This window comes from Cyanistes caeruleus, chromosome 10 (genome assembly GCF_971803275.1).
Source record: "Cyanistes caeruleus chromosome 10, bCyaCae1.hap1.1, whole genome shotgun sequence".
NCBI lineage: Eukaryota > Metazoa > Chordata > Aves > Passeriformes > Paridae > Cyanistes > Cyanistes caeruleus.
This window is the reverse complement of record NC_141710.1, coordinates 22,860,538-23,001,778: the sequence shown is the minus strand read 5'-3', so window position 1 is coordinate 23,001,778 and position 141,241 is coordinate 22,860,538. Positions and strand designations below refer to the sequence as shown.

Below are 141,241 nucleotides of genomic sequence, written 5' to 3'. Positions count from 1 at the left end.
CAAACACACATTTGCAGATCTTCCATAAGGCTCCAGCATAAATTCCTCTGCTGTTTCACCATCCCTGCCTTTACCCTGCTAGGACAGGCAGCTAGGCTCTGCCAGGGCTGCTGCTGCACCTCCTCCTGCTGCTCCCATCCCTGCTCGCTCTGCTCTCAGCAATCTCCTTAAAATTTAAGTTCTGGGTTAATGAAACAGAGCAAAGCCTGTTCTCCCTGGCAGCACAACTGGCCAAAATGACAGTTCCCACTCTGGCTGGGACAGAGATTGATGCTCATGTGCTGTGGAGGAAAAAATGCTCCAGTAGTGCTGGGAGAGAAGGGAAAACACAGGGATAATGGAAATGGAAGGTAAATAAGTGCTGCTGCTAAATTTATTAGATGATTGTGTTGGTTTGGTTGGGACATGATTTGTTTTCTTCTTCAGGGGAAGGGAAAAGCAAAGTTCTTCCCACCACTGCACTGTGTAGTTGATAGTGTGGGGAAATTGGTTTCTAATACTGATGTATTTTAACTTACCTCTTCAGCTTTCGGTGCTGAAACCCATAATTATCTGTATGGAAATGTTTTCATGAGGACAGGCCAGGCTGTGATTTACCCAGGAGGTGGTGTCACCACCTCTCCAGGGGCACTGAGAGCTGTGGTTGCTTGTTCTCTGTGGAAATGAGGAGTTTTACCTCGTGCCCTGGTAATAAACTCTTTATCCTCTGCTGGCCTCCTGAGCACGCTGCCATCCTCCCAGCCCTGGAAGAGAAACCTGCCCCATCCAGAGGGAGAAGTGCTGGGAGGAGCTGAGCTGTGGCCAAGGGACTGCTGGAAAGGTGATTTTCAGTTTAGTGCAGAGTCCTCCTTGATTTCTGCTGCTGCTCCAGGCTGGGCTGGGTCAAGTGCTCCACTTAACAGTGGAGAGCCTCGGTGCTGGGAGCAGCCCCAGGAACGGTCCTGCTGTGGGGATAAAAGCCCTCAGCACACAGTTACTCAGCGTGGGTGGAAATGGAGAGCTCCAGGCTTTTAAAAACAAACATTTCTGGCCCAGCAAGCCAGAGACAGCCCAGCCAAGGAGCCACCTGCTCCTGCTCTTGCTTGAAGTGGAACTTGGGTCTCCTCTTGTGTCACAAATGCTTTGAGTTACTGCCAGCTATCAAATACTAATGTTATTTTATATAATGGAGCCCTTTGTGCTCCTCTGAAGGACCAGCAGGGCTATAATCATAGCCTGGAGGGCTTTAAAATTTCAAGTATTTTTGCTCAATAGTTCTGGGAGGTTTTTCTTTGAAAGAAGTGCTGTCCCAGGGGAGCTGCTCTCCTCTCCACAAGCAGGAGCACAGGAACTCCTTGTGGCACTAATGGCAGCTGTGCCTGCATGAGGTCCCACGAAGAGATTCCACAGAACAAAGCTCAGCCTCCACAACATAAAATGCAGTGGGGAAAACAGTGAAATTGTGAAAGGCCTCATGTTAAAGTGATGGGAAGTCAGAGATTCCCATAGATTCACTCTTTGTGGTACAAGCAACTTGTTTCTTGGATTTCTTTCCCTTTCCTGCAGCCTGCCTGCCTCCCTCTGCTCAGAGGCTGCTGGGGTCCTTCTGGTTCATCACCCCAGTGTGCCCTGAGGACAGGCTGCTGTCACCTCCTGAGCTTCCCTGGCCACTGCTGCCAGGCCCCATCCATCAAGTGAACAGGTTGGAGGAGAGCAGGAGCTGCCAGCCTGAAATAAATCACAGCTCTGAGCAGCACCAGCTTCTCCTGCCTCGTCCCTGCCCAAAAGCTTCCCAGCTCTTGGCATGGCTCTGGAAGGAGCTTGGCTTTAGTGCTGGGATTTTCTGTGCCAAACAGGCTGGGGATGGTGGGGCTGTGGGGTCTGCTCAGACCACGGAGACAATGCTGGCTCATCCCTGTGCCAGCTGGGAATTCAGGGCTGGGAGGAGCCCATCCACAGGCACTTGGAAAAAGTGGCAATGTGGATTTTTATTATTATTTTATTTGTTTTCATTAACTGCTTCCAAGGCAGAAAACAGATTCTGTGTCATTGTATGTGCTCCACATCCAGAGAGCTATATGGATGTTGTCCCTTTTCCTGATTAAGCAATATCAAAGGCTTCTGTGCTGTGATTTCTGGGATAAAATTTGGAGGTCTGAATTTCCGGTTTGTTCACAATTTTAGATGCCTGATGAAGGGAACACTGATTAATGGAGTTATGAAAAGTAGCAAACAAAAAACACAGAAAATAATTCAAATTTGTTGGCAGTGCTTTTGCTGTTGTTGGACATCAGAAAATCGGTGGTACAAGACCTATAGAATGTAAAGTAAGGGTGGAAGAGGAACCCTTCCCTTCCTTCTGAAAAATAAAAAAAGTAGGAGAAAGCAGACTGGGAGTTTTGAAAACATGCTGTGTTTGATGAATCACAACCGCTCTCTTGAATGACTTTACTCAAAAGTACCAGTGCATTGCAAGTTTAATTCCTCTGGTTTGAAATCTTTCTTGAAGCTGTTTTGCTTCAAGGAACACTCAGTGAATGTGGACAGGGTGGAATGAAATGATGAATGGTTCTGTAAACATCCCTGAGCATGGTGCACAAACATGGAAACACTCCTGGATTGCCTGGATGGAGGAGAACCAGCAACTCCTTGGAGCCTGGGGAATGCAGGGTGTGGATGTGTGAGCAAAGCTCCTGTCAACAAAAAAGACAATTTTGGCAATTTTTCCTTTTCAAAACAATTTTGAATTTCTAGCATTGAATTCTAGACATCTAGCTTAAAACCATGCCTGCTTGGATCCTTTTTTTTCATGCTTTTATTTGTTTTATAAGATTGATTTCACTCATTTTTACCCCACTAAAAGGTGAGCTCATGTTTAGCACGATACCTTTAATTTCCTCCTTTTTATAGCACACCTGGGGACGCCTCTTTGCTCCTCACCTTAATTTTAATCGTGCACTGAGAGCAGCCTTTATATTATTCAAGCAATCTTGGTGGAATAAAAAAAAAATGGAAATTGTCATTTGTCCTTGATGGCTCCACTTCCCGTCGAGCCTGCTGGAGATGTAAACACGCCAGGCTCCACTTCCCAGGCTCTAAAGTGAGACTTCCAGGTGTGTCAGGATTACACATGGAGCATTAGGAGGTTTAAAATGTTTTTCCTGTCAGGATAGGAGTCACAGCAATTTTAGGCATTTGATGCAATGCCCCATCCCATGCTCTCTCTAATAGAGGTCGTTATAATGCCTGTTTTGGAAGTGGTGTTATTGATGAGCTGCTGCTCTGCAGAACCCAGATTGCCTTTCCAGTCTGCTTTCTGCTCACAAGTTGTTTTCTCGGTGGGAAATAAATTGTTTTCGCTGTGGGAAATGTTGGTTGTTTACTAATAAGTTGTTTTCTCACTGGGAATAGATTTTGAATGTTAAGATGGAATATGGGGTTTTGCTTTGTGCTGGTGAAGGAAATGCAATGAGCCTCAAGTCCTTGAGCTGTGGGGACTTTTTTAAACAGAAGATTGATTGTGTCCTGCCTCAGTCTTGCACCTTACAGGCTTTTAAAGGGGACACAGGGAGTTGTACCTTGGCAGCCACTCAGAACTGAAGTTGTGGTCAAGCAGGCTGGCTGGTGATGGAAGAGGAGCACGGATTTCACTGGAGCTCGTGCTCACCTGCAGCTCTTCCAGGGAAAGATATGTCTTTTTTTTTTTTTCATTTTTATCACAGAATCACAAAGGTTGAAAAAGATCTCCAAAGCTCAGTCCAGCCTGTGACTGATCCTCCCTTGTCAAGCAGAGCAGTGTTTGTAGGTGAAACGGTCCTGAAACCCCCCACGGTGCAGCTGGATGTGGTGTGTGTTTGGAAACCTCCCTGGATTCATTAAAACTCCAACAAAATCTCCCCTGTGGTGGTGGGAACATCAGACTGACATTTTCATCTGGAGGTGTTTGGACAGAACAGACTCTGACTGAAATGCATTCAGTGGAACAAGGGGAAAATGGGATTCACAGGGAAAATATTCAGAAATTAATTTTATTCCTGTATTTTCCTTCAAATTTTGTTCCTGTAGGTCAGAGTAACTTTGTGATGACACATTTTTATGTGAGAGTTCTGAGATCGTCCTAGAATTCATAGAATCATTGTAGAATGATTTGGGTTGGAATGGGACCTCAAAATTCCTCTCATTCCAAGACCCTGCCATGGCAGGGAAAACTTCCACTAGACAAGGTTGTGCTGTTCAGGAGGAATTTCTTCATGGAAAGGGTTGTTAAACATTGGAAGGAACATTTGGAATCCCCATCCCTGGAGGTGTCCAAGGAAGGCCTGGAGGTGGCACTCGGTGCTCTGGGCTGGGGACAAGGTAGGGGTTGGTCACAGGCTGGTCTCGATGGTCCTGGAGGGCTTTTCCAACTGAAAATTTCTGGAATTCTGTGACAGCAGTGAAGTAAAAAAGACCCAATCCCATCCAGTGAACGCATCTTTCTTTCTTGGGCCAGGGATACATTGGATTTTAGGGAATATTTCTTCACCTAATGGCTTGCCAAGCATTGGAACAGGCTTCCAGGGCAGCAGTGGAGTCACCATGCCTGGAAGCATTCAAAAAATGTGTGGATATGGTGATTTTGGACATAATTTAGCAGTGCTGGTTGAATGGTTGGATTTAATCTTGGAGGCCTTTTCCATCCTTAATGATTCCATGATCCTGGGAAATATTAAAAAAAGGTTGACACATGTTTTCTGTAACACTTCCTTTCAGGTGAAATAGAAGATTTGTGTGTATTCAGGAGGTTTTGAACTTGTTTATAATTTTCTGTTGATCAAATGAGGTCTAAAACGACTGGAGAGGGCTTTTCTGAGGGAGAAACAAACTGATTTTCCAGCAGCCAGAAATGGGATGTGCAGACACACTGTACACTTGGACATATATGGCCCAAAGAGGTTTTAAATGGGGAGAAAAAAACCAGATTATTTTACCTGGGGAGAACTTGTTTGACAGGGTAGAATACATATTCCCCCATAAATGGGCTGCATGATCCCCATTTCCTTTCCTGGAACACTCTCAGAAAACTAAAAGATGTTTAAAAAATTTGAGATTTTGCATCTATTGGAGAATTTGCATAGAGTGACTGCAGTTCCTGCTGTAATTCATTGGGTGCCTTCTGTGAACACAGATGTGAGCCCTTGGTGCTCTCCATAAATTTAAAGAATGACTGCAAAAGGATAAATCTAAAAATATAAAACTTTAAAAAGCAGAGAAAACCAAGGAAAAATCTGGGCAGGGGGTGAAGAATTTGCCAGATGTGCAGAAGAGAAATCACAGCAATGAAAGGAAGAAGCTGCTGGAGGGTGGAATCTTCCTTCCAGGCTGGGAGAAAGTTTTTGGAGTCAGCTCAGGGCCTTGCTGGGCCACAAGAAACTTCTTCATTCCTGAATCATGGAAGTATTGAGGTTGGAAAAGCCCTCCAAGATCTTGGAGTTCAACCATTCCTCATCACTGCCAATCCCACCACTGCCCCATGTCCCCAAGTGCCACATGCACAAGGCTCTGAAATCCCACCAGGGATGCTGGCAAGGAAGAATTTTGGGGGGCCAGGATATTTAAAAGCTTGGAGCAGCAATTCAGATTTGGATATTTAAAAGGATCTAAAGTCCAGGATCTCTGTGTGGCAAAATGGAATTTGAATTTTTTTTATTCCAAACTGAGCCATACAAAATTCTTCTCTCAGCCACAGAATGCAAAGGAGATGTTTTAGGTCACATGCCTTTTGTTGGTTTTTTTTTCATTTTTTTAAAAAAAATTAATTGGGTTTTTAAATTTTATTTTACTTTGTCTCCATTCTTGCAGTTATTTGCCATTTTGGAAACTCCTGAGTTTCCATTCAGTTGTCTGTTCTCTAGAGCCAAGAGTAATGGAATTATTGAATTCTTTAGGCTGGAAAAAGCCCTCTGAGTCCAACCCTTAACCCAGCACCGTCCCCCATTGCCACCACTTGTTTTCCACCCAGTTTTGGTGGTTTTTCTCATGTTTTTCTCCATCCACTCCATATTTCAACAAGTTGGGATGCCCAAAATGCAGCTCGGTGCTCCAGGTGATGACTCCTCAAGGACACAGGGAGAGGGAACATCCTTATCTCTCCTTCCCCCTTACTTTTGATATCAGTTTAGAGCTGTCTGATAAAAAGCTGTCACCACCTAAAGTCACCAGACTGGGGCTGGAGGGAGGAGATCACGCTGGCATTCGGATGTCAGTAAATATTTAGAAAGGTAAAAAGGCCAAAATGGGAATTTTGTGGCGTTGGAGTAGAGGAACAGATGGATTTCTGCTGTGGCTTCATTTAGGTCAAGGGAAACCTAATTAACAGAAATTACAGCATATGAGCCTTGTATTAGAGCTGTATTCACAGATACCATGATTTTTGCATTAAAAAAGGTAATTATCTGTTCCTGGGAAGCAATAGAGGAAACATAAAAGCTGTCAGAGGGCATTTGGTGTATTTTACCATGGAATTTTATTGCTAAATCTAATTATAATTACAAATTTTTTCAGTGATGGTGAGACTGAGGGGATTGCTCCTGAAATGAGGAGCAGTGATTCCTATTTAGCAGTCTTCCAAGGAATTTCTCAGGGCTTCTTAGGCTTTGTTTTCTGGGCATGGCTGGGAAAAATAATCCAAGTGGATGTTTCAAATGGGTCATTTGAACTGCATTTTGAATTGTGGACAACCAGAGGTTGAGAATTCAAGTCTTAAATTTGCCTTAGAGATGAATTAAGCAAAACTGAAATAAAGCTTTGTTAATTCTGAATGTCTGAGAGGCTTCATAGTTGTTAAGGCAATTTTAACTAATCCCCTTTAACTTGATATTTCCAGTTAATTTGGATTTATATCTCAGCGTTGGTGTGCTGATAAACCCTGATATAAAACCCATGTTAAAATGAGCTTTTTTGTAGGGATAAAGCAGAATTTTGTTGTGCATCTCAGTGGAATGTTTCCACTTTGTTGATATCCAGAGGGTTTTCCCTCTTGCTGGAATTGTGACAAGGCAAATATTTGTGCCTTGGATGACTAATTTTAACTGTTAATTTCTAATTAATTAATTTTTCAAGAGCTGATCTTGAAAATTTTTCTTTTCTCTGGAACAAGGCTTACCTTTGTCAGGCAAAATTTAAAATGGCATCATTTTACTGGGGTCCTGAATGGTTTTTATTTATTTAAAAATCTGGCTTTGTACATTCAGAAATTGCCTCACGTACAAAACTTTCTAAACATCCCTGGAGAAACAATTTACAGAACTTTATAAGCATCGCTGGAAAAATAATTGACAAAACTTTATAAATAACACACCTTGAGAAACAATTTACAAAAAAACTTACTCTGGCGGAGAGGGGTGGTCTGAAAAGCTGGAGAAAAGCTCAGCTCGTGCTGGGTCTGAGCTTGATCAGAAGGAGCAAAGTCACGTCCTGGGTGGCATTTAATGATTTTGTCATTGCTCTGACATTGCTGTCACCGTTGTTTGTTTATCCAACCTGCCCGAGGCACCGCAGCTCCTCGGGAGCTTTGACGTGCAAAGCTCTCCCAGGAACAGATTTGGAGCCAAGGAGGGCTCGTGGGCTTGCTGGGCTCCGTGACAAAGGATGATCCATGGGGATGAGCCTCCTCATTTATAGTTCTGTGGAGATGGTCAAGGTGATGGAATTAGCTGGGAAATATCCGTAACAGCTCATCGGGGATCTAAAGACCTTTGCGCTTAAAGATTTTTCAGTTCATTAAGAAATCAGAGTAAGTAAAAGTTAACTACTAAATAATCACTGACTTCTGAAGACAATTTGCCATCAAATTAGGTCGGATATTGAGAGGGAAGGAATCTCTCACACTTGAACTCCTATAAAAGCACTTTTGAGAGACGTTTTTCCTCCCCCGGTGAGCCGTACACGTTCAGATTTAACCGGGTGACGATTCCACCCTGGAATATCAGCTGGGTGCCCTAGAAAATCTTGCCAATCATCTTCCCACTTGATCTTTGGGGATAAATTGGGAAGTGCTATTTTCCCTGTGTTTCATGTGGAAGGGAGGCAAAGGAGTTCAAGGATGTGGGATGGCTCCTATGGGTTTGGCTGGCTCTCTTTTATTCCTTTGAAATTCCATTTTCTCTTCAGTGGAAGATTTTTGGGAGCCCTGTTTTCCACCACTGATCATGAGAAGAGGCAGTTTAGGCTCAAATATTTTTGCAGCTCGAGATAATTTGGTGGCAATTTCAGGATGAAGTCGTTTGACTTCACAGTCTCTTAAGGTGTGGTAAACTTGGAAATTTTCCTAAATTTAGAATAACAGGACTTCAACGTCTTGGAATAAACTTCACTTCTTAAATATTTGCAACTGTCCTTAGCACCTGAGTAACTGAGCTGCTACTGCCTGAACAAAATTAAACGTCAGCTAAAACAAGTGTTACTGTTTAATGGCATGAAAGAAACTCTGGCTCAAGAATTTCTGGGCATCGATATTCTGGTTTTAGAATATCAAAGAAGATTTAAGAATATCAAGAGAATACTTGGTGGTTACTCCTTCATTAATTATTGCCACTTTTTTTGATATTACGTTGGAATTTCCTTCTCACCCAGGTATATATTTACTTCAATTCTTAGCCTTTTTTTTTTTTTTTTTCACATAATAAACTTCATTAGTGGGTAGGATTTAGCCTGACTTTTTTATGTAGCTTATCCAAACTGAAGCTCATCAACCACGAGCCTCTAAAAACGCTGGAATGGGAATGTTTACAGACTTCTGACAAACACTGAGCTGTTGATTGCAGAGACATTTTTATGAGTGAGCAGCAAATGTTTCTGGAGAGATCATTTACAGTGAGGCTGCTCTGATTGAGTTATTTGCTGCGTTTCTGTGGAGCTTTTCTTTTTTTGTTGTTTGTTTTCTCCAAGGGAAGTCATAATAAAAGATGAGTCTGAAAATAGGCCCCATGTCTGGTGGTTATGGATGTACTGCTATAAATAGTGGGACTTCTGGGGGCTTTTTGGATGTCACAGTGAAATCAATCTTGGGATAATTATGCTACTCTGAAGAAGCTGGAACATCAGCTTAGTCTTTTATGTGTGAATATATAGGAGTGACTTTATTGATGGTACAATAATTGAACATTACAAAAACTGTTCAGCATCTTCCTTAAGCGTGGAAGTGCTGAGCAGTGTAACAAAAACCCAAATTTGATCCCAACAGCTTTTTCATAGGTGGGGGTCCTTTGCCTCTATCACCAAGAATGTAAGAAAATCAATTTTTCATCATAATGCAAGCAGCAATTGAAAAGTCCTAATATTTTTGTTTCCTTCTGAAGGGAAATGAAGTGTGACTGACATATTTTGTCTCATTTTACCAATACAGTTGTTAGAAATAGTTTCTTATTAAATAGTTTTAGGAGGATGCTCTTCTTATCTGTGGTCTGAGTCTCCTGTGCCTCATGTGAGATTTTTAAGCCAAAACAATTATTAAATAAGATCTTTTTTTGTTAAAAATAAACAACAATAATACTAGATCAAATTTAGAATCTGGATCTCTTAGGACTAAGAAAGTACTGGCCCAAAAAAGACCAGTGATATTTATGTTAATATTTGCTTTAAAGGGAAGATAGTTTTGGGAACTCCAGGTAAATTCCCCCAATGAAAATATGGGAAGAAGTTTTGTTTTCCTGCTTAGCTTTGCTCTGGAATGTGATGCTAACAGAGGGAGAAGAGTTTCCTTGTTAATATTTTGTAATTATTTTCTGGTTCTGCTCCAAGGGTTTTGGGTTTTTATTGTACAGGACAGTTGTATATAAAGAGCTGAAAGAGATAATGGAGTGACTGGAAAGAAAATCAACTTGTGAATGTTTTTAAGTCCTTCCCATGGTTGGCATTGTGGAGGCTCCTCCTTGGGCTGATGTCACTCAAATATTTGGGTGCCTCCCAGGAGCGGTACATTTCTCTGATTTTACAGCAGAGAAACTGTTAATCCATTTCCCTACCTTATGTACACACAGATTTTATGTGCATATAGATTCAAGTAGAGTGAAGACTTTGGGACAAAGCTCAAAAATGACTTTTCTAACACCTTCATGGCTATTAAAATAAGAGCATTTGAGTCCAGCCCTATCTATAGACAAGCTATAAATAGCTTCCAGCAAGAAAATGATTTGTCACCAGCAATTATTAAAAACTTTCCAGTTAAATCCAAGTTATAACCTTCTTAAAAACAGAGAGGGCTGAATTATTATTTTAGGTTTCATCTGGGTCATTTTCAAACATGAATAAAACATTTCCCTTGCACAAATCATTCATCTCCTCAAAACCTTCAGGAAAGGTTGCAGAAATGACCAGCAGAGGTGAAGATGTTCATGCAGATTTCGTGGTGATGGAAAAGCTCTTTTAGAAACAAGGGGAGAAAGCAGAATGTGAGAAGAAATCCATCAATAGCGGGGGAGAAATGAAGTGCTTTACTCAAATGGCACCACCACTGAATTAGTCAGGGGCTGAAGGCTTATTTCCAGCAAAATATGTTCACCCAGCTATTAAGAGTACCCTCATGAGGAATTCCTGCTGTGTGAGACATCAGTCACAGGCCAATCTCCTGGCTTGTATTAAAATTGCTGGGTGAAAAGGTGATTTAAAGTCTCCAGTGATTGTTACTGGATTATACATCAGGGCAGAGTGAAATGGCAAAGCTTTATTGTCTGATACTGCATTGCAAAATTGGTATTAGGTTAAATCACATTGGTTGGTCATAAATCAGAGGCACGCGGGTAAAAAATGAATATACACAACCTCTTATTGCTGAGGCTTTGTTTGTGGCTTTTTCCACTAATTCCTGCTTAAAATTCAGCTCTGGCTGCTGGAAAAGCAATCCCAAACCCATCAGTAGCTGTAAGGACCAATGATTTGGGGGAGATGCTGCAAATGTTTGTGAGTGGATGCTGGCCCCACAAAAAATCACGGAGGAATAATTTGTAAATGGAAAATTTAACTGCGAAGATCATTTCTGGGTGCTTAATTACTTGGTCTGATGGGATTTTTGGGGGGAATAAATCAGAAAGTTGGACACTTCCAAGGGTGAGGCAGCCATCTCTGGGCACCCTGTGGCAGGGCCTCCCCACCCTCACAGGGAGGAATTTTTTCCCAATATCCCATCAATCCCTGCCCCTCTGGCAGTGGGAAGCCATTCCCCATGTCCTGTCACTCCATGAGCAATAAAACTTCATCAAAAAACCAATTCACCAATGGCATCCAGCAAAATTTTGGATAACTGAAGTCATAGGCCCAGAGCCAGAAGCCTTCCTCTGGGCCTGTAACCTGTTCTGGTTAATATTTAATGTTTTTAGGCAAAAACAGAGTAAGAAAAATGAGTTTATGAAGGAAGATTTAATATTTTTTTTCCCTTTACATTTTAATTTCTTGGAATGTCTGCTTGAAATTCAAGAGTTTCCTCCTCAGATTTTTATGTATTTACTTTTGTGGTCACCATGCAGGTTTTGGTAGCACTAAAAAGAGGTTTTGCCTGTAAGAATGGAGTTCCACACCTGACTGCACTGAGGACTCATAAAGTCCTCAAAGAAATGATTAAAGAAATCCCTCTGCTATTAATTGGAGTGATATTATTTCTCTGTATGTTATTTCATTTGGGCTTTGGAGGATTAATTTACTGGAAGCGTCTGAATCACAACAGAAATGCTGATTGTACTGACATTACCTTACGTGAGTCAGAAAAAAATGGAGTTTTCCATTCAAGCTCCTTCTGCTCTTTTCTTTTCCTTTGAAAATTTTCCCTGCTTTTCCACTTGCTTTGTCCTTATGAAGATATTCAGATTCTAATTGCTTTTTGGAGATCTGGGATGTCTTAACCCAGCTCCATTTGATTTTAAACACTTGGCTACACTATGGGTTTGCATTTGGTATCTGAATATGTGTTAAGTGAAAGTTTGGGGGTAGAAGTGGAGTGAATTCCATGGGAATGAGCTGAACTGGGAATCACCTACAAACACCAACCTCTGGTCTTGTTTCTACCTGTTTTTTTTTAGCTGTTATTCCAGAAATTTCAACACTTAAACAATCTGTGGTGGCTCCTTGCGTTCAACGAATCAATTTTTGTTTGTATTCATGACTTTTTATTCAAATATGTGTCAGTAGTGATGGGAGATTTATGGGATACAGGATCTCCCGGCCATCCAGAGGGTTTCCAAGTTTTTTAGTGTAAGAGGGAAGTGCTTCCCATTACCAAACCAAATCTGTTTTACAGCTGCAGCCTGAAATCTTAATTCCAGCCCCTCATTCCAACCGGAGTTTTTGACATTCCCTCTATTCCTGGCTCTGGGTAATTGCTGTGTGTTTATGGCTCTGGAAAACCTGGGAAGCTGGAGTCCACAGCAGCCAATTAACACTATTTAACAGCTGTTCAAAGGGATAATTGCCTGATGTTAGCATCACCTAACGTTATTTTTAATGCTAATTATGTCCAATTTACTCTCCCGAACTGACAATGGCAATATTTGTGTTCGTGCCAGCTGCACACCCGAGCTGGAGGATTTTGTGGCTGAATATTCCCTGCTGAAGGATCCTCTCCTGGATGGAGATGTTGTCACGTTTGGCTTCTCCCCGGGGATTTGTTGGTAGGATTGGAAAGCCAGAAGGAAACAAGCCACAAAAACTTCCACATCCCAGCAGATTTCGTTAATTCTTCCAGAAAATTGGTACAACAGAATAATTCCTGCCCTTTTTAATGAACTTTATGCTGTGTCAATCATCCTGTTCACTCAAAATTTCTTGGAGAATTACATTACAACTATAATTTTTCTCTTAAATCCAGCCTCTTGATTTCTGTGAGTTCCAGAATATTTTTTTCAATTTTTTTTTTTAATATTTATTTGCTCCATAACCTGCTAACAGCAGTCTAAATTTTTTCCACTTTATATAAATGACTTGTTCCTCAGCTTCGCTACAGTTTTACAAACTGAATAAAGCAGCATAATTTACCCATTTAGGAAAGGTCTCATTGAATGTTAACATTTTACATTCAGGATCAAATTGAAATAATTGCCTGGAAGGAAAACACCTGAAACAAATGATGGGCCTTGAAAATAGAAATCACAGTTTCAAATAAAAATAGAGAGCCCTTCAGAAGCTGTGGTAAATGAATGGTTGGTTTAGTTGGGGAATGGGGATTTATTAGCTTGGGTAGATTGTGATGAAAGATATCTGTGGAAATAATTGGTCTCATTTTGGGAAAATCAGGCAGTCCATTAAAACTGCTGTACACAATGATCACAGGAATGCTAATTTGGCTGGAGAATTCCGGTGATTTCTAGCACTCCCCGAACCAGAGTAAATTCCAGCCAAGAGAGGATAATTCAGGCCATCCAGAGTGTTTTGTTTGTGCATCTCTGCATCCCCAGGAAGATTCTTGTGTGTGAATGGATGTTGTGAATCCCTCTGAGCCACTGGGAGCCTCTCCTGAGGTTCCAAGTGCAGGCAGGGGACATCAGGAGTTGTTGAGGAGTATTTACAATTAATTTTGGGCTGAAATAACATAGAAAATAGAGTTTACCTTCCCAAATAGTGCCTGACCAACACCCAGCCCATGGACAGAGCAGGATGAGTTGTATGAGTTTTTGAGGCAGGAAAGCAGAGCTGGAATCACCAGTTAGGGCCCAGGGAAATTAAATTTTCCTTTCTGCCTTTAAAGATGTAAAAAAAAAAAAAAAATCAGATATAAATAAGAGATGTGCTTTGTTTTTAGGACAGAAAGAGGTAAAATAATCACTATAATGGAAAATAGAAGTTGGGGTGGAAATGCTTTGTTGGCACCAATGTATTTTCTGTAGGTTTGATAGAGACAGGAAAATGCTTTTAATCTTTTCAATCATGATTGATATCAATCATCTAAACATGCAATTACCCAGGTATACAATTAATCAAAACACTGTGAGATGAACAGAATATCATTATTTAATTTCACCAATAAGTGCCTTGACAGAATCTGCTCTTGAATGATTTTTCCAGCACTGGCTTCAGAATTGGTTTCAAAATAAGAAATGATCTCCCATATGGAGTCATTTGTGAAAGTGTTGCTGGTTTGAAGTGTGGGAATAGTGAAGCCTGTGGGTGTTGCATCTCCTGCAGCAAAAAAGGAACATGAACCTGTGGAGCCAGACAGGAAAATGTACAGGGAGAAAGTCCAAGTGAAGAAACAGTGGGTGAAGATGAATATGTTGCACACTTTTCTATATTTTTTTGTGCTTGAAATTCTTGTAATAAACTATATTCCCTTTCCCAGCCAGGTCAGGAAGTCTCAGGTCTCAGCACTTGGGATACCAACCTATCCTGACAGCAAACCCACCTGGAAATGCAGAACTGCAAACCTTCCTAATGCTTTATAAATTCATGATTTATAAATCCTTTCCATTCTGACCAGACAAAAGGGGTTTGCTGCCATTCCAGTTTTTGAGCTCTGCTGCAGTTGGACAAGTGAGATTTGTCGCTCTTGGTGCCAGGGAGAGAATCTTCTGTGTGTAAAATGAACAGTGAACAAGGAATGACTTTGCTTGGTGTAATTTTGTGAAGCAATTTGATGGCTTTTGAAGATTCTCTGTCATCCTTGAAGCATCACTTTCCGTGAGAGCATTTGATTTTGATGCTCATATTTTCAGAGCCCAGTCTGAGCTTATACTTTCCCCTCTGCTCCTCTCCTTCCTAATCTGGAGTGCTGCTAGGATTTCCCAGGACCTTCTGTTTATGAAATGCAGAGCAAATCTGAATCTTTCATCAAAATTAAGATTGGGTTGTGCCTTATCTCTCTTTCCTCTGCATCTGGTGGATTTGCAGGTGAGTATATTTCTTTCATGGGTAGCACAGGAACTGGAAAGGTTTTATTTTTAGTCAAAATCCAGATTAATTCCACTGTAAGGCCAGCTCATATCTCTAATGTAAAAAGTGAACTAGGATGGAATTGATTTCTGGTTTTGCTGTAAACAGTGCCATAAAATAGAGATGAAATTGAGAAGGGTGAAGTGCCTACATGAAAATATCTGTGTGTGTGTAACGGCTTCCAGTGGTCTGAGATAAAAATAACACAACTAATAGGAAATATTCCTAAATTTGAGCAAAAAACTCACTGAGCAGGACAACAGCATGAAGGACAGTTCTGCAGCCATGTCTGAAGGACTAAACAAAGGAAACTCTCTTTGAAAAGCAGGAAAAAGAGCTGTGAGTGCAGCCTTCATTTCCTGGGGGTGTCCCAAACCTGCTTGGATCAAGTCCCAATCCCTCTGGCTCTTTCCCAGTCCTGCTTGGATGATGTGACAACTCCCAAAGGTTCCAGCCTAAAGCATTTTGTGACTCTGGGCACGACTGAGGTGACAATGGGTGGGACAGTGTAGACTTCAGGTGAAAACTCCAGTGATTGTGGCAAAGGAAAAATCTGAGAGAAATTGCAGCCATTTTTCAGTTGTTTGGATATAAACACCACTGTTTTCTGGGCTAGTAATGAAGTTGTATAATGTTTTCAGTAATAGGGCTTTTGAAAGTGGTTTTTGAATGAATAACAGGGTTTTTTTAGGTAATGAGACTTGTTAACCCAATGAAAACATCCTTTCAGATCAAAGTTTACCCTCCTGCTCATGCCAGCTCCTGCCCCTCTTGTGCTCCTTACTCAAAGAGCGACATCTCTGACAGAAAACTAAAGAGTCTATTACACAGCAAGGAGGAAGAAAAACCAAAAACAAAACTGAATTCAGCTCAGCATTGAAAACTGCAGTTGCTTGAAAGGTCCTGCTCCCCTCTGAAGGCCCAGAGAGCCGGTGGCAACTCCATTTGTCACGGCAGCAAACGGGCGGCGTGCGGAACCCGCTGACAGCGCGCGGGGGGAAGGAGATGATGGATGGTGGGTGGCCCTGGGCTGAACCAGAAACTGCCCAGCAGCTGGGCTGGATCCTGCTGCGGGCTCAGGGCTCTCCAGAGTCCCATTTCCCAGGAAAACCTGCAGATATTCTGTAATGAGGTCATCAGCTGAGTGAACCCAAGGCAAAGCTTGCCTGCAAGGAGCAAAGCTAAATGTGGCAACCGCTGAGGCTGGATCTTTTCCTTAACTGATTTTCTTGGGGCAAAAAGAGGGATGGGAGAGGAGCTGTTGTAGCTTAAAAGCTGAGCTGAGGGGTGGAACTCCTTTTTTTTTTTAAGTTGATAAGTGTGGAGTCCTCTTCCCTCCCTGACAGTGTCACCACAGAGGAAAGTGGGGGAGGCAGGGACACTTCTCAGTCAATCTCTCACTTTAAAAGGTGAAGATATTCAGATACGACACCCCAAGGTCATTAAATCAGGTCACAATAATGAGTTATATAATAGCAGGATTTTTAAAACACAAAAAGATGTTTAAAACAAATGCTGACTGAAGTTTTAATACGGGTTTAAGCCAGACCTTAAATTTCCTCCCTGCTTTGCCCCTCCAAGTGTATCAGAGGGAAGCTGTGTTTCTTAACTGGAACACTGGGCTATTCCTGCAGAGCTGGGTGGGAAATAAATTCGGCTTTCTCCAAACTCATTTCCCAAGCTGAGTTTCATGCAGGGCATGGTCAGATGCACACTGGAGCTGGAAAAGGACAGGCAGGAGTGTGGAGGGACCACCTGCTCTGCTTCAGCCTGCTCCGGAGCCAAGGAAGTCCAGATTAATTGTATTTGTGTTTAACATGAGATGAGGAATAACAGACCTGACAGAGCTCACCAGCTTCAGGGCTGGGACACAAGACAGAAATCAATGAAATTCCAAGTGTAGGGCTGGGGTATGATGCTTTCAGGACAGTTTCAAGTAAATTGCTGTGTATTTCCAGCCCTGACATTTCAAAGGATGGAGAGGGAAGTCCAGCTCAATGCTAAAAGCATCCAGAGAGGCAGCCTTGCCTCGTCCTCTGATGGCTGCCAGTGCTGGGGTTTGCTGGAATTGCTTAAAATTGGGGAAGTGATGAAAGTGAGTTATTTCAGAGCCTGGAAATGCTGTAAAGCCACAGCATTTTGATTCTTTGTCAAAGAGCACTGCAGGTCTGAGTGTTATTGGTAAAAACAACACAAGAAAATGATGGTTTAGGCTGTGGCCTCTTCTGTACAGCCATGTATCCAACAAGGTATTTCCCTTTGGGTGAAAAAACACTGTTTTTAATGGAGTGGAGGCAAACCTTTGGAACCTGTGCCTGGCACAGCCCTCATTAAATGCAATATTTAAACCAATACCTTCAATGATGCAACCTGTATTTTATATTTCTGATAATACTAGAACACAAATATTCAACATCTCTATATTCTGCCCTTTGCCTCGACAGATGTCTTGGCCAGGATTAAATTAATTGCTAAATGTCTTTTCCTGCCTGACAGCTGGGAATTTGAGGCTTCAGAGGTAAATAGGTTTTGAAGCAATCCAATAATAGGCTTACAAGGCTGAGAGGCAACAGAGCTGAAAAGTGAAAAATCAAGAGGCTGGACCATTAATACCTCCTTGAAAAGTTAATCAGTCCATGACAACAGGCTGGAGTCTAAAGAGTGCCTGTGTTGAGGGGTTTGGCAGGTCAGTGTTTTTGCCCCAGGTGCTCAGGTTTAGGATATTTATGCAGTTGTATGGCAAATATTTGTAGTTAATTAACTTTATTACCAAGTTGTGAGGTGATCTGAGCAGCTTTTCCCCACAGGAAGGGGTGAATGTCCTTGAAGTGCTCCTCCAAAGCTGATTGTCACTGCCTAGCAGATGTTGTCTTGTATATCCCAAATTTAGGTTTTTTTTTCATGTATTTTGGTTCAGTGCCAAGGCACAATGGAGTTGCTGACTCTGAACACCCACAGAGGATAATGCCAAAGGATGAGGATGGCTCTTCCAAGCCTTTTCAAGGAAAATTCAGTGTTGCTGGCTGTGGTTTCAGTGGGGACAAGAGATAAAACAGAATATCAGAAGGTCCTTGTGGGCTTTGGGCACCGAAGGCTGCAGAAGTCGAGGCGGTGCTGGGGAGAGGGCAGAGGTTTGGGGTTGTATCTGCGAGGGAAAGCGATGAGGAGGGTTAAAAGGGTTAAAAGGTTAATGGTGGAAGGAGAAAGAAAAACTCAGGGGTGACAAATTTACACGATAATGTCATTATTGAAACAAAAGTAACATCACTGAGAGCCTCCAAAGCATTTTGCACCAAAAATACCAGTGCCCATCTGCAAAAGGGGCTGCTGGAGGTTTGTTTTCCTGTTCTCTGTCTCCATGGTAATTTAGTTTCCTGAGGGCTGAAATCCATTTGTTTAATTACTATCTTTCATTTTAATATGGTGGTGGCTCTGCGTCCCTAATTACTCTGGCCGGTGTGCAGATGTAGAGAGACCTTATTCCATGAAATGTCTCCAAAATTCTGGGGGTGTTCCTAAAGTACTGGAGGTAAAACTAAAGGAACCAACATTTTGAACCTTGTGGTGACGAATTATTGGCTTTCTCTTCTGGATTTTTCGTTATTTAATGATGTTGAACGCATCACAGCTCTCTTTAGACAGCTTTTATGGAATATTGAATTCCCAAGGCGTCCAGCTCTGCCCTCAGCTCTCCAGGGAGGTGTCTGGGAGGCCTGGAGCTCCCTGTTTGTGCAGCTCTGATGTTGTGGGGGCTGTGTCTCAGTCCGTGTCAGTGGAGCTGAACTAAGCGCTTTGTGTCGGATAAATTCCATTTCCAGGCCTTGATGCGTTTTCCCTTCACACCCCACCTTTCCCACCGTTTTTTTTCCTGCTTGCCTCCACTCCCCGACTCCTGCTCCAGGAGACTGATCACCTCTCCTGTCTCTGAGTCCAACACCTCTCTTGGCCACGTGAGGTTGTGCTTGTCTTGCTGGTGCCTCCCAGGGAGGGAAGCAAATGAGGAACAGAGACCAACCAGCAGCCACAGAGGTCAGGAAACGTTTGTTTTCCTTCTGGCAGGAGCAGCTGCATGCCCAGCACTGGACAAAATCTCCTGGAAAGCTCCTTCTGTCTGGTGTGCCTCCCATGGCCGTGCTGAGGGCAGGAGGTGGAGCCTCACTTAATCAAAGCCTTGGAAACCAAGGAAAGGAAAAGCAACATCCATTCCTTTTACACAGAGAGGTTGTTGATGCAGAATCCCAGATTCCTTTAGGTTGGGAAAGACCTCCAAGATCCAGTCCCAGCTGTGCCAGATCCCCTGGTTGTCCCCAGCCCTGAGTGCCACCTCCAGCCCTTCCTTGGACACCTCCAGGGCGGGGGGCTCCAAACCTCCTTGGGCAGCCCCTGCCAGTGTTTAACAATCCTTTCCAGGAACAAACTCTTCCAACCTGACCATCCTCTGGTGCAGCCTGGGGCTGTGTCCTCTCATCCTCTCACTTGTCTGTGAGAAGAGCCCATCCCTGCACAGGAGGGGAAAACTAAACCCAGCCTGAAGCCATGAGTTATTCCAGAGTGGAGAGCAGCTGGAAGCAGATATATGTGAACTACTTGTGTCAATTAAAAGTCCAGCCCCATTTATTCTTTTTTCCCATGGAATTTGGCCCCAGACTGCAATTCCCATCCTTAATTTCCCCTTTGGCTCTGCCTGATGAGCTAAATATTGACGTGCCTGGGTTTGATTCCATCGTGCTGTTAGGAGACTGCAAGAAAAACAAGGGATCCTTTGAATTTTCTTCATCAAAATGCCATGTTTTCCCAGCTATCCCATGCTCTTCTGCAAGATTTCTGCTCTCTGGGCCTCCAGCTCTGTGACAGGCAGCATCTGCTCCCAGCCTGGAGCTCTGGGTGGGCTGGCTGGGGGAGCAGGTACTGCCATTCCCTCGCCCTGCTGGGAGGGAGATTCAATTCTGGCCATCTGGCTGCTGTCTCTGAGGAGCAGAGAAAGAAGTAAAGGACCTGAGAAATGGCAGCTGGAGAGGCTGAGAAGTGAGCGTGTGACTGTGTGTGGAAAATGGACTTTTTGGAGCTGCTTTCTGTGTTAGCCAGAGAATTTTTATATATATATGTATATATTTATTTTTTGTACTTATTTTCCTTTTTATTCTTTTTTTCAGGTAGAGGGTTTGGTTTTGTTTTCCACCAGCTGCTGTTGGAATATTTGGGTTTTACATTATTTTGCTGTTTTTGGCTGAAAGAGGAAGTTGTTTCCTTTTCTTGATGTACAATTGCACATTCTGTTTTAAAAGCTGTAAAGGGAAACCCCACCTTGTACCGATCAAGGTATTTTTCTTTTCTGTATGAGAACATGCAGAATTCCACACTTTGGTGCTAGATTTCATTCCAGTGGGTCCCCTGTTAGGCTGTATCAGATGGAAAAGGAGTGGCCTGAGAAAAATTAGACTTTTTTTTAGGGTAAAGTGGGTGGAACATGGCCTAGCCAGGGACAGGATACTGATGCAGGTAAATCATGCAGATAAATGATAATTCCCCTGTCCATCAATTAATCAGAGGCATTCCCCCTCCATTTCAAGCTCTGATTGGGTAGACTAGACTTAAAAATCCAACCTAGTTTCTACCACTGTCAATTATGATAATAGACCTTTGTCTTTTGCCTCTTCCCAAATCAGGAGCAATTTATCATCCACTTAATTGCATACAGAAAAATTCTGTTCAGCCTTGAGTTAACCAGGAAAGCAGATCCTTCCCTTTGATCCTGAGGATATGAGCTGCAGTGGGGAATTTTCTCTGCCTTCTCCTGCCTCAAAGCCAGACCTCACCTCATGACTCACTTGCTTGAAATGAGCACTGCTTAAACAAAGGAGAAATTAAGTCAGGAGGCCCTTGCGAGGATGATTCACAACTCATATTAAAAATCGCCTCGTCACTTAGTGATATCAAACCAACGTGCACACAGATCTTTTTGCCTTCAAACACTTCCCTGGTGAATAATTGCATCCTTCCAGCTTTGCACTGCTGTTGCTCTGCAAGTTCCAGGGCAGATGTCCCTGGAGGAAAAGCTGCTGCTGAGCGCCGTGCTCTGGGGTTTTGCTGATTAAAGGTTACCAAATGCTGCTTAGAAAGTTCACCAGAAGAGACAAAAAAGCTTTTCTGGGAAGTGGGAGAGGGATGTGAGGGATGGGATGGGATTCTTTAGGGATGGTGGGGGCCAGGGATGCTGCAGATCGCAGTCTGAGGTCACGTCTGGAAGCTGAGGGAGGCAATGGGAGGACCTCTGGGGAGTGTTGTATCCACGGATGCAAGCACGGCATCCTGGAGTATCCACCTCCATCTTCCCAGGTTCCTCAGATGTGTTCAGGGCAAGCATTTTTCTCCTTACACTGTTTCTACACATCTGAACTTATTGTGTGCTCCCTGCTGGAGAAATGACATGGATGTGTCAATGCAAACATTCCTGAAGATTCCCTTTGTCCTTTCCAAATGTCCCTGCTGTGCTGTGATAGGACCCTGGTACAGACTATGGACGTGTTGAGTCTCTCTTTATATTTGACAGAAGCTTGAATCCTGGTTTATTTTCCTATTATTATTAATCCTGGCTGATTTCCTATTTTCCATATGGGACTGGAAACCTGGATTTTCTGAGGAGATCAAACCCCACAGCAGTCTCTGTGGCAGGGAAATTTTCCCTTTTAGCTCAAGCTGGAACTGCAAAAGGTGCTGGAAAACTTTTCCCATTTAGCTCAAGCTGGAACTGCAAAAGGTGCTGGAAAACTTCTCTCATTTAGCTCAAGCTGGAAGTGCAAGGAGTGGCCAAATGCCAGCTCATAAACACCAGAGGTACCAAGTGAATAAAAACCCACCCTGAAGCAGGGAGGATGTGGAATTACAGAGCCAGGCACATCCAGGTGGGGATCCAGGAGCTCTGGGGCTGCAGGGAGGATGGACAGGAGCTGAGTGCTTCTCCCAGAGCCCACAGCACTGAATTTTACTGGCCTTGTGTAATGCAGGGGAATTTCTTCCCATCAGGCTGATCTTCTGGAATGTAAACCAGGGAATGGCTCCTTGGAGAATGGGAAAGGAGATGCGAAGTGCATCGATGTGAGCAGATTAAAGTCGGCCCACTGACCTGCCAGCACATACTAATTCTGTAGCTGATGTTCAAGGAAATAATGTGATAAAAATTTGATCTTCTACATGAATCTAATTTTAAGTTGGTTTATTCAGTAGCAGACCACAGGCAGGGTTTGCTTCTGCCTCTAGGTCAACAAATCCTTCAGGTTATATGAACACCAGAACAAGGAGCTTTATTAATTTAGGTGGTTATTATGTGTTAGAGTGTGTCCAGGGAAGAGAAGGGAGCTGGGAAAGGGGCTCAGCCTGGAGAAAAGGAGGCTCAGGGGGCCCTTGTGGCTCTGCACAAGTCCCTGGCAGGAGGGGACAGCCGGGGGGGTCGGGCTGTGCTGCCAGGGCACAGGGACAGGAGGAGAGGGAACGGCCTCAGGCTGGGCCAGGGGAGGCTCAGGGAATCATCAGCAGGAATTTCCCCATGGAAAGGGTTGGAAGAGGCTGCCCAGGGAGCTTTGGAGTACCCATCCCTGGAGAAGTCCAAGGAATGCCTGGACATGGCACTCAGTGCCCGCTGGGGATCGATCACAGCTTGAACGCAGTCTGGGAGATCTTCTCCAAGTCAAGCATTTCTCTGTGCTCTCTGTGGATGAGGCTGTCCAGACAGACCCTGGGCTTTGTTGCCTCAGTCCAGTTGGACTTCAGTGTGAATATTTACCTGTTCAAAGTGAGCACTGGCTTCAGGGGCAGCCACCTGTGCACCCTCCCTTGAGAACCATAGCAGCCCTGCCTCTCCCTAACGAGAGAGGAAAGCTCCTGTCTCTTGTTCATGGCTGCTGGAAGCTCCTCAGTCCCCAAACACACCCCTGCAAGTACCTCACTCTACAATTTATGTGACAAGGAATGACGTGCAAACATCTCTGGAAGTTAAGTATTTGTGTAAATTATTGAAGAGAGACATTCCAAGTGACAGACTGGATGAACGCTCTCCGGAAAACCTCCAGATTTGTGGTGAGGGAAAGGAGACTCAGGGAAGCTCTGGGAAGTATTTAACTCTGGAAGTTGTAGTCATTCCAAACCCCCTGCTGTGGCCACCTCCCACCATCCCAGTTCCAAACCCTGGCCACCCTGACCTTGGATGCTTCCAGGGATCCAGGGGCAGCCACAGCTTCTCTGGGAATCCCATCCCAGCGCTGCACCACCCTCACAGGGAAGAATTCCCTCCATATCTCCAACCTAAATCCTCATTTATTTTCAAAATATTCCTTTTTCCTGCCACTATCTTCTCATGGAAAGGTCCCTCTACCTCTTTTACAAGCTCTGTTCAGGTATTGGAGGCCATACTAAGGACTCCTTGGATTCTCCTCTTTTCCAGGCTGGACAACCCCAGCTCTCCCAGCCTGTCTCCAGACCAAAGGTGCTCCAGGCTAAAAAAATCCCCCCACTGAGGTGATTCCTGTCAGTCCACAGGGTCTGTGCTATATTTATAAATGTTGGAGTCTGGGCTCTCCTTCCAGTTGGTCTGAGGGTGTTCATCACCACATTTCAACGAGAATCCTCATGGAAACATGGAAGTGAGCAAATCTTCCCAGTCCTCCTTTCCAAATTTCTGTAGTGATGAAGGAAGACACTTTTGTTCCAAAGGCCTCATCAGCTGCCACTCAAATTCTTCACAAATAATTGTATGTTCCACTACTCTGTTTAAGTTTTGTACCTTTTTCTTTCCAGCAGGCTGCAATTTCCCCAGAAATAATAAAAAATCAGAGCAGGGAGACCTCATACAGCAAAATTTCCAACTCTTACAGCTCCATTCTTTGAACTCATTGAAAATCTCCTCTCTCACACCATGACAACTCCTCCCTGACACGACCTGGAGCATCTTTCATGAAACCCTGCTGTGTGGCAAAGTTGTGTCTTCCAGGGAAGAAAACATCCACTGGACATGAGAACTCTTCCAGGCTTTTGTGGGAATACAACAATCTCGGGAACAGGGGAAGATGCCACAGGGAATGTGATTTTCAAAATGATTTTTTTCTTTGTTTTTTATTCTGCTTCAGTGCTTTGAGTGGATTTGTTCCCCTAATTTGATTTGTTATGTGGTTGTTGTAGCTCGAAGCCTGGTTCTCAACAATTGCAGAAACATTAAGGCCACGTCAAGTAATTTTCTGCTTTAATTTCAAAATATAACTTCTTTTTATCTGTTGGTGTTCAGTGATAAACATCAATATCGTCATCAATGCCACTCACAAGATAGTGGTGCGTGTGATAATAATTTAAATTCTATAGGGTTTATATGGAAAATTGATTGAGGGATGACACTGTGCAAAATTAGCCTGAATATTTATTTTGTGTTTTCTAATTAAGCAGTTTTCATTACTGAATGAAAGCAATGAAAAGACTCCTCTACACAAATTTTTATCAAGATTCACTTTCAGTTTTTATTCTTGAATTTCCTTCCTGAATATTAGAACCAAATCAGTATTTTTGATTCTCCAAGGAGCTATAAATATATATATATATTTATATAATCTCACTAATGGAAGTGCCAGAATTTATGTGGTTGTTCTCTCTAAAAGCAACCTGATAAATTGATTTATTTAGAGTTTTTCAAGGAATTGAAGTCCCTTCATTCTTCATTCTTGAAAATCTCTGTGTTTCTACATCCCTAAATAGAATTTCTGTGTTTATGACTCTAATGCAGTTTTTTAGTCACTGACTCTTTAAAAAGGGGAACAAACCCAGATGTTTGGTCTCCTGGGTATCCAGTGTTGATTTTTTTATTGCATTTGTAGAGGCAATAAAAATGTTTCTAAACAATGTGTTTGCAGCTTCCCACACTGATAATTTTTGAGGAAGTGTAAGGCAACATTATCTTTTCTGATACCTGGCCTGGTGATATTGATTTATAGATATTCAGGGAATACCTGATGATGCAGGATTTGGAGATATTTAAATATTAGGAACTATTTAGGCCAAAGTGGTGGAACACACCCTGGTTCCTGTTATCCAGAGAAATTTTATCAGATGTGAGAGATTTATTTATTTATTATGGCCACAGAAATCTTGTGGGTTTTAAGGTGGTGCTTTTCATTTATTTCAATAAAAATCAGGTTTCCCAGAGGATTCAGGCTGACCCAGGGGAATGAAATGCTGGATTTTCTCAGCCATGAACACAGATTGTGCCAGGAAAACCTTTCTCCACACCAATTTTTCCATGGCTGGAAGCTGGTGTGTGCACTTGTCAGGAATTTTAGCTCCTAGGGAAGTCTGTGTGTGTTTGGAATGTTGTTTAGGAAAGGAAATCCATATTTTTGTTTGACCTCCCCAAATCTTGTATTTGTCAGTGTTAGAAGTTTTAAATTCCTGGGCATTCTGTGAATACCAGCTTTTAGTGGAGTCTCCCATGGGATGTTCCCATTAAATCCCCACATCCGACTTTGTCCTGAACAGAGTGGGAGATGAGAATATTCCCTGGTTGTGTGGCTGAGTCCTTGTGTTTAGGAGCTCTAGAACTAAATAGTCCAACTCCATCCACCTGAATTTACCTTTTGTGTCTCTTAATTATTATTATCAATTTTTAACTTATGCCTTCCTTTTGTGACCGGGTAATTACTGAAAATCACGGACAGGTTTGGGTTGGAAGGGACCTTAAAGATCACCTTGATCCATCCCCCTCCATAGGCAGGGAACTTTCCACTAGACCTGGCAGCTCCAAGCCCTATCCAGTGCAATTTCCATCATAATCAGTATCAATCTCAATTATTCCATATCCAGGGAATGATTGGAATCCCAACAAAAGGCTCAGTCTTTACTCACTTTTCTTCCTTTTCCATTGTACAAAAGCTCCTCAGTGCTGTGCTGGCTTTCAATAAGGAATGAGGCTCCAATTGTCTGTGAGTAGCTGATATATCAATTTAAATATATTTGGCCATTAATTAAGTCTTCTTCTTTTTGCATGCAAATGGATTTCTCTCCAGGGAATTAATTACAGAACAAATTTCAAGCTAATCTATCTTTGCAGTCCAACGCAATGTTGTGCTATAAAACCCACTCTCAAAATGAAGCTGCTCCTATTTAATGAATTGCTCTCAAATTTTTCTAAACAATTTGGCACAATCCAGTTAAACAAAACCAGGAATCAGCCTAGAACTGACTTCTGAACATCCCAGTGCAGTGGCTCTGGTTGATAGGATTGCACAGGGATTTGGGAGAGGAGCTGGTGGATTCAGAGATGGTTGCATGGTTTGGTTTTTTTTTGATGGCATATTGAAATCTGGATTTAATTTGGATTTTTTATATTATTGACTGTAATAGTAATTCTTCCATGAAAACAGATTAAAGCCCATGCTCACAATTTTTATTTACTTTTTATAGTTCTATCGTATCCATCTTTTAAAAAACTAAATCTTCCAATAATCCTTCTATTCAAACTGATAGTGATGATTTTTCTCAGGACATGAATATCCTTTCTATAGGAATTCCTCCTCTCCTGGAATGAGTACTGATTTCTTCTGCACCCTTGATCCTGCAAAACCTTATCCATGGACATACATTTAGTAATGTCTGGAATAGTTAGGTGAGATTTTCTGACCCATCCAGCTTTCTTTAAAGACAGGGAAAACTGGGTGTCCTACACTGATATCAAACCCACCCTATTCTTGGCAAGAATCTGATGCTCTGGAAGGAAATTAGGATTAATGTGTATTTTTAACTTATTTTAAAATATTATAATATTTCAAAATATATGATGTATAATATTTCAAAATATAAATATTAAATATATATACATTTATATATAAATTTATAATATATTAATAGTTGTCTAATAGTGATTATTGGTGTGAAGAACTCAGTGGTGCAGTGCTGGGTGCAAAACCCTTCCAAGCCCCAGGAATGCCACCAGCCATTCCCATTTTCCACATCCCAATTCCCAGGAATGCCACCAGCCATTCCCATTTTCCACTTCCCAAACCCAAAGGATAGGGAAATCCCAGAGCTGCTGTTCTGGAGGGATGGCAGGATGAACACCCAGTGTCACTGCAGTCCCTTCTGTCACAGTCTGGATGTTCTGAGCTCACTAGAAAACCTTTTTTCCCCATCTGATTTATTTTTCCTCTGAGCATTGACCTTTAGGCATCTTTATTAAGTGGAATCACTTTCCATTTGCGGGGTTTTTTTTAACAGTTTTCTGTTTCAGTTGTGTTTTCCTCCCTGGCAAAGGTTAAGTGGAGGTGACCCCAATCACATTTCCCTCATTCCCCACCTGGCTCTGTCCTGACACCTCTCTCCTCCAAGGCAGGATTTATCATTGCTGATCTCATTTAGCTGGGGTAATGACACAGGATCTGCTCTTCCATTTCCTTCTCTATCACTTTCCCAACTCCAAACCCGTGTCCTCTGTCACTCTATTATCACCTCTACAACAACTAGAAGTGAGTGACTGAAAGCTTTGTTTGTAAATGGGTGCTTAAAGCTGTTTTTCAGATCAGTTCATGGCACTTCAGCACTCCCAGGGTTTTTGTGGAGCTTCTGCTGACCACCTGCACCTATTAATTTGTATTTATCTGCCTGGAGAGGAGGAGGTTGTGTGGAGATTTCAGAGCAGCCTCCCAGTGTCTGAAGGGGCTTAGAGGAATTCCTGCCCAACAGGACTAGTTCTGATGGGAAAAGGAGGAATGGATTTAAATTGAAATAGGGGAATTTTAAGTTGGAGATGTGGATGAAATTCTTCCCTGGGAGGGTGGGGAGGCCCTGGAATGGAATTCCCAGAGCAGCTGTGGCTGCCCCTGGATCCCTGGCAGTGTCCAGGGCCAGGCTGGACAGGGCTTGGAGCACCTGGGACAGTGAGAAGTGTCCCTGCCATGGCAGGGGGTGGGAATAGATCATCTTTAAGGTCCTTCCAACCCAAATCAATCTGGGATTTTATGATTACAATAAACAAGTTAATAACACCCCATAGCAATGCTCAGTTTGTTCAGCTGTCTTGGCCGTCCCTTGTCCCAACAGCTAAAAAGTTTCAGATTTATTCTTTCTGCTTTGAGGGTAGTTTTCTTTTTCTTATCAGTACAAAAGTAAAGTGAAATCCTGCACTTATTTCTACTGTGGGGCAAAACTACCTTGAGCCTTCCTGGAAAACACTGAAGGGTCCAGGATATTCTCTGCATTAACTTTGGGGCAATATACTTTAATCACCTTCAGATAAAAGAGATATCAAAAAGAACAAAAATCAGAAATGTGCATCTGTTTCAGCCTTGAAGACAGACAGGCTGATAGAACATCAGGAGCTGGAGAGCTGTAATAAAACTGTAAGTTTTAGTAGCTAACTGGAGAAGTGAAAAGGTTGAAAGGACAGAGCAGGAGATGGTGCCCTGGTGAGAGAAAAATAGCTTTTCTCCAGGATGTGTTTCATGTGTTGTGACCCCAGGAAATTGTGGGAAAGCAACTAAAATGCAGCTTAGCATTGTGGCTGTGATGTAAAACAGCAAATAATACTGTTAAAATATGGATCTGTGTGAATAAATGCATTTATACAGACGAATACATGTATAGGCACATATTTATTTGGCTGAATGGGGTGCAAATGGAGATGAAACTGCTCAGGTGCTGTTCACCAAATATAAACAGAGTGAAAAGGAGGTTTTGGGCTTTGCAGGCTCAGGAGGAATTTGCAGCTCAGCCTCTGTGAGGTAATGTGCTGGTTTGACTTTCCAGCTCTTGGACTGGTCTGACAATTTTATAGCTGTGGTCTCTATGAAAAGGGTTTTTTGCAAGGCTGGAAAATGAAAAGTGAAAACAGTGAGGGGACAAATTGAGCTGGACAGCAGTCAGCAAACAGAATCATGGATTGTTCAGGCTGGGAAAATGTTTTGGGATCAAGTCCAACATTTCCAGGTCCTGCACTGACCCCACATCCGCACATTTTTGAACCCTCCCAGGGATTCCTGGGCAGCTGTTAAAGTGCCTGACACCCCTTTCAGTGTAGAAATTCTTAATATCCAACCTAAACTTCTCCTGGTACAGCTTGAGACCTTTTCCTCTTGTTCTGTCTCTTGTTCCCTGGCGGGAAAGACCGAACCTGGCTGTGTCTCAGCTTTATGACACCTGCACACGACTTTCCTCAGCAGCTGGAAATGTTTATTTTCCTTCTCTTTTTCCTCATTTCAAGTCAGTGTCGGAGTGGTGCTGTGTGGGCAGCAGGGGAAGGAATGAAGAGGTTTCTTGCTGGCAAACAGCTGGAGCTGCTAAACACAGCAGCCCAGCAGGGAGCAGAGGGATGGACTGATGTCCACGGAGGCAAAAGATGCCAATCAGAGCTCAGAGCATCCTGTGTTTAGGAAATAAACCAGTTTGGGAAGTCAAAAAAATGGGATTAAACACAAAAAACCTCAAGGATATTTGCTAAGCAGAAAGTGGACTGGCAGGCATTGGGTAGAAAGTAATTATATCTTTATTTTTAAATGGAATGTTGAGGTTGTGTGACTCCAAAAATACGAAAATTTCCTCCTTGTGCATAAAGGGGCTGTCTAAATAAGACTGAGAATTTTGTAAAAAGTGAAATTTTAAACAAAGCTGCTTAAACATTAGGTATTAAAAAAAAGTCTGAGGGTGTCCATTGTTCGTGTGAGAGTTTGGGTTGTTTGTGGTGAGTCTTGGGTATGAAGGAGTTTGTTTCTTTAGATAAAAACCTTCTAGAAGAATTGAGGTTGGACACAGATCAATTGCTGCATCAAGTCATAGAGTGGCTTTGAATGTAGAGATTTGGACTTACATCATTTTAATTCACAATTTTCATATGAAATTTAGCTGTCCTGTTCAAGGAATTTGGTTTCTAAAGCCTGTTTCTAATTAAAAAGGCTGTCGACTTTTACTGAATATTTAATTATTAAAATTGAAAATATGTGTGTGCAGCCACCACTGACTCCAACCTCATCTAAGTTTTAATTATAATTGGTGCAGTTTAATCAGAATTGCCATATCTGTCCTTGATTTGCAAGAGCAATTTTGGCCAAAGAGGTGATATAGGTAAAATATCTAATTTAGATAGAAATACCAATGTGCTCTTAATTTGTCTGCTTTGAAAGCAAAGTAACATTTCCATAATATCTTTACAGACAAACATTGAGAGATCCCTAAAAAATTAAAAAAAAAAAAAGTTAATTTTAAAAATAAAATAATACATTTAACTGCAGCTTTTCCCCAAGGAATGCTTTTTTATATTATTTCAAAATACATACCTGGGTTTAATTTTTTAAAAGACCTCTTTGATTTTCCACTCTTTCCCTTTGGAGGAACTTCAACCATAAAGGATAAATTAGGATGCTGGAAAGTTTTCTTGTAATTTTTAGACTTGAAGGATAATGGATGTTTCAAGAAACAATAACAAAAGAAAGGCAGAATTAAAAATAAATAAAAGAAAAAAAAGATGAGAGAGGGAACCTCCCCTGTGGATTTATGTCCTTTTGATTTATCTGGAAGAAAAGCTGAGCTCATGTGACAGGACAGAGAAGGGCTTTAAGTGCCTCTTGTTAACCTTAGGATATTCTGAATTTTCAGTGGTGAGTACGTGGGATAGAACATAAGAACTTGTGGAGTGATAAAAATCTGCTTTTTCTTTTAGTAGCTGCTGGTGTCCTCTGTCCTCCTTCTTTTTGTGGTTTGCATCAATAAATGCAAGATGGAATTTCTCCTGGAATGAAGCAATCCTGTAATGAATTGGGGTTTGGGTGTTTTAGGGATATTTGCCCCATGAGTGAGCCATTTGTAGGATTTACCAGTGCACTTTAGGGACACAGCTGCTCCAGAGGAACACCCTACACTTACAGCTGATGAGGAGCAGCATCCCTCAACACCCTCACAGCTGAGCCATTCCAGGTATTTCCTTCTGGGAGGATTTTCTTGCTTTACAACGTTGAATTTCCCGTTTGCCCTCCTACGGGATGAGATTTGGTGCTGCCTTTTTGGCTCTGTGTCCATCCCCTTTGGGTGGCTGGCTCAGGGCAGAGGAGGATTCCCTGTGAGATATTCCCTGGATGCAAAGCCCATTCCTGCCCTCCTTTGTTTCCCTTCTGGTGCCAGGGATGCCGGCCGTGTCCGGCTGTCAGCCCACACGGAGGATCCCCCACCTCTCTGCCCTTTTCCAGAGCTCCTCAAAACCACTCATTTTATTCTAACAAGGCAGATGACATGTCCAGCCACCCTTTCCAAGCAGATTCCCTGCAGGGAACTTCAGGAGATTTGATCTAGGCCTTGTCAATTTTTGCTCTCTTTTGCATCTTCTTTGACCACTTGCCCCTAATTTGGTCGGCCCCCAGTGGTGTCCTGAACCAAGGAAAGTGTTTTTTTGTGACAGCTGTGCTGCTGCTGTCCCTTGGCTCCTTGTCCAAACACTTGGCTGCACTTTAGCTTCAGTGGAAGCCATCAATGAACTAATTTACATCCCACTTCAATGATATTATTTGGAATAATGAAATGTCCGAGTGTTTTCATCCCTAAATCAAGCCGTGCTCCTCCAGGTGAGAGAGAATGTGCTGCACGTTAGAAATGTTGGCTGTGCCCCATCCCTGAGCTCTGGCATTTGGGAAATCAAACCTGAGAGCCCTCAAATCTCCAGCAGAGACTCACTGATGCTTTTGACTCCCTCTCTCATCGTGTCAACCTTGCCAAACTTCAGACTTGCTAATCAGGGCAAAGGATTTTCTTTTCGTTGGCTGAATTTTATTTACTGTCTGGACAAAATTCATCTCTTGCCCTGATGCACCTCTAGTATTACACAGACTCCAGAAACCAGCATTTCTGCCCTTTCAGACTAACAGGCCTTTATCTGTGTCATTTTTAGGGAGAGCACTGCTTGTTAACCATCACCCTCATCAATAATTACAGCATTTTAGTCTCCACGCTGCTGCTATTGATTAGATTTGAAAAACTTTAGGACTAAATTCAGAACCTCAAAGTATCAGAGAACTACTTTAAGATTCTTTCCTAGTTCTGTTTTGTTGTTTGAACTCGTCTTCCCCTTCCCCATCCATATGTTAGATGCTCCTTGTTTCCTTCCAACAGTTCAAATTATTCAGGCATAAGAATTGAATGCCATTATGGCTCAGCTACAAGAGTTTTACATTAGCCAAAATATGAAAAGCAGATTTATAGTAGTTCCCATAAAGCCAGAGATGGTAAATTGTATTGACGTGTTGTGTTTAGGGAAATCTTTCTTTACCACTGTCCATTTGTGCAATGTAAACTGATTCTCTTGCTCTCCTCTCATGAGAGCATGTTCCATTCAGGGAAATACATTAAAGTTTAAATTATTCATCATGCTTTGCTTTGAATGCTCTGAAATCAAATTCAAATCTAGCAAATAAATCCCTCCTTATGTATTAACAATGGAATAAATACGAGTGTTTTGCCAACAGAAATTATTCTTCGTCTGGATTTTTCTGTTTGTTCGGTTTTGACTCGTCAGAGGAAAGTGGGACTCTGAGTTCTCACTGCATCCCAACTTCTGTTTGGGTGTGACTCTTTAGCCTGACCTGGGGAAGATTTTGAGCCAGGATGTTCTTCCTCCTCTCATTTCTTAGCACTGTGTGCTCTTGTGAAGGACTTGTTGATGGAAGAGAATAATACACAAGATTTGTGACATGAACCTTACAGTGAACTCAACAATACTCTTCAAAGTAATGGGAAAAATTCTGAAGGCAGCTCTGCCTGGAGATATCTTCTTTTGTTGTGTGAATAAGTGTCCAAAAAACAGAGTGGATGTGACACTCACGATAGGGTTTTGTGGGTATGATGGTCAAAGGTTGGACTTTGTGATATCAGAGGTTTTTTCCAAACTTTCATCGTTCTTTAAGCAGTCTCTTCTCTAAAGGCCTCAAATATTACAGAAATTCTAGGAGACATGTAACATCCCCAGAGCTCCTCATGGCAGCATCACATCTTGATGGATTTCTCAATAAAATGGATTTTATAGGAGAAGGTGCTACAGGGAAAACAGCAGGGCAGAGTGAGGGGTGAAATCTCCTGAGCTGCTGGACCAGGCTGAGATGGTCCCACTGTGGCTTTGGACCTCAACCTTCAGCTGTAGACTCAGATTCCATGGGCAATTCTGGATTTTATGGAAATAACTCGAGTTTGGAATAGGTTAAGAGCTAGAGAAGGTGTTTTTTTGGGAATCCTTGCAGACTTGTGGCCAGGAGATATTTGACTTTTAGTCCCTGTGTTAACCAAGCCTGAACAGAGGGCTGGGAATGGAGGTTATTTCTGCCCTGCTAAATTTAATGAAGAATTTTTGGGGTTTTCACTGCGGATATGTTTTTCCCATGGACAGAAATCCTGGGATTCCAGCGATGAGGATGGAGTTGGGAGTGCTCTGCATGTCACAGAATTCACTATAATGACTCCCAGCTGCTTTTGTGCCTTCTTTTCCTCCCTTTCTCTATTTTCCATCTGAACAAAACTTGCTGCCCTCGAGTCTCAAAAATTGGTATTTTCCTGTGTAGGATGAACTTCCACTGCAGAGAAGAGGTGACACCTCTGCCTCATGTGGTGTTAAACAGATTGTTTGATGTGTTTACCTTCGTTTACTTGAGCCTCTTACTGTCAGCTTCTGTCCTTCTCTGACCTTCTGGCAGTTTATGCAGAGTTTCAAAGTTAATAATATCTGCTAAACCAGGAATCTGCTAGAAATCATGTGCTGTGCTTCAAATCACTCCAGAACAGGTTGGAATTCAGCTGGAACATTGAGGAGGCTCTGTTAACTTTATGCAACCTCTTATTTGTCTTCCTAAAGAAGTAAAGTAAAATATTTGTTAGTTTTATAGGAAATCTTTGTGCAACATTTCATGTCCCTTCCAGAAGCAGAGTTTGGGATGGTTTGCTCAGTTAAGGAAGGGAAACCCTTGGATTTGGTTCCAGGTGCCTGTTTTTGTAGAGATTTTGTGTTTAATGTCCAGCTGAACATCTGGGTCACATCAAGGAAAATAAGACACAAACTCCTCTGGGGAGCTTGGCCTGAGCCTGGCACTGCTCTGCTCCCTCTTCCTTCCAAAGGAATTCCATTACCCCGTTCCAAAGGGTACTGTGGGAATAAATGCAGGGAAAGTTTTGGGATTTTCTGGTGCTGCAGCAGCTGAGCAGTGCTGGAGAACAGAACTTTAGCTGTTTCAGTTTACCTAACAGGTCCCTCAGAATGAGGAGTTCCCACCATTCTTTTCTGTGTGAACAGGACTTTTTTTTTTTTCTTTTTCATGTATTGTTTTCCTTTTCCATGTCTTGCCTTTTTTTTTCCTGCTGTCACTTGTTAATTGCCCATTTCCACCACGTCTTCTTGAATCTACTGGGAGATTCTTGGCATTTTTTTTTTAATATTTGCTGACCAGTAAATTGTTTATTGCGTCATTTGATCAATGTCTGCTCTTTGATCAGTACTGATTCTTTGATCATTTGATATTTTTAACATTCAAGGGTGATAAAATGAGATTTACAAAGTCAGCATGCTGAGTCTCAGACTCCCATCACGATTTGGTTTTCTGACCCCAGAAACTCCTTGGATGCTCTTGCTGGACTCTTCTACTGTGACAATCATTTAACTCTCTTGGTCATTAACAGCCCTCTCTGAGTGAAATATTTTCTAAATACTCCAGCTGGACTAAAATTTTTCCCATGAGAGGCTTAGGATGATGACAAAATTCACTTTTTAGAGGGGAAGGCACATCTGGTTATAGCGGGGAGAGGACAGGAGAGCTCGAGCTTGAATAAATCCACAGCTTAAATCATCTTCACTTCAACGCTGGAAGAGTTGAGGAGGCAGATAAATGAGTAAAAATAAAGTAAAAATAGAGGAAACACAGCTGAAGCTTGGTTATAATATAACCTAAACTTAATATTTCAGTTCTTTGCCATCCCTGGCTGCTGTGTCCACGCTCAACACAAAACTTGAGTTTGTGTTCCCTCTCCAGAGCCTGCTGCTCCCATTCCCAGGAGCAGAAAAGCAGCAGGTCGCTGCTCCAAAGGCTCTGGCTTCTATTTCAGCCCCTCAATAAATAAAAGAGACACTCTGATTTTATCACAATCTCACTCTTTTGGTAATTATTGATTTTGGAAATGCAGACAACTTCAAAAGTTACCAATTTTTAATTTGAAACATTCATCTTCCATTAGCTTTTTTTTTTTTTTTTTTCCCTTCAGTTTCTGCAGCTTTAAACCATCTCCAGCTTGCTATAAACTCGTTTTTTTTTAAAGATATCATTTTAATTACTTTTGATAAGGAAGAAATCCTCAGGCTCAGTACTAAAACCTAATTCCTCCTTTAGTGAAAAACCTGATTATTCATTGCCAGCTCCAGTCACCTGCAGAATTTTAGGGGCAACCAGCCCAGCCCAGGGTTCCCACTCCTGCTTCAATCCTTTTTCCCGTGGAAAAAGATGTTTTTCCTTGTAAAACCCAGAGGGTGCAGTAGGTTTATTCCAGACTAAACCACATTTCTTGAGCGCAGTCAGGGCAGTGTCACAGCAAGCCCAGAGTCCTGTGTCTCTCAGTGAATAATGAAACATCATTTCAGTTTCCTTCGTGTCCAACACTGCACAAGAGCCTCTCCACAGCCATGAAAAGGAAAAAAACATCTCAAAGTGTGTGTCATATTTGAAGATGAATTTTATTTTGTTCAAATACACGACAACTCTTTCCAAATATTGTCTGTAGGTTACAGGCTGCTCCCACTTCAATATTGCCATGTCTGTGAATTGCACCTTGTGGTTTTTTCTAGTCCATTCACTGCTGTGGGCACTGATATTGATGCATTTCCTGATTTTTATTTTTTTTTTTTTATTAAGTTTATATCCTGGCCTTCCTTGGGTTCTTATCCTGCCAATCTGATATTTGTCCTTTTGTTTCCAGTGTCCCAGACTGCTCATAGCCATCGAGATATCACTTTGCTCGCTCTTCTCTCCTGTATTTATTCCTTCTTTAGGGCACCATTGTTGATGCTCACAGGTTTTAGTGTCACATTTTTGCTGACATCTCCCAAATCTATTTTTCTGTCTGTACCCACTGACCCTGTCCTGGCTCTCCCTTTGCTGTGCCTGATTGCCTTCATGGCAATCTGAATTGATGCCATCAAAATTTCTCAAGTGGAGCTGCAGCTTAAAGAGCTGTCTCAGTATTACTTTTATATCTGTATTTCTTTTTTTTTCACATTGACCTTGGTGGATGCAGCAAAATCTCTCATGTTTTCCTCTAATACCTGTAACTAATATCAATAAATTATTGGTGTTTCACCATGGAAGTCTTAATAGCAATCAGTGTTTAATAGACTTACAATTCTCATAATCAAATTAATGATTTTAGGCAGCTGGAATTTCTTCAGCGGATAAAGATGTTGACCTGTTAAAAATATATGTTCAGTATAAAATTTTAAATAATAAAATTCAGGAAATCTCTATGGCCACATAAACCCAGCCCCCAAATTTGCATGCCCAGCAGATTCTGTGTGTGCCACATCCTCCTGTGACCCAAAAGAAAAGTGGCACCCTCAGAGCCCCCCAGAAATTCCTGAAAACCCAGGAAACGCCTGAGCTGCCAGCTGAGAACATCTCTGGAGAGCTCTTTTGGAATTGTACTGCTGGAAATTCAAACCACTGACCAACATGGCCAGGATCCATAAAAATTAGTGGAAATGACTGTCCTGAAGGATTGGCTCTAGGGATGGGATGCTTTAGGGAATGACAAGGTCTGGTTCTGTGGGAATTCATGCACAGTCACTCAAAAAAGACTGAGAAGTCTGATGAATTGTTCTAAACTATTTTAATTTTAAAAACTCCACGGATTCAATTTGCAACTCTGAGGTGATTAAAACCAAGTTCTATTTTATGATTTCCTGTGTGGTTAAAACAATAATTTTCCTCACATTTTCACCTTTGCTTCAGTCTTTACCCTTATCTCCTCCTCTGCTGCTCTCTTCTCTCTCCAGCCCGTAACAGAATTCCTTATCTCATCTCTCCCTCTCTCTGCTGCCTTCTGAGAAGAAATGCTCGATCCAACATTTATACCCTTTGCTTCTGTAGTAATTTGCTCCTTCTGGGGCTTCTCCCTGGATTCCCAGCTCTGGGGTGAACATCCAGCTCCTTTTGAAATGTTCCTCCCTTCCTCAGACTTCCATTGTGCTTCTGAACTTCCAAGTTCAGCTCTCGTCCAGGATTTAAGATATTTGAACATGATTTGCAAAGCAGCTTCAAATCATCACCAGCCCGAACCAGGAAGATTTATTACTCAAAGAATTATGCTTAAAATTAAGAGTTTAGAGGGGAAAGGAGTCAGGCTTGAGAGGCAGGAGCTCAAGGTGGTTTAATCCTGTTTTCCTGAGGAGAGCTGGAGGGCAGAAGCTGTGCCCTGCAAGAACTGACCTTGTTATTCTCTGAAAACCTGGAGAGGTGAGGGCAGAGGGCTGGGAGGCAGAGGGAAACCTCTTCATGCCTGGAAACAGCCCCAGAAAAGCTTTTATTTCTCCAGTGAATGTCACTGCCTGGGAGCTGCTCCTGCAGGGACAAAGGGAGAGTGACTTCTGACCTGGGCAGATAGTGGTGGGAAAAAAGGGAATGGTTTTCAGGTAAAAGAGGAGAGATTTAGGTTGGATTTTAGAGCAGAATTGTGCCCAGAGAAGCCCCTGGATCCCTGGCAGTGTCCAAGGCCAGGTTGGATGGGGCTTGGAGCAGCCTGGGATGGTGGAAGGTGTCTCTGCCATGGCAGGGGTGGCACTGGATGGAATTTAAGGTCCCTTCCAGCCCAAACCATCCCGTGATTCCACAATTTCTATTATCCAGCTTTCATCCCTTTGCACTGGACACTGACCACCTGTCAGAGTGTACAACAATTAAGCCAGCTCTGGTTGCTTTGGGCAGCTGTCGGACTGGAAATCTCCCCAAAAGGCAACAAAATTTGTTCCCTTCATCTTGGCATCGATTACTTTACCAGTGTGCTTACCTTCTCTTAGTTATTCCCATGAATTTACACCTCATAATTCCCAAAAAACGACGATGGCACAGCGAGCACTTGGCTGCTGAGCAGACTCCAGAGCGAGCGCGCGGTAATTGTTTGTAAATCCGCGGGATTTAATTAAACCGCGTTTAAGCGCCTTAGAAAGTGACGACTGAAAATGATCTAAATAAAATGTTTACAAATGGGCACATAAATCTGCTTTGGAGCTCTTTGCAATGCTGGGCTCGTGCCTGTGCAAAGGCAGCTTCCAGCACAGCCTGCCTCTGATAATTGCATTTTGCCTTAATAAACACAAATGGGACGGGCGCTTATTTTTAATTATGTTAATGCTTCCTTTTTTGATGCATCTCACTCGTGCATAGAGGGATGCTTGGGTTTTATATTCCATGGAAAAGCGAAATATCTCCATGTTCAGGATTAGGGAGGGTTAAAAGAAGGAGAAAAATTTTTGTCCTTTTTGTGTAAAATTTGGGGCACCTTTCAAACCGGTTTTATCCATGTGGGGTTTCTCCAAGGGAATGGAATTTATTGTACATCAGAGGGATGGTTTCTATTTAAACAGCAGCTTTCTCTCTAGGTTTTGTTCACTTTAGATGTGTCACTGTTGTGTATGGAAATATGGGATATCAGGGTGTGACAGGGAATGGCTCCCACTGCTGGAGGGAAGGGATGGATGGGATATTGGGAAGGAATTCCTGGCTGGGATGGAATTCCCAGAGAAGCTGGGGCTGCCCCTGGATCCCTGGCAGTGCCCAAGGCCAGGCTGGGTGAGGCTTGGATCAACCTGGAACAGTGGGAGGTGTCCCTGGGACTGGAACCTGATGAGGTTTCAGGTCCCTTCCAAACCAAGTTCATTTCTGATTCCATGATTTTGAGGGTCTAACCAAAAAATCTCTATTTTCCCTCTTCATTTTTCTTTGTCTGACACTTTTTTTAAGCCAAGGGAGTTAAGGTTAGACACATTTCTAGTAATGGGCTTTTGACAGTTTTTAAAATGCTTTCCTAAAAAAAAAAGGGGGAAAACCAAACCCAGTAGAGCAGGATAATGCTGGGGATTTATCAACATAAATTGACTTTCTGGGTTCAAATTAACTTGTCAGAAATGTCACAAGACAATCACAGTGAAAAGCAGCTTTGTCCCAATTAGATAGAATTTGCTCTTGGTCATTATATTTTAGGAAAAAAAAAAAGAGAAAAAACCATATTTAAATACCTTATTTTAAGACATGAATGGAGTGAGATAAATCAGTCTTTCAGAATCATTCATAACCATTTCCACCCAAAGGAAATGAAAAGGAGCACAAACCCCTGTAGAGTTTAGAGGTGTCGCTTTTAACTTGATTTGTGGTAATGGAAAACTCTATTGAGCAGCTCAAGCTGAGGACTTGGAAGGAACGTGGGATCTCCAACCTGGCCTATTTTTATCCCCTACTAAGTTTATTTTTAGCTGAAGTTGAACTTTGCTGTTGTGTCTCTGCAGCCTTTTACTGTTATTATTTCAGGTGTGAAAATCTGTGAACTGTAGGACAATGAGATGTATAAAAAAAAGGGGAAATGCAGCGATTTCCAGTGATTTCCAGATGATTTTCCAGTGTAACAGACAGTAATATTTGGGATGAGTATGAAGTTACTCATGGGTGCATCTGCCAGAGTTTTGTTATTAGCACGTGGCACTCTCTGTATTCTTTTGGGATTTGTGGGTATTAACTGAGAAGTTGAGTAATAGGAAAAAGGGTCTGTTCTCTGTTGTAAAAAAATCCTTGAAAATATGTCAGAGGAATTTCTGCAATTCCATAAAGCTCCAGGGAGTTTATTGTTCCAGCAAAAGTGCAAAACTGGGGCACTTTAAAAAATTGGGTTAAAATGTTTTGTTAAAGAGCCATGAATACTCCTCTGTTTGTTAAATGTGTTATTAAATAATTTTAAAAATTTATTTACAGGGAGGGAAAAAAATGGTTAATAATGGTGTCATTCCCAAATTTTGGTAGGATTTATGGGGACACAGCAGAGTACTTTATCCCATTACCTCATTAGACCTGGGCTTGTATCAGCAGCAATTTGGATTAAAGGAAAGTGCTCCCTGAGTCAAGAGACCTGGCTCCACCAAATGCTGAGTTTAAAAAGTTGTCTTGACTTTGGTTATTATTCCTGGCTTGGGTAAAAATTAATTTCAATTAAGAAAAGGGTTTTTCTCTCCTTTCACCCTACAGATTAGGAAGGGCCTAATCCTGGAGTGTGTGGGAAGCTGGGAAGGGCCTCAGGCCATTTTGGGGCAGCAGAATTCAGCAAATGACAGAACATCTTGATTTATCCCATGTGAGTGGGAAAAAGGGAAATATTGCCTGCTGCTAGCGCTTGTCCCTCACCTGCCACATCCCTGCCTTGCTCCCAGCACTGCTGATCCCTTCTGTCCCTCATCCCTCCCCTCTGGATGAAGTGGTGGCCTCTGGATGAGCCCCTGTAATTCCATCCGTGCTGGGATGCAGAGGTTAAGTGGGAATCCTTTGGCTGGCTGACAAAAGCAAATTTCCTTCCAAGAGGCAGCTCTTAAACGTACCCTGGGAAGGAGTTGTTGCTCATCTCGTCTTGTGGCTGATGATGGGCAGTGCTTAAGCTGCTGGAACGTGTTTGGGGTTGGCTTTTTTTCCCTTACACAGAGGGAATTTTCATCTTTCCACAGCTGAGAGCTCCGTGGCAGCACACGGTGAACTCACACAACCTCCCATCCCTGCCTGCTGGCATTTCACTGCTGACAAAAACTGCCATGTGCCAACACCGGGAGTGAACACAGGGAAAAAAAATGAGTTTACCCTTTTAGGGTGTTTTATCAGCTCTGTTGGTTTCCTGATAGAACAGCCCCAAGATCTCTGTGTTTCAGAGCAGCCTCATGTGTTCCTCAGGATTTTCCCATGTGCCCCCATGGGAAAAATCCCGGAGCCTGGGAGGGATAAATCCTGATTTCAGACACTCTGTAGGGAAAGCAGCTTGTTGTTGTGTGTCCACAGGGAAAAAACTTGGAAATGGGATTATTCCTGCCCCTTCCAGGGGCTTGGAGCAACCTGGGATAGCAGAAAGTGGGATTTGGGAAAGATGAGCTTTAAGGTTATCTCCAACCCAAACCGTTCCGTGGGATTGTGTGTGTCCATTGCTGGCTCACCACTGATAAAATGGTGATCTTTATGTTGTTTAATATAAAATATTATATAAATCTTATACTAAAAATTATAAAAAATAATAACAAAAATTATATAAATCTTATACTAAAAGAAGTTTCACCAAATAACCGATGAGATGAGTCAATTATGGATGTTGTAACAGTATTTTTGGTTTTTATGGCACTGTCCTCCCAAGAAACTCACACTGGCTACAGCACAACTTGTCAAATGTCTCTTACAGGAATTAAAGGGTAGCAGGAGTATTGTAAAATCTCTGTGAATTATCAAATTATAGCTCCCATCATCAAAACCAGCCTCCTTGGAGGTAGAAAGAAAACAGCTGGACAAACATCCTTTTGGAGGGGAAAAAAGCAGGTGTTTTGTCTCATGGCAGGAAACTCAGGGGAGCTCAGACTTCTGTTAATAAATATTTCTGAGGTAATGAAGCTGAGAACTTCACTTTTGAGCCAAGGATGGCATTTAATCCACATTTCTTCAAAGATATTCCTTTATTATAGATATCTACCCCTGTCCCCTTTGACCAAAATAAAAAAAATAATATTTAAAAGTCTCTGCCATAACTTTATGCTTCCCTCTTTTTCCTTATTGCTAACGATTAGCAGTAGCAAAATATCAAGGTCCAACTTTCACAAACATAAGGATTGGAGGGATTTTGGGGAGGATATTTTTTTTTTAAAATGTCTCTTTAGGCTTCTGTTTTTTGGTGCAACAAAAATACCAAACCAACTTTCAAAATTCTGGAGAAATTTGCTGATTTTCAACATCCAGGCCCAGGCAACTTTTAGGGCTGGTGATTTTAAGGGCAACATTTGTAACTGAGCAACTTCCATGGCAAAAAAGGCACCACTGAATTAAATATATTTAAATTTGCAAAAGGTTAAATAGATTTAAAATTCAGAGATTTAGAGTCTTCTGAATTTCTGTCTACAATGGATCTCTTAAGGGACTGTTATCATAACTGCTGGGAACTCTCATTTCAGGAGTTGGAGCCTGATATTTCCTTTTTATGCAACTCTTTTTTTATGCTTTGGTGGCTCAGGATCAGGCTCTGAGATGGGAGATAGAAACCCTGTGATAGAGGGTTATTTTTGTCAATAGCAATCCTGGGTAATGAGATGTATCTCTTGGTTTCATTTGAATTTTAGAAGACGTTTCAAGTTATTTTTAAGACTTTATCACGACTGTCTGAAAGGAAAGATAAGAGAGAAAGGACGTGGAAAGTTTTAGAAACTCTGCTTTGGGGATGGATGAGATAAAGGGTCGGAGTGTAAGTAGGGAAATGATGCCAGTGTCATGCTAGGAACTGATTTAATAAATATAAATATGCAGGAAATTAGAGTATTAATGACTTCAGCAATTTTTTGCTGCAATATGAGAAAAACATCTATTTCTTTTATACCCCATTTCAGTTCTGCCAGCTCATAACTCCCCTGGAACAAGAAGAGGGAGAGAAGGGATCGTTCACTGCTCACTTCCACTGGGGAGACGCGCTTGGTGTCAATGGTTCTGCTGGCATCCTCCTGGGCTCTGGGAAAAGACACTTTTCCCTATAAATCCTCAGCTGGGAATGCTCACTGAGCACTTTTAACTGGGTTTTTGTCACTGTTTTAAGGATGACAGATAAACCATTGCCATTTGTGTGAAAACAATCGATGTCACAGGGAGTTTTCTTTAATTGTCGCTTAAATTTCTGCTAAAAATAAATCTCTGTGCTCCAGTGGGGCCACTGGAGCTGCTGCTGGCCAGTTGGGACAAAAACAAAATCCCTGGCTTTATTGAGAGGTGACAGTGTTTATACAGAAGAGGGGATGTAAAGACTCCCAGCGCTGTGCTCTGTGCACAAGTAAATAAAATCCACATAAAGAACATTTCAGAGCCCAGCTGGCTGTGCCACGATGGAAATGTCTGCTTGCTTGGAGGTTTGGATATCAGGGCATGGTTCTTCCCCCAGGGGATGGTGACCAGGCTCCCCAGGGAATGTCACAGTCCCAGAGCTCCAGGAGAGTGGGAACAACACTCCCAGGGATGCCCAGGGTGGGATTGTTGGGAGCAGGGACAGGAGCTGGGATGATCCCCGTGTGCCCCTTCCCCCTCAGGATATTCCATCATTTTTACAAACAACAAAACAGATTTATTCTCGGATTAAGCTGCAGCAGAGCTCAGTTTAATTAAGACACGAGACTAAAGAGTGGTTTTCCTGCCCCAGCCTTGCTCTGGGCTCCCTCCAGCCCAGGTCTGACCAGTCTGACCCATCTCCACATGCCAGTTTATGCAAGGAAGGATCCAGCTGGTTATTAATAACCCCAGACCTGTCAGACATTAATCCCACACTCAGTAATGAGCACACCCTCTTGCACAAAAAAAAAAGCCCAAAAAAAACCCCCCAAATCCCTCCATATATTAAATATACACTTGAGAAACACGACCTAGCAGTGCTCCAGTTGCAGGCATATGCTGCTGAGAATATGCAGCAATTTCAGACTCAATCATATGTTCTCCAAGGAAACCCACTGATACCTAATTAGGGAAAAGATTACAAACGATAATGACAACATAATGAATTACAGAACCTTCATGACTTATTAGCTCAGCTTCCTGCTGTGCACCAGGACACTGGGATGGGATGTAAGGAGAGCTTTGAGGGGCGTTTGCTCATGGATTCCATGGGAGGCCGCAGGGAATTGCAAACTGGGAACCTCTGGTTTTGTGAAGATGACACAAATTCTTGTGCCTGCTATGGTTTTTATGAAGTTGGAGCCAAAAAGATCCTAATTAAGGTATTTTCCTAAGTTTTGCCATCACTGTTGGTGCCACGGTGTCTGCTTTTCCATTTATTACCTTTCCACGATCCCACTTTTTCCTTTTAGCCCTAATTTATTCAGTTGCCTTTCCTGCCACAACCTACAGGTTAAAAACACGCAAATAAAATTGCAAAGGAAAGGAATTCTGGAGTTTGGTAAGACCAAATTACACTTCCTATCACTGCTCTTCCTTTCCTTACCAAGAATGGTAATTCCTTGGGTTTCAAGGACAAGACCACGATGGAATAACTGTAGGTAAAAATCTCAGTGTCCTCTCCTCAGTCACAAAATTATTGCTGATTTTAATTCATATTTATGATGATTATTATGATTTGAATTCATATTTAACCCCTGGTATGTCCCCAGATGCCACGGGGGTGACTCAGGCAGAACTCTGCAGTTTTATAATTATCTCCTACAGACAGTCCTAAATTCAGTGCTGTCTGGGAATGTTGGGTTTCAGTTTGAACAGCTTAGCCAGGATTTCCTTAAGTCTTGCTAAGCTTTATTCACTTTGTGTATAACTCAGCAATATCTTGGCAGAATTAGATACTGTGGTTTTCAAAACTGGAGTTTGCTTCAACCAAAAAACAGCACGGGTGAGGTTTGAAAGAAAAGGAGAAGCTTTTGCCTAAAAAGCAAAATGTCCAAGGAATTCATAAATAATTTTCCTTCCAGTGGTGTATTACAGCTAAGCAGACAAGAAATGTAATGAACACACGGTAAATTAAAAGAAATATTGTGTTTGTTTGCCTCATTCAAAGTCAAGTTAAACCCAATGTGTTTTACCCACAGGAGGAGAAAAGGTTGTTTGTCGCTGGTGTCAAATGCAAGACCTCGGGTCATTTTAAGGGAGGTGAAACAAAAAAATTTCATGAAAGCAGTACCTTGAGCACAAGCAAAATATCAAATATCTGTGTGTGGATCTGTAGAGCTGTAGGCAATGCTCTGGGTTTTACTCTCCATGGAAACCAACATTTTTTTTATTTTATTTTTTTATAAAAATTGAGCCCCGAAGTCTCCTTTTCAATGAAATGTCGCTCTCCTCTTGTGGAAAACAAACCTTTGTAGGAAAACAATGTCCTGTGAGCCCTCCCTCTCCCTCATTTCTCTGAGGAGGGGGAGGAAAATCTTTTCCCCAGTCCTAGTTTTAAGTTTAGTTTTACCATTTGATTCCTGGGAAATTCCTGGGAGCTTCACCTGGGTTGTTGGGCTTGTCCTCACCCTCCCAAACCCAGAGTGACCTGGGCAATTCCCATGTGTGGGAACCCTGTATTTTGTAATAATTATTAATTCCTACCTGAATTCTATTATGGATAAGTGGGAATTCAGGACTTATCTTTTTTGCCTTTAGAAATTACGCTTTTAAATTTTAAGACCTGGGCTATTTTCTGTGGGGAAGAGTCATCCTGAATTAATAAGGAAATGATAATTTGATTTTTTTTATTTTTAAGGGGGGGAAGTGTGGTGTGAATTCTGCAGAAGACAGTAATTATTATTTCTGGTTATAGTGATATGATTATGAATTATGGTGACCTATGAAATTGTGTAGGCTTCAAAGCAACCAAACCCATCAGATTTCCTTTAGAGCCAGAGTGCCACAAATTCACAGAGGAGCTGATCTGATCTCTTTTCTAAGATACACAAATTATAAAAAAATTAAGATATCGCATTCTAGTTGCTGGATTAGAAAATAGAAATTACTGGAAGAGTGCTGTGATATTTCAGGCACTCCAAACCCAAGAATTGAATGTAAGACATTGATTTTCCCTTCCAGTAACTGTTCCTAAGAAAACGAGTTTATTTCACAAAAGGGAAAGGAATGGGTGAATGTCTGAGCACGTCAACCAAACTCCTGTTGAAATATGTGATGCTTTATATTGATAAATGGGCAGAGAAAGTCGGGAAACTCGGGGCCAGAATGGGTAATTTACTTATGAAATAATGATTAGATTTCCCAAAAGCACTCCCATAAAAGGATTTCACTGCAGTGCAATGAGGAGTTCAGGCTGGAAGCGTGCAGAGTTGGAAGTCTGGGATACCTGCAAGCCAGTAAAAAAAGCAGGATCAAACCTCCAGGTGTTTGTTCAGCACGTTTTTTAATTCCATTTTTACATCTGTTCTGCAACCTTTCAGGCTGTTCTTGGAGTTAGAGGCAACAATTCCAAATGGCTGGAGTGGAAAACATTATCTCTGATTCCGAGCTGGAAAATTGAGCCAGCGGGTGAGCACAGGTAGGCAACTGCTTTATGGGAAGAGCAAATGGTTCTGTGATTGCTGAGGTAAAAGTGCTTCTGGAAACCAGAAATATATAAGAAACCAATCATGAGCCCTAGCAACTCCAGCCTCACAGCGCCTTTATATTGGAAAGAAGTAATTTTTAGGTGTGCTGGAAGATTTGCTGAGGTTCAATTTCCAGTTTTTATTTAGTCCTTTCATTCAGTCTGTTGTGTAAAAAAAAGAGGGGAAAAAAAATAAAAATAAAATCCCTCTGGCGTGAATTGAGTGGTTTCTCCTTTCAGTTCTGTTTGTTAATAATTTCATTAAACACCCCAAATATTTAGAGCCTGAAAGGACACTTATTTCTGAGTGTGCAGCTGGGTGGGATCCAGGGCAAGTTAAGATGATGCTGGAGAGATCATCCTGAGTAAGGTTATTTTCCTGGCAGAGCTACAGTGAGGGATGGAATTCAATGCCATTTTACAGGTTTTCTGATGGAACATTTCACACCTATTGCTGGGAAAAGAAAGAATTATTCAGCTTATGCTTACTGGAGCTGATGTATATCCTAAAATCAATTTAAACACGTCTCCTGATTGAGGAACTAGAGAGGCTTTACATGCATCTCAATGTTTTATTACTGCTTCAATTTGCAAGGTTAATTTGAAAAACATGCCCTCAGCCTAATAATTGAGACTTTTTTTTTATTTATGAGAGTTCTTCAGTGATTTGTTTATTAATCCAATTGCAAACAGATGGTGGTGAGTTGGATTTTTTTGGTTTTTTTTTCTTTTTTCCTGGCTGTGTTTCTCTCCCATCTGACCTCACTGAGAGGTTTCCCAATCAGCTGAATGGGGAAAATTTGGGTTAGACTTGAGGTTTGAGACAAATCCTTGAAAGAAGGTGATTCATATGCAAAGATGGCACAGGGAGATAATGATTAACAAAAATAACACCTGAGATTTCCTTATAGACACAGAATGGTTCCCATCTCTTCCACAGCTGGGGAAAGGCTCTGTCAGAGCAAAGCTAAAAATCTAAAAAGTGACCAAAACCATTTCATTTTCTTGCCACGTTTTTCTGGTGTGTTTTGTGCAGGAAATTCAGTGGCAGCAGATGCATCTCCCTCCTCCCCTCCAAATATTTTGCTAATTGAGCAAACTCTGACCTTAAAATACTTAAGAGGAATTTTTGCTGCATGAGAGAAAGTTGCTCCTGTAATAATTTTATTTTCTGGGGGTTTTTTTGGCATTACATGAAGAGAGATTGGATCAGAGAAATCCAATCAATCTGGTACCTGAGCAATTTTACTTTATAAATGCAAAGTGTGGAATTGCTGAAATTCATAAATTTATTTTGGCCCTCATTAATACTAGAGGAAAAAAGCCTCAGTCGTTTTTGAAGAAGTTCAACAATATTTTATCTAATGAAGAATGCCCATGCCTCATTTGTTTCTGGAAAATTCCTTCTGTTTTAAGTAGCTGGTATTTTTTATTTTTTAATTTTTTTTATTTTTTTATTTTTTTTATTTAAGAACCAGGCCTTTCTGACATTCATTCATGTTCTATTATTGTTAATAATAAAAATAATAATTGTAATAATACTTTAAGAAGCAGGCCTTTCCACCATTCTTTCTTGTGCTTTTTTTATTATTAATATTAATATTTTAATAACTAAGCAGGCCTTTCCATCATCTCTCCAAGCTGGTTTTTGCAAGGACACAGAGGTGACAGCCAGGACTGGTGAAAGGTGGTTTTGGGAAAGGTTTTTCTGGATATTTTTGGAGGAAACCCCTCTGAGCTGGGGATTTGGGTTGGTGTTGAGAGTTCCTGCTCTGAGATGCAGCAGTTCTGTTTGATTTTTCTGTCTTTTGAATGTTGCAGTGACTGTGAGATGTTTTATCCTCCCATAAATTTAAATTACTGCTTTCCCCAAGCACCTACAGGAGATTTCCAAGAAGGAAACTGCTGTGACCTCGGTGGGTTTGCACAGAGTATTTCACCAGCCATTAGGGCTGGTTTATGATTTAATCCATTTGCAACTCTTCCTGTAAGTACTTATATTTTCCACTTAATTGTATCCATTTGATCCCCAGCAGTCCTTCAGGAGACAAAGTTATCGCGCCGTTATCTGGTCATGAGGCATTGATTTGTGCTATATAAAGAATGTATGGATCTTGCTCTTTTAAAATGGGAACACCTCTTTGCACTTGGTCTTGTAAATGGGAGAAGACTTTTCCCCCTGTGAAGTTCAGGCTGAAATCTTTCCAGATCACAATTTTAATTTTTTTAATTTTTTTTTTTAACAATATGCTGCTTTTAACACCCTTAGAAATGGGATTTGGATTTTCTTTGAATGGTGATATTTACAGCCTAATGAAGTGATGTGCCTATATCAAGAGGAGAAGGGCTATTTGTGGGATGGAGTTGGATTTTGTTCAGTAAAACATTGTCTCAAAGAGGAGATGCCAGTGGATGTGAGCCAGGGGATTGGCAAAACTGGGTAAGCATTTCTAAAGGTTGGTGTCTGTGGTGTCTCCTCAGCACCATCAGCTTCAGAAAGGTGATCTGCAGCTGAGAGAGTGTCAGGAATCCTGATTCAGTAACTCAGAGATGAACCCACGGCTGGGGTGCACTCAGTGCACACAGCACCTTCCCCAGGGCACTCTGCCTCTTGGCTGCAGTGATTAATTAAAAGGTGCTTCTCAGCTGTTTTCAGAATGAATGTAGAATCTTATTTCTGTGAGCTGGATTTCAGGGATTCAGTGTGAAGGTGAGGCTGTGGCAGGACTCTCATGTTTTAAGCTCATCAGCTGATGGCATGACCACGCTGAAAATTTGTCTTGTCTGTACACTTATGTCAGAAATTGGTGCTGGTGGCTCCACACCCTCCCAGGGAGGAATTCCTTCCCAATCTCCCATCCATCCCTGCCCTCTGGCACTGGGAGCCATTCCCTGGCTCCTGTCCCTCCATCCCTTGTCCCAAGTCCCTCTCCAGCTCTCCTGGAGCCCTTCAGGCTCTGCAAGGGGCTCTGAGCTCTCCCTGGATCCTTCTCCTCTCCAGGTGAGCACCCCCAGCTCTCCCAGCCCGGCTCCAGAGGGGCTCCAGCCCTTGGAGCAGCTCCAGGGCTCCTCTGGGCTCTCTCCAGCAGCTCCATGTAGGCTTTCCCTCAAAGTTCCATCTCCTGAAGCCACGGTTTGAATGGATGTGGAGGAAGAAGCAATCCCTGTCCCCAGGCGCTGGTGGTGGCCAGAGTGGGAGTCCACAAGCCCATCCCCTCTTGGGTGGCCAAATCGATGGGCACAGGCCCACCCTAATAAAGCAAAACGAGGAGCAGTGAAAACCACAGGAGTGTCAGGCTGGAGGGGCACCCTCAGTCCTGCTGCCTGTGGGAAAGGATTTCTGTCAAGGGCAGGAAACAGCACTTGAAGGAAAGGGCTCCCTGGGCCTCCCGAGATTGATGGGAATGCTCATCTCTAACTTGTGACTAATTAACGCTCGCCACAAATCTGATTTGTCTTTGCAGGCTCTGAGGCACCCTGACCCTTCCCAGCCATTTACTCCCCTGCCTCTCTCTGTGTTAATATCCAGAAAATCCATTTGCTGCTCCCTTGTGATTGCTCTGCCCGTGGCACACGAGGCTGGAGGTTTGTTTAAGGCATTAGCAGGGATGTTCCTGTTAATATTTCTTCTGCTGGGAGGCCACAGGCAGTGCCTGAGATAATCCTGCCTGGCACATGGGCACAATTTCCACTCAGTGCTCCCTGCAGGGCTGGGGACATCCACGTGGTGATGGTGGAATCCCTGCAAGTGTTCAGAGGGTGTGTGCATGTGGCAGTCTGTGATGGGGTTTAGTAGCAGGGCAGTGTTCAGTCAAAGGTTGGAATTGATGATCCTGGAGGTATTTCCCAACTTTTATCTTTTCCAGGAGTCTTTGGTTGCGTGGGCCACTGGGACATCACCCCCAGCACACGTTCCAGTTAAGGATGGAGCTACAAAAGGAAGATTAAACAGTCCCTGCTACAGCTTTGGCTCAATTTGTGCAGGTGATTATTTGTACAACTCCATCCTTCTCATCCTTCAGCTCAGCCAAGCTCCGTCCCAGGGGACAGGGAAGTAATTCCTGCCCTCCATGTGCCACTGCCACCTCTTACTTGCCTTCAGAACTAACCTGCTGTCACTCCTGCTTTCTCTGTCTATTTTTAGAAGAGGAAGGTGATTTTAGATGCTCTGGTGGTGTGTGAGATGAGTGATGGCTGCATTTGTCCTGTTGTGCTTCAAAAACATCACAGGAATTTAAAAATATTACCAATATTCCCAGGCATGCACATTACTCCAAATGCATCCTGATAAATTATTCATGTGTAATGTGTTTATCATGCCCATGTACAGGCACAGAAGTAAACTGAAACATGTTCTTAGTAAAAGCAATATTTTTTTTTATTCTTCCCCTTTGCCCTTCTCACTAATTCTGGGGAATGTCCTTTGCACAGGTTAGCTGGGATTGGGATTTGACTGGGAGCTGAGCCTTCATGTGCTTTGGAGATTATAATGAATAACAGATTTTATCATTTTATTCTAGAAAAGAGGGTTTCTCTTTGGTTCCTCAGTACAAAATGCTCATAATAAGAAATAGCTCACAGATTTGGTCCCTGAATTCCCAAAATTCACAGGATCACAGAGTATCCTGAGTGGGCAGGGAGCACAGGGATCATCCAGTCCAGCTCCTGGCCCTGCCCAGGACACCCCAGCAACCCCACCCTGTGCCTGGAGCATTGTCCAAATGACGTTTTCTTCCTAAAAATCCTTCATTTTGACCCACCTGCCTCACCCAGAGGCTGTGTACCCTACAGCTCTCCTAAGCAATGCTCACCATCATCCTTCCCCAAGCTGAATTTTCTGCATTCCAAAATCCTTTCTGTTTCCAAATTTGTGATGAACATTGCTGCTGCATTTTTTCTCGGTTGTTGTTTCTTATCTGGAGCTCTTTAATTTGCTACCAGTGCAAATATGTCTCTAACTACTGCTAAACTCCAGCTGACAGCCCCTTATGCTAATGTGGAAAATAATAAGGCCACTTTGTTATCAAGCAAATGATTTAAAATACATAAAGAAGAATTGATTACGATCTGTTTCTAAAGCAATGAGAAAAGGAAGACAGCTTTGCACCAGCCATAAAGCATGGCTGGTGGAGCTCACCTCGCAGCACAATCATCCTCGAGTAAACGATGCCATAAAATCAGCCTTGCCATCCTTAATTGCTTAATTAACACCGGATTTTAAAGCAGAATTTTAATATAAGGCGCTTCTGAGCACTGCAGACATTCACCTGAGATAAAATGTAGGCAAGTGAAGGAGTTTTTAATTTGTTTACAGCAGACCTCGTGCCATCCTTTCCTGCAGCTGTTGTTGCAAGGACCAGCTTTGGCTCCTGATTCCAGCAGGGCAGGACATGCCAAAATATTCTGTATTTCTGAGCTGCCACCCTCCCAGACCATTTTTATGGAAGAGTGATAGGATCAGCACAGAGCAGCAGGGATATTTTTAGAGGAATATTTATTTATTATGCCACACTCTCACCGTAGGATGGCATCCAGTGATCCAGGAGTGGAGCCTTTGACACCAGAAATGGGAGCCAGATAAAAGGTGCCTTCAAGTGAGGACCTTAAATTAATTAAGTAATTAATTAAGTGCTATGGGGTATTTTCCTGAGAGGAGCTCTGTGTGTGGTGGTGCTCTGGATGTATTTGTAGAACTGAGGTGGAATCTCACAGTTATTTGTTCCCTAAAACTCCCTGAAAAGGAGCTGTAGCCAGGTGGGAGTCGGTGTTTTCCCCCAGGTAACGAGTGGAAATGACCTCAGGTTGCAGCAGAGGAGGTGTGGATTGGATACCAGGAAAAATCCCTTCCCAGAAATGGGCTGTCCAGGATTGGGGCAGGCTGCCCAGGGAGGGCTGGAGCCACCATTCCTGGGAATGTTCAGGAAACGTGTGGATGTGGTGCTCAGGAGCACGGCTGGGTGGGGGCCTTGACGTTGTTGGACTTGATTTTGGGAGCCTTTTCCAACTGGAATAATTCTGTGATCACAGCTTTTAAAGGCTGCACAACAAGTCATACTTTAAATTTTCTTTCCTTGTGCGTGGATTTGTTGTATTTTGGGTTCCTTGGCTGGCTTTTTGGGTGTTTTTTTTTTGTATTTTTGGGCATGGTGAAGCCTGGAGGCTGTGAAAAGAGGGCTCAGCTGTATCAAACCTCTCCTGTTCTGCAATGTTCCTGCTCAGCAGCTCCAGAGCCTCGGTGCCACAGCCATACGTCAATGTCACCAACACCGTGCCACCTCAGGGGTGATTGATGGATTTACAGGTGACACTCTCCCAGAGGGGAACATTCCTTGGACTGATGGGTTACTCTTCCTTTGTCACTTGAAATGAGGCAAATGAATTAGCTCCAAGTTGTGTGTGGAGTGAAAGGCAGCTGGGATGGGAGGTTCATTCCCAAAGAGAGGTGTGGGGGATTTGCAGAAATTCAAAGTAGCCAGTTCAAAGTGGAGTTCAGATTATCATTTTCCAGTTATCCTGTCTGCTCCAGTTCTGCAATTCCTACTTTCCTGAGCCACTTATAACACTTTACTGAGGGTTAAAGAATGCAGAAAACAACCTTTTTAAAAAATATATTTATTTACTTGCTTATTTATTATAATAGTGAAATCATTACAGGCTTGTAACGATGAAATTTACCAAATTTGATCTCTTCTTTCAGAAATCCCAGGAGATTTTTTGATGCTGATCCTAGTCCATGTCTAAGCCATGAAATATTTGCTCATCCTGGTGCTCCCCTCCTGCTCTGGGAACAACTTCCATGGGAATTCCTGGGCTGGTGGCTGCAGGGAGGCCACATGCACACAGGTGACACCTCTGCCTGTGCCCAGGGACAGTCCAGAGACCTGATGAATTGCTTGTGTGGGAAAATTCAATCCACTTTTTAATTTCCTACTTTCTGAGGCAGCTCTGCTTAAAAATAATGGATTTATAGGAGGCAACACCATGGTAGCACTTTACTTGTTTATTTATCGAGCTTTACTAGGAAACACAGAAGCTGTAGCATCAGGAATTTGAGAATTCGTGGAGTATAGGCAGGAGAGAATCAGGAATTCTCTGAAATCCCACTGCAGACATGGAAATTCCAAAAGAACAACCAGGAGCCCAAGAGGAGTGTTGGTTCCAAGACAAGCTCCCCTCACTTTCCCTCTGTCAGCCACAAAGGCTTCCTGTGGACACATCTTGAGCCCAAAATAAAAATACTCCGGGAACAAAATGTTCTTTTGTAACTTCCCAGTGCTCCCCAAAAGTGAAAAACGAGAGAAAAACAGGGGTAGGAAATTCTGCCTTTTCCTTTGTGTGAAACCTACCTGACACCAAAATGCCTTTTCTTGTAGTTAAAAATGCATATTTTCCTATGCTGCTCTTGGAAGCGAGTTCCAAAAGAAAATGTTTGGATGGAAGAGTTGGAAAATAATTATTTGTTTTCCTGCAAGACACCCTGTGCAATCTAAGCAAATAGAAATAGCGCTCCTAAAATAGGAACTATTGTTTCTATTTGTGCTGCTTCATCAACTGAACCACTTCATGATCCTGTTTCTTTATCAAGGAGACATTTAAATGGAGGAAATGATTTTTAATACTAGGGCAGAAATTAATTTCATGCATCTGCTGGCAAATGCCTACTATCAAGAACCAAGTAAACAAACATTTGCACATCTGCTCCTGCTCTGTGACAACGGGATTCAAGTTAGAGAGGAAGTTGGGGTTTGCTTTTTAACTTTCTAAAGGCTGTAGTTTGCCATTCAAAATGTTGTGAAGTGCAGTAGAAGATCAGAACTTGATTTTGTAGCCAGGATGAGGTAGAAAAATGTCTTTGGTGGAGATTTATGAATCTTTAGTACGAGCTGCTGATTTTTGGTTTAGTGTGTTTTAGTTTGGTGTTTGAGCAAGGCCAAGTCCTGCACGTGAGGTTATTGGGAGAAGTGTTTCCAAAGATGTTCCTCAGCTTGTTGTTTGTTGTTTTTTTTTTTAATTTGGGTGTTAAAATCAACAAAGTCCCTCGGGCTGCTCTGATTATTGGAAATGTCCTGTTCTTGGACAAGCTGGAGGCATAAACCTGGTGAATTCCTGGGGTGGGAAGGCAGAGGAGCTTCTGCTGCTGGAGGTGGGAGCAAGCCAAGAGCAGCAGGAGTCTGTGCTCTTCCTGTTCTGAAGCTTTTAGGGAGTTTCTAGGTCTTTCCATGGCTATTTGTGTGTGGTTTAAAGGTATTGGGTGAGTAGGGACAGCTAAAAAGTGGTGGTGCAACCTGAAATAAAAATCTCCTTAGATCCAAATACATTTATTCATAGAATCATGGAATGGCTTGGGTTGGAAGGGACCTCAAAGATCACATCAGGGACAGTTTCCACTGTCCCAGGCTGCTCTGATCCCCTCCAGCCTGGCCTTGGGCACTGCCAGGGATCCAGGGACAGCCACAGCTCCTTTGGGAATCTCCTGCCAGCCCCTCCCCACCCTCCAAGGGAACAATTCCTTCTCCAGCAACTGATCCCAACCTGCCCCCTGTGAGCTTGAATTTTCCCTTTTCCTAGTCCATCCCTTGAAAAAGCTGTTGGCTGAAAGGACTCATTTGGGGAAGTTTTGGCTTTTTCCTGCCTGGCTCTGCTTTCTCAAGTGTCAGATGCCACACGAGTGTGTTTCAGACTACGGGACACAGTGGGAAATGGTTTCTGAAGAGCATTTTGCCTAAGTACTCCTGCAGTGTGTCCTGAACAGAAATTAAATTTCCTTTGGCTGTGGCTTTACTCGTGGAGTGTGTTTTGGATGGTGATGATATTCCAGGAATAGCCATAGCGGCACCAGAAAAGACGGGAATGTCTCCACAGGGAGGATTGTGCCAGACAGCTGATTACACATTTATAAATAGAGGTTTAAATTTGGTTTAAGCAGTCTGTGGAAGGCATCATTTAAATCCATCACAGACACATGCAGTACAGGCATAATAACATGTTTTATCTCTAGCAGTGACTGGAGTTAATTCTCAGGTTGGATTTTTCGACATCTGGCTCCTCGCAACGCATCCCAAAAAAAGTCCTAACAAAGCAAGAACTCTGATCTTGTTCAACAAATTGAGCTGAAGAGCAAATAAAGCCCGTGTGGCAGGAGTTGTACATCATTAGCTGTGATCTCCTGGGCACAGGCCATCGTTTAAAGGCATTGCTAAAAGAAAAGCAGGAAAAAATCCCACCCCAAACCTACACCAGTTTAAAGGCAACACTGCCTTCGTATCCTCAAAAACACAGAGGAGGGAGATTAGAGAATATGGTTATTTTGAGAATTGTATTTTGAGAATACAATTGATGCTTTTAAGATGCACTCAGGAATTCTCCTGGTTTTCTTGTTTGCCTGTGTCCTTAATAGAAAACATCACGGGAGGTAAATAATGGATCAGAGATGTCATTCCCAGAATCTCTCCTCACACAATGAGCAGGAAAACAGAGCATTTTTTTGCCCATTAACTGCAGTAGGAGCAATTCCACTTCCCTTGAAGTCAATGAGACCTTTCCCATTATCCCTTCTGTGGGGCCCAGATCTCAGCCTGAAAATTGCTGAGGTAGAGTCTAATAGGAAACCTCTCGAAGTCGATGGAATTCCTTCCTTCTCCTGATTTTAGTGGATTTTGCCTCAGGCCCAGACTGGACAGGATGTTAATATTACATCAGCAGTGACTCAAAATGTTGAGCCCTCCTTTTGTTGCTCCTAAACGATAAAATACAGTTTGTTAGCAACAAGGAGACAGGTTTTTTTCCTGAGCTCTCACTCTGCCTGAGAACGCCCTGCATTGTTTAAATTTAGCCCCAAAAACTCTTTGATAGTTGCACACTGTGCACAAAAAAAATTGTATTTCAGCCATCCCAATTAGGCACGAGAAAAACAGAAAACTATTTTTTTCCAAATTTAAATCTTAATAGGGGAAAGAGGGAAAAAAAAAAAAAAGTGTCGGGCACAAACGTCTTGAATTAAAATAACTGGTTTTTGGATGGGTGAAACAGAGCATGGAGTAAATCTCAAATAAAATACCAGCACTCTGGGGGATTAGTTGCATGCTCTATTTCCCCCTCACAAATGTGCTGTGGAGTGCTGGGCACTCACCCTTGCTCTGCTGGAGTCAAGGTGCGTTATCTCCCCGATGCAGATACAGCCAGTCCTTGACAACCTGTTGAACTCGAATTTGGGCTGTTTATTAGAGGTGACAAAGCCATCACACCGCTGGAAAATAATGATGTTTTTCCCATGAGGAAGTGCAGCCGTGCTCTGGGGCAGGATGTGATGTGTTCGTTCACCTGGAGCCCCCCAGTTAGAGCCAGTTCAAAAGAGGGGCTCCAGGAGAATGAAAAACATTAAACAAAACGAAACCTCATCCTTGTTTTGCTTCCTGGTTGGGAATTTGGATGATTTGGGAGCTGAGTGTTGTTCCAGCCAGCCCCCAAGAAAGCTTTGTCACCCTGCAGGGATGAGCAGATCATGTCTCGCTCTTTTCCTGCTCTGATGTATTGAGGTGAAAACATGTGCAGGAGTAACGTAGGAAACAGCAACCTGCCATGAAATTCTGGTGTCTTACACAAAAGTTGACCTTTCCACCAAGTGAAATCAGGGAAAGTCAGCAGGAACAAGGCACAGAACATCATTTGTCACTCTCTAAGCCCTGGCTGTGCCCACAGCTGGAGCAGCCTGTGCTGAGCACCTTGGGAAGGGCACGGGAACTCACAGGAGTCATCAAGGAAGGTGAGAGAGGTGATTGAGGCTTGGAGAGAAGGTGTGGGAGGGATGTGGTGCTTTGCTCTGCAGAGGAGAAACCTGAGCACCGTGACTGAGCTACAAACCCATGGCATGGGGGGGAACTTTCAACAGATTGCACTACTATTATTATTATTATTATTATTATTATTATTATTATTATTATTATTATTATTATTATTATTATTATTATTATTGTTGTTGTTGTTGTTGTTGTTGTTGTTGTTGTTGCTGTTGCTATTGCTATTGCTGTTATTATTGTTATTATTTTTATTACTGTTATTATTATCATTATTATTATCATTATTATTATCACCATTATTATCATTATCATTATTACTATCATTATTATCAGTATTATTATAATTATTATCAGTATTATTAATTTCTCTGTGTACATTTTAAAACACGTTACACACGATTTTTCTCCTTAAAGCAAACCTGCATGGCTAGAGGCCAGGGTTGGGAGCAGTTAAATTAAATGCTCTTTTCATGCTTAAAGAAAGGAACTGTAAAGCCACCAGGACATTTTCTGCCTCCTAGTTTTGACCTCACAGAAAGGCAGCAACTAAATGATTTTACTCTATAAAAGTCTTTGGAAATAGATTTTATCTTTTTTCTTTGTTATTTTATTTTTTTCCTCGGGAACATATCCGAGCAGAAGGATTGATTTTTGGGAAGAAAATAAGCTGCATAGTGTAAATTATGTTAATTACTGAGTAAAATGCCAATATTAGAGGTATTTAGGCTAACTTATTTGGAGATGCTCTGCTAAAACTCCTGCCCTCTTGTAGTTAAACACACATTGAACACAGACCTAAGGAGTAGTTTAATGAGGGCTTTTTTCCCCAGAAAATGGGATTTTAGAAGAAATGGTTGCATAAGGAGGGTTAGATCAGTTATTTGGTCCAATTAACCCAGCCAGTGTTATTCTAGATGTTTTCTTTCAACCTCATCTTGTTCTCTCCAAACAAGGAATATTGATGGGGAATTTCCACTCGGTCTGGGAGGAAGAGCAGGATGGGGTGGATTTTGGTCAGTGCTCCTTTCTGGAAACAGGGAGGGAAAAAGTGGGAAAATGGCAGAGTGGGCAAAACCAGCACTGAATGAACCAGTCTGATTTGCAAACAGAAAGAGAAACTTGGCCAAATAATTCAGTGCACGAGTTGGAGCAGCTCTTAGGGGTTATAACTTGTGTAACTCGGATTTATGTAACTCGTAATTCAAGCTGACACCGACTTTGCCACCACCAGGAGGGTCATTTTGTGCTGTTCTTGAGCAATCTCAACTCTGAATAAACCATCCCTCATGCCATGGATTTAATGTTTACAGCTGACACTCTGCTGAAAAAATAGCTTTAATTTCGGGGGGAATCATAGAGAAAAAAATAAGAAAGAGAAAAGAGCTTTCTGTTGGTTGTCAAAGTCATCTTTGTGTCTCTTGGTGCTTTTTGAGGGCGGTGCCTGAGTTTCAGAGTTTTGTTCCAAATTCCTGTTTGCATTTTGGATCTTGTTTGAGAAGCCAGAGCCAAAACCCAACTGCTGGTGTTTAGTGCTGTCCTGCACCACTGGTTTTTGTCATTTGAGGATTGCAAAGGATTTTCTCCTGGTTTTTGGCATCTGTACTGTGGCACGCGCCGCCCAAATCAAGGGCTGTGAGTGTGTGTAGCAAAATTAACAGAACTGAGTCCAAGCTAAAATATGACTGAGAAAAAAAAAAAAAATCAAATATTGATGGAAGCAGCTCCTAATTTTCCCAGAAAGTTTATCTGGAGCGCTGCCATGTTGCTTTAATCCTCATGCCCCGAGCCCAGGCAAAGTGGGAGCTGGGGTAGAAATGTTTTTTCTGGTGAAACCTCCCCTCAGGCTCCACCACTGCGCTCCAGCAACTCTTCTGCAGCTCCTCATGTCTGCTGACCAAAGGGACTCTTTTTTTTTAATTGCTAATTCTTTTTGATGTGTCCATGTGCAGTTTAGTTAATCTACAATAAAAATTTCCATTTATTTCTAGTGGAGTTTCCTGCTCCTGTTGCTGGCTGAGGGAAAATGTGCCACACCAAGAAATGGGGACTGAACCATCCTTAGAAATTCCATGGAAACATTTTAAAATGTGAGAGTTGAACTCCTTTTTCCTTTTCAGGTCTATTTCAGTTTGATTCTAGGCTCTTTTTAAGGTGAGAAATTTGTTTTATGTGCCAAACAAGGATGGTGTTTGCTCAGGTCTGGAGATTGCAGTGACTTTGGGTTGATCATCCTGATCAGTTGAATCCCAGGACGGTTTGTGTTGGAGGGGACATTAAAGCCCATCCAGTGCCATGGGCAGGGCCACCTCCCACTGTCCCAGGCTGCTCCAAACCCTGTCCATGGGATCCAGGGGCAGCCACAGCTTCACTGGGAATTCCACTCCAGGGCATCCCCAGCCAGGAATTCCTTTCCAATATCGATCCAATCCATCCATCCATCCATCATCCATCCATCCATCATCCATCCATCCATCCATCCATCCATCCATCCATCCATCCATCATCCATCATCCATCCATCCATCCATCCATCATCCATCCATCCATCCATCCATCCATCATCCATCCATCATCCATCATCCATCCATCATCCATCCATCCATCATCCATCCATCCATCCATCCATCCATCCATCCATCATCCATCCATCCATCCATCCATCCATCCATCCATCCATCCTCCATCATCCATCCATCATCCATCCATAATCCATCCATCCATCATCCATCCATCCATCATCCATCATCCATCCATCATCCATCCATCCATCCATCCATCCATCATCCATCCATCATCCATCCATCCATCCATCCATCCATCATCCATCATCCATCATCCATCCATCCATCATCCATCCATCATCCATCATCCATCATCCATCCATCCATCATCCATCCATCCATCCATCATCCATCCATCCATCCATCCATCCATCCATCATCCATCCATCCATCCATCCATCCATCCATCATCCATCCATCCATCCATCCATCCATCCATCCATCATCCATCCATCCATCCATCCATCCATCATCCATCCTCCATCCATCCCCCATGTCCTGGCACTCTATCCCCTGTAAATTCTCTCTCTCCATCTTTCCTGTGGCTCCCTTCAGGCACTGGAGGCCACCCCAAACCTTCTCATGCCCTGGTGAGCAATCCTGGTGCCTCCCCGTGGCTCACCCCCAGCTCAGCTCCCTCTGCAGGGGCAGCACATCCAGACTCGTGGTGTTTTCTACTGCAGCAGCTCTTGCAGGATTTCTGCTTCAGGTTTTGGTAACGTTTCAAGTGGTAAATGGAAAATTTTGAGTGGCAAAGAGCAAAATTGCGTTTGTTCTTTTCATCTTCACGTTTGTGTGACTCAGAGGGGGCTCTGTCCCCTCAGCTGTGATCTGGGAATTCTGTGCCTCACTTCTCCTCTGGAAAGGGGTGAAAAAGGCAGCCTGACTGTAGGATTTGTAGGATTTTGATGCAAATTCCTACTAATTTCTACAGAGGTAGCTCAGAAGTGTACCTCCTCTGGGAGACACAACTTTCCAGCAGCTTGGTTGGATGGAATTTTGCACAAATCTGGTTTACATCAAACACAAAGATGATTCAGGGACTGTTCTTTGTCACCTAGGTTTTTTTTCACTCAGCCTTCTCAGTGAAAGTCAAAAAAATCCCAAATATTTTGAATTCCAGTGCTAACACTCACAGAGATGTTTTGTGAGCTCTCCTGCCAAGCTTTACAGGCAGCAGCAGAAGCGTCCAGCTCATTTCTGAAGAGGCTGAGATCTGTGGGCCTGGATATTTGCATAAATATTTTGCATATATTTAAATGGCAACACAGATGATGTACTCCAGGAAAGCTGGGAGGGTAGATTATTAGTAATATTTGGTGATAAATTATTTATTGAGGGAACTAAGTCAATTCAGAGCTCCTTGTCTGTAAACAACCCAAATATTGATTTTTAGAAATTATTGTACTAATGAGCTAGAGCTTAATTTATCAGAATAACATGAGGAACTGTGCAGCTAATAATGCTCTTTATTAGCGTGATATAATCAATTTAATGTTCATGTGAAAGCATCATCAAGGTAAGAATTATGAGTGTGTATTGACGTGTCTGAGGAAGATTGGCAGAAAAAATATTTATATCCAGGAAAAAACATCATGGAAGTTCTTCTACAGAGAGATGGATGATCTCTTAAAAATATCACCATACATCTATTTGGGGAGAGCAATAGGGGTGAGGTCTAACAGAGGATATTTTGCATTCTGCCTCTGAGGTTCCAGCTCCAAAAGAAGATTACAAATCCCAGCTCTCGGATTCCTGTTGCAACATCACAGATGTTTAAAGCAGAAAGCCACTGGCTGAATTTTGTGGAGCTCATAAGTAGGTGTGTAATTGCACAAAATGCTAACGAGCGCTTGGCAACTTAAAATAGGGGCAGGACTCTGCCAGGGAGGCTCGGGAGATCTCGTGGAAGTTGTTTATTCCAAGAATGACTTTTGAGCGGCCACGGTGCCCTGGGAGTGGCTTTTTGACAGGACAATACCAAGCTGTGCTACTCTGGAATAATCTTTAGTCCCCTGAGTGTCACTGTCCAAGTGATCAAGGGGTTAATCACTGCTTTAATGGGAAATTTCCCCTGGAGAGATGGGAAAGGTGGGACCTGCTGAGGTGAGCCCACTCAAGCTGCTTTAATTTAACCCTCATTTAGATTAACTGGAATAGGACTTAATTTAGGATAATGAGGAGATGTTATTAATAATGATTAACATTAAATCCCCCCCTTTGGAACATTGGTGCAGCATTTCTACTCATGGAAGTTTATTTTTTTCTTAAAAAGCTCTGGGAATACACTGCTGGATGAGAATTAGGCTGAGAGCATTAGGAATGAACTGCTGCTGTCCCAGAGGTTCCACAAGTGGGAATCACAGAACCATGGAATGGTTTGGAAAGGATTAAGGATCATCTTGTTCATCCTCCTGCCATGGCAGGGACACTTTCCACCATCCAGGCAGCTCCAAACCCTGTCCAACCTGGCTTTGGGCACTTCCAGGGATCCAGGGGCAGCCACAGCTGCTCTGGGCACCCTGTGCCAGCCCTCCCCACCCTCACAGTGAGGAATTCCTTCCCAATTTCCCACCCATCACTGCCCTCTGCGTGTTTGAAGCCAATCCCTCTTGTCCTGGCACTACAAGCTCTTGTAAATGGTATTTCTATGTTTTAGAGGCAGGGATGAACATCTACCTTTGTGCCCACAAAAAGGGAGAAGCACTGCATGGGAAAACCACTCCTTAACAGGAAAAGAAAAGCATAAAAAGTGTTTTCTTTCTACCCTTTTTGGTAATGACACCCTTTCATATTCTGGGTTATTGCCATTACAGGGTGCTGAGCCAGTGGGCAGGACAAGGGACCTAGAAAATGCAGAATGTGTGAAATAACACCTAGCTTTCCATAGGTTATTTCACCTCAAAACTCAAGAATGTCTCCATCCCCCAAATCCTGGCTGGGCTTTGCTTGTTGGATTTTGGCTGGCTTAGATGGGAGTCCAGAAACTTTGATCGATGTCAGGGCAGCTCTTGCATCTTTAGGGCTGAAGATCAAGGGAATAGAGAAAGCACAGCTTTGGCAGGATGCAGGAGTGTGGGACAGTGAGCTAAATTAATATAAAATATGTTCACACCTTAACTGCTGTTCCAGCAATTGCTCCGAGCAGGGCACAAACAGAAAAAGCAGTTCCCAATTATTTATCATGGCTGGGAATGCACATCATTACTGAAATGTGAGCCTTCACCTGTTATAATTTTGCTGAGGAATTTATCAACACTGACACTTCCCTATTTAGGTCAGTCCCAACAGCATCCCTTTGCCTTTCAGAGATCATTTAATAATCAGTCTGGGAGCTCTGTTAAACACGAGCTGGGAGTTCATTGTCATCTGGCAAAATCCCAGCCTGCACATTTGGATTTGGCTGTGCTGGAGAAAAGGAATCATCCTCTCCTCCACCAGAAAAGCTCAGAACAGGACAAGTTGCCAATTTTCATATCCAGCCAGAAATGGAAGTAAAACTGTGCAGTATCATGCATGAGATGGTTAAAAAATCCACATTTTTCTATGTGAATTGGAAGTCTAGACTGTTCATTTGAAACATTGCAGCTACCACATCAATAAGAGATAAGAGAAATCTCAGTCCTTGCCTCCAAATTAATCAATTGCACATTGATCCAATAACAGAGAAAATAATTTTGTAGTCCTTTCCATCTTTTCCTTATCACAAAGTGATCAGTACTTACACCAAAGTCATGTGTTTCCTTATCTTATTTGCAGCTAAGAATGTTTTGGGTTGTTTTTTTTTTTAAATGTTAAATACTTTCAGACTTTTAAAAATTGGCAGAATGGATACATGAGCATCATTTATTCCCCTGGAGGGAGATCTCAGCACCTGAGGTGTGGAAGCAGGGGATGGTCATAGCACAGGCAGCAGGGAGAGTGTGGGGATGAACAGGACTGGAGTGGGAATTGGGCTGGAAAGGGAGGAAGGAAAGGCTTAGAGAGTGTGCCAGGACCAAGCTGGGGGCTCCAGCAAGGCAGGGATGCGAGTGTTGTTCACAGGATTTAGGCAGAGCTTAGAGCCAGCCTAGAAACCGGTTTTATTCATGAATATTTGGGACTAAGATTAATGAAATCCTCTTTGGAAAAAGAAATGGACCAAAACCTGTAGTGTCCACAGGGTATCCCTTGGTCTTTCAAAACCCTCTGTTGTCCCAGTGACTGTCCTTCCCTTCTCCACCTCAGCCCTCTCTGGTGGCTTCTCTGTCCCCCTGCTCCTTCAACTCCTTGAGCCCTTTGAACCTGTTCCTTTTTCCCTCCCAGAGCCCCTGGTTTAAATCTGGGGAGTTTAAATTTGGAGAGTTGGGTTCCCAGCGTTAGTCCATGTGAATCTTGGACTGAATTTTCCCTCCTACAGCTGCTGTTGTCCCCAGTGTTGTTAACTCTCACCCCTCAGAAGAGTGGAAATCAATTTCTGCTGCCCACAGGCTGCTTCAGAAAGGAGCAGCACTAAACCTGGAATCTGAAATACAACCAGAAGCTTTCAAACCACTAAACCCAGCTGAAGAACGGTTGAAACGAGGTGTTGGCACAGAACATTGATTTGAGCTCCAGCCCATGCAGGGTTTGGTTCCAGCCCGTGTCCCCTCTCTGCCTTGGCATGAGGAAAGCACCAAATTCCTTTCAAACCATTTCAGGTATTCAGCAAGGTGACAGCATTTGTGCTCTCGAAAATATCTGCTCCCAACTGGTTAGAAATTAATTTTAATTATTTTTTTTTAATTAATATTGTAACTTTGACTGCCCTCATGGTCTGTAAAGGAATACAAGTTTATTTTAACAGCTGGCAAAGTTCTCAGCCTCGGTGACATCCTTGTGGTGAGGATCTCAGGTGTCTGGTTCAGTCTGCTGTGGAAGAAATCCTCGTGCCTGCTCTGTACCCTTTCAGTTCCTCATGCTGTTCCTGAGTCTTTACATCAGGACAATGGAGAACAGGATTCCACCATCCTTTCATTGTTGTAAGTCTGTTTTTTTTATTTATTTCTAACTTTCCCTTGTGTCCAAGGCAAACAGTGCTGCTTCAGAAAGTTTTCCATGCCAATAATGATTCTTATTGCCTCTCTCCAAAAGCCATCAGTCCTATGGGATGCTCCTGATCACGAGGTTTCAGGAGGGAATCAGGGATTTATTTAATGTATTCTAATATTTTCTGTATTATTTTTCATCTGACTTAAATAGCCTAAAGTTTCAGCTGCTTTTCCAGCAAAAAGAGCTCTGCTCCCAGCTGCTGGAAATGATTCCCATCATTTTCCTACTTTGCTACAATTCACACTGAAGCTCATAAGGGACCTGGATGGTTCAGACTCTCCTCCCCTGCACCCATCACTTTGTATTTCTTAGCACTCAATTCCTTTTCCTCTCTTCCTGAATATTCATTTAAGCTGGATCTTCCAAGGAAAGCTTGGGAATACAGAGCTGACAGCATTTGCATTTTGGAATTGGTGTCTCATTTCCCCATCCTTTGGATGGGGCTCCCCTGTAGTGTTTGCCTGTGTCTATCCCACAGCTTATCCCAAATGTTCACTTTTAGGATTTTTAACTGGCTGGAAGGATATTTCAAATTTATTTTTTAAACATTTCTGCTGGCAAAGTATAATTTGTGAGGGGCAGACAATTTTCTAAATCAAAGTGGAATTCCTTTACAGGTAGAGTTTATATTTCCTGTGATACCTGGAGAGCACATGGAGTTATGTTTTATTACAGCTGAGCTGCAAAGGGAAGTAGAACACTTTGAAATGTGTATAAATAGGATGTATTTTATGTCAAGATTCATGAAAGAAGATTTCAAGCTTTGATTTCTGGGATTATTACAATACCTTTAATTTATAGATATTTTCAGCTGTTCTCCATTTAGATTTTTGGGGGTTATATTTTGAAGTACGGTTGGACTTGATGATCTTGGATGTTGGAAGGGACCTTAAAGCTCTTGTTCCACCTCCCACCATGGGCAGGGACATTTTCCACAATCCCAGATTGCTCCAAGCCCCATCCCAACCTGGCCTTGGGCACTTCCAGGGATGGAGCAGCCACAGCTTTTCTGAAGAACTTGGAATTCCCAGGGAAGGATTCCTTCCCAATATTTAACTGGGATTTTCCAGGGTTCTCTGTTAATTCTCCACGGTGCTGAATGTTGAGAGTTCCATTGAGGGACCTGTGCTGTGTCTCAGGGGTGACACGATGATGGTGGCTGCAGCTGAAAGACAAAGGACACGTTAAAAGATAAGGGAGACACTAAAATTACTCCTAAAAAAGCTGGGATGGCAAATCTTACACTCAACCTCTGGGACAGGGAGCCCAAGGTCACACACCCCTGTCACACACTCAGCTCCACAGCTGGAAAAGTCTCCTGAGAAAGACACAGCTGGAGGCTGCCTTGAATTCACCTCCAGCCTGAACAACATCATGAATGATGAATTACAGGTTTATTCCAGGTGCCTGAATATTTCAGACTTACAGCAAGTGTTAAAGCACCGTTCTGAACGCTGCCAGAAGTTGTTGATATTTTCCACGAGTGCCTGGATGTGCACAAGGGGAGGAGAGAGCTGTGTTTGTGCTGCTAAAGAGAGGCACAACTCAGAACAGCTCTCCTGTAAATGCAGAATATAAAGCTTGTTAGTGCTGTGCTTCCCCTTTCTCCAGCCCCACGAGTTCCTTGTGCCTCCTCAAAAGTTTAAGAAATGTTTCCTCAGGAAACTTTCCTGAAGTGTTTTATTAAAATCGTGCTCCTCCTGACACATTGATGAAGTTCTTCTCTAGTGGAAGCTCCAATGATTTTAATTTCATCAGGAAAACACATGAAAATCAAGCAAGAAGAAAACCATCAAACCCTAATAAATCTTTTAAAACAAATTAAAGTGATGGCTGAGCTGACATATTCAATTTTCAATAAAAAAGGATTTTCAGCAAGCCACAGGCATTACTCAAAAACTTAAATCTGCAAAACCAGGATTCTGCTTGTTTGTTTGCACTTTTGAATGCATTAAATCAACTGGGTGGCTGATCTGTGAAACACTGCCCACACTGTGGTTCCCAGTGCTGGAAGTTGCTTATAAATAACAGATAAAGACATTTTGATGAACTTTCTGTGCACAAATGCTGTGAAATTTCATGTTTGGGTCATCTGCAAGTCAGATAATTAAAGATAAGGTATAGGATTTGTGTAGTCACAGTTAAAGGGGTTGTTCCCACAGATTTTTGCTGAGTAGTGTTGGCTGTATCCTAAGTGACTTTGCTTTGTTGCCTGCTCAGTGAACATATAAACACTAGGAAAAATAGAAATCCCAATCCTAACTGGAAAATTTCCTTCCTCCAAGTGTCCTGTTTAGGGGTAACACAGGACAGAAATGATATTAATCATTAAATTACAAAGCAGGGTATTGGTGCAGGTGTTTTGTGTACAGACAGCAGTGCCATGGGCAGGAAATCCTCATCTCTGTGAGCCTGAAGGGAAATGTGTGGATGGAAATGATGATTTAGGGCCAGGACTCTTGGTTCATGTGTCTGCCCCTGCCTGGAGTGCAAAGAGCCACCTCATTTCTCCCCTCTGTGCCTCTCCAGCCCCAGGGCTCACCCCATTCCAGATAACAAAGTCATCCCCAAATCCACCCCACTTCCATGCTTGGCTTCCCTCATTTCTCTTGTCCCCCATCACCTTTTCCATGGGGTGAACAAAAGTCCCTAATGGCTGAGTGAGCGCCAGAAAACAAAGCACTGCTTTCTAACAGCAGCCACAGTTACTGACTTTACTCCCAGCCTTAGCTTGATGTGTTCCTCATTAATTAGGCAGCACTTTTTCAAGCATGAAGCAGTTTTAAAATTCCTTTTCGGGTCTAACGAGTGGCGCACGCTGGATGCCACAGTTTTTACAGTTGAGTTTATTCAGCTTTTGATGATTTGTTCATCCTGCCCCACAGTCCACCTTTGGATCTCTACCTCATTGCCTTCAAAGCTTGGGCTGCTCTTTTTATAATGAAATAATTAATATTGGTGACAGAAAAACACAAGGCGTGAATACAGCAGGAAGAGGGTGATGGCCTCTAATTAAAATGAGCACAGGAGTACAAAAGAAATTCCTCTTTTATAATTATCATCTACATTATACTTTTAATGAGTGGAACATCAGGAGGTGGGATGTTATTGATTGCTCCAGAGCTGCGCTCCTCGAGGCACTTCAGCTTTTCCCAGGTAAACTTTATTCAGCTTCTGCTGTGTGGGACATAAATCTTTATTGGGGATGGAGTGTCGGCAACAGCATCATAAAACTGAGTGTTGAATATTCCTGGTAATTTGTGGTGCTCTGTAAAGGTCAGCCCTCAGCTGCGGGAGATGGGGAGCAGCTCCCAGCACAGGCACCAATTTATTTGGGAATTTCTGCCTGGTTAAATGGCTGTCAGGCATGACAGCTGCATTTATAGCAAGAGTTAATGCTCCAGAATCTGTCAGGACTCTCTGACTCTGCCGACCTCATCTTTAATTCAGAACCAGATTTCCATTTTGGTGGGCGCAGGATGGATGTAGCACACGGATGGATTGATTCTTGTTTTTCATGTTAACAGTTTGTACCCTCTTGGTGCTGATTTTGTTGTTGTTGATCTCCATCCTATTAACCACTCCTCTCATGAAGGGATTCATTCATTTCATGCCTCTAATACAGGGTGACATAAACCTCCTCAAGAATTACTGTGGAGCTATAAGGTTTAGGCAAATGTTCAATCTCTGGGTCTTCAAAGTCCACCCCATAATTAAAAGAAAGAAAAACACCCCCTAATTAATATCAAGGAAAAACATCCCAAATTAATATCAATAAAAAATACCCCAAATTAATATCGGTTCCCCAAAACAGACTTTTTATTTTAACACACAGCATGCCTGCTGTGAGATCTGTTGGCATTTAGGGTTATTTTAAACATATACCAGTTCCTTTATAAATATGCTGATTGTCTATTAGAAATCCTTCTTCCTCCATGTTAAGACAATTTGTTTTGTATCAGAAATTCCATATAGATTCTCACTTGTTACTGGCACAGAGCTTTTCCTTTCTTTAGAAGGACACACTTTGTCAGCAAGGAAATATTTTCTGGCAATAATTTGTTTGGGAGGGAAAAAGGCTCTTTCTTCTCTTTTTTACTGCAACCAAAAGGCTGCCCATGATGTTGTTTTGTGAACCATGGCACAGCCATGGACTCAATTCCATTTTATCCCATCTCCAAAGGCACTGCTGCTTTCAGTTCCACCTCAGAGCTCCCTGTCCCACCCCCCCCCCAACACATTATTTTGTTGTTGGAGTTAAATTGGAGTTAGGTGGTTCAGTGTTTTAAAATCAGCAGCAAACCTTGAGCTGGAAGAGCATCCCTTCCCAACCTGATCCTGAACTGAATGTGTTGAGAGCTGAGCTGTTTCACAGCTTTTAATTATCTCCAGCCCTGCTGAATGCAGAGCCCACATTTCAGTGCCTGTGTCATGGGAATTGTCTGTATTTTATTTACACAGCTGCAGGTGAGGTGAGAATAAAAAGAACTTTAAAATAAGCTGAGCATTAACAGCTTGAAACAATCTGAGTGCTAATTGTGTTACTAATGCCATCTTCATCCTCTTTCTGATCAGACAGAAAATTTTAAAAGCCCTCACTTGTAGAGCTGTTGTGCAGATTTTCAGAGCCACAGCAAAGTTCTAGACAGAGCAATTTCTTTGCATTAAAAAATTATGGAGAGTCCACTTTATATACAACCAATAAACTGCCAATTGATTTAGGTTCAGTCTAATTGCTGCTTTAAGACTTTTTAAATTTTAGTTTGGAGTTTATAGGAAAATTTCCTTTGGCTGTAAAGGGAGTTTTGATGGATCCTGGGGAAAAAAGTAAATCTATATCCATATATATACACACACACATACATATATATATACACATACACACATATATATACATATATATGTGTGTGTATGTGTATAAATGAAAGATAATATAGAAAAAAGCATCAAGGCACAAGTTGGAGCACTGCTGCTGAAGCTGCCAGCTGGAATGGCTGCTGGAGAAGTTACTCTGATGGATTTTTATTGCGTGAGCTCTTGGCTGGGATTGTAGCAAACAACGGGAAGGGAAGGCGCAAACCTCGGGAGCGCCGGAGCTGTGGCGGCTGCCAGGAACACAATCCCACAGCATCCAACATCCTGATGTGTCCCTGCCTGGAAAACAGGCACAGGGCTACCAAAAACAGAGGCCAGACAGAATGAAGGGAATACAAATCAGTTCTATTTCTATTTATTGAGGGCCCTCCAGGCACATTTAGGGCAGGTGAAGCCCCCCAGGGGCTGCACCCAAAATGTCCCACGGCTCCCGGGTTTCACACTTTGACAAGTTGGGTCCATTTGCACATTGGGGTCAATCCTGCAATTCCAGCTGCAGCTGATGAAGGCATTTAGCCCAAGTTTGCTGCCCCAGCTCCCTTTTGTTGCCATTGCTGGGGCCTGGGGCACTGAGGTGTCCTTGATTGCCAGGCCTGGGGAGGAATTGTTGTGTCTGCCCAGAATGGGAAAGCAGCAGCTGATGCTGGGTGTGGAGTTTGGAGTTCTGGAAAGAACTGCAGGCTTACAAATGTATGGAAAAGATAAAAACTGAATCCCAAGGCATCAGGGGCCAGGGGGAGTGCCAGGAAATTGGGCAGCTTGGCTTTAATCCAAGGTCTCAGCTTGGTTCTTCCAAAAGAATGAGACAAATCTGCAAGAGGGGACAGCAGAGAAACCTTTGGGAACAGAAAAAACAACCTGAACCGAAGGGCGCCCACCTCCTGCTCACCAGAGTAATTTTGCCATGAATTATGGTTTTGTCATGCCAAAATGATGTGTTTTGACTTCTGTGATGATTCTGGAGTCATTAATAATTGGTATTTTTAACTTTTCGCTGTGGCACGCCAGTAAAGCTTGCAGGAGGTGGAGACGTTTTTGGAAGTGTCACTGTCACATCAGAACTTGGTGACAATATATCTGTGGCAGATGTGGCTCTGCTATTTTATTTACAGGTAATGCAAATAAATCCATTATGGGCTAAAAGTAAATCAGGCAGTCCAAAACATCCCTCCAAAAAAAGGAAAACAATTGATTATTAGTTATGAAAATCTGTATTTATTCTGCTGTAATATTTATCTATTGACATTCACAAGATGCTGCACTTGTTCCTAGGACTTCTGAACTGAGCTTAAATCTTAGCATTTAAAATCTCTTTCCAATGCTAAAGTTGTTCTACATATTTGCAAATTTTATATTATGGCACTATAAAATCCATAAAGTGCTTCGAGCATTTAAACTGTACAAAAAAGCAGCGGCAACTCATCACTTTGCCTCGAGTGTGATGGTTTTTCATGTCTCCAAAATGAAGAGCAGGAAAGGGAATTCCAAGTATTTATTCTTGGTCTCAATTGGGCCTTTTTCATCTGTGCATTGGGTTACTTAATGGTATTTGAACTTTTATTCAGGGGAAGAATTTAGTGTTCTGCCTCAGTAAGGAATTTTTTTCTTCGCCCACATGCTTCAGCGTGACACAGGCAAAAAAATAATAATATCAAACCATTGCCTTTTTGAAGGAGTCATTATCTTTTTATTAATCATCCGATGAAAGGAATGCATTCATCTCACAGCAGCAATTTCTCACGCTCTGCTCCTGGTGAATGGAGCTTTTGTGAGGCAGCAATTTTACCTTGACCTGTAACACAGCTCTGAACCTCTCTCTCAATGAGGAATTGTTCCAATTCCTTCTCTTCAGCGTTCTGCATTTTACTGAGTGCCAAGAGCTTCACAATTCAAAGAACTACATTTCCTTGCCTGTGTTCAAACCTAATTCCATTGGTATGGAAAAATTCAGGATTTCTTTTCCTGAAATTTCTACATCTGGACGTGCAGCATTAGCTGAATGTAGAAAGGAGTTTTACCACAGGTGCTGAGAAGTTTCACACCTTCCTGAGAGGTGCTGGGAGATGCTTGGAGATGTGTTCCAGAGCCCCTGGATCCCTGGCAGTGCCCAAGGCCAGGTTGGATGGGGCTTGGAGCAGCCTGGGACAGTGGGAGGTGTCCCTGCCCATGGCAGCTGGATGAGATTTAAGGACCCTTCCAATCCACACCATTCCATGATTTTATGAGTGGTTGTGATGATTTAAATTCCTCTTTCCCTGCCCCTAGAGCTCTGCATTGGAATGTGCAGCACTTCATGGTCTGTGTGTTGTGTTTGTGAACTCCTGCAATGGAAAACCAGCAAATGCTACAAGAATTCCACGATGAGTGGAGTGCCCATCCCTGCTATTTACTCTTGAACTTCATGGAATTTTTACTTTATTTTTTTTTTTTTTCACAGTTGTTTAGGTAATAATTAATTTAGGTATTAAATTGTTAGTGGATTTAATAATGAGCAGAATGGAAATGGTAAATTAAATTAATTCCTCTGCAGTAAAAACCCCACAAACACATCCCTTCCATCTAGGTTTGATATAACCCAATTAAAAACAGGATTGAGCTCATCCCTTTGTCTTAATAAGCATGTTAAATTAGCTATTTCCTCCTCAGAGAAAAACATGCTTAGAAACAAACTCCAGAATGTTTAGGAATGGGAAAAGAGTTGAATTCTTGTCCCCTGCTATTTGTAATCTGTGATTAAGTGGTGTGAAATGGGGCTAAGCCTTCCTGGCGCTGCCTTAGAGCGCTTCCTCCTCCCCTGTGCACTCCAAATGTGTCTGGAACAAAAGTAGAGCAAGGCAGGACTAATCTCCATTTTCTTCACAGCCTTGGAAAATCTTTCCTAGTGATGTAAACTCCAAGCAAAAGCTGTCACGTGTTTAATCCCACAAATCTGGAATTTAGGGAGGAGGGATGTAAAAAAAAGGTGTATGGAGCTCCTGTATTCCATGGTAAAAGGAATTGAAAGATGTGTTTCTGTCTCCATGTATAAAGCAAATTTCTTGAGTCTTTTTTTTTTTCATTTGATTGCATTTTTTAAATTGGAAATCCCAGTGATTAGCGGTTGGACTGCAAAATGTTTGAGTGGATATTCAGATGTATTATCAAATACGCTTTCAGTGATGCTAAAAATGAGCTGCATTGCTGTTGTATTTACACCTGCAGACACATCCTGTGGAAAACACACCTGCCCATCTCCTGTAGGAGCACTGAGGGGTCACTCCCTGCCATTGATGCTGCAGGAATAAAAATATTACTATGAATAAAACCTTAATTTGGAAGTTCTCTGATTGCATTGACGTGACCATGACTTTAACCTGTTTGCCAGTTTGATTTGGAAACGGTCCATGCTGCACCTCTTTTCCTTTTACTCTCCTGTTGTACAGCCTAAAATAAGTTTATTTTATTTACTCTGATTTTTACTTGCATCAGAATAAAGGGAGACATGGTGCTGTCATATCAGGTAAACTTCTTTTCCCTGTGGAATTGTGGATACCTGTGGTTCAGTGTGCTGTAATAAATAAAGCTTTACTGAAGCAAGGTTATAAAACAGATTATTATTTTCTTATGAGTGATAGAGACACACACAAGTTGCCATAGAGGCTCCCAAGCAATAAAAAGAGGAAAATTCAGAATGCTAAGGCAGCTGGAAGCAGATGTTTAAATGGAACAGGGAGTGCCCACTAAAATGAAAGGTCATTTCTATAATATATAGGGAATTTTAGGGCTCTAACTTGCTGAAAAGACTTAATGGAGAGGCAGAGAACAAAAGAAATTTGAAGCAGAATATTGCAAGAAACAGGAAACAGTAAAATAACTGGGGTCATGGAATGTTTGGGGATACTGATAGAATGAGAGGAATAGGAGCTTAAGCATGGTGCAGAACTCAGGCAACCACAGATTTTAAACCTATTTCAGAGGTGATTTGGCCATGGGAGCAGATCCTCGGGCAGGGAATGTTGGAGCCAATCTTTTGGGTAGTTCCTAGGGATTTGTGGAGAGTTGTTTTTGGTGAGAAACCCCCACTGAACTTGTTCACTTTCTTATATTAATGTAGAGGAAGAACAAGTCTTTCCTGAGGTGATGTTCTTTATAACAGGAGCTGCATTCCTTGGTTTCAGTCAGGTTCACATGGGGGGGATGTGGGATCCTCCTCCTCCCTCCTGCAGAAGCAGCAAAATATCAGCTCTGTGCCTGGGGCAGGGAGAATTCTGTCCCCAGGGTCAGCTGTGCTCCACAGCCTCACCTTGGAAAGCAGCAGCTTTGATTAAAAAAGGGCAAACCAGCAGGAGCCATTTCCATGGTCTGGAAAAATTTAATCTCCTTGACTGTGATCCCAGAATTTGGTCCAGAGGAGTTTGTTGTGGTGCAGCACTGAAGGGCTGGAGCCTTGTCTTGCTGCTTTCATTTGCAGAAGACATGAAGGTTCTAATGCAAAATTAAATTCTTCAGTGAGTGGCAGCAGTTTATTGATCCACAGAAATGTGTTGCAGTTAATAATTCTTTTCGTGAAAAGTATTTGGTTTATTGCTAAACATTATTGAAGTTTCCTGATTCATTCATCTTCTCTTTTCCAGTTTGTTGTGATCATGGCACACCACAAGGGCCTGGAGTGACTGGACAAGAGGAAATGGACTTAAATAGAAAGGGAGCACGGTAAGATAGGATATCTGGAGGGAAATTCCTCCCTGTGAGGGTGGGGAGAGCTGGCACAGGGTGCCCAGAGGAGTTGTGGCTGCCTCTGAATTCCTGGCAGTGCCCAAGGCCAGGCTGGATGGGGCTAGGAGCACCTGGAACAGTGGAAAGTGTCCCTGCCATGGCAGGGGTGGAATTGGATGATTTTTAAAGTCCCTTCCAACCCAAACCCTCCTGGATTTCTATTATTCAAACCATGTAAGTTCATATCTTTTATTTACCTGAACCACTTCTAGGTGTCTGGACTTTCCCAATATTCTGCTGTATATATATATATGTACATATATGTGACACTTTATTCCATTGTCACTGTATCTGTATCTGACTCCGATTTTTCAGTGGAATGAAAGCATTTAAAATTGAAATCTGTAGCTAACATAATCATTCTGTGAAGGTAAATTCAGTCATTATCAGTGTTTCAGTAAAGAACTCGGCTCTGTGGCTCCTCAACATACAGTGGATATTCACAGTAGAGTTGTCCTACAGCAGGTACTAACTAATAATGGAAGCACTTCCTTTTGATTAGGTAATTATACCTGTTAATTAAACTCCATTTGACCACAGCACCTTCTATCTAAACCTTGTTGTGGGGACTATTTGTTAATGTACACATGACTTGTTTGGGTGAATAATTCCACTGCATGTTGTTTATCAATAATTCAGAGCCAAGGTGCTGCTGTAATTTCCCCAGGAACATCCTTGGTGGGTTCCATTCATCCAGGGCATTTTCATTTCCAAGAAAAGGAGATTTTCATTTTAAAGAGCCTCCACTGCTGTAATTGGCTTCAGTGAAGCCTCAGTGGTTATCAACAGCATTTATTTGTATCATTAAAGTCATTTAAAAATCTGCTCTTGTGACGAACAAGAAATGTGATATTATAACAAGGTCAAGCTCATTGCTTCAAGAAATTCCCTCTGAAAACTCCACTTTTCCTGGCTTTTCCTCTCTCTTCTGCCATGAGAAAGGTTGGAGGCTTGGGGACTCCAAGTGCTCACATGGTGTTGTCATCCTTGGGCAGTCCTGTCCTCCTCCTGATGGCTTCCCAAATCCAGCCCCTGAATCCAGCTGGGAATGTTCTTTTTGTGGCATCAGCTTTGCTCCAAAACGAGTGCACACACTTATCAGAATTTTTGGTTTATCTAAATTGTTACCACTTTTAAGAACAAACTTAAAGTAGGAAGCAAAACTATTTTTCTATTGAAAAAGTTATTTCTTTTTAAAGAAAAAGTTGTTTTCTTTTAAAATTAATTTTATTTATATTTTCTTTTAATTCATCATCAATCAGGGTGGACCTTTGACTTTCTGAAAACAATTTTCTTATTTAGAGGCACCTCTGAAGTGACTCGTTTAAACCGTAAAAAATGGAATAGCAGCACTTTAATTATTTTATAAGATGTGTTGAAAAAAAAATATATGACTACAGTATACTCAATATGTGCATCACTATAAGATCATTTATTAGGTTTGAGCTATGTTTGAACTCCCAAAAAATGGCCAAATTTGTGGTGCTGTAGCTGTAAGAGAAGAACAATGGTACCTAAATAAAGTGTGAAAATTCAACCTCTCATCTATTTTAGCCCAATCAGAATTGTGCTGGAGTTCCTCCCCTTCACCTGTACAAAATGTCAGAGCCTCTGAGGGGTCACAGCTCAGCCTCAGGACGTGGGAATGAGGCACAAAATGAAAAGAGAGTAAATAAACACCCACAGCGTCGCGGTACCGGGGCAGGAACGACGATCAGATCCGTAATGTCCACATTCAGAGGCGCTCCTCAAAGAGCAAAAGTGGTTTTGTTGCTTAAAATGGCATAAAAAAAAAAAAAAAAAGGTAAATTGCCTTGCCTGGGCATCGTGCTTGTCTGATTTAAGAGCTGCTTAACTCCCTGTCTGAAAGGCCAGTTCCAATTCTTGCCCATGTGATTCACCCGGAGCGCAGGGAGCTGGGAGAGATAAAAAGCTTGTAGAGCTGTTAACACTATTTTATGTTGGAATTGATGCACCAGGCTGCCAAGTAGCACAGATACTTAATACACTCAATTTGTAAAGGAGATTTTAATCTTCACAAGTACATCTCTTTTCACTTTCAGTCCCCGGCTATCCTCGGTGAGGAGAAATATTCTGCCAGGCTGAGGACATTAAACCAGCCTAAAGAAGCCTCCCAGTACTGAGATGGCCACTAATGGATCTTGAAGTTTGCCTGTGGAAGCCCCTGATATTCAAGTGTATAAATTGGAGTTTATTTCAGTAAATCACCACAGGACGTGAGGCAAAAAAAGCTGAGCAAGGCTGCAAAGTGCCCTGGGAAATGGAGTTATTTGGAATTGTCAGGATGAAATTCAGCTTCTGAGAGGAGTCAGGACTTGTCCTGTGGAAGCTGGAGTGAAAAGGTGAGGAATGTTTTGCTTTTATCAGCCTCCTTTGGTATTTTTATGTGTATAATTAAGGAGGAGCACAGTCTATAAGCTCTAGGTTGAGATTTTAATTAATTTGTGGGCTTGCTTTTAAGCACTGGTGAATTCAGCTATAATCTGGTAAAGTGTTTTTTTCTTGGCTATAGGAAATGTCTTTTTCTTTGGGACCTTGTTAGAATAACATCACTAGGTCTGTTCTCCAACACCATTCCCTCATGGCTGCATTCCCACCCTCTGATAGTGTGGTGTCTGTATCTGAGTTAGTTCAGGATATTTCACACCCTTTTCAGATTTAACATTTGGTTTGTGGCTGGAGGTTTAAATCTGGTTTCTGCATGATGAAGAGCTGGGCAGTGTGACCTTTGCAAACTCCACACAAGGGAGGAATGTGTGATAAAAAACATCTCTAAGGGCTGAGAGCTCAAGGGGAGTGTGAGCACCATTAAAGTATTGGAAGGCAAGGAGCAAAGTCCAGGCCCAGCAAATCCATGTGGGGACTGCTTTCCATTTGGGAGTTGCAGTTACTCAAGGGTGTTTAATTCTGGGGTCCAAACTCCCAAAGGGAATGGGAATTTAGGAAAATGGCAGGAAAAGTGGTGGGGTTGTTTGCCAGGGAAAGAGTTGCTGCAGTTGTTGATCGAAAATCCCAAAATCTGGTCAGGTCAATGGAGTGCCTGTCATCAATTCAATGATGTCATCATCATCATTATCATTATCAACATCATCATCATCATCATCATCATTATCATTACTGACCAACTCATCCAAAGTTCACTCATTGTCAGTGACTTCATCAGGATTTGTATCAAGCCCATGGTGAAAATTTAACTTTTATTGAGCAAAATTCTGGTACAAAACACAAATACATTTCAAACCTTATGGAAGTATTTGGGTTGACTGAGAGCTGGTAAAAGCTGTATTTCTGTGTTTTATCCCTGTCCCATTTGCAGTCCATGGCTGTGTCCCACTCTAATTTAGGAAGTGGGTCTCAGCCATTTCCCATATAACATTTTCTTTGTGTTGTCTGTCAGGGCCAGGAGTTAGACTCAGTGATCCTTGGGTGTCCCTTCCAGCTCAGCTTTTCCTGTGATTTTTTATGGCTAAAATGATTAATCTACCTCAATCTCCCCGTTTTCCCTCCTCCTCTCTGGCTAAATGGCACCATTTGTTTGGCTCTATACTGACTGGTGGGAGCATTGCTCAGATTGTGACTGATTTAATGAACACCACGTCATTAAACCCAAAAACCCTCCTGAGAAAGCACTGCAAGCCAGGGGTGGAAATCCTAGAAACAGGAGTGATGGATACTTAATCCCATTGTATTGGATAAACTTCTCTTGAGTGGGTGTGTTCAGAGTCAGAGCTCCCTTCATTATAATTTTTTGGCTGATTTCTGATCTGGATCACAGATCTAGACTGGCATGACCTGTCTGAGGCATTCAGAACTCTTCTGAAGTGCTTGCCAACGCAGGATTGTTGTGCCTGGTGCCTGGGAACAGCAAAGGAACTGTTGTTTAGGGTGTTTCATCCACTGTGTGAGCTCTGGGGATGAAGCCTATTTAAATATCCACAGGTTAGGCAGTGCTCTGCATTCCTGCTTCCTGGAGCATGACAGGGAATCTCACCTGCTACCCAAGTGCAAATAAATGCAATCATCACTCCTATCATCATGGATTTTCCGCTTTGCTTAGCCAGCCCTCAGCTCTGAGACATGCTCAGACTCCAATCACTCCTGTAACACACGTGAGAAGTGGCTCTTAGGGCTGCAGAGTGGATTCATTTGTAATTTTTCTGTTTAAGCTGCTGCATCACTGTTTTTTTATTTTTAAGGAACAAGTTGTTGTGGCTGTTGTTACACATATAACTCTGAAAAGCTTTGTGGTACTAATACAGATAAGCCAATGCTGCTCGTAGGAAAAAATCCAATGTTCATAATAGCTGGAGAACATTCTTATTTGTATTTCAAATTTCCCTTGTACACGGCAGCTGGAATTGATTTCACGCCGGCCTCGGTGCTTGGGCTGCACTATCTTGGCTCTTGCAGGGAGAAGAGGCATTTGAATGAAGCAGATCCTGTTGTTGTCCTACAGTGGATTTGCCACATTCTGAAATGAAAAAGAAAGTGGAGTGGGAAGGAAATTTCTCCACCTTCCCTTGAGCTGTTTGTAAAATCCCTGTGAGTGGTGGCTCTCGGGGGCAGCACATGGGCTTGGGGTGACAATGGCTCCTGGCTTTGTGACGGGAGTGTGGCTTAGAGGACAGCTGGGGTGGGATTTGGGAGCTCTTCTCCATTCCATCCAACATCCTTTCTTCCCTTTCCCTTTCCCTTTCCCTTTCCCTTTCCCTTTCCCTTTCCCTTTCCCTTTCCCTTTCCCTTTCCCTTTCCCTTTCCCTTTCCCTTTCCCTTTCCCTTTCCCTTTCCCTTTCCCTTTCCCTTTCCCTTTCCCTTTCCCTTTCCCTTTCCCTTTCCCTTTCCCTTTCCCTTTCCCTTTCCCTTCCCCTTCCCCTTCCCCTTCCCCTTCTCCTTCTCCTTCCCCTTTCCCTTTCCTTTCCCTTTTCTAGCCAAGGTGGCTATTTTTATTACCTTTAAAAAGAGTCTAAACCACAAAATTCTGAATAGATATCACATACTTGATAAATAATATGGGATTTTACAATGGAATAATATTGGTTTGGGTTTTTTTTTTTTTAATGCATTATAGTCCCTCTGGAAAACACAGCAAAATAAATGGCCTCAAGTTGGGTTGGGGAGGTTCAGGTTGGATTTTAGGAAAAATCTCTTCCCTGGAGGAGTGGTTGAGCACTGGAAGAGGCTGCCAGGAGCAGTGCTGGAATCACATCCCAAGTGTTCAAAAAATGCATTGTAGCTCTCTGGGATATGAGTTAGTGGGAACAGGGATATTCAGTCAAAGGTTGGACTTGATCTTGGAGGTCTCTTCCAGCCTTAATGATAATGAAATGCTTGAGCACTTCCCTGAACCAGGGCTTGTGCCAGCTGATCAGGCTTTGCAATTATTCTGGATTTCTTGAAATGTCTCAAGGTATTTAGGGGTGTAAGTAGAGCATTGATAAATAGTGTGGATTATTAGAAAGCCGAGCACATCCTAATGTGCTTCCCACCATTAGGAAAAATGCTGTGGGGTGATTAGGAATTCACAAAGAGGATCCACAATTAATGTTATCTGCTTACAGCTCACTAATGATCAGGTTTCAGATCCACTGCTGCTCATGGTGCTTAGCTGGGTTTTCATTTTTTTATCCTTTTATCCTTTTGTTTTTGTTTCTGCAAATAATAATTGAGATAAGTATTTTAAAATGTAAGTAGGGCAGCATTTACTTTTGTGCTTCAAATGCAGGACTTGTGATATTCAGCAATGTTTTCTGACAGTTCCTATCCCACTGCAAAGCTTTTTGGTGTTTTCTCTTCCAGCATCTTCATCTTTCCAGTGGGGTTTTCTTTGGATTCATTGTTTGCACAAGGGTGTCCTCCTGGTCTAGGTGTGGAGCTCAGTTAAACCAAACCAGCTCAGAGATCTTTGCCTTGAAGACAAGTATCTTTTACTGGGACATGGAGACAGCAAAATCTTTCCCTTCTCCAAAAACACCAATGAAATTTAGCCTGGGGGACTGAACAAAGATTAAAAAAACCCAAAATAAAGGAGAGATCTCAATGGATGGAGCATCTTGTCCTACTAAATTTTGCATCCTGTCCCTCTTATTGGGGTTTATCCATGGCATTAGGTTCTGTGTGCATTAATTAATTTGCTGTATTTTGGAAATAATTGGGTTTTGATTATTGGTTATGTTTACTATCACTATTACAACACCAAAAAAAAAAGATTACTAGCAAGGTAAATTTACTGGGAATTAGGGAACTCAAACTGAAGTACTTAAATATTATTATATATTTGAACACATATATTGTACCAAAAAAAAAAATCAATGTATTTTTTAAAAATTAAAGCCTTGAGTCCAGCTTGTACCTGAAGCAAAAATTCTCCCAGATTTCAGCACACTTGAAGGAGAAGTCTGGTGGATTTAGGAAGATATTAACTCAGTGCTGAGATGGATGGGATTAAGAGGTCAAACTGGAAAGAAACAGAGCAGAGTAGAGCCTGAACCTGACACACCGATCCGTTGTTTTCATAGATTTTTAAGCAAGAAAATGCCATTATAAACATCTTTCCTGACCTCCTGTGTATTGCCAGGCAGGAAATTTAATCCCTGATTCCTGCATTAGGGGAAACCTCTCTGCTCTGTTTCATAAAATGCTTGTCTTGTTTGTTTTGCTGGGTGATATTTTACCTTCTCAGGGCGGAGAAAATCAGCCATTAGAAAGCCAATTTCTGCTCCCATTGCTGGGGATTTCTTTGAAGCATTTGGATATCTGTTGTCTAAATAAAGGCTTCACAAAACAAACCCCACTGAAAGCAGCTCACTCACTGCTCAAATCTCTTCCCAGCACTGCTCAATTCTGGGTTATTTTTTCCCCCCTCTCTTCAGATTACAAAAAGCTTTTTGTTTGTTTAAAAGCCTGAGCCCACCTGGACCCCTCCTAAGCCAGGTTTGGCCATAAATCCAAGGTGAAAATCCTCCCTCTAGTCCCAAGTGAGACATTTAGTGAAGGAATGCCACACAATCAAGGTAAGATGATATTGTTTTTTGGAAACACACCTATAGCTCAGGAAACTGGAGGGATGAGGTTGGAATTCTGGCCAAAAGGTAAATCAGAGAATAAAATCAGCTGGGAAAACTGCTGAGAAAGGTGTTTTGTAGGGACTGTTAAATCTCCCACTCATTACAAACCCAGAATTGTGCTCCCCACATTGAGAAAATCTGTTTTTTTTTATATCCTGCCACACTGAATTTGTCTGCCCTCACTTTATATGACAAGGACTGAAATCTCAGGGGAATTTAGGCACTTAGGCTGTTCTATTCAATCACTGTAAATATGCTTATATGTAAAGAAGTCTGAATTTTCTGCCAGAAATGAAATAGGAACTGTGCAGAGTGCATTCAGGTGTCTGAAGGTGTAGAAATACCAAATTTCAATAAATCAGAATGCATTGCCCTGCAAACATTTCTCAAAAGGATAATTTAAGAGTTTGAGGGTTTTGCTGGCTGTTTAGATGAGTTTCTCCACAATCTGATTTGTGCTGCCCCAAATTAATGGAATCACCACCATGTTCTGTGGTATTTCTGCACTCACTGCTTTATCTTAATTATAAGTAATTTGCAAAAAGTATTGGAGTGGAAAAATAAACAAAGTAATAAGAAAAATCTCAGCTAAATGCAGTGTCAGAAAGACATAATTATATTATTGATTTCATTATCAGACATTAACTAATTTGGGTTTTTAAATCAGCTTTTCAGCCTAAGTGTTGCTTTGAGAGTATGGAGTAATCCTAATGTTTTGTTTTCCATTTTTTATTAGATTTTCATCTAGAAGGAATTTTTGCATTGTGAAGGTGGATAAAAATAATCTGAAATTATGTTTTAAGATTTTGAAGGTATGTTTGTAAGAATTTAAATTGCTCTGAAAGAGGGGAGCCAGAAAGGGAAATACCAACTTGGCCTAGAGGAGCTCTGGGGTTGATATCAGAGTAAAATTTCTATATGAAACACTTGAAAAATACAAACTCCGAAAAAAAAACCCCATCCTAAAGAAAATCAGGAAGAGATCCATTTGCAGGAGACATTAATTTCAGCATAAAATCCAGCAAGTGGGAGTAAAAATCATTATATAAGGGCTACCTGAGGCTATTGGATGGCTCAGGGACCCAAATGAAATCCATGTTCTGGTTTGACTCCTCTGGAGTTTTCAATCAAGGCTTGTTGGGAATTCCTCTCTCTCCTGGTGCTGCTTTTGTCCTTGGTTTGGGTTTTCCTTCTGTGGAGGAGCTGAACAAGAAACACCAGAGGGGAAAGAAGGAGGACAACTCTTCTTTCCCAGGCCCTGGGGACACAGATACCTGTGGGTTATGAAGGTGAAGGATGCTCCCATGTGTTTTCTGACATGTTTATTTGTTAAAACCTCTGTTTTTTTATGAGTTTCATGGGACAGAGGTGTTTTCATGGTGCTTTTGCCTGACCCAAGAAGTTGACATTGTCAGAGGTGTTTGCTGATTGTGCTGCTTCACCTCCCTCCTTTCAGGTCTCAGCTGAGAGTATTTCTGAGGTGCTAGAAATCACCTGGAAATGTATTTTCAAATGCAGTTTGCTCTCCATTTTGCAGAATGTAAGCAAGAGAGAAGCTGGCCTGCCCAAATGCAAGTGCTCCTTGGCTGTGCAGGATGGAGATGCATAACCTTTCCTGAGGGACTAATGATAATCCAGGATGCTGGCAGGCCATCAAGGTGAGGAAATTTACCTGATTTACTAATCTGGAGGAGATTAAATGTGCATACAACTGGTTGGAAATTCTTGTGGTCCATTTTGTGCCTCAGCTTGTTCTCCTGACCAGAGGGCCTGGTTTGGTGTTGGGGATGGCAGTGAGGCCTTGGTGGATCCAATTCCTTGGGGCTGTGCCAGAACAACCAAAGCCCTTTTTGGTGCTTTGTGCTGGGTCTGAGCACCCACAAACCGGTGAGGAACCAGAGCTGCAGTGAATTTATGAGCAGGCACCTGCAAATCTGGGAGTTCCCATCCAAAGAAAGGCTGGAAGGCCCCAGTGGACGGGGGAAGTTTTAGCTTGGCTGTCACAGTGAGATGCTGAAGGGAGGATGAGCTCTGGGTTATTTATCCCTGGCTTCTGTTTCCAGGTGAGTTAATAAAAGCTCATTTCAGTTAATCTGCATCCACTGGGTATTGTCTGTGTGTCTTTGTGGCTGGAATGAGGCTGCAGTCATGCCTTGGCGAGGGGAGCAGAGCTTAAAGCTGCTGATGTCCATGAATTAAATGAATCAATCTCTTCCAACATACTTTAAATTGATCTTTGATTGGAGCACATGGCCCTTGGATAAGGCACCCTGGTATTAGTCAATTTGACTTGGAAAGATGATGATACAAATTCAAATGGAAAGATGATCTATATTGAGCAGCTGTGGTTCTGCAGAGTGATTATTTTTTTCTTTTCTGCCTTTTTATTAGTATGCTGCTCTGTTTGTGAAGTCCTTTTTGTGAATACTGATGTCTGAGCCCAGGGCTGTGTCCAGAATTGCAAACTTGGGCATTTGCATTAACGATCTGTGGCCTGTATTATTGCTTTAATCCTGCCTTCAAATTGCTCAGAATCTATACAACAAAATGCTCCTATATCCTCTGCTTAAAAGAACCTATTTGTGTCTAACACAGTTACTCAGGGCTGCCTGCTGGTTTGAAGGGTCTGTCTTCAAGTAGTTTGAAATTCATATTGAAATTCATGTGAAGGTCTTGAGAGTGTACAATTGAGATTAAAGTCCTGAATTCCCAAGGGCAGGGGTTATATTCAGGCACCTGGCCTGCCAGGGAGACTCCTTGTGTGTAGTTTTGTGTGTTCAGAGGAGAGTGGGAAAGTGGAGTGAATATTTTCCTTGATTTCAGCATGATTTGTGTGATCTTTGCACAAGTGACAATGTAAAAATGAGGTGTGGAATGATTTCCAGCTGATTTATTTTTGATTAACCATAAAGAAAATGCCAGTAATTTTTATGGGTGTGGAAAAGGTGAAACCTCGCTGACCTATCTCAGATGTTCTTTAAACAAGGCTTATCCTCACAAAGAAATGTTTATCTTAAAATCCAATAATTACCTGATTTATTAACGAGCTAAACCAATGCCTCTTCAATGTCAAGCACCTTCTGCTTTCAGCCTCTCTCTCACACACAACGAACTCCGTGACCAAACCTTATTTCTAACCCCAGCTGATTTCAGCCCATAATTAAAATTTCATGGCTAAATTATAAATAGACCTTTTCCCCTTATCCCCTGCCAAAGAAAATTTGTAATGGGACAACTGACAAGGCAGGACACTTCTGAATTTAGATCTGGAGGCTCCATTGTGTCAGCTCCTTCGGAGCTGCTGTAATGTGATTGCCTTGTCAGCTGCATCAATAACAGAGAGCCAGGATCAATCTGCAGTGAAGGGAGATGAGGTCATTTATCCACCTGTAGGACTGGGATTCTTCCCCAGGAACTGGAAGCTGGAATTGCCGTGGTCATGCTGGATGTTGCTCTTCACATGCCCCTGGTTTGGAATAGCCAGCAGTAAATCAAATTGAACCTCCAGAGCACCTTGTTGCTCCTAAAGATTTGGATAAAAGCAGGTCATGTTTCAGGTTTTGGAATGTGGTTGATACCTCTAAAGCACAGAACACAGCATTTTGTCTCTGTTTTGTTGTTTCTAAGCTTTGTTGTGCTTTTTCACGTGAGTTTAGCTGGAGATCTATGTGTGAAAGGGGGAGAAGTGAGAGCTCAGGTGGCTGCAGCCAGAGGGTTAACTACACAAAAAAACTGCTTGGGCTCTACTCTGCTGGGCATCTACAGGTCATGGAGGGGATCATCCACGTGGAGGAGCCCAAAAGAATCCTCTGAAGCCAAAAATGACACCTGAACATGCCCCTGATACTTCCTGCTGCTTTTCCCATCAGAGGCATGACTTGACGGTTCCACATCCCTGCAGCGTGTGCCAGAGGCTGGATGCCTCCTCTGGACAGATCCTTGTGAAGGGCTCACAGCTTTAAAAAGGTTAAAAGACTGCTCAGGATCACTGTTCCCCTGCAGGAACGTTCCTACCAGCCCCTCTCACACAAGGTTTCATGCTCCATTTGCCTTCGGCAATGTGACTTTAAGTTCCCATCCCAGCAGGGTCACTCCACCTCCCAGCATTATGAGCAGATTGTTTTCCAGGTAATATCCCGAAGTTTGATGTCTGGGAGAGGTGCTGAGCTGCTGGAATTCAGCAAAGCACTGACAAGTGCAACAGGGCAGTGTCTATGCCAGCTGAGGGCTGAACTCGGTTTCTATAAAAATTATCCAGAGCTGTGGTTACAGCCTTTGCAGCAGCAAAGGTGTGTTACAAGTTGTGATCTCTGCTGCTAATCCTTCTTTAAAATTAATGGTCTGGAGGTTGGCAAGAGGTTAATGATTGAAAATTATTAATTATGCAGTGATAGAGGGGAAAAGTAAGGATAGTCTTCTCACCTGTGTCCCTGCAGACCCTGTCAGAAGATTTTGAGGCAACATCCATCCTCCAGAACCCCCCCTTGCAGACTGTGTGGTTCCAGCTGTCTGTCATCAGTCAGGATTGGGTAAAGACAGCACTGACGGGGCATTCAGGGATGCCAGAGGGACACAGAGGAGATTGGGAGAGCTCTGGCTGCCAGGAATGGCAGTTCTGTTCCCTGCCAGAGCAAGGCTGACAGCTCCAGGGCTGTGGGCAGCCAAGCTGAGGGCAGATGAGAGCTGGGATTAAGCGCTGATCTCCCCAGGATCGAGGAGGGTATCAGTGTCAGCCCTGGCGTGGGTCTGCAGGGCCAGGGGGATTAGGGAATAAACCACTTCAGCCACACAGGTTCCCTCCAGGACAGGAGGATTCCAAGCAAAGTGGATTGTGGAGGGTTTTTCTTGAATTCTTTCTGCACTGTGACTCTAAAATTACCCCTGGTCAAGCGTGTCTTTGCTTGGGGCTGATGATAAAGAGCGAATAAGACTCACAGAACTTTGCCTGTTTGTTGAGGATGTGTTGGAAGTTGAGCCTAGGTGAAATGTGATGCAATATTTTTTTTTTCCACCTACTCATTGTGTTGGAGTAGTTTTGTTAATTCACATGTTGCTTTTAATTGATGAACAATTAGATGGTTCTGGCTATGGACGTGCCAATCCTGCAGCTTTGTCCCTCACTTCAGCTCACTCCTTGTAAGACTTTCTTCTTTTACTGAGTGACTCAGGTTAAATTACCATTAATTTAATGAAATTAATAGTCTAATTTAATATAACTAATAATTATTTAGTAGCTGTTTAGCACTGCTTAATGCAGAAAACCTGGCATCTTTAAAAAATGAACCTAATACAAAGCATAGGTCATAATTATTTGTGTACTTTTAGACTGGAGGTGCCTGAACATTCTGGTGTAGTGTCAAAGAATCAAAACCTGAATTAAATTAGTAACAAAATAACTAATTAGATAATTTTGATAGTGACTGTGTACCTGGCAATGTGTTGTCTCACCATTGGCCTGGGTTTTAATTGAAAAAAGGCTCTTGGCACTGAAAGACCTTACAGAGCTGGAAGGGTTGGTAATGAGGATCCAAATTAAATCAGAAGTCAGCTTTTTTCCAAATTTAAAATCTTTCTAAAGTTAATTTGGATTAGTTCATCCACCCACTTGTTTAACTTGTGATTCTTGTTGAAATAGAATCAGCACAGAATGGTTTGGGTTGGAAGGGACCTCAAAAATTGTCCCATTTCACCCTGCCATGGGCAGGGACATTTTTGTCTACCCCAGGTTGCTCCAAGCTCTGTCCAATCTGTCCTTGGACACTTTGGGGGATCCAGGGGCAGCCACAACTTTTCCTGGTAATCGATGTCAAGGCCCCATCACTGTCTTGGTAAAGAATTTCTTCATCAGTATCCTAAATTAAATAAAAACTACTCTGAGTGCAAGGCTGGAATACTGGTGAAGGTCATCAATCAACTTTGCATTCAATAAGACTTTTCTAAATTTTTTCCACCTGAAGAAAACTACTTCTTAAAAATAAATAAATAAATGAATAAAAGATCTGACAACATTTTTGATGGTAAATCAAAAGAGGTAAATCTGGAACTTTCAGTGCCTCCTTTAAGATCTTCCTCTCCTCCAAAAACATCCCTCCTCCTGTAGATTGCCACTAGAATTTGAGGTATTAGAAAATTAGAAAATTCCCTTTGTTGACCTCACTGAAAGGAGTCCTCCTGCTTGTTGTGATATCCCAAAGAAAACTGATCCCAAAGAAACCCAGCCCTGATAAGGAAGGAGAGGAAAATGTGTCACTGCCGTGGCTCAGAGGGGGAATAAGTGAAGGATGGAGAGCCGTGGCTTGATGAGCTCGACTTCTCCAGCTGACTGAGCACACAGAGCAATCACTGAGCAGTGCCCAGAGTCCTGATTTTCCCCTCCCTCAGTGGAATTTTTAGATGGATATGACCCTGCCATCCTCACTGAAATAATGCTTCACTTATCAAACTGTGACTGGGAGGATTTTGTGCTCGGAACGGAACAGCTCCTGCTAAAACGCGAATGGGAAAAGCCATTTTTTGCCAAGAGGAGGAATAAATATGAAATTTTTAATATTCAAATGAGGATATAGATTGATTTTCTTCAGCAAATGGAGCATCCCCACCCATTTTTTATAAACTGTCATTTCAGAAAAATCACAATTTGTAAAGAAATTATAGTGTGCTTCTCATTTAAACACAATACTTAAATATTTACACTAAATAAACACAAGACCTTCACAGCCTATTAAAGCAGAAATAATTCTGCTGCCACAGCAATTGTGTGAGGAGTTTCCATTGAGAAATGATAAAAATCTCCCTGTTTTGGTTCTCTTCAAAACAATATGGATAATTTTCTTCTTTCACAAGCGATTTTGCTGTCGAGATGTTTCTCACAATGGCATGGCTGGATTCACACCTGCCCTGAAGGAATTCCCCCCCAGAAATGCCCCCACAGCTGCACTTTCAGCTCGTGTTTAACACAGAAGGTTATGTAAAGTATGATGTGATAATAATGTGACTTTTTAAATCCTAAATGATGATATGGCAGCACTTTTTTTAGTTATTCCTTCAGTTAGTTTTTCTTAGATTATTATCTCCAAATTTTTACATTTACCTAAAATTGTAGATTCAATATTAACTTTCAAAACCCCTGGTTTTAATTTTTAATACATTGCACAAAACCCAAGAAGGGGAATGACTCAAGACTTGTCCTTGACAATAGTAAATATTTTTTATTGCTTTTATGATTTGAATATTCCTAATGATTTAGAAATCTGTTCTGATGTTATTCTGGAAGAGGCCAGATGGCCAAATAATGTGTAGTATGTAAATTAAATCAGCAGACTGATCAAAATACTTATCCAAATACAAATACAGGCTGTGACAATAATTCCACAACCATTTTCAAAAGATAAGAAAAAGAGTCTTGTGCCAAAAACTGTGTTTTGGGTATTTCTTAAAATTGCATTAGTGGTTTTCAGTGGAAGGAGCATGGAAATTGATGTCTTGTGAGATAGAGGGAAGTATCTACATAACATAGAAACATAAATGTTATTAATTATTCAATTCTTTAGTAATGAATATTTCAGTACTGGTTTTTTATGTTGGGTTGAAGGGGTGGGGTCTGTGCTTGGCAGTTCTGTCCTGTGCCAAAAGTGCAGGAAGAGTTCTGTGGATGTGAGGTTTTCCAGACTTTCTGCTTTAAAAGTTGTTCCCAAACGCTGCCATCAGCAAAGCAGCCCCAGCTCCTGTTAAACCAGTCAGGCCAGTAATGAAAACCAGTTCATAAGTGTCCAGGCAGTCCCTGAATAAACTGGAACTGGAATTAGGATTAATGATATGCCAAAAAGAAGTAAACCCAAATGATTGTGGGTTCACATCATTAGGATTGTTTAGGGTCTCCCATACAGTTCTTTCCTTCCAAATTGCCAGCTTTAATTTTATTGTGCAAAGGAATATTGCTGAGTCCCAAAAATCTGTGTAAAATGAGGTTTTCCTGGAGCAAGAGGCCTCATCTCATTTTATCTCTCTCTCATTCTCTCCAGCAGATCATTGGAGATTGTTCTTGATTTGCTCTTGCCAGAGATTGTCCCTCTTTATTAATATAATAATACTGAGATTTAATTAGACCACATATTTTATTTTACTTCCCATCCTGTCAGCAACAAAAGGTGCAAGGAGAGCAGACCATAAAACATGTCAGCTTGTGGAGGGGGTCATTCCATCAGCTCTGCTCCGAGGGCACGGAGCAAGGTTATGGAAAATGGGCAGCACAGAGGGGGAGGGAATCATGGATATTCACATATTGGCTTAGATCTGCCCCTCTTTAATTCAAATTTTATATAGTGAGACTAATCCTGGCCTCTTTAGCAAATGCTCTGTGGAGAGCAGGATCCTTCCCATGTGGAAATTTGTCCCAAGGAAGGAGTTTAAGTGGCACTGAAGTTTGGTGGCAATGGCTTGGGTGACAGTAATGCCTTACAAGGTTTTTTACCTCTAGGTCACCACTCCAAATCCAGTCCAGGTCATTACTGACACAAAGTCATTACCATCTCATGAATGTCATCAAATGGCACTCCAAATGTTAAGTATCCCATTCTGCAATTGAGACATGAGGAATCTTTCTGTCAATTTTCTGGACGATCAGTGAATCGCTCGTCGTGTCACTCTTCACCCGTAGCCTCTCCTTTATCACATCCAATAAAAGCCATCACCTGCCAAGGGTGGTCGATATCTCATGGCTAACCTGCCATCCTCATTTGCTGTAGGATAGCCTGAATAATTTATTTGGTGTGTGTCCAATGTGATTTTTGTCCTGTCATTGTCTCACATTAACATTTCCCCTTACTTGCTCCACCGTGGAGGTGATTTAGTCTAGTAGGTATTTATTGCTGAAGGGTAAATAATTAAAATGTGCTTTTTCATCTCTGTGTTTTCTGTTGTTATTTGCAGAGGTGGCTGGAGGACAGTGTTGACTTTACCAATGATATCATGTCCATTTTATGTTTCAATACACAGCTATTTATCCAGTTCCAATAATGCTAAAATTTCAAAACTGACACAGGAAAGCCTTATCAATAAAACAGAATTAATTTAGAAGAAAGGTTTTTTTTTTTGGTGTCATGCCCCCCAGTATCCTTCTGGATCTAGTCTTTGTGAAGAAAGATGAGGAAAGGTTTTTCAGTGCTGGTCAGGATGGGGATTTCTTCCTTTTCTGTTCTGTGTACATCTCTATTATCATTTACTTTAAGTCCTTTTACCCCTTTATTATTCGTTGCTGCATGTCAGTTACATTTGGAAAACTTCCAACAGCTCCTCCAGCCCAGCGAGGTGTGAAGGACAACCTCCTGTGACCTGGTGGCAACCTGAGCCTGTCAGACCTTGGCCACGTGCAGACTTCAGAGAGCAAGGAGAGGTGAAGCATTTGCTGACCAGGGCTGAGGTTTTAAATAACACCAGCCCTGCTGGAACAGTCTCTTCTGAAGCTGGAGTCCTTTGTGAGGGTGACCCTCCTTTGGGCCAAGAGGTCACTCTCCATTGCATAAAGAAGAAAAAAAAACCGGACAGTTGGAGAGAACAGTGAGGAGGAAGCCAAGGAATTGTCAAAATGTCTTTAGAATATGAGCAAATTATTACTTCTTAATGTGCTTAAAAGACACAGAACTGAAATGAAAACCAGTAGGTTGGTTTTTTTCAGATAAAGTAGAAAGAGTCTGTGAAGGTTTTCTTTCTCTTGTCTGTGAAGGTTTTCTTTCTCTTTTTCTCCTTTTTTTTTTTTTTGACCCAAAATTTCTAAAATATTTTTAAATAAGATTGCTCTCTCCAGACTTATTTTTCCGATTCCCTCTCAGCGCTGTTTCTACAAAGGCTTGTGCTGATGCCACTGGAACTTTCATAGCCAGCCTGCTTTTCCCCATCCAAAGTGCAAGCAAGGCTGAAAATGGAGAGCTATTAAAAGCCCAAAAGTTCCAAATCCAGGTGGAGAGTGGTGTGTCAGCTGCTGGGGAGGAAGGACGTTTGAGGTAAGCGGGTGCTTCCCTCATCATTTAGAACAAACAAGGTTTAAAAGTCAAGGGCAAGACCCCTGTGCAAAGGGATGCTCAGGGAATAATTTCTGAGGCCAATTGTGCATGTAAAATAAGGTTAAACCCGTGCACAGCTCGGGCTGTGGGTGACAGCTCCCATCCAAGCGCAGAGGTGCTGCTGTAGGACCAGCACATCCATGGAATAAAGAGTGCTCAGCTGCCTTTTTCCTTTTATCCACGTGGGTTTGCTCCAGCCCAAAAGGAGAAGAGTGCATGGACTGGAACAAACTTCTCTGGCTTCAGGAAAACACACAGGAAGGAAAGAAACCAACCTGGCTCAGCAGTAAAACCCAGGAAATTACAGATTTTTGGGCTGGCAATGCTGAGGAATGCACAGCAGGTAAAGAGGAGGGAGCAAGATTTACCTGGACACATCCCCACTGAAGTTTCCCTTTTGTAAAAGGAAATTAAAGCAACAATGATAATTAAAAAATACTTTGGTTTTTGAAATTACACTGGTTTCTGCTTCCAGGTTGTGTAAAACTGTTGAAAATCAGCTTGTCCTGCAGAACAGGTGGGTTCCATTCTATTCATTGTGATAACAGGAGGGAATCTGATGTCCCCATTACCTCAGTTTCCCTCTCAAGGAGCCAGTCTCAGACAAGCTCTGCTAACAGTGAAATGTGATTAGAAGCTCTGCTAGGTCAGAGCAATCTTTCTTCCTCAAATGTGAAAATATTTTCTTATTTAAAAAACTATCAGTCACCAGCTTTTCCAAACCATCTTCCTAAAGAAAAATAAATTAAATAAATTTGAAATTACTTAGGAAAATCTTGTGGGAAACTGCATCCTATGGTCCACATGCAGAGATCTCAGTGTCTCTTGCAAATCTTTTCTATTTTATATATTTTTAAGGCACGACTCCTTTTGGTTTATTTTGTTTTTACTGCTACATCACCTTCTAAGAGGTTTTATATATATAAAAGAATGGAAATACAGGCAGCAGCTGAAGCAGTTTCCAAGGAAAGGTGAGAGGAGGATGATTTACTGAGAACTGTAATGAGAAATAGACTCTCAGTTTCATAAATTCAGAGTAAGTCCTGGCGCATCTCCCTTAATTGATGTCCTCTCCTGAAGTGCCACGCGACTCAGAGTCCATCCACCAGGGAAAACACATGGATTGCACCGGGTTATTTAATAATGCAGGCAGAGAGGAGGGAAAAATCACTGCAGGCAGAGAACTGCTCACAGCTCAGGCCTGAAATCCCCAAGAATGAATGGCAAAGTCCTGCCCTCCCTGCGATCCAATCGGGAAGATGAGTAGTCCTGCACAGCTCTTCTCGCTAGATCCCGAGCAGCACTGAGGAATTATTGATGGAGATATCCATGGACTGCAGGATGAGAGCCTTGGAGGCAGAACGAGAAGGTTCTTTTAACCCAGGAATTGCTGTTGCCTGTTGGAATCTCCAGGAAAAGCGAGTGTGGTGGAAGGTGTTTGATTCCGCGCTGCCGATCAGAGGAAATGTGACAGTTTGCCTTGGGAATGCTCTCTGGAATATTTTTTCACATCGTTGAGAAGCGTTTTGCCTGAAGGTGTGAATTTCAAATTGTGCACTAAGGATCTGGAGATGTGGTGCTGGGTCTCGGGAAAAAGGGAAGAAAAGGGAGAGAAATCCAGTAATGTAGATAAATAGACGAAAATGAGATCTACATGAGAGGTTTGATTAAATTTGGAATTGGCTGCTGGACCAGAAAGATAGAGCTAAGTAAAAGCATGGAGTTAACTAAGGGAAAAATGAGTTTGGAGCAGGAGCAGAACTCAAATTCATCTTTGCCAGCAAGGCAGGAAGCTGGAGTGACCTTGAGAGCGGCTGTGAGTGCCGTGCACGTGCGAGCCCTGCGGCGGCTCCAGAGAACCCTTCACAAAGGCAGCTCTGATGTTCATTTTGGTGCATTTAACACAGAGCTGCCATGGACCATGTGTGGCAATTAAGTCTGTAACTCAGCCTGCTGAGAAACCAAGGAACTGGCAGGGAAACTCAGGCTCCTGAGGCCAGCATGGTTTTATATCTGAAGTGGCCTCAGTCTCTTCGTGGTGCAGGAGAGGTGGATGTGTTGTTAGATGTAGATTAGTAGGTGACAGCCTGGATTTAGGAGTGTTTTTTACAAACAGGGGAATTCTTCCTGGCCATCAGGAACCATTTCTTCATGGAAAAGTGTTGTTAAACATTGGAAAAAGCCACCCAGGGATGTTTGGAGTTCTCATCTTTGGAGGTGTCCAAGGAATGCCTGGACACTGCACTCACTGCTCTGGGCTGGTGACAAGGCAGGGATCGGTCACAGGCTGGATTTGATGGTCTGGGAGGGCTTTTGCAGCCTCAGTGATGGTGTGATTCTGTGACAGGGCCTTGGTCTGTGGTGATAAAACCAGTGGTGACAGTTTTAGGGTCTCTGAATCAACAGATGGATAAGTTACTGCTGTGTCATGGCCAGAGCTTGTCCTAAAGCTTTTGTACTTCTGGTCTTAAAAAATCCCAGACATGTCACTGTCCTGCTCAGGAACACTTCCCACTAACAAGACACCCAGCAGTGCCTTCCTGCAGGTATTTTCCATCATGCTGATCCTCTGTGGGCTCATTTTTCTGCTCCTATGACCTATTTTTATCTTTTCTGTCCAGTCACAGCCACTTCCTCTCCTTGTTTTAAGATCCTATTCTTTCTGTCCAGACTCTCTTTCTAAAATTTTTCTCCCCTGCTAGTTAACTGTAATTATACAGCTTTCTAATGAGTTTTTATTCATTTAAATGTGCTTTATGTGTTTTACAGCAAACCCCCTGCTGGTCTAATTTTATATAGTGTATTTAATTGAGACCCCTTTTGCAAGTACACAGTTTGTGTGTGGTGAGCAGGGCCCCCAACCATAAATTCTGCTTTATTCCCACTCTTCTGATTAGATTTTTATTTGCATTACATTAATGCTTTTTTTTCCCCCACTAAAATCCTGTCACGTACATTTTAACCACTCCAGCAAATTAATTCTTGCTATATTTAATGCCATACAGAGAAACGCCTTTATGGAGCTTCTAATTGTTAATTTCAAGCATTCCAAAATTAGTTCCCTTTTATTAATTGGGGAGTCACTGCATTCTGGAGAAGACAGAAAGCTCTCTCACAAGCCACATTAACTGGACAGATGTTCTGAAATATGTTAAATATTACCCAGTGAGTGGTGATACAGTTCATCAATCATGTCAGTGCCACAGCCACTCTGGGATCTGGTGTGGGGTAAAGGTGCTGGGAGGGAGGCAGTGTCAGCAAGGATGAACTGACACCACAGACAGCAGTTTTATGTTTAAGGCAAAGAAGGAAGAAAATAATAATTTAAAATAACTGGAAAAATGTCATTATCCCCAATAGAGAACTATAGAATGGTTTGGGTCATCAAATTCCAACCCCCTGCCATGGCAGGGACACCTTCCACTACTCCAGGTTGTTCCAAGCCCCATCCAGCCTGGCTTTGGGCACTTCCAGGGATCCAGGGGCAGCCACAGCTGCTCTGGACACCCTGTGCCAGGGCCTGCCCAGCTTCACAGGGAAGAATTCTTTCCCCAAATCTCATCTAAATCCACCATCCAGCTCAAAGCCATTCCCCCTTGTCCCATCACTGGACAACATTGAATGGAAGCTTGCAATGCTCAACAGTGCCATGAGAAAAGAGGGAACTTGATTTGGGTTTCACTGGTGGTTTGGGTTTCACTCTTGGTTTGGTTTTCATTCTTGGTTTGGTTTTCACTCTTGGTTTAGGTTTCACTGGTGGTTTGGGTTTCACTCTTGGTTTAGGTTTCACTCTTGGTTTTCCCTGGAGCTCAAACACTTTACAAAGAGTCAGGATCATTTTATGAGTGCCAAACGGAAAGTTCAAGCAAAGCAAGAGCTGTCCAGGCAAAGTTTTCCTGAATATATCGACTATGTGGTAAGAGGCAGATCAAGACTTTCTTTCCAGAGTGGTCACCAAAAGTAACCCACCTACCTCCTGGCAACAGTTCATTAACTGGGTCATCTCCACCCCTCTCTTCAAACAGATCTTATCAGCAGCACATCTGATGGGATAAGAGTGTCTTGGGATGTACATTTACATACAGAGAGATAAAAAGGCTTACATAACCCTAGGAGCAGAAAATACATCTCCCCCAGGGAATTGCCAATGTTCCCTTGCTAAATCCTGCATAATGGGGTTTTCCTGCCGTGTCAGCAGCTCCATGACAATAAAGCCAATGGCACAGGTATCCTGAGAGCCAAGTTCAACGACCACGGGGCAAGAAATGCCAAGTTCCCTTCCTTTTTCCAGCTAGATGGATGAGGTTTGAGCAAAGAATAAAATCTCTGCATTATGGCTCTTAACTAACCCATTCAAAATAGCCCCGGGAAAATATCCGGAGCTCTTTGTTTTAGAGCAGGGTGTTCAAGACTTATTTAATCTTTTTCAAACACGTGGCAATAAAATGGAATTTTCTGAGGCCTTCCAAGAACCCAGTCAGGGCACATACTGACAAAATCCCAAGTGTATAAAATCAAGAGCACTCCAGCAATTAAATTTCAGTTTTCAGGTGCTGGGTGTCTTCGGCAAGCCTGCTTGCTGAGTCAGCACCTTTGATTTCGTCCTCCCTCATCCAGGTTTTCCATAGGATTTGAACAAAGCAGATGGATGTGGTCAGTGGGAGCTGTGAGGGTGGAAGATGAAACACGGAGAATCAGGAAAGCCACTGGAATCTTTCTCAGCTTTCATATTTATTTCCTGAAATACCTGTCCCCGGTGTGTGTCCTACACTGCTCTCAGGGGGATGGGTTGGGTGGCCTTGGAAAGCAGAACGATCCTAATCGTTCCTAACTTCATCCCACATCCTGGTCCTGAGGACTTCTGTGGAAGTCTTTTAGGAAATGTGGAGCTCAAATGTGGTCATTTGGTGATGGTCAGACCTTACAGTGGACAGGGGTGACCTTATGGACTTTGTGCTTCTCCCAAGGCAAGAACTCTCCATCCGTTCAAGTCAAACTTGCTCAGGATGGAAAAATCTCTCTGAGATTTGTCTATAAAAAACGGAGCAATCAATTCATTCAATCACATCATAGAAAATAAGAAGTTTCTGGTAGTGTGAGAACACTTTGATTAGCTGTAAAATCAGCAAAGAAAAACAACTACCTTAATAGTCACAAAATCTATGGAGGTTTATTTTTGCTGTGAGCACTTCAATTTTCTGCAAAAGCCACAAGCAAACAAGACTTTTGAACCATTTCAATCCACTCTAAGTCAGAAAGCTCAGTCTCTGTTGGCATCTCTGTATTTTATTATTGTGTCAAAAATTAGGTGAGAAGGAGAAGCCCGAATGAACAAAAAGCCCATGTGTCTTACATGTTAGAGGAATTATTTTTGCCTGGCTCTAAAGAGGCAGCCCCAAACCCCAGCAGGATTTCGGTGTTAGCTCACAGCAGAGTCAATGTTTGCTCAGTTCTCTCTTCAAACACTTCCAGCATTTTGACCACTCATTTGAAATCCTCCAGCGTTCCTTTGAAGGGTTCTGCTTTCCCCGGGTGTTGAAACAAACATTGGACGTCTTTGTGACTCTTTTCAGCCGGTTTTCCTGCGGTGCCATCCCAACTCTGTGGGATTCCTAACAGGGAAAAAGGATTCAGGACCAGCTTGCACATCGAGTTGTGACGCGCTCGGTATTTGCAGCAACTGGGGAATATTCACTAAGCCCACGTACAGTCCACAGAATCTCCTCTGTGTATGGTTAAATATCATCCAGATCAGAAAATGTTCTCCAAAAGCTCTGCTCTTTGTGTGGGACAGAAGTCCAGAACGCGTAGGAGATGCTCAGAGGAGAGGAAGGACATTGTGGCCATGTCACGACGCGACACAGCAGGAAATTTTTAGTGTCCAAACAATTTCCTAAAGGTCAGCAAGGCCAGAGAAATCCTTGTGCAGTGTTTTCATTCCATGCTTTAGAACAGGACTGGAGTTTTACATTTTCCACATTGGAGCAGAGTCCTTTATCAGAAACAGGAATGTTTTGGTCGTGTTTGTACCTAATTTTGATCAGAGCATTTCCCATTCCTGCTGCCGGAAATGTTTTGCTTGCGTGCACTTAAATCAATTTTTGGCAATTCTGACACCACCACCTTCAAAAGCACTGTGAGAGTTTTAATCCAGCAGGATAAAATTGATAACTTTTATAATGACATAATTATTACTGGGAATATTAAAGAAATGAAGATAATTACTGCATTTCTTTAAGCCAATGTTATTTTTAGCCTTGACTCTACAGTGACACATTGGATGACAGGATCCTTGATATTATTTTAAAATTCAATTGAATATGTAAGCCATTATGTGTGAACTCCCATTCCTGACAGGTTGCCTGCCATAGTTTCCTTATTCAAATCCCACTGTAACTTCCAAATTAGTGACTTCACCTTCTCCACACTTGAAATTAAAACCAGAATTTAAATTTCAGAAAGTTTTATGGGATTCTGAGGGGAGTTTGCCCATTATACAGTTTTTGTGTCCTCTCCATGGACATTAAATATGCTGTTGGGAAGGAGAGAAGTCCTGTGCACACAACAGGAGGTGAGTTCTCCAAAATTGCTCTATTGCCCCACTGGGTTTTTGGGTTACTCATAACATAAATCGCTCCTCCTGTGAGTAAGAGCCTGACTCTTAGGCTGGCACTAATCTGCAATCAAGAAAATCCCTTTGGGCTGGTTCACTTGGGGAAAAGAGATTTGATCATCACCAAAAGTTTAGGAGGGAGTGACCCAGGAAGGCATAAAAAGGGCTCCTCTTAGCTTGGGGTTTCTATTTATAAGTGGATAACTGTGTTAAGCTTTAGACTTTTTTTTATTTTCAGTGAATGGGTATTTGAGGTTCATATCCAGCCCTTTCAGAGCTGTAGAGAAAAGGGAAATAAATCCAGTGGAAACAAATCAAGCAACAATATACATCAAGATATCTCCTCTCAATGTTTTTCAGCTGAAACCCTGCTCTAGGTAAAGTTGTTTACTAATCATGTTTAAAAGATTTTATCTTTAATTGACATTGTTATAATGTAGCAAAATTTTAAAAGTTTATTTTTTATTATTTTTATTGTTATTGTTTATAATGTAGCCAGATTTAAAATGTTTATTAAATCTGTAAAACCTCACATCATTGGGTGACAGGGTTGTGCAAGCAGGATGTGTTCAGCAGTGTTTTTAGGGAAATTCCTGTCAGGAATTCCAGAGTGTGATTCCTACATGGAGCAGTGGGTGCACAGGAAGAGCAGAGCTGGAAAATACTCTCAGGCTCCTGGGAGTTTACTCCAATTTCAGCTCAGCACAAGAGAACTTGGAATTTTCCCTGGGGCTCCCTCTGAGACTGTTATCAACAATGTTCCTGCATGGAAGCACCAAGGAGATGCTGGAGATGTTCCTCCAGCCATGGGCAGGGTGTGTTTTCAGGGGAACAAAATCCAGAAAAAGAACTAAACTGAAAAACCAGAACAGTGTTTATGAAGGGCCTGCCTTTCACAAGCTCAGGGGGAAAATCAGCTGAAAAATTACTCCCCATCTTTCGTTAGCTGGAGTAATAAGGGTGGAGAGAGATTTGGATGTCGCTGCCTAAATCCCAAGGTAATTTATCCAGTGGTTAACAATGTTCAGAGGAAAATACCTCTGGAAAAGCTGTAAATCAAAGCAGAGCTAAGAGGGAAAAGCTGCATATCTCATATAACGAGATTGCTGAATGGGAGTTACAGATGTTTTAGCATAAGTATGAAATTATTGGAATAAGGGAGACATGGCTGAATGAGAAAAGTGGGGATTTAAAACATCAGGAGTTTCTGGGAAGGATGTACAAGATGAAATTGGAGGTGTTATTGGCAAGGGATTATGGAGGCTTGCAGAGAAATGATGGATGTATTTATGTGATATGGCAAAGAGTTTTGCTTTGAAATTAAGAGGAGTGAAAGTGGAGAGGTGGCTTTGGTATTTTGTCTTCAGGGAATGAAAGTCAGGTCATTATTTTAAAAATATATTAAGAAAACAGGTTAGTGCATCAATTACTGCAAAAGTGCATCAAAATTGATAGTGCATCAATTACTGCTTGATAACGTGTATGTTGATAAAGGAATAAAATTGGAATGTGGATTTGCCCCTGGAATATTCTGTTCACTGGGAATAGCTGTCTGCAAATTTCACAACCCCAAATTCTCAGCTGGTCCTAAATGAGCCAGGTGGGGTGGTTTGTATGGACTGTGGCTGCATCCCCAGGGAATCTCACATCTGGCAGAGTAGGATGGAACACAGGCTCCTGTTAACTGCAGATGAGCTCAGCTTGGTTTGTCTAGGGAAGAAGTTTATCACTTCCTTTGCTTCCCATTTTTCTGTTGGTTCCCCTATTTTTGCATCAGCTCTTCCGCCATTTGATTTCCTGGCATCCTGTTTGGTTTTTAAATGGCTTCTAACAGAGCAGGGCATTGATTTCTCCTGCATCTTCTGAATTTCAACTCTTTTCCTGCCTTTTCAAGCTCTTTGTTCATCTTTTTTCCGTGCCTGTGTCACTCTGGCGAAACAACTGCCCCCAAATTAACACCAAAGTCAGCTGGTACCTCCCTGCCCCTAAACCTGCTCTTGTCAGACACAAAACATCCCTTTCCTTTCCTTCCTTTCTGTTTTATCTTGTTCTAAACTGATTCCTATCAAATGATTGCCCAATCCATCTGTCCACCAGGCTCCTTTTTAATCTCAGAGATTTGCTACCACTGTAATTTCATGTTGCAGCCGCTTCATTGTCTTGCTTTGAGAATTAATCTCTCAAAGCACTTTAACTTCTCCTTTTCTTTATTGCTGCTCTCTCTTGCTTATTGTTTCCTCCAATAGGCATCAAATTCAAAAATAAAAACCTGAGAGTGGCCTTTCAAGAATTGTAAATGTTGATGGTCTGGGTTTTTCTTTTCTTGGATGTTGATTCATGTGATGGCTCTTATCAAAACTTGTGTGGCTCTTCCCCCTAAAAGAGCCTCTGGTGACACAGGAACAGCTTTAAAAACTTGGAACACAGCCTTGGAAAGAGGGGAAATTACTGATATTGGGGACTTATTGGGAAAAACTTCCTCCCTGAAAATGTTATTAAGGCTTGGAGCAGACTGCCCAGGGGAGTGGTGGAGTCACCATCCCTGGAGGAATTCTGAAAATGTTAGGATGTGGTCCTTGGGGACACAGTTTGTGCTGGGACTTCCTGATCTTAGAGGTCTTTTCCAGCCTAAATATTTCCATGACTCCCTAAGTTTTGAGTTTCAGAATTCTGCAGCATCACTGTTTACTGGCCGAGATAATTGGAGCAATAAATATGAGAAACCTCATAAACCGTGCTCTGAAATACAGAAGATGTTTGATGTGGGACAGGCAGTTTAATCCATGGAATGGGAGCAATTAAAAGCTTTCAGAACCTTCTTCTGTGCCATGGCTCAGTCGATATTATTGAAAACCAAAAAGCAGAATTACCCAACACAGAAATATAAAAAACCCAAAGATACTTTTTGTTCAGCTTGAAAAAACCATTTAATCCAAAAGAAACAGGATTTTGAGGCTGGTTTTTTGGCAGGCCAATCCATATTTCTGAGTGCAGGTGCTTTCTTTTGACAGGTTTTAGTTAACAGCTGTTTAAGGGAAAGATTGAGTTGTTAATGTGGTAGGTGCACAGGGAGGTGTTCCCTGGATGTGACAAAAGTCCTGCAGACACCAAGTGTAGTAAAATATCAAGTTAATGTGGGATGTGGGGTTGTAGTCCAGTTGGAATGGAACTCTGACCATGAGGTGAACTTGAATTTTTTCATTTATTTTTAACACAAATATTAGAAATTGAAACCAACATGAAAACAAGGGTCTCTCTCTCCCCCTATTACATGATTTTCTTTGAGGTGATTTAGAGGACAGATCAATACTGCAGCTTTTTGTCGCCACAGCAATTTTTGTCGATTGATAAATAGTCTGATATTTTCAAATTTAAAAGGTGGATAGTGGAAGGTGTCCCTGACCCTGGTAGGGGTGGCATGAGGTGATTCTTTAGTCTCTCTTTAACACAAAAAAAATTCTAGATGTCTCTGCCTGCTCTTTCTCTGCCAACCTAGGCTAAGTCTTAGTACTCAAATTTTTAAAATCAAAACTAAAATTTTGATTACAGGGCTAAATACCCTCTTGTCTGATGTTTATTATATGTTATTACCTCAAACCAATAAAGGAATATCATCATTAACTTTATTTAATGGTCGCCACCAACTGCAAGCTCACTGAATTATAACCGCAAGGCGAGTGCACGTAGTTAGAGTGATTATTTATCAGCCAGAGGTTGATGGCTTTAATAGGGCAGTAATCTCCTAATGAATGCACTTTAATTGTCTATATGGAGAGGCTGTGGAATTGTTATTTAAAGTGTAGAACAAGCCCTGAATTGCAAAGGCTCAGACAGAAGAGGGTGAAACGCTGCTTCCCAAAGAAATTCCTTTCTGGAGTGAATTAAACTTGAACCAGGGTCAACCACCTGCAGTAAAACTCAGTTTTTATGGCCTCTTTGGCTTTTGAAATGTTATTTTTCTTCCCCCCTCTGTTTATGAATGTTTCTTGATTTACAATGGAATGTTTTATTAAAAACGACGCTCGCTGTATCTCTGCACCTGCAGAATACTGAAAGTGGAGGGATTATTCACAGACTCGCATTGAAAAGCCAAGAAGTCAGCCCAGCCTCACCTCCTGCTCTCCTTGGGAACAATAACTGTCCGTGGATTTTGGGCAGACTGCAGTAGAATGTCATGAATTTATTATTTCATAGTGATTTATACTGGTAAATATTTTATTAAGAGTTTGAATTTATATTTTTCAGTAGTCATACCCAGAGCTAGAACTTCTTTAAGGTTTTGGTTGTTTATTAAGTTAAATTTGTCTCTTTAAAGTATTTCAGAGTGGTTTGTGGTTGAAATTGATCAACATCATTTGGAGGGTGGTCAATGACCACAGAGAGCATCACAAAAAAATCAAAATCTAGCTTTTTGAGGCAGTTCTGCCAGGATATTTAGTCTGTGTGGTTTCTGTACCAATGTCAGGACTCAGGAATACCCAGTTCCAGTAGTGAGTGTAAAGAATTAGATCAGAGAATCGTTCCTAACTCTTGTCTTTTTCTTTGCTTCAGCATCTTTAAAACTTTAGCCCTTTTTCATGTTTTCCATGGCCCAATCAAACAAATACTACAGCGAAGCTTGTCTATGGAACCTTGGAGTAATCTTTATATGGAAAACAATCAATATCCAAATTACCGGCAGGAATGGGCTGTTAACAAGCACAGCATTAAAAACTAATTAGAGATGCATAAGACTAAAAAGGAAAAAATAACATTGGAACACACAAACGCTGCAGGTTCTGAAGCAGGGGAAGGGCCCTCCATGGTTTCTTGGCTTCCTTGCGCTCCAAACTTTCTTCCAGCCCTCTGTTCTCATTTAAAACTGGCACATGGTCATAGCAATAGATTTCATTTCTTCCCCCATTAAAGCATCCAGATTCAAAAAATAAAAATATGAAAAGCGCGGCGCGAGTAGGTGGAAACGCTTTGTTGTGGAGCCAAACAGCAAGATGGACATTCTGTAATTTTCTGACACAGTGGGAGCTCTGCACAGGGTGGGGAAAAAAAAGAGCTCTTGAAGCCACACTTCCCTTTATCAGTTCCTGTGCCTTGAGTGCACTTTCTAGTTAAAACTTTTAAATTGCTTTAATTACAGCGACTAAAAAGGGCTGCTGCAGAAATGATTCCCACGCAAGTGAAGAGGTCATTAAAAGTTGTGGCACTGCAGCTAATTTGTGAACAATGCAGCGTGTGAGGGGCTCCAACTGCAATAATTACATTCCAAAATCCATTTGCATTTCCCAGCCTGTCCGTGCAGCCCCTGGCAAAGCCCTCCCTCAAATCTTCTGCAACATAAATACCAAGCTGTTATCATCAGAGATTAATAATTGGGAGCCTCACATCAAGCCACTGATGTGATCCTGAAATAAACCCCTGGCAGGTCAAGCTTTGCTTGGGTTCATCTGGAATTTGGTGAGCTGAGCTCTGCTGTAGTGGAATTTCCCAAGGAAATTCTGTCTCCCCTGTAAGATTACTAGATAGAACTGCCGAAGTCACAGAGCTCCCATAAATATTTGGGTGTTTTGTTTTTTTTTCCCTCCAGGAATTTTGGCCTGTGTATATTTCCTCGTGTTATGACATAAAACTGCTTTTCCTAAACATTAGAAGCCCTTTTCACCCTCCTATTTTTATAGCCATATGTTCCAAGGCAGTAAATTCCAGCTTGGTTGAACACTTAATGTGGTGTTGGCAGCAGGAGCTGGGGTTTTTTAAGCCCTTGAGATACTTAACACCAGCAAAGCCCTTAAGTGTGACAGAAGAAATCAAGCCTGAAAAGCTGATTTTTGCTCCATCTTGTAGATGATGCTTTCCACCTTGAAAACAAGCTGTGAAATATTAAATTTAAACATAGAAGGTTTCTTTCCAGCCATCCTTTGCTCAGCAATAGCTGTGGTGTTAACACAGATGCTGCCATTATGGGAGGAGGTGGCTGGTTTTAAAACGACCCAAAAATTTGGGGAGCTGCGAGTTGGTTTCCTGTGAGAGCTTTTCTTGCTTCCTCTGAGGCAGATTTAGTCCCATCCATGTTTAATTCCAGCAGGAAATATCCCACTGCAGGCACCTGGGCATCCAGTTGGTCCCAGACCTGGTGGTGAGGGATGACAGGGAGAAGGAGTTTTCCTGGGAATATTTCACGGTTCCAAAATTGAGAAATGTCTTTGTTGTGTGAAATTAACAATATATCAATATCAAATTAAATGATATTAATTTATTTGTCTGGGCAGTGCCTCCAGTGAGTCCCTTGGGTTTTAGGGTCCAGCACATCTCCATCCCAAGGAACCAGTGGTGTGGTAGGATGTGGCATCTCAAGGAACCAGCAGAGTTCTTTAAAAACAAACCCCACTTTTGTCCCACTCTGTTGGAATTCAGTGTTGTTTTCCTACAATCCCAGTCTGGACAAGGACTTGGCAAGATTTTGAAGCTACCTGAGCTTTTCAGTTTTAAAATTTCATTTATTTCCTCACCACTTTAAGCAAACGGATTTTGTTGCCAGACCCTGCATATTTCTTCCTCTTTTTTTTTAATATAAAGTAGTAACAATATTTTATTATTTCTTTATAGAGAGTAATAAACCACAGCCCTGGAATGGATGAGGAGGAATACAAAAACAATTGCAAAGAAAAAACACAATATAAATGTAAATCAGGCACGTTTTTACTTTTCAGAGCTTTGCTGGGCTTTTCATCAGCTGGTCCATTGTGGTAATCCTTCCCAAATTGTTTAATTTTCTTTTCTAAATCCATGGACTCGTTGCTCTGCATCCTTATCCTCCACAAAGTTTCTTTAATGGAGATCCCACTAATGCCAACTAATATCCTGGAGATTTCTGGATGTCTTGGTGGAGCAAACATTGATCTGGAGTGGGGAGAAGATGGTTTAAAGAGAAAAGAAAAGCTGAACCATTTCATCCCACACTCCACAGTAAATAATCAGTCAAAAACCCCTAAATATGTAATGGGAGATCAGAAAAAGTTGAAAGAAAAATCCAGTTTTCTATATAGTTTATTTATTATTTGAATAAGTTCAGCAGAAAATACTTCTGAAAACTTGTTTAATGATTTATTTTTTTTTTATTTCTTCCTGAAATGTCTTTATAAAAAGTTATAAAGCCCAACTGCAGAAATCAGGAAAAGTGAAAATAGTTTAGTTTTCCATTAGAAAGGTCTGTGGACAGACCCTTCAGTGAAGTTCTCTTCTGAAGAAGGCTGTAAAAAATCAACTTCTATAAAAGACGTTCAGGAGAACAAGGAGAAATAAAAGGAGTGACAAAGCCCGTTTTATGTTTCATACCCAACTTTTTAATGCATTTTCCATTCTCAAGTCCCTTTCAGGTGAATATTTCTGCTTTCTTAAGTCAATCCTGACCCTCCTTTTGTGTCCATAGACGACTTTAATTAAAGCTGACCAGGGAAAAGAGCATTACTGAAGAGGGAAGCAGCCAGGGAGGGTTTTCTGGAACCAAACCTTTTGTTCCCTGAACAAGTCTGATGGAAATAGGAAGGGCAGCATCCCTTTGGATGAGGGTGACCCATGACTTGTCTTCTAAGAATTATTATACTTATTATAAGCGCTCTAGACGTTCAAACATGACACGGGGTTGAAAGATTTCTTTTTCCTGCCCTGTCTCTGTTGTCACTGCCCTTAAAATTCTGCCATTATAACAGAATGGGCCCCAAATAAGTCATTAAGAGAGAGGAATGTTTGCACTCAAAGATCTTTTTTGTTATGTAATGTGGTTCACCCCTTCAGCCATGGACAGGGTCATTTATGTTCCCTCAACTCTGTTTTCTTGCTGCGTTTGAAATAAAAATCGATTTGGAAAAAAGTCAAATTTTAGAAGTATGGTTGGGAAAAGTTGGGGAAGTTTCTTACTACTCAGGAATGGTAAGAAATGCACGTTCTGGCTGAAGTTTGGCATCATTCCAAAGCTAAAATTGTGAGTTTAATTTGACGTGGAGATGGAGCTGAAGTTTGGAGCCGTTGCAGACGCTGGAGTTTGAGACAGCAGCAATTTTTGGAGACGGGGAAATGGAGTTACAGGTGGGATGTGCTGAGATGGATTAAGGAGATCAATGAGGACTTGAGCATGAAAATAAAATTGAAAAGTCTCAGATCTGTGGGAAGGGTGAGTGGTGCTCCCTCGGGGAGAAGGGGTGGGATTGTTGTGAGCATGGCCGTGAGAGGGAGGAATTGGGAAGCCTTGGATTTCTGTAAGAAATCTGGTTTTTCCAATGAAAATCCCATTTTGGAGCTGAATGCAGAAATGCATAACCAGAAAACACAGCCCAATCGTTGCTAGGAAAACCCCTTGGAGGAGTTTTGTCTCAATTCAATATTCACCCCTCCAAGAGGGTCAAAAGCAATTTTTTCAGGATAATATTGTCGTTACAGTCATGGAACAAATACAGGAGATAACAGGCAGTGTTATCAGAAAGGTCAGGAACAAATTAAATACAGGATTGGAGCAGTGAGGATTTTAGATTGTTGTGTGGAAGAGACAAGGGATGTAAAATATATTTAGTAGGGACATTATTTAATGCTGGTGGTTGTGATTTCCATGCTAATGGTGATATGTGTGCTTAGAAGGAGTGATTTTTTTTCTCAACAAATCTACTTTTAAACATCTTTTTTTGCCTGTATTTTAGTATTTATGACATCTCTGTTCCTTCTTCCTTGGAAAAATTTGTTTCAGTTGCTGTTAATTTTCTAAATATAATAAAATATTTGACAAGGTCCTTTCCAACCCAGCAGATTTTGTGAAAACACAGGAGAGAAATGGATGAGTTACCGTGTTTAAACTGTTTAATGGAGTTACATGTTCTTGATTCCAAGAAAAAGGAGCAATCAAAGACAGCACTTCTGGTGTTTGATTTTTCATTTTATAAAATAAAAATCCCCACAAACACCCACCAAAACAGTCAATAGAGGCCCAGTTACCATCATGCACCAAACCTTTTCCAACCAAACCACAGAAATTCTCAATATCTGAGCATTCCTGGGAAGTTCTTTAGACTTGAACACTGCAACATCTCAGGAGAAAAATGGGTTTGTCCTGGGCCAGAAAAGATGAAGCGTGCTTGAGAGAAATCTCCTGGAAGCGTGATATTTTTCCTTTTGCTCTGTGATTTTTTTGAGAACTTAACGTAAAAATTTGTCCACTAAAGGGATGTCTTAACTGCAGCAGTCAGTGACTGAATCTTTGAATTATTTCTTAAGGTGCTTGGAGCTTCCCCACCTGGAAAGTGTCAGTCAAAAGCCATTAAAATATGTGCACTCCATCTTCTCAATACCAGTTTGATGATTTAAAATGAAACTCAACCTCACTGTCGTATTTTTGGTGTATCATTTAGTTTTCCATTTATCTTCCTCACTTGTTTTTTCAAACTTTTATTCTTTTTTTTTGACAGTTAGGCTGCAATAAAGTATCAGGAATTTGATTTTATTTGATGGAGACCTGCTGAAGTGTCAATGTGACACAGTGACCTGCTGAAGTTCTAAGTGTCAGTAAACATAAACCAAGACTCAGAGGTGATGGACCACAACTTGGTTTAAGCTCAGTTTCTATATTTTTTAATTAATAGGGTAATGAAAAATGTAATGAATTTGGGAAGGACTTGTTACCTGTGAGGTTGTTTAGGCCCTGGAATAGAATTCCCAGAGAAGCTGTGGGGATCCCTGGAAGTGTCCCAGGCCAGGTTGGACAGGGTTTGGAGAGACCTGGGACAGTGGGGCATGTCCCTGCCATGGCAGGGGGTGGAATGGGATGGGATTTAAGGTCCCTTCCAACCCAAACCATTCCAGGATTCCATGAATTAAGGATTAGGTGGCAAAGCCAGTAGTGCTCGCTTTGGGAGGACTGACAAGATTTGCTCTGGGAGAGAAACTGCTCTGCTGGGGGCTGAGGAAATCCGGATTTCCACTGAGAGGCAAATTGGGATCTCCACTGGGATATCTATCAGGAGATCTCTTTACTCCACATTCAGTCAAAGATGTTTTTGGTAAGAAATGGCTTCATATGTGGATTCACATGATTATGTGAAAGTAAATAAAATTACAGCCTCACAAACTCTCAGGAGTCTGTGCAAGAGGAGTTTGGCTTCTTTGAGATGCCAAATAAATCACTGAGTGCAATTCTTGCACTAATTTTTGGTGGACACCCACTGTACCCATATCCTTTGGGGTTTCTGGAGTTCTCGTCTGTCTCTGCTTCTGTCTGCACTTCGAAGGGGCAAAGAACACGTGAAGGATTATCCTAAAATAGCGTTTCCACTCTCATGTATTACAAGAAGCAGCTTTAATAACAGTGTGGATGGCAGAGACTGCGCTGGAGCCTTTATAAACACGAGGAGATGGGATGGAATATTTTGTATACAAAGCTGAAATATCATTGCCACCCAAAGTGCAGCACTTACGCCCAGAGTGCTCTCTAATCCATTTTAAATTGAATAGGAATACTTCAGGGGAAACGCCAACTCTTTTCATCAGTGTGTTGTCTCTTTTAGAGCAGTCATTGATCCTATAAAAGCCCCCATTTTTCTGGCTCAGCCTGTTCCCAGACATGGGGTTGGATTTGCTGTGCATGGATATTTGCTGGGGTTAAGGTTTTGTTATGGGGTTGATACATTAAATAAAAAATTCACCTGGGGGTTTATGATGTGGCAAGGTAAGGGCTTCAGCCTTGTGAGCCAAACACATCTAAAATGTTATTCTTTAGGCTTAACTTTATTGTCAAAAGTAGGTATTAGTCAAAGATCCATGCATTTGGTAATCAGGTAATCCTTGGAGGGATTGCTTCATGTTGTGGAGCACTTTGCCTTTGTCTGGCTGCATGGAATTTGTGACTGGGCTCAGAGAAGTCACCATTTCTGTAATGAAGTTTTAGATTCTCTGTGAAATCTGGTTTTGTGGGGTTAGGATTGACATGATGCATGAGAAAAGCCACATCCAGCTGGGAGAGATGGAAAGGAACGTGCAGGCACAGCATGGCAAGTCCTGGGTAAATATCACTGGTTTTTACTTTATTTTTAGATTAAAAAGTTGCTGTTAGCACAAAGTCTCCTCTGCTTAGAGCTTGTTTTATTTCCACCAGATTTGCTCGCAGCATGGGAGCTCTCTGTGGAGCCAACCTCATCTTCTGGCAGGAATGTGGAATTGTTCAGGTTTCAGATGCTCAGATTTCAAACCCAAATGGGTCTGGGGAGCCAGAGCAGTCACAGCAGACACAGCTCTGGAGGGTGAAGGGCTTTGCACTGAACCACTGCGGTGTTTGTCACGTTAGCAAAGACAAAAGCTGCTCTTCTCCATCAATTTTGACCAGGGTTTGGATGCTGCAGGATTGTCTGGCTTTGATTGATGTTGCCTCCACTCCCCCAAGGGCTTTGGTGAGGAACAAAATGTTTTGGAGAGAGAGAAAGCTGGAGCAGCGACAAGTGCTCCTTCCTTCCAAAAGAAAATAAATCCAGGGCTCATCCAGCCCATCCATCACTTCTGTCCCCTCGGTGTCTCGTGTGGAAAACGTCCGAGTTTTCCACTGTGAAACTCCCTGGTGAGACAGAAGGAGGTGGGAATGCAGTTTAATTGAGATGGAAGCTCCCCATCCCTCCTGGGGGATTCTGCAGGAGCAAATTCCTTCTTTTCCTCCTTTGTGTCATCATTCAGGGGGTGTGTTCAAGCTGTGTCCTAGAGAATTCCTCTGCTGATAAAACAACCCCACATTAAAGTACATTATTTAAAATTAAATAATGTGTTATTTGGCTTTGCTGCCAAAATACAAAATAGAGGAAATACGTGAAAAATTGCCAACAATGCTGGATTTTCAATTAGGGTTTCCTTTTCCTTGGTGTTTTCTTGGTTATATTCAGCAGAGGATACGGAGAGGGAATATGACATTTTAGGGATAAATGTGATGCTGTCCCAAAGTGAGACCTGTGGAAGTGAAATGAATTTCTCACAGAACTTCAAATTATTTCTGGTCAAACTGGAAGTGGAAAATGTTTGGGTTAGGTTTTGTAATTGCCAGATTAGACAGTACTTCTGTGTGGGATTAAAATTATTATTTTAGAGTCAGAGCCAGCCAAAACTGGAGCCAGAGAGGGTAAGAGCAGAGAGTTTGTTAAACTGGGCAAGATTCCTCTGGGATTTTTTCCATAAATACCCCCCTGGTGAGCTCTGCCTTCACACATGGGATGAGCCCCAGCCACTCTGCCCACATCCCTCTCCCCACAAAGCTGCTGGCAGCTCCCCAGCAGGTTTGTTCCCTGCTTTAATCCTAAAGTAAATTTACCCAGCTCCCTGCATTCCTGTGGATCTGGTATTTTCTTTTATTAAAATGAATGTCTTGGCTCTCTTCATGGATATTTTCTATTCCTGTGAAGAATGGGAAGCTGGAATGATTCATTAGAAAGGTTTTGCTAGAGTGATTGCCCAATGCCAACTTCACCTTTAAAAATTCTCTATAATTTTGGTTTTTTCCTTAAAAAGGCTTGGGAAGACAATTAACTTTTTATCAATTTATTATTGTCTTACCTTGGGATGAGAACTACAGGAACTTTGATAAATGGGTTCAAAAGTTTCTCCAGCCTTAAAACTGCTCTTCTAAATCTCTGCTTTCTGCTGATCTGAGGCCCTGGAGTAAAATTCCCAGAGCAGCTGTGGCTGCCCCTGGATCCCTGGGAATGTCCAAGGCCAGGCTGGATGGGGCTTGGAGCAGCCTGGGACAGTGGGAGGTGTCCGTGCCATGGCAGGATGATTTTTAAGGTCCCTTCCAACCCAAATCATTCCATGATTCTCCCCTGCTTTGGACTGATACACAGATATTTATAAAATTTAACATCCAGGACTTGTTTTATTCATATTTAACTCTGAAATTAATTAGATTTTTGTTCCTTTTTTTTTTCTTCTATTTGCTTTATTATTCTGGATCTGCTGTGTGAGATGACAGAGCTGTGGTCAGGTTAGCAGCCAGGCTTTGCCCTGGGAGCAGCCACTTCTCCATGACAACAGAGTTCTTGTTTCCTGGAGCTATTTCAAGAAGTATTTCTTAAACCATCCTAGCCTGATGTTAATAAGCACACTTTTCATGGAATTAGCAGAACAAATTCACATGGACACAAAAAAAATTTCCCCATTAGTTGCAGCCTGACAGATTTGGATCTCCCTCTCCTTTTCTCTGCGCCGTGGAAGGAGCACTGGGAGGTAAACTGGGATGTGCCTTTTTCCCAGCCCCTCCTTGCACCAGGGCTCCACGAGCTGCATGCAGAGAGCGATTTTTCATTTTGAACCAAACAATAAAATGACATCTCAGCAGCAGCAGCGGCTCCAGTGACCTCCAGCTCGCCCGTCATGGGCCATCAGTCCCTGAGCACTTGTCACATCCCGGGACTGCGTTAAAAAAATGTCACAGTGTCAACACATTTACCATGTGAAACTCTTCTGCTCGTGTCTCCTCTTGTTTTATGTCCCCATCAGTCAAGCCTAAAGTGTTGAAATTCCAGCAAATGCTTTGGAAGTGGAGCGGTGATGTTTGGGAACAGAATGCTCCTTTCCTTTAAGTACTTCCATCCAGCCCCAAAGAAGTAATCACTTCACAGAAGCTAATAAAGAATGGATTAAGCTCGAGCTTTGAAGAACTCATCTCAAAAGGGCCCCGAAACCACTGTCTAAAAGCAATATTAGCAGTATTAGGAGCTGAAAAATTACACCAATGGATCTAGGTCAGTGCATTATGGGGAGAAACAATGAACTGATGTCAGGAATATTACCCAAAATCTGCCTCGGGTAGTCCAGGGGGATTTAAGTCATCAGCTGTGCTTTCATTTGAAGAGTTTGGGGCATGGCTGTGTCAATTTGCATCCTCATGTTTGGGATTTGGCTCACCAGGGGAGGTCCCACTGCAGGGTTTTATTTTAAAGGCTGAACGCCATGGTAAGGATTTCCCTGCGTGTTTATGATCGAGGTGTGCGGACTGCTGAGAACAAACACCTGGACATGGAGCCTGGGGAGGCTCAGATTGGATATCAGGGAAAAGGTCTCCATGGAAAGGAATGTTGATCACAGGGGAGGTTCAGATTGGATATCAGGGAAAAGGTCTCCATGGAAAGGAATGTTGAGCACAGCTGCCCAGGGCACTGCTGGAGTCACCACCCTGCAGGGGTCTCAGAGCCATGAGGGTGTGGCTCTTGGGGACACTCAGGCTGGACTTGATGATCTTGGAGCTCTTTTCCAACCTAATGGCTCCATGCTTATTGTGTAAATTCCCAGTTTCATTTGGAGTGGTTTAGAGAGGTTCTTTCTGGGTTTGTGCTGTTTAGGGAGCCACAGCACCAGGCTGTGACCCTGCTGGTGACATCCAGGGACAGCCCCCTGCACGATTTGTCACATTTTAAACTCCCCAGCAGATGATGCTGATAAAAACCCCCCTGGATGGGCAAGTTTCTATAACCACTTCTGTATCCTGCTCAAAACACCTGCTAAAACGAGGCCTTTATTTCTTTAAAGTTGTGTTTGGGAGGGTTTTACATCTTTTTATTGAAAGGGAAGAGCTCTGAGAGGTGCTGAATGCTGTGAATGCATTATTTGCATTGATGTTAAATGTATACTAGAGACTAAAAGCTCATTGGTGCGTACAGCAACATCTCTCAACATCAGCCTGAGGATTTGAAGTGAAGGCACAAAATTATGGGTTTGATGTCTGGAGGTTTTTTCAAGTCACTCTGAAGCCTCCTGCGCTTCAGAGGAATAGAAATATTATTATTTATATTAATCTACACTGCAGCACTGAGGCCTGGGAAGGACCTGGACACAAAGGGAGGTAATGCAGACAAAGTTTTAATCCTGAGCTAATGTTTTATGTTGTATGAAACTAAGATTTTGCATTGTTTTAGCACTCCAGTTGAAAGCACAATTTTAATAATAAGATAATGGAGAAAAACAAAGATGACTGGAGTGTCTGTGACAAAATTATAAAAACATTCTTTTCTTTTGTGGATGTTGATGGATACCAGGAAACCACCTCTCCAGCAGCTGGGTAATTTGATTTTGTGTACTATTACAAAAGATAATTAAGCATCTGAGAGGAAGAAAAAAGGAACAAAACCAAAAAAAGGAAAAAAAGAAAAAAAAAATCCAGAATAAAATGAGCTGTATAGCTACAGGAAAGCTATTTTAAAAGAAATCAATTATTCCCTGAAACATGAGAAGCTTCATTTCAGAAATTACAACAAAAGGAACTGCTGGTAACCACCCCAATACATCTCCATTTCTCAAAATAGTACAAGCACTTGCAGAGAGAAGCCAAGTCATTCATTATAGAGTACCCCCAGGAGAGAGATTTTCTCCAAGTGAACTTCACATTCCTCTTTTGCAGAGAAAAGCAACCCTGAAATAAAGACAAGTGCTCAGAAAGAAAACTAGAGTGGCCTTAAAAGTTTATACATTCATGGGCAGTGTAGGCATTCTGTGAGTCAGATTGTTCATTTATGTATTTAGAAGTTTTAAAATCCTTGGGTTTAGATAAAAAGCTCTCTCTGTAGCTGTAACTGGACTGTAATACATCATTATTTTAAATAATTGACTGTGATAATTAACTTATTAAAGTGTTCAGGTGAGTGGTGTTAAAGGATGGAGAGGAAGAGGTTACATCAGGTTTGATTTGCCACTAGAGAACTCTTGCTTCTGCAAAATGACAGCATTTTATGCAAAAGTCTGGATGTAATTCCTGGAAAAGCAGCCAATACATACAGTAATATTTTCACAATAAAATAGATTTTCCACAAGAGAAATTACAGTTTTGCAAAATTAGCAAGTCAGACACAAAAAAGTGCCTTCTCAAAATTGATTTTTTTTTTCTTTTATCCTGCCATTACTTTTTGATAATAAGACAATAAATTGCTGTGTGCTGCTAATTTATAATTTGGCTTCTAAACATTTCACTTTGGTAAAGGATTAGCAGAGCTGGTGTGCAGCACTCAGCAAGGTAAAGAGACTTTGCTTTTAACTGTTTTCAAAGGGATTTGATGTTTGCCATCCCCGCAGAGCTTTCCCTGGGAATGGTCATCTCAGGGAGCTGGAAATGGTCCCTTTGCAGGAGAGATTAACGCTGGACCTTTGCTTGGCAGATCAGCTCAATGTGCAAGGGAGCTTTGATCAGTTTATGCACAACTCTGAGCCTCTAATGAGTTCATTTTGAAGCGCTTCTTCAACATGAAGAAGGGAATAATCTCAATTTCCGCACTGCTCTTCCCTGTGTTTTCCTCGTGTACAATGCTGCCCCTCGCTGACATTCCTGTTCCTCCAAAAGCTCAGATAATTGGGAGCTGAACCAACAAATTTCTCAGCATCATCCTCCCTTTCTGAGACCTCAGGACACTCCAGCATTCCCTGAGAACGGGATGAAGCCCTTCAGTTGTAGCTGACATTGGGTCATGCACCAAAGAAACAACACAAGACACATTCATTTTTTTCCCCCCTTTCTCTTTTTCTTTGCTTCATGCTTGGGCAATTTTTTTGTTTTTGTTTTTGGGGTTGACATTGTGAGATCAATCTGGCTGGTAGTGAATGATGTATGAAAGGGAAGAGTCCCTGCCCATGGCACAAATAAACAGCCACTGCAGGCAGATGAGGTTTTTGTGCTGGGCTGTTGGCACTGGCCTTTGTGCTCAGCCTGACCATGATGTGGAGTATAAAAAGAAAGGTCTGAGGTGTGTATCCGAAAAAAGAGGGAAAAGTTGAGAAACAGGCACTTAAAAGTATTTTTTGTTTGTTTTTTCTTACCATGTCTCTGAAGAATTCCCTTTTTTCTGTGAGTAAATCTGGTGGAATTTGATTTTTCTTGGTTTTTTTTTATAAAAAATTCCTCGTGTGATACCTATGGATAAATTCCTAATGGTGTTCTGGGAAAGCACAGGAAAATTACAGTTGTGGTGTAAATATAAAATGCATTTTGTCATACAGTGGGAAGGGAATGAAACAACAAGTTCAGCTTTAACTAAATGTTTAAGATTTTTTCAAATATTTAATTGAGCAACAGTCTGATAGGCTAAATATTTATAATTAATTTGCAGAGTAAGGAATGTAACGAGGATGGTGTTTGGTAGATCTTGATATTTTAAGGGTGTTTATTTGGAAAGTTCCCTTCCTGGGGAAATGGGAGAGTGAGGATTTCTCCATTAACAAAAGGTTCTGTTTTTATGTATTACTCATCTGTATTTCCATGAGCACGGTGAGCACAGCCCTTCTTGTTCCTTGCACCACTCACAGAACAGTTCTGGGATCTGTAAAACCTGTAATTAATCAAAAGTATCTATTAGCTAAAGTTCCTTGAATAATTTTTTGGTAAGAAGTGGTTTTTTGTCACATTTTTCATAAATGTATTTTATAAACAAGACTGTATTAACATTGGGCAGTTTTATGCATGTAGGTTTGCTCTTATGAAATCAAATTTTTTTATTTTTAAAGATTGTATTTAGCCACCTGGGATGTATCTTTAAGTTCAGAATTGACCATTAATCGAAAAAAAAAATAAAAATAAAATCTTGAGAGCTCCAGGAATTTGAATACTCTGCTGCTGGAGGATAATATTTGTGTTTAGGTTTTCCATGATTTACCATGTGTCAGTTGTCGTGTCCCAAGGAGCTGAAAGGAAGGAAGTGACAAGTTGTCGTGACAAGTCTGGAATGAAAAGATGGTGGGATGAGCAAACAAAAATAAATGCAGACATAGCTGCTCTTTTCTGTGCTGCTGCAGAGATGAAATCCTCAGGCTGAGTTTGGGTTTGCTATTTCACTGCCTGGAAATTGTGGCTCTGGATCCTGCTGGGCAGAGAGCCCTCGGGATGGGAAAAAAGAGGATCTTGTTCTACAAGCAAAGCAAAGAGGGTGGTGTAGCTGTGGCTGAAATGCAAAATGCAGCAGAGCTCCTTCCCCCTCACTTAGTGTCTCCCTCTGAAGTATTTGAAGAGTCAGTCATTTGTTATTTTAACCACGACTTTGTTGAAAACTTCAGCCTTCCTATGTGGAAATAACTGGGGAAAACATCAAAATATCATCTAAACTTAAACAAATGCAGTAAAAGCAGAATTTTCACAGGTTTGGGTTGGGAGGGACCTTAAATCCCATCCAGTGCCACCCCTGCCATGGCAGGGACACCTCCCACTGTCCCAGGGTGATCCAAACCCCAATGTCCAACCTGGCCTTGGACATTCCCAGGGATCCAGACACAGCCACAGCTTCCCTGAGAATCCCATCCCAGCCAGGAATTCCTTCCCAATATCCCATCTAATCTCCAATCTATCTTCTCATTTCTGACACGAGTTGGACCTACAGGCACCTTAAAATACTCCAAATCAACACTCACGGTTATGTTTTCCTCTCTAAAGCAGGATTTCAACTTAGAGGTGCAACATTTGATTAGGGCTCAAAGCTGCCTGGATCTACCCACACTCCCCAGTGACAGAAAGAAAGCAAGAAAGGAAAGAAAAGTCAAGACAACTGGAAGATATTTCATATGAGGATATAAAAAACCTCTTAAAGCCATGGCCCAGACTTTTAGACAAACTGAAATTAATTAAAAACAATTAATACTTGAAGTCTAGTGTAAGCTAATGGGTTCAACAGCTTCAAATAACTCCAAAGTCACTCATGGGTCATGGTGAATAATGTATCCCTCAGCAGAAATCAGGGATTGCTGCTTATTCCAGGCATTGAAGGGTCTGTTTGGAATTATTTTGCAGCTGTGTATGTGCCACCTGCCCCTTGTGGATTTTGGTTATCCACACCTCCTCCTAACACAATTGTACATGACTTAAATGGGTTTTTTTCCTTATGCAGTTCAATAGATCAGGAAGGGTAAGGTCACCTCAAGCTCTGCCTTACAATTCTTTCCAGTGTATAATTGAACATTTTGTTAAAAAATTGACATTTGAGGAAGGAGCCACATTTATTTTACTCTCCAAACAGATGCAATGTGAATTTATTTGGTTCTCAAGACTGTTCTTATCAATGCTTAATTCATTTCTCAACAATGTGGGAAGATAAAGAGAAGCTTTTTATTCCAACTCTCCTAACTCACTCCAGCTTCCTGGCTCGAAGCAGGTTGTGTTTGCACGTTCAGGGATTGATCACAATTTGTTAGAACAAGATATAATTCTCCACTCATCCCTTGCTGCTGATTTATAAATGGGTTTTATGGGCCCATCTGATCTGTGCATGCTGTTCTTGCATTTCAAGAGGCTTTAATACATTTATTTTGACGGCAACTTTTTGTTTAATAATAATATGTCAGTCTTACATCCTGGCTTGCATAAATAATTCCTTCCAACGGCATGTTGCTCAAACATGAAAGTGTTCTTTAAATTATTCTTTAGTAAATGTCTCTAGAAATTCGTTCCACTCCACATTGAGAGCTCATCATGTGCATGTTTTATATTTGAATTGTCTGTTGGATGGGGAAATTCTAGTATAATTCTAAATATATAATTCTAAAATAATATATATAATTCTATATAATAGACATAGATAATTCTATATAATATATAGAATATATAAAATAAAATCTATATGTAATATATATAATACATATATCTAATTCTATATAATAGTATATATTATAAAGTTCTATATAATATATAATTCTAAAATAATTTCTAGCGCTCATTTTGGGGCTGCTGACCTCTGAGTCTGGGCACATTTGAGTCATGGAGCATTTCTAAAATATATATATAATTATTATATATTAAATATATAATGAATTATAAATAATTTCATTCACCTGTTCAATTCAAGCCAATTGATGAATGGGTATTGTCCACTTTTATTCAGGGAGAACAGGGGATTTTAGGTTATTTAGAAAACCTCATTATTTACTACTCCTGAGACAGGAGGATTCCAGGATCCAGACAATGTCTCTGCAGCTGTTTCCCAGTACACACTTCCCAGTTTTTCCTCACAGTTGGGAAAAGGAAGAAGTTTTTTAAGGAAGCAAAGATTCCAGTGAGTCTCAGGAGCTGGGAGGGGATGTTTTAAATCCTTCAGGTTTATTTTTCCTTGGTAAAATTGATGTAATTTTAGCATTTCTTGCTGTTTATATTCTCTAGGATGGCTTAAAAAAATTGAAAATTGGAGAGTGGACAAAAGCAGCACATCCATCCATCCTTCCCAAAATACATCCATAGGAGATATTTTTGTGCACTGCAGCTCTCAGAGCACACGTTTAGGGAGAAGTTTCCACGTCAGTTCCCCTCTGAGTCAGAATCCAAGATGGAAAGATATTCCCAAACACAGGAACAGCATCTCTGCACGTAGCAGGACTTTTGTTTTTATGGAAGACATCTCTGAAGGCTTTCCATCAAAACCAATGTCCCAAAATGTGCACAAAAGATGTTGAAAAATGTATTTTTTGTTCAGTGAATTCTCATCTTTACTGTTTACAGGGTTTGTTATTTATAGTTTGGGGAGAATATATATTAAATAAATTAAAATACTCTGGTTACAGAGTTTATAGCTTGTGTTTTCTAAATAAACACAGAAAACCTGTAGTAGCAAAACTGCAAAAGAAGTTTTCTCTCTCAAAATGGCCTTTAATTTGATAACAGTGAAATAACAATAATAATAATAAATCTCTCTCACTGCCATCAGTCACACTTAAATCACTGTGAATATTTTATTAAAAGGAAAGATTGCAACAAAGTAATTTTAAGGCAGTAGAATTGAAGTCAGTTCTTGTGGGAATGGACTACTGTTCTTTCCTTCAGTCTATGATTAATTTTTAAATAAATGAAACTACACAGGCGTGAGGCCTTAGAGGCTTCTGGTTTTCTCCTCTCTGAAATGTTCAGATTAAACAGCGAGACAGGAGGATTCCAGAGATCCAGATTTGAGAACTATTGTAAATATGGTAGTTTGTTTCGCACTGGAAACTTCTGATACGATGGGCCCAGGCTGTGATGAATATTTCATTCCACATTGTTATCAGGGCTGGGGTGATCCGAGGTCCTGAGATGGTTTGGAGTGTGAGCTGGGGGTGAATGCAAGGTAATATCTATCCCATTATCCTAAGGAGAATCCCAGGATCATTTAGGTTGGAAAAGCCCTCTGAGATAGAGTCCAGCTGTTTCCCACCCCTGCCCCACATCTCCAACATCCACACAGCTTTGAAATCCCTCCAGGGGTGGGGACTCCACCCCTACCCTGTCCCAGGAACCCTTTTGGTGAACAGGTTTTTCCAAATATCCAAATCAAACCTCTCCTCGTGCAACCTGAGGCCATTTCCTCTCATCCTGCCCTTGTTCTCAGGGACAGGAGCCTGACCCCACTTAACTCCAGCCTCCTTCCAGGGAGTTTTAGATGCTCACCCACACTCAGCCTCCCTTGCTCACACCTGGGCACATCCAATCAGCTCATCCAGCTCCAAATATCCAGAATAAACCCCCTCTGCTGTTAATTAACACACAGAATGCAAAGAAAACCTGATGCTGTGTCCATTTCTGCCTCCCTGCCCAGGCTCTCTCTGCTGTGGGCTTTGGCAGGAGCTCTTTGTGCAGTAACACTGTTCACTAAGAGGGCTCTGGGTTCATTTTTGGGTAGGGGAGGCTTTGATTTAAGCTCAAAGTCAAGCCTTGGTGACTCACACTGGTGTCTGAGCGCTGTAAATTTAGAAAATATAGTCCATAATCCTCAGCCCAGCAGCTGTATACTCCATCTGATGAGAATCTCTGGTGCTTTGGCTGCAATAGAATATATGAAAAATACCTTAAGTGGCTTAGGAAATTGTGCCAAATCCTGTTTGATTAATGCACTTCGTCTCCCCGTTGCTCCACTTGCAGCTTTGGACCATTCTCAAAAAATAAAAAAGTCTCAATAGAAACTAATTTTAGTGTGGATGTGACATCTCCTGACAGTGGGTCCCTCACAGCCTCCTAAAGCTTAATTTACTTTCCTGTCTTAAAATACTTCTAAAATCTAAACCCTCTCAGAGGACTTTTCTCCCTTCTTCCCCCAGAAAACAATTATTGTCTATGACTAATTCAATCATTGTGGATTTAAAATTCTGGAGCAAATAGGTAAAGCCAAAGGGAGCAAAGCTTTTTTATTTATTTATTTGTTGTTGTTGCCAGCCGTCTGTGATATTTTTCATCCTTAATCATCCCTGCATGAAATCAGGAATAGAATGGGGCTGATCTGCTAAATGAGCCCAAGTGGTGCAGGGCTCCTGGACACCAGATGAAAGTGGTGTTATGTGATAGAGCTGATCTATTTTAGCAGATTTTTGTGTGGATTAGAGGCTATAAATCTCTTCTGGGGTGGGTTTTGCTCAGTTCAATATGCTTTGCATCCGGGCTGTATTATTCCACACACCTCCTATCACAGATGGGATCAGATTCGTTCAGCCTAATGTGGTTTGTAGCCATTTGGAGACCTACTAAGTCTAGATTTTATTTTTTTTTTAAATAGAATTTGCCTTTTTATGGAATTAATTAGATCAGACAACGTCTATTTAAAGATGTGGTGGTTTTGTATGACTGTGATAAGAATGGTGTTGGCTCAATATTAAGAAAATTTAAATATCCGCCCCTCAGGCAGTGGAAACAATACAAACTTCTAAGGACTCCCTGCATGGATTCTGTGTTTTAGACATCTGCTCTGATAGCCTGGATAAGTGATTAATGCTGTGTCAAGGATTTGCAAAGTTTCTGCTGAGAGTCGAGCACTTGTGACTATGAACCCACAAATCTTCTTGCTAAGCTGGAAAGAGTAGAACAATCTGGGGGGAAAAAAGGATAATTCTCATGACCACCAACCTCTAAAACCCAAACTGTGCTGCTTGAGAAGTTACTTACAAAAATAATTGTTCATTTTGTTATCCCAGGAGCTTTGAAATGACATGAAATATGTGATGGAATCTGAGTTCCACACCACAGGCTGTGAGTTCAGAGTTCCTGGTTTCTTGATGGTTTCTAGACTTCTTGTTTTGATCTATACAGAGAGTTTCAGATAAATCTCACTGTGCATTAACTTCATTATTATCAGATTATTGATACATGGGCAGTTCTGCACTGAGAATGGGAGTTCAGGAAGCGTTTGGACAGGGTGGGATTCTTGGGATTGTCCTGTGCAAGACCAGAAGTTGGACATAGATGATCCTTGTGGGTCCCTTCCACTTGAGGATATTCCATGATTTATTATTTATCATGAGGGAGCACAGCAGTAGGTTCTCAACCCACAGGCTGTTGGTTTCAGATATTTCCTTATGGAACAGGGATAATGAAGAGGGAAAATGGAATTAATAAAGATGTTCAAAACAGGAAACAGTGGTGCCAAACCCGAGATCCACTGTGTGTTTTAGGCTGTACATCCTAGAGGCACCTGCTGCCAAAGCATTGTCTCTGTGGGATGTAGGATTGTCTCCAACCACCCCACAAATGTCCAATCTGTGTCATTCCATGAATACAACTGATGGAAACAATCAGTTAATGGGGAAAACAGAGAAAATTTGGGGGTTTTGGCTCAACAGCCACTCACCATCAGTGGGTCTAACAGGGCTGTGAGGATGGGGGGCACACACCTGCGTATTCCAGGAGGAGTGGAGCTGTGCACCAAAACACACCTTGGAGGCAGCAACATCAGATAAATGAAGTCATTGATTAAAAAACCCCAAAACAACCCAAAAAAGAAATGGCTACTTGATCTAAGCTTTTGATCTGCTCACCAGTAGCTGTTGCCCAAACGCCATCAGGGAATATCCAAAGCACACAGGTTATTCACAAGGGCACAGAAGTGCTTTGCTGCCAGTGCTCAATGAGTGACAAATGAAATCCAGGCATCTCCAATTGGGAGAATCATTTGCCATCTGCTCTTCATTCACTTGGGAAGTCTTTTCATACTGGGATGGGAGAGATAAGATCCAAATGATGGGGAAGCTACAGAGAGAGAAACATTTTGTGTCTTTTTATCCTCTAAGAAATCCCATAAAAAGCCTTTGAGTTTGGTACAAAGGTAGATTTTCAGGCTCTGAAACAAAGCATTTCTGTTTGAGGTGATGAATCTTAAAAGGAAGAAAAGGACATTTTTCCTCTTGGCAAAGTTTCCCAAGCTGATCAGTTGGATCCATTTAATGAAATTTGGGAGGGTTTGCCTTTGACCAGCAGTGTTGGGATCAGCAGCAGAGGATGGAAGGGCAGCCATGGATCAGCCAAGGGAATTCAGTTTCAGGAAGATTGCTCCTGAAAGGGACAAGAAATTTCCTCCTCGAAGCAGCCCTGGAGACATCTCCCATAGCAGCAAAAACTGAGCCAGCAGAATGGAGAAATTTTGTACAAATCATTAATAAGCACAAAGAAATGCTACAAAATATTTATTGTCAGGCTGTTGATTGAATTCCAGTTGTGGGGAGACATCTGTTTGTCTTTGTTCGAGCTCAGGAAGCACCGTGAAGCATTAGAAATAATTCCAGAGTTGTTACATTTGTGATTTCATTGTAGTTCTGGGTTTGTTCTTTGATAAAGCACATTCAAAATCACAGCAGATGCCAGCTTTCAGCATAATTTTTGAAGGATTAAGTCTTATTCTGATCAGGTTTGAAATAAAACAGGTAAAGAGTTTCTGAACTCCTGGTAAATCCCTTCATAATTAAAAAGAAGGGAATTTGTTTCAAGCCTAATTTGAAGGATTTCTTTAGGATGATACTGCTGAAGTTTGCTACCCACCTTTATTATAATTAATAACGTAATTACAATCAAAAGGGATCTGAGTAAAAATTCTGATAAGAAATGGGGATTTTGATAACATTGGACATCATGGAAAAACTTGTTTGCCTATGTGAAAATCAAGGATTTTTGTCCCTCACTTTTGACATTGTTTGACCAGACCTGCAAGGCACAGAGGTCAAAATAAATTCCCTTTTTTTATAGAAAGTAACAGAATCAAGAGACTTCACACGTCCACGTGTCCAACAAGGAAACAAATTCAGAAGCTGTTATTTGAAGAGGCTACAGGAAATTCAATTTAAATGGTTCCCTTGAATACATATCTTCTAAGTGAGGTTTGTTTGGATGACACCTTTGCTCTGGCTTTCTATTTGATCTGCAGAAATATTTGTCTGGGGATTTTTTTGCTTTGTCTGGGGTTTTTCATGGAAGTTTTCTGTTCAATGATTACCACAAGCCCTTGACTCCAAAGGACACAAATTGCCAGGTCCAAGAGTGGAAATCATGAGTGATGGACAAGGGAATAAGCTCCAGCCTCCACCCTGGGTTAGAGATAAAACTGAAATCCTGAGATGTGAATTGTTTGCTTGTGGAGTCAGGATGGGTCCAAGATGTCAGCAGGAATATTTGGTTTGTTTTCCCTGATTTTTACAACTCTTTTCCATGCCTGTGTTTGAATGTAGTTGGTGCATTTCAGGGAATTAAGATCCAGTCTTGCTCAAGTAGTGGGTTCAGCAGGAGAGAGAATTTAGTGAGGAAGTACAAAATAAAAAATAAAATATAAAATATACAATATAAAATAAATATACCATATGCAACATGCTATAATACAATATACAACATGTGATACATAATATACAACGTGTGATATACAATATACAATGTGCAATATACAATGTACAATATACAATACACAATGCACAATATACAACACACAATACACAATATACAATACACAATATACAATACACAATATACAACACACAATATACAATACACAATATACAATATACAACACACAATATACAATATACAATACACAATATACAATACACAATATACAATACACAATATACAATATACAACACACAATATACAGTACACAGTATACAACACACAACACACAACACACAATACACAACACACAATACACAACACACAATACACAACACACAACATACAACACACAACATACAACACACAACATACAACACACAATACACAACATACAATACACAACATACAATACACAACACACAATACACAATATACAATACACAACATACAATACACAATATACAACACACAATACACAATACACAATATACAACACACAATATACAACACACAACACACAATACACAATACACATGCATGACCAGGGAAGCCAGCAGCGATGGAAAGCTGCTCCTGCAGATAAAACAATTGAGTCAGGGGAGAGAGCTGGTGAAGGCAAACTCTTGAGCACCTTTATCAGGAAAAAAAGGAGCTGGATTGGCTGTCAAAATCCAAAGGGAGAGAATGAGATTAGAAAATCAAATGGCAAGGCCTCTCCTGTTCCTCTTTGTTAGGGTTCAGCTGGGCATCCTTCTGAATTTATATTGGCATTATCTTTGGACATGTGGAGTAACTGGAAAATACAGCTGATATTGAATTGTTGGGAAATTTCCCCTAAAATAGGAGGACTGTATCCTAATTTGCAAGTACAGAATATTCAGAATAATTCAGGATATAAACCAGCTCCTAAATAGTCAAACCCATAAACTTACTGTTTTTTCTGTCCCAGGAAATGCCATCATAGCTTAATTTAAAAAATCCAGATACTCTAAATCTCTAAAATAAAATTTTAGAAATCCTTGTATTATGTAGCACCTCAGACTTAATTAGAATACAAAAATGAACTTCTGGGAAAGGTCTAAAAATTCTGCTCAGTCACTTTTTTTTTATTGCCTTCCCAATAAGGAAAATAAATTCTATTTTATATTTGCAAAAGGTTATTTTAGGATCAGCAACACCTCAAAAAACGGGCGCTTTTTACACTATCTAGGTTGTACTACATTTAGTCCATTTTCCTCCTGCAGGTGAAGGACTGTGACAGATCTGAAGCTAAAAATAGTTGCACAATGACTGAAATAATACAAAAATGATACCAGGAGCCTGCCATGGATCTCTCTGGACATGGCTGGTGCCTGAAATCTGTAATTGTGGGGGAAGAGCTTTCAAAGGACTCCAACTGACTTGAAATTCCATGGGCATGGAAAGCTCTGGCTGCAGGGAAAGGGCAGCTGCTTTTAGCTGGAAATTTTTCTGCTTCACCCCTGAATTACTGCTCCATAATTTGAGATTTTATTTAGTTGAAATTCCACCCTGATTTTTTTTTTGTCTGTATGTATATTTCAAAATAATGTATTTTGACTCGAACTAAAAACCATGCACAGGTTGAAAACCTCATAAAAGATATCAAAAGGGTTTCTTTTTTTATCTTGTGATCAATATCACCCACCTGCTAATATTAAATATGGATTCTTGTTCAGAAGTTCTCCCACCCAGAAATTGCTGGAAGCTTGGAGTTTATTCTATAGGATTATTTTTCTTCTAATGGCATCCATTTCCCTAATGTTTAGGGATTAACTCTGCTTCTGGATAATTTTAGGATAATTAAATATAGGAAAATATAGAATTATGGAATTATTCAGGTTGGAAAAGAGCTTTAAGAACATCAAATCCAACCATCAACCAGCAGCTTGACAAATTAACAACAAATTAAACCTTGTCCCCATGTGCCACATCCACAGAGAGGGGCTACAGCCCCATCCATCCATCTGGAATTTTATTAGAAGTGAAGTAAAAATTGCATTGTAGAGACAAGCATGGCCTCTTTTTTTTACAGGGAAAAATATTTCTGCACAGCATGAAGAGCATTTGTTTGGCAAAATTGCATCAATTCTCCTCTTCTTTCCAAGGGAAGAATAAGGCAAGTGGGTAAAATATTATGGGACCTTCAGAAATTAGATTTTTTTCCTTCTTTCATTCAGCCTTGTTAGTGTTAAACCCTCCAGTGCCCCTCTCCAATTGCCAGATTGATTGAAAAATGCAGATTTTGATAAAAACACTGTCTGTTGTTTCATCTGGCTCTTAGTTTCCAATTCCTGGGAAAAAGTTTCTCTTTTTATTGCTTATTTTGGAATGGCTTCAATTTAACCCTGGAAGGAAGAGCTGGATGAGATATAGGCAAAATGGACAAATAGAAACTGGTTTTTCTATAAAAACACCCTGAAAATGCACCTTGCAATCTCTCTCCTGCACCCAGATGGCAGCAGGATGCTCTTTATAACACAGGACAGCACTTCACAGTGGATGTTCAACATCCCCACTTATGTTTACTCTGATTATTTAATCCACTTTAAATAAAAACCAACACCACCCCCAACATAATAATTGTAAGGCAGCTTCGTGACCTCAGAAAAGCTGGGTTAAACACAGCTCTAAATTCTCCCACCACAAAAATCTATACAGAAGTGGAATAAACAGCTTTGGATGTGCAATTTCTTTTATTTTCTTTTTTTTTAAAAAAAAAGGAGGAGGAAGGATCTGAATGTTTAGGGCTGTAATACATCCTCGTGGGATTTAGGTCCAATTATCTGCATTTTTCCTGGATTTCATCTATCTCCTCAAGTAATTTAGCTCATATCCACACTTAGCCCAGGTCTATTTAGTTATGGAGACCTTGATTTAATGAATGCTGAGCTGCCCAGGCAAGGACAAAAGTATTGTTGAGGCTTAACAGTGCTGAGCATGAACTAAATACAGCTCTGGTCAATAAGATCCTGGCTTTTGGGAGGTTTTTAAGGAGTTGCTCATGGAAAACTGAAGTTCTGAGTGTTAACTTTGGAATTTAATAGCTGGGGGACAAAAGCAGTGCACACTGAGGGGAAAATGCAAATAAAAAACAACTGGAAAAAAAGCAAGCTGGTGATGGCAGAAATGAAAAAGAGGCTTTAGTTCATCTCTTGCCCAGGTTTTTTTCATTGAGCAACAGCAGTGAGACAAATGTAGCCTTGCCTGGACCACAGGCAATGACTTCTCCCTCCACAGAACCCAACCCTGTCCCTGGTGTCTGCAGTAAACCCAGGAGCAGGCAGAGCTCTGGTGCTGCACCAGTACAAAACCATCAGTATTTGCACTGGGAACGCACCATTCCTGCTCAAAGTGGAGCAAAACTCCCTGCTCCTGGCTCCTCAGCAATGGGAAACTGGGTAAGGTTCATAAACCACATCCAGAGGGTGCTGAAGGATCAAGCCTTCATTTTATGTGCTCATAAATCCTCTGAAGATAAAAAGCCATCTTTTATTTTAAAAAGTCTCTCCAACTCTTCGTTTGGGAGCCAGTTTGACTCTGAGCCCAAGTGCACGTTGATCAACCCTTTACTATTCAGGTGGATTTCTGGGTTTAACACATTTGCAGAGTATAAAGGAGTGGCTGTTGTTCCCTGCTGGGGTTTGTGATTTACAGTGGTCACTTTAGGTAGCCACAAATGTATTCTAAACTTCTCAGAAAATCATCTGGGTTTTGTGCAGGTATAGTTGGAACCTTTGAAATTGGAGGATAAGATTTTCTGTCTCATACATTCAGCACCAAACCCACCAAAATTCAGAGTTTTTAACAGACTGAAAGGCTGGGAGAGTTGGGAACATTCAGCCTGGAGAGAAGAAGCTTTGGGGTGACTTTCCAGTGCCTGAAGGAACTGCAGGAAAGATGGAGAGAGACAACTGAAAAGGGATGGAGGGAGTGGAAAAGAGGGAATGGCTTCAAACTGACAGAAGGAAGGGATGGCTGGGATATTGGGAAGGAATCCTTCCCTGGCAGGGTGGGCAGGCCCTGGAATAGAATTCCCAGAGAAGCTGTGGCTGCCCTTGGATCTCTGGCAGTGTCCCAGGCCAGGCTGGATGGGGTTTGGAGCAGCCTGGGACAGTGGGAGGTGTCCCTGGGGGTGGAACTGGATGAACTTTAAGGTTCCTCCCGACCCAAACCAGTCTACAACTCTGTGATTTAATACACAGTGATAGAAACATTGTGACACAACAATTTCTATTTTGCATGCATATTTTATTTGTTTCTCCTCTTATCTACCTTTTGTCCCATTGTATAATTTTTCTAGGATTGAAAAGCAGGAGTGACAAGATGGACAAGGCAAATGAGTTTGTCCTGTAGTGTCCGAACTTTTGCAAGGGGAAATTGTCTTTAGAGGATGGTGCCAGTGCCTGGTGCAGACAGTGTGGGAGAGCTGGAAAGAGCTGGAAGGAACAAGGATAAGCAGCTTTTTCCATCACTTGGAAGAAGATCATCTTGGGAAAAAAGTCACTCCATCAGGCAGTGAATTATCTCAGCTGCTAAAGGTTTCAAAGTTTCAAGGCCACTCTTACCAAGCAGTGGCAGAGGCGCATTTGGGGAGCAGCACGGAGACGATCCATCATTGATGACAAATCCAAGTTTTCCTGTTAGGATGTGCAGGAGTGCATGGCAGACATCTGTTCTCCGTGCCACAGCAGCAGCCACCACTTGTTCTCTCAGCTCTTTAGAGGAGTAATCTGCCAGAACCTGAGCGGAATTACCTGGGGCATGGTCACGTTAGTGCACGTAATCTGGGGAAGAATGGTTCTCTGAACAGATGAATTCATAAATTATGGATTTTTGACATCTAGATGCATCACAGGAACCCTGTAATCAGGCACTTTTTGAAGTACAGTGCACTCAGAACACTCTCAGACCTTGCAGATGTGATTAAACCAACGTGCCCTGTGCTACTCCAGTGAATTCCAAAATTCCAGCCTTCCCACACTGCTTTTCTCAACATTTAACTTCCACCACTCTCCTGCTTCCATGAATCCACCTGAGCTGCTGCTGTGTCACTGAAGTATTTTACTACTGAATTCTTTTATAAACCAGCTTTCCTGGTTAGGTCTTCTATTTTCAGATACCTAAATTTAGTGCATATTCAGAACATTCTCTCTATACAATCTATATATAGCTTATTCTATTTATATAGATATATCCTTATATCCCCTAAACAGTTTATATAGTTTTTCTCTCTTTATATAAACTATTTTTATAGTTTACATAGAAATTCTGTCTTTTTAGGAACCATTTTTAAAGAGAGTTTACACAGATATCCTCTGTTTATCTAAATTATTTTATATGGAGAATATAAAGAACTCTATCTATGGTGTTATGTGTAGAAATAGGTGATATTTATATAGATGATATTTTAATTTTGTTTATATTTATAAATTTATATAAATAATTCTCTCTATTTCTATTTTTTATATTTCTATTTCTATTTGTATTCTTTCTATTTCCATTTCCATTTTTATTTTATTTATATCTATATTTTTATTTTCATTTTTAATTAATTTTTAGTTTCAGTTTTAACTTGTAGTTTTATTTTTGGGATGCTCTGGCTCTCAGGAAGGTTGGGTTTGTCTCCAGGACGGGAGCTGTGGATGCCACCTGTGACCCCGCGGCCGATGACGCACGCGCGGGATCCGTCCACTCCTCGAAATTCTGCGTCCACACAAAAGCCCAGCCTGGTCTGGAGAGGCTTCCAAGCAGCTCAGGATTTTTCAGAGTTTCCATTAAAGGTCTGAGGGCAGTGGGGATTTGATTTCCTTTTCCAGAGCCATCTGTAAGCCGTGGTGGGGAACAGCTGCTCCTGCAGCAGGTGCCAGCTCCCAGATTTCCTGGGAGAGAAGCTAACGAGGTTTTAGGAGGTTTTAGGCTGTCAGATCAAGATTGTCATTGGATGTTTCTGGTTTTCCTCTATTAAGCAGCCACTGTGTTTATTAAAAATTAGGGGTTAAGCACTGGGAACAAAATATCTCCCTTGAAAAGCAAAGGGACTGGGGAAAAAAGGTGTAGGGAGTGGGAATGGTCACAGAGAAGAACCTGTACTGGAAGTCTGTGTGATAAAGACAGGTTCTGATCGTATTTGAAGAGTTTAGTCATAATTTAATCTGGGGAAGCAAGGGGAGAAGCAAAGTGGAGAGATAAAAATAGATAAATATGAGTAAGCCACTGGTTTAAAAGGCAAGGAAGCAGCTCTGGTGCAGAAAACCTTGGCCAAGGCTCACCCAGCAGGGCAGAACCCAGAACAGGAATTAAATCCTGCAGTTGTGTGTTCAGGCTGATTCAGACAGTCCTGTTGATGGGAAGAATTAACAAATTCTGGAGTCCCATTCCCAGTGCTGAGCCAGTGCTTGAGCCTGGAGCAGCCGTGTTGGATGAGCTGGGCTCAGTTCAGCTTCTGATGCTCCTCGGGGTGCCTGAAGAGCTCAGTCCAAATATCCTGTTGATTTATTTTTATTTTTGTTTATAATAAATTTTCTGGTGCTCTGCTTCTATTTATCCAAGAATTCAGTATTCTATTTATGTCCTCTTTTCTTTTGTAAAGACAAACTTTTTACAGCTTTCTCTAATTCATGGCATTATCTCATTTGTCTTCCAGGTTCAAAGGATCACCCTGAGCAGTTTCAGACCATAACCAGGTAACTTAGGTTATTGATTTCCACCAATCAACCCTCCAGGTTATAGAGGCCAAAGACAACACTGTAAAATAGAATATTTTATCTCCAACACTTATCCAGACTCAAATGAACTAAAATATTTCCCTCAGAGAATCTATGGGCTGGTGATTTCACAGTTAATGCACAGAAATGTAATTAAATCAAAGGAAGTTCTTGTTTTCATTCCCACAGTTTTCAGCAATGATGACAATAAATACATTAATTTGTTATCATCCTAATTCACTGAATTGTCACATCCTTTTATTAGGTCAAATAAAGATACTGCACTGAATAGAACACATCTATCAAAATTTGACATTTCGGTTTTGTTGATCTTCTGAGAAATATTTATCTGGTAAACATTGATGACCGTTCTGTCTATTTTAATCATCATTCTCAGCTATCTTGGACAAATATTTAAATGACTGCTGGGGCTGAAATGCAGATAAAACCCCCCCTAATAATCTCTCTGAGGGTGTTCATAACCCAATTACTCGGGGCTTGGAACCTTCCCATTGAGTTTTTTCCAGTCCTGTAACAGAAATCACTCAAAGCTGAAGGTCTGGATCAAATAAGTTCTACTTGTGTTTTTATTATATAAATTGCAAGAGCTTTTTGGAATATTTTCATTTTAGACATTAGGGCTAATTTGTCTCAGAGTTCACTTATAAAATGATGTTAGAAATAGTTGTAACAACAGAATATTTGATACGGAGAGTTGCCTGGAGGCTTGGAAATGATTCAGTGGAGGGAGGCAGTTTCCCAAAAGAAAAGAAGCTTCTTTTTTTTTTTTTTTTTCCAACAGAATATAAAGGTCAGCCCATTTCAGAAATATTTTAGTTATTAGTGGAGATGCTTAAAAGCTTGAAGGAAAAATTGTGAATGTGTCATTCCCAGTTTAGAGTTGCCCTCCAGCTCATTTGGTTTTAAGATGGTCTCACTTTCATATTGTACAGAAGATTTGAAGATAGAAATGTCACAACCAAAGGAACTCATTATCTCTGTCCTTAAATTTGGTGGAATTCCATGCATTTTTACATCCTGAGTGGGGATTATTCAAGCACTGCTTCATCTAGTGATAGCTGAGCCAGCAGACACGAGAACAAACACAGCTTTTGGGAAAACCACTTCATTACCCCAGTTTAGAACCAGCTTTTTACAACTCCTGCTGCAGAGCTGTGATGTTTAAAGTCGTTGTTTTACCAGAATTTGTAAGAAATTCAGCAGAGCACTAATTCCATGAGCCTGAACCTGGTTTTTTCCCCAGCTTCTGCTCCGTAACTCCTTTTTCTCTGGAGACTTTGGAAATGATGCTGTTCTGGAGGTTGAATGAAAAGCTCTCCAGGGAATACAGACACTTTATCTGGGAGTCAAAGGAGAGGATGGGGAGGGTTTTCTCTGCAGGAACAAAAATCTGAGGCAGGTTCTTGAGTTCACTGAGCTGTGCTTAAGAAGAATTAATTTCTTAAGAAATAATACCTGAAAAGCAATGCAAACAAACAACTTATTGAAAAAAAAAATACTTTACCTGTGATGAGAATTGTATCTGCTTCAGTGAACCTGAGCAGGTTCTTTTGTTATTAATGCCTCCTGACTAATTTAGTTGCTAATACCTGCTAATTCCATTTTTATCAGCTCAGAAGAAAAACCAAACCCCGTCATGAAAACGCTGCCTGTAGCCAAATAAAATCTCTGGTGACACATTTAAAACAGGTTACACGAAACTTCAAGCTTGGTGGAGATTAAAAGGCAGTGGGAAAGTTCTCTGAGAGTCTCAAAGGGTCTCGGTGCTTAACAGCACTCAGGGAAACAAAACTTTTGCGTTCTGAAATAGATTAAGGACAGAGGATGATGTGCCAGGGCCTTCCCATCCCCACAGCCAAGAATTCCTTCCCAAAATCCCATCCATCCCTCCCCTCCAGCAGTTCAAAACCATCCCTCCTTGTCCTGTCCTTCACACCCTTGGAAAAGGTTTCTCTGTATCTTAAAGTTCTTTTCTGACCTTAATTCTGTTATTTTGTGATTTTAGCCCTGGTCTAATTCGTTCTTGGAGGTGAAAGGGAAATCTTTACCCACGTGAATATCTGCAAATGAAGAACTGCCTTCACTTTTCAAAGGCACTACAGACCAGAAGATTTAAATCAGCTCTGATCCCTTCTGTTTCTCAAGGTGGAGCATGCAAACCATGGAATTTTGGCTTGGAAAGGGATGACCAGACCACAGAGATCTCAACATTTAACAGTTTTTTATAACTGTTTTTTATTTCCAGAACAACATGCAGCTTTGGGGCTGACCCAACCCGGACAGGCAGTTCTGGACAGGATTCTGCTGGATTTCAGGAGAATGCTGCAATAGAAATTCAGGGTTTGTATTTTCTTTATCCACTTCATTGATCTGCTTCATCAAATTCCAGGGAATTGCAATTACCTGTGGGAAGAACACGGCTGGGAATGTTTTCTGGTGATCCAGTGCTATCTCCTTTCTTTTTTGTTCTTCTACTGCCAGGAGCTGAACCAAAGCTGGCTCCTTCCAAAGGCAGTACCTGTATTCCTTACCCACATCATCTTTAAATTCCTAAGGAAGTGTTGGTGTTATCAATCCCAGTTTTACTCCTCTTCTCCAAGCTCTGTGGAAATTCCTTTGGCATTTCCACAGCTGGGCAGGCTCTGCTCACCTCAAACTGAGCTGAAGAATGACTTGTAGCAAAATATCTGCTCATGAATGTGAGCTGGCAGAAGGAAGAGCTCCCAAAGAACAGTGGGATTCTCCTAAGGGAAGGCTTGAGACCACCAAGACTGAGGGTTGAGGATAAAAACCTCCCTGATATCAGCAGGAAGTTTTGCTGGAATCACAGTCACAACTTTTTCCCACTGCAGGTGATGCCTCTGCCATCCCTTCTGTGGCTTGATTGGCAGGGAGCAAAAAATGGGAAGTGGGAAAGCCAAGGAAGGCTGAGAAAGATGCAGAGAGACAATTTATGAGAGAATGGAGGAGCAGGACAAGGGGGAATGGCTTCAAACTGACAGAGGATAGGGTTAGGTGGGATATTGGGAAGGAATTCCTGGCTGTGAGGGTGGGGAAGCCCTGGAATGGAATTCCCAGAGCAGCTGTGGCTGCCCCTGGATCCCTGGGGGTGTCCAAGGCCAGGCTGGATTGGGATTGGAGCATTCTGGGACTGTGGAAGGTGTCCCTGCCATGGCAGGAATGGAACAAAATGATCATTAATATTCTTTTCAAACCAAACTGTTCCGATTCTGTGATGAAAGGAAAAATAAGAAGGGAAGAGCTCCTGACTTTCTCACACCCATTCAGAACCACCACAGTTCATCTCCTGGAAAATAAATTTATCACCAGTCAAAGCTGGCAGCTCTGTTTATAGCCTGCAATTACTCCAGGCCCCATAAATGTGGATGGAATTAAGTGTTAATATCTGTCTGTGTGAGGAGTGCAGCAGCACATCAGCACTGTTATTATATCAAGGTAATTATTGACACAAGTCTTCAGCTGGATCTTAATGTATTTATTAAGAATTCTTTTACAATCACTGTTGCTCTCCCATTATTATGGTTTTATTCTTTGTTCAGCTGCTAAATGATAACCTCGGAAAAGATACTTGTAATAATAAACTTTGGACATTGTTTTTAAATGTAGAATATTTTTTTCAAGCATCACTTATTAAGCCTAGCACTCATCAGTATTGATTTTTCCAGGAAATAGAATTTCCTCATCTGATAGCACAGGAATAAAAGAGGACTGAACATTTTTTAGACAGTTCTCACTCAGCAAATTATTGTATTATTGCATTGCCTTCATCCCTTCTCACCAGAAATGAGTGTACAGAGGTTGTTAACACCTAAGCAGTGAAGGTTACAATAATTTCTTTGGAAGTTTGACTTGGAACAAAAGGATTTTGGGTCAGATAAACACTCTACCACGAGCTAAATTAAATCTTTTTGCTGGATACCAGAGCCAAAGAAGCAAAAATCAGGGAGTAAACTTCCCACAGTCAATAAACCATAAGTAACCTGTCAAATGTAAGTAAAAGGGGGAAAAAATAAGGCAATGTTGAGATCTGCAAACCGGAGCAACAAGGCAGAAGAGTGAGAAAATTAATGCCAACACCTCATAGAAATCACCAGTGGCTTCAGCTGAGTTTCTCACAAGTAAATGTCAGCTGAGCCAGAGGCAGCAAACACCTCTGGAACTTGGATATTAAAATTACTTTGAAGGCAAATACCTGGAATCCAAGGAGAAAGGTGCCAGACGTGGAAAATGAGTAAAGCATTAATGAGTGAGGAGAGGCAAAGCAGGCCCTGGAGCTCTCTGTGCTGATGTTCCCACCCCTGGGTTAAATCTCTGCCATTTTGGGCAAGGTTTAATTTTCATTAACTTCTCTGTTGACACAAACAGATCCTCACCAGGAATCCTTTCTAATTCCTATCTTGTTAAAGCAAGCTAGGACCCACAAAAAGCATTTTTCCCTATTTCAGCTGCTCATTGGAAAGCTTTCACTACTCATTTAAATACTCATTTCTGTATTTTCATCTGCATCATCCATCTTTTTCCCAAAAAATGTATTTTTCCCTGGAAAATTCATGTCAGGAATATTCCCAGACCCTGGTGAGAGCTGAGCCAAGACATGGCTGGGACAATAAAGGCATAGCCAGAAAGTTCCAGAGTGCTGGAACTGTTTGTTCACCATTGAAATTCCTCTCCCCAATCTCAGCCCTACTCAAACCCTTCTGCTTAATTCCCTTTTGCTTTTTCTTTTCCAGGTTTTGTCCATTTTGCTGGATGAAAAGGGAAGGGCTCAAACAGCATCCTCTGATCTGAACTGGCTGGGTGTGAACACGTGGGAAAAAGAAAATGGGGATTTTTCCACTGCCACAAAAAGCTGGGATTGAGTTTTTTCCACTTAAAGGCTGTTTTAATTAGGACTTGAGTGTCAGAAATATCTTTAAAATTATCCTAAACAAAAAATAAAACCCTCTTTTAATCCCATAGCTACAGCAGGGTGAGTTAGAAGCCAAATTTAGTGGTAATTCCTACATTACTCTGTCTTTAATTATCGTGGCCCAGCATCATTCCCACACTTATCAATCAAAATTGGAAATACGACACAAATTCATCTGCTACTGTGGCTTTTCCCTTGTATTTCAGAGTTTATATAACACAACTCTCATAATACCTTCAAGGAAAAAAAAAAAAAAAGAAGAAGAAATAGCAGGCAAGAAATAGATGTCTTGGTCTTTCATCTAAATTTAATGAGAAAAAGAGTTGCAATGAAATTAGAGATGTGCTGAACTATCCATAGGAGATTCCAAGCCATTATTAGCCTGCTCACCCTGCTACTTATCTTCAAATGCACACACCAGCAGCAGAAAGGATTTAGGTTACATTTTAGTAATCCAAATCTTGTAGGTACTGGGGTTTAGTGAAACTGGAGCACTCGTTACTATAATTTTGCTACAAAAAAAAAATCAGTATTTAGTGAAGTGAGAGGCCTGGTTTAATGTACAAAAGCAAGGAGTTTGGGGCTCTGGCAGTGAGGTTGGAGTGTCAGTCTGGATTGCCAGCCCTAAAGCTGAATTTCCTCGGGTTTGGGGATTTGTCAAGTATTTAAGAGCATAGAAATGTAAACTTTCTTCTTGATGATATTCAAACCTCTGTAAAACAGCCTTTGAAAAAGGGGAAAATACAGGAGGAAGAGGCCAAATCAGCAACGCTGGTGTGGCTGTGGTTAGGAACAAATCCTGGTCTTGTATGGCCAGAGTGGGATTTACACATCCAAGGTCCCTCCTAACCATGGATGAGGAGGAGCTGGGATCTCTCAGGAGAATTTTTGCCTCCCTCTGCCTCAGTTTCCTGGAACTCTTTTTCTGCTGGTAAAGCTTCAATTTAACTGAAATGCAATTTTAACTGGAAATGAATATTATATTCATAATATCATGGCCCTGGGTGTCTGAATAGCATTGATCAAAAGCAATAAGTGTGATGGAGAAATTAATTGGAAAAAATCATCATCAGAGATACAAAAACTGCATCTATTTCTCTATTAAACTAAAACCTCTATTTCTCAGTCATCCACCTCATTCTCACTACAACCCCTCTGTGAAAGGTGCTGTGGAGGGAGGAAACATCGCTGTGTAGAACAGACGTGTTCTAAAAATAACATTTTGTGGTGCTTGGAAATGTTGAGGATTGGGTTTAAATCTGCAAAATTCAACAAATTGTGGACACCAGCACATTTTAACAGTGACTCTGAGTGCTACTCCTCCTCTGTGTCCCCTTGGCAGTGAGCTGGGAGCTCCCCAGCCACTGATTAACTCAGGTTATCACAATTAGAGGTCTCCCAATTAATACAAATCAGAATCCAGCGGCCCTGTCAGACTCAGAGCTGCTTTCCTGATGGCAAATTCATGAGTAGCTGCTGCCTTTAGCTTTGACACCACTTGTTAGGGAGCAGGAAAACTCTGATTCCTTCCAGTTCACCATGAAAGAATGGAAAGCAGCCACTGATAATTCTGAAGTGGTCTTAAAAATGTTGCCTTCCAAATATCCCTGCTCAAATCGAACTGCCCTCAGCTGGGTTTGTCAGCAGGGACTGATCTGCAGTGGGGCTTTGGAAAACAAAGGCCAAATGTTTAAAAGAAACTCTCTGGAAAGGTTTGGGATGGGTTCAGACACGGTGGGAATGCTCAGAAGCTTTAGAGCTGAGGGCAAGATTCTCACCAAACTCATCAGGTCCTGGCTGGTGGAAATTGCTGTGGTCTTTAATACTTGTAGCTCTGGAAAGTTCATTAAAATTAAAGCTTTGTGTAATTAAGCAGCTCTTTCAGACAGTTTCTCCCCTGTTCAGCTGGTTTTAAACCCAAGGTTTTGCTTGGAAGCTCTTGGTGATATCTGAATATTTCTCCTCATGTCTCTGCCTATATTTATCTGATTTTCTGGTAAATCCTTCAGGGCTGAATCTCCTGAATCAATTATCCAGGCTGCACTCGTGGAATCCAATTCAATAATTCAATACTACACCCCAAAAAAAAAAAAAAAGGAAAAATTAGACCTATTTTTAGAAGCTCAGTTCCTCATTCAGCTTTTTCTGTACAACTAACTGCAGCTGGGGATCATTTTTCATATTTCCCTATCAGTGTTTTATCAGCTTTTTCAGTTTGGGATGTTAATTGAACTGAATTAATTCTTACCAACACACTGTGAGGAAAATGTTACACCCAGAGTTTTAGAAATGGTACCTAATTATTGACATTTTAATGGATTTAAGTTCTAGATACAATATTTGACCTCTAACCTAAAAAGTGGGGATTGATGTGGCACAAGAAAATAGAATTTCATGATACAGCAGCAAAAGGAGACTGATATTTTGTTAGAAGTGTTTGCACATGAAATGTGCTGTGAAAGTTAATTTTATTACTAAATTGGTATACAAAGCTGAATCCCCAAAAGGGAGCTCAGCTGTCAATTCTTCAAGCACAATGCTACAACTAAAAATAAAAAATTCAATGTTCACATGAAATTTCTTGGCTTCAAGCGTGCAGAGCAGATTGTGCAGCTCTTCTTGCTCCTGAATACTAATTTTACATGTAAACATTTCCTTATTCTGGGCAGGATTGCTCTTCATTTGCCTCTCACAATCCCTGGAAAACTGGAAAATAGGAAATTATCTCCCTTACAAAGAGAGGCTGGAAATAGAATAGATATGAAACTACAGATGAAAGGGTCTTAGAAGTAAATTGTGTGTCCAGTGCTGCTTTTCAGCATCCCTGAGCCAGTGGCTCCTGTTCCCATGGCATTGCTGCGCTCCCTGCTATCACTGAAAATCCTGCAGGAAGTGAATTTGGGCTGAATTTGGCCCAGGGGGTGAAATAGTAGAAGTTCAGCTGTGTTTTGCATCAATTTAAAAATAAAAATTCCTGTGCAATTAGTGAGATTTAACGAGGTGATGGCCAGGGGAGAAGGGGGAAGATGAAGCTTTAGCTAAGGCTGGTCTTTTCTACCAACAGGTAACAGGATGAAAATGAATTTGTGTCTGAGATCTGGGGACAGCAAAAATAGTTTTTTATTAATTAAGTACCTCTAGCACAGTGTCCTTCCCATGGAAAAAAAACCACAATTTTCTCCTGGAATAATGAAGTATCCAAGGCCAGGTTGGACAAGGCTTGGAGCAACCTGGTCTAGTGGGAGATGTCCCTGCCCACAGCAAGGGGTGAAAAATAAGATTACACTTGACATTCTGCACCTACAAACCGAGTTTGCTTTAGTCCCTTGTTCCTAATTTAGGTTTTCCTGCTGTATCACATTCCTGGGGCACCCCTGGGCCATAAAAGCCTTGTTTTCCTGACACAGGAGTGCTGTGATTCCCAGCCAGGTGTGGATACACTCCCTGCATTATTTATCCTTCCAGGAGCATGGAAATCCTTGCAGCCTGTGGCTGCTTCAGGCTGAGACCTGATTTAGATTGGCACAGAAAGACTTTTTGTTGCTGTTTTCCTCTGCAAATAATCCCATCTTCCTGCAGACATTCCTTTATTAATTCAGCTGTTCCCCAAAGTCACCTTCTCTACTCTGCTGGTTGGGTTCTCCCACTGCAAAAAAAAAAAATAAAATAAACTTTAATTTGTGGTTTGTAGTTTGTAATTTGTGGTTGGTTTGATGTGGCTGCATTTGTGTAAAAGCAGCGGTGCAGCACCTGGAGGAGCAGCCAGGACAGTAAAAGTGTGTTAAATCCCAAACCAGGGGAGCTGGGCTGGGAGCTTGATGATCTTGGACATCTTTTCCAGCCTTAATGATTCTGTAATTGTCTCATTCCCCACCTGCCAGCTCCACCCTTCTGCCATGCCCTTGAACACTCTCCTGGTATGTGTAAAATTGGTTTTTAAAGTGGGATTTTAGGGCTTGAAAGGTGCAGGAGGACTTTGCTGAGCACACAGCCATTTCTTAGATGAACTGAACCGTCTCTTCCCCAGCTTTGTAAAGAATAATTCAGCTCCATAAATGTCTGGGTTTTCCATCTGACCCCGAAGTCAGGGAAATCCTTCCTGTGGGAGCTGAAAGCAGGAGCAGGTGCTGCAAACCCCAACATCATCCCAGCAGCAGAATGTTCTCCCCTGGCGTTTTAAGCTCTTCTCTGACAGCTTAGCAGGCACCACGAGCTGAGCACTTGAGCATTTTAGAGCTAATAGGAGAAGCAGCATCTTTGCAGGGTGTCATTAGGAGATGACATTTGCAAAAGAGAGTCAAAGACTTATTAAAATTTGATGTGAGCTTCAGGAGCCTCTCGAAAGTGAATCATCCCCCCCGTTCCAGCCAGGCTTTGTGCTGACTCCCAGGTTGGCATCCCCCCGTCCTCTGAATTTTAGGAGCTTTATGAATTCACGATTACAGAGTGTCAGGAATTCAAGGACCAGCTTGCCACGGATTTGGATGGAAACATTAAAAATTCCTGCCTGGAATTGCTCTGGCCCACCAGTGGGAGCAGAGCTGCTGGTTGCTGGTGGAGGGGAAGCAATTAGAGGAGAGGCTGCTGCTCAGAGCTCCTGCTCTTGGTTGTTGCAGGTTGTGAACATGCTGAGAGCTGTTTATTTGAGCAGAGACTTACTAAAGGGAGTGATAGTCATACATTTGGGTCAGTGACAATTTTATGTAGAGCTGTGAAGTGCTGCTGGTTTTTTTGTTGTTGGTTTTTTGTTGGTTTTTTTTTTTTTTGCCTCCCTGGAAACATGGGCTGTAGCAAAAACAAATTGCTGTAAAGAGAAGCAGCTGCCAGGGAGGTCAGAGAGTAATTTCTGTGGCCAGATATGATCAACTGGTGTTGAGAAAGAGGTGGATAAGGAAGGAAATTGTGCAGTGCCTTTGTTTCCAGAAGAAGAGCTGATTAAGATGTCAGCCTGTTCTGCTTCCATCTTCATTTATTAAATTGTCAGTTTCTATCTGTCCCACGGGATCTCCCCGTAGTGAATCTTCTCTGCAGAGGGAGATTTCTGGAGCTGGGTTTGATATCTCAGACTCAGCTTCCCATGGAAATGGTACTAATTTCAGGGCTTAAAAAGGGGGATAAAAAGCAGCACATTTGATCTCAGCTTTTGTCATTCATCACGCAGGATTTTTTTGGCCAAAGCTTCGAGATCAATCCTTTGGTTTCACATTCCATCAGCGTCGTGTGTAAAATGCATCTCTCAACTTTCAAGTGACTTTGGCTTCTCTTCAGGCTGACTCAGGACCGCGAGTGGAAGAAGTTTTGGTTCTCACTGGAGCCCTTCCTCCTTCTCCAGGCTGACCTGGACCCACTCTTGGATGTGTTAGGTCACAGGTTGGACTTGATGATCTTGATCTTTTCCAATGTAGCTCATGCTGTGATTCACTCTGTGGTTCTCTTTGTTCAGTCACTCTCCAAGGGTCACCCCAGCCCATTTTGCCCTAAATCAGCCTGGCTGTGTTCTTGTGGTGCATCCTGTGATCATTTTGTGTGTGGGAGGGCCGTGCACAGACCAGAAATATCTTATCAAACACCACATCCCTGGGTCTTGGTGTCAACAACAACAACACTCGGCCTGATGGGGAGCTCCTTTGACTTCCTTTTAACTGACCTGATTATTCCTTCTGAGGTGAGATCACGCCAAAAGCACCTAAAATCTAATGAAAACAGCACCTGGATCTGTGAAAAGGAGCAAAAGCTCTTTTAGTTGATTGAAGAGTCTTCAGTTTGCAAACACCTTTATTGCACTCAACACAGGCCTGGCCCAGGCCCGCCCTCTGGAAATAAAAATCCTAATTTGTGTTCCCTGCCCCCTGAGAGGTGCTGGAACCTGACTGGTGCCAGAGGCTTCCCAGAGCTGCAGCAGAGCCTCTCAGAGCCACAGCAGAGCGTGCTCAAAGTCACAGCATCCTTGAGCTTTCACTGCCTCCCTGTTATTATTGCTGCTGTTATTAGACTTTGTAAT

The 141,241-nt window shown here is 41.7% G+C and overlaps 1 protein-coding gene and 3 long non-coding RNA genes across 10 annotated transcripts; 2 read left to right on the top strand and 2 right to left on the bottom strand.

Moving 5' to 3' along the window:
• Positions 1-66,986: 66,986 nt before the first annotated feature.
• Positions 66,987-68,957, bottom strand: LOC147651378 (uncharacterized). The gene is made up of 2 exons (XR_015274499.1): positions 68,909-68,957; positions 66,987-68,298 (listed from the first exon to the last, which is right to left on the bottom strand). It is a non-coding gene; the product is annotated as an uncharacterized LOC147651378 (long non-coding RNA).
• Positions 68,958-75,644: 6,687 nt separating this feature from the next.
• LOC147651377 (uncharacterized) lies at positions 75,645-83,092 on the bottom strand. The gene is made up of 3 exons (XR_015274342.1): positions 82,377-83,092; positions 79,813-79,905; positions 75,645-78,727 (listed from the first exon to the last, which is right to left on the bottom strand). It is a non-coding gene; the product is annotated as an uncharacterized LOC147651377 (long non-coding RNA).
• On the top strand, positions 82,750-96,514 carry LOC111933302 (uncharacterized). Of its 3 annotated transcripts, none has more exons than XM_086843473.1 (5): positions 82,750-82,978; positions 91,148-91,318; positions 91,576-91,721; positions 91,854-91,895; positions 95,996-96,036. In XM_086843473.1, exons 1-5 carry the CDS (start codon positions 82,821-82,823, stop codon positions 96,004-96,006), a joined length of 528 nt encoding a protein of 175 aa, XP_086699599.1. In that variant the 5' UTR covers positions 82,750-82,820; the 3' UTR covers positions 96,007-96,036. The 3 variants fall into 3 exon arrangements, 1 of the variants encoding a protein (XP_086699599.1); XR_015274336.1 differs by having other exon boundaries at positions 82,823-82,978; positions 92,308-96,252; XR_015274337.1 differs by having other exon boundaries at positions 82,854-82,978; positions 92,288-96,514.
• A 1,577-nt stretch (positions 96,515-98,091) lies between these two features.
• LOC111933303 (uncharacterized) lies at positions 98,092-137,113 on the top strand. 5 transcript variants are annotated; one of them, XR_015274339.1, is made up of 9 exons: positions 98,092-98,368; positions 122,932-123,062; positions 125,618-125,701; positions 127,886-128,681; positions 129,193-129,365; positions 130,229-130,268; positions 132,316-132,455; positions 132,556-132,650; positions 135,062-137,113. It is a non-coding gene; the product is annotated as an uncharacterized LOC111933303 (long non-coding RNA). The 5 variants fall into 5 exon arrangements; XR_015274340.1 differs by having other exon boundaries at positions 98,114-98,368; positions 127,886-128,641; XR_015274338.1 differs by having other exon boundaries at positions 98,114-98,368; positions 129,145-129,365.
• The last annotated feature ends 4,128 nt before the right edge of the window (positions 137,114-141,241 follow it).

Excerpts from the sequence above, each read along its gene's own strand:
- LOC111933302 (XM_086843473.1), top strand. The coding sequence starts at position 82,821 with ATGTATTTTCAAATGCAGTTTGCTCTCCATTTTGCAGAATGTAAGCAA. Across the intron at positions 91,319-91,575 it reads GGGGAGGAAGGACGTTTGAG|CCCAAAAGGAGAAGAGTGCA; the intron begins GTAAGCGGGTGC and ends GGTTTGCTCCAG. Across the intron at positions 91,722-91,853 it reads TGCTGAGGAATGCACAGCAG|GTTGTGTAAAACTGTTGAAA; the intron begins GTAAAGAGGAGG and ends TTCTGCTTCCAG.